Genomic DNA, 139,009 nt, shown 5'->3' with positions numbered 1-139,009 from the left:
CTGGGACCAAAGCATCTTAGGGCTCTGGCCACAGAGGGGAGGCAGGGGGGCTCGGGCCTTGCGAGGGGGGGAGGTCTCAGGGCTCCGGCCGTGGGAATGGGAGAGGGGCTCAGGCCACGGCAGGGAAGGGGGACTCGAGGTTCTGGCCACAGAGGTTGGAGGGGGCCTCGTGCTGCGAGGGGCATGGGGGGGGAGTGGGAGGAGCTCGGACCATAGGGGAGGGGCGGGCAGAAGGGGCAGAGCTGGGGTCTAGCCTCCCCAAAGTGGGGTTCCACCTGTTGCCCCTGGACCCACTCAACGGGGAGCCAAGAGCCCAGGGAGCAGCCTCCAGACTACTGAATGGGGCCTGGGAGCCTTGGGGCAGCACTTGGGCTGCTGGTGGGGAGCAGGGAGCCTTGGTGCAGCTGGGCTCCAGGCAGAGAATGGGGAGTCAGGAGCCCGGGGGTCAGCCCGGCTGGGGGCGGGGAGCCAGGAACCCAGGCAACAGCCTGGCTAGGAGTAGGGAGCCTGGGCAGCTCTTAGCCCCCTCCCCCGCCCACACACGTAGTGCCCCTGTTAAGGTAGTGGAAGTGCTCCTGGTGAGGCCGCACACCACTGACAGAAAAAGGGCCGTGTGGACATGAACCGCCGCAGGAATTACTGCGGTAGTTTTACATTGACCTAACATAGTTCGACTTAAGTTTTTAGTGTTGATATGCCCTCTGTCATCAAGACACCTCAGCTGATGAGTCCCAGGTCTCCTCAGTGTCTGGGGAATCTGCACCGAGACAAAGGGTCTTATGGTTAACACACACGTGCACTGGGTGAACGTCAAAGCAAAGCAATTTCCCCAACACGATTGTTAGTCACTGTTGGACAGTGGGTACCACAATGCATAAGAGGGAAGGCTTCTTGAGGCTTGATTGTTACTTTGTCTTTTGGTGGCACAACCGAGATAGTGGCCCCATTGTGCCAGGCGCTGCACAAATGTAAGCAGAGTCAGGATGAGCTCTACCCTGACATCTGGTGGTGAATTATGGCGAGTGTGGAAAAGAACTCCAGGGGCTGATCTTGTTTGCATAGGCACACCCACTCGCCTGGCATGAAACAACAGCAAAAAGTGCTGTTAAGTGGTTACTTTGGCTGGTGTGGGATCCCCAGTTTCTTTGTTATTGGGGCAGGAAGAATAAAGTTTTGTTACCCTGATTCTGTGAATCAAGGGCAGTGAACCTGTTGTATGACAGAAGGACTGAGTGAGTCCATCACCATTACCTTAGTAGCACTTGCTTGACAAGGGGCATGGGGTACAAAACCCAGGGAATAGAGAGAGGATGGGGACAGGTATTTGTACCTGATGGTATGGCCCCCTCCCCGAGGGGTTGAAACACCAATTGCACTACCTCCTCTCTCCACTGTTGAATGTCAGAGCTAACTTTGATTCCATTAGAAGTCTAATTACAGACTGCTGAGCTGAATTCACTTTGGGCCAATGGTGCACTAGCACTGGGGCTCCCCTACTATGAGCTGAAATCACAAAAGAGCTGAGATCGCTGAGGCTGTGTTAACTAGTGGGGGAGCCTGAAGCTATATTGCTAAGCGGCTGGCAAAGCAGCTAGCAGAGTGGAGCCTCATGGGGATGGTTGGAGCGGAGCGGAGCGACTCACAGGTCGGTGAGCAGGGCGGAGCAGCTGGAGAAGCAGCGAGCAGAGTGGAGCGGAGCGGAGCGACTCACAGGTCGGTGAGCAGGGCGGAGCAGCTGGAGAAGCAGCGAGCAGAGCGGAGCCTTGTGGGAGCGGCCCAAGGAACGGCTGAGGTGGAGCAGAGCTGAGTGGCTCACAGGTCGGTGAGCAGAGCGGAGCAGCTGCCAGAGCAGTTCGTGGACGGCGGGAGCGGCTCGTGGAGAAGGCTGCGGCGGAACCCCACGGAGAGGCAGCCGGTCGGCCTTGGATCACGTAAGGTGCCCCTTAACACCCTGCGTGCCTCCCCCCCCCCCCCCCCGCTTGAACTCTGGGGCTGCACTGACCAGGGACAGAGACTTTGGGGGGTTGTTGGACTTTGGGGACTTTGGTGATCCTTGGGTTGCTGGAGTCAAGAACCAAAGGGAAAGGACACAGCCCAATTTGCTGGGGTGAGTTTTTTTGCTCATGAAGCCTGTTTGTGGTGTTTTTCCAATTTAACACTGATGTCGTTTACCTCATGTTATTAAACATTTTCTGTTACACTCAGACTCTGTGCTTGCAAGAGGGGAAGTATTGCCTCTTAGAGGCGCCCAGGGGGTGGTATGTAATTGTCCCAGGTCACTGGGTGGGGGCTCGAGCCGGTTTTGCATTGCGTTATTGAAATGGAACCCCTAGATAGAGAACCCGGCCCTTGTTGCTGCCAACTTAGATGGGCAGAAGGGTTACACAAAAAACAGAGATTGTCTCTTTAGAATACGAGCTCTTCAAGGTAGGGACAAAGGGGGGGAAAGGAACTTTAGGCAAAGAAGAAACTTGCTATTGTAACAAGTTACTGGAATTATCAGCTGAACTGTAAAAACGTGGAGAAAGTTTCTAAAGTGTTACAATAACCTCATACAATAAATGCTGGTGGGAAAAGATGTAAATGCAAACTAAAAGACTGAATGAGGTGTCAACCACCCACTTCAATTTAAGGGGTCCTCTGCAACGTGTGTGAATCCCTTATGCTTAATCTGTATCACCTAACTTGTAACACTGGACATTCTGGTTCCCTTCTTCAAGGTCCAGACATGAAAGAAAAGCTCTGTGAGGCTTGAAAGCTTGTCCCACCCACCAACAGAAGCTGGTCCAATAACAGATACTACCTCACCCACCCCGTCGCTCTCATATCCTAGGATCAGCAGGGCTACCACAACACTGCAAACAAATGGGTGTGTCAGAAATTAGGCCTAATTGGTGAAAACAATTACCAGGAGATGGGCTATTTTGCACTGTATTTCTTCTTGGGGTTTTTTAAAAAGAAAAAACTTTTGGGGACAAAGTAGAGGAGGGGGAGTGAACGCAACAACTCCTGATCGAAAGAAGCAGCAGCTGTGTTCCAACAACTGCTCCAGTGAACTTTACCACCATGGTTGCAACCTCCACCCTCACTCAAGACCCCAAATCTTCTTCATCTTAACCACTAAGAGATGTCCTAATCAGATCAGGCCACTGGACAAAGTCTGGCTTAGCTGGACAAAACTGTCATAGTTTGCAACATTGCTGTAAGCCTGTGGTCAAAGAGGCAGCAAAAGCACCACCCAGAACAGCCCAGCACTGGTACACGTTTGCCAGGTAGGCCTCCAACTGGCTTATCCGACTGCGTGCCAGGCCTGTATTTTTCCAGTTGCTGAGGCCGCAAGGAAGAGTCAGTCAGAGACAGAAACTGCATGTTCTATCTTTGCTGTTCTTTTCTCTTCCCTCTTGTGTGGGTTTGTCTTGTTTCATCTCCTAGGAAACAAGATCGGACTTTAATAACAACATCAACAACATTTCAACTAACTGCTTCTCTTTTCCCCAAAAGGACAATTATTAGCATCTTTAATACCATCTAAAAGATGGTTAAACAGGGGGTTTCTTTGTAAAGACTCTCTCCAGCTAAAGGGAAAGGGAACAAGGGACATTGTTCAAATAGGAGCCTTATTTAATATTTCACATTTCAAACGCTTTAACTGTTTTTCCTTCTTTTTCTGTATCTTTAATAAAAGGTTAGAAAGAATTTTTCATGGTGTTTGCCATAGTACTAAGCAGGCTGAAATCTCCGCATACCAAACGCCAAACCTTATTTAACAGTGCTTAATGTTGGCCAGTGAAGGTTCATGTTAATACCATTGATTCCTTGGACCCAGACACTCTACCTGAATTAATACAACATTGCCTAAGTTCATACAGCAGCTCAGTTGATATGAATAAGTGAAACCAGGGGTTACTGGTAAGGATGGATGAATCACTGGGTGAGATTCTCTGTGGGAGATCAGACTGGTTGGTCAGAATGGCCTTAAAATTTTGCCCATTGTGGTGTTCCTAGTGCTGTCTCATTTCATCGGTGTCAGCACAGTAACCAGCCAGGACAGCTTCAGTGAGAGAGTGTATAGAACAGGGCAATTCTGGAGAGATCCACCCAGTCCCCTTCTGGCAGTCAGAGGTATATTGTCACCCTGAGCATGGGGTTACATCCCTGACCATCTTGGCTAATAGCCATTGATGGACCTATCCTCCATGAACTGATCTAGTTCATTTTTAATGCAGTTTACTTTTGGCCATCAGAATATCCTACAGCAATGAGTTCCAAAGGTTATCTGTGCGTTGTGTGAAAAAATACTTCCTTTTGTTTGTATTAAACCTGCTGCCTATTAATTTCTTTGGGGGCCTCTGGTTTTGTATTGTGGGAAAGGGCAAATAACACTTTTATATTCACTTTTTCCACACCATTCATGATTTTATAGATCTCTATCATGTCTCCCCTTAATCATCTCTTTTCTAAATTGAACAGCCCTTTTTAGTCTCTCCTCATATGGAAGCTGTTCCATACCTTTGATCATCTTTAGTGCCCTTCTCTGAAACTTTTCCAGATCCACTATCTCCTTTTTGAGATGAGGCGACCAGAATGAGATACAGTAGTCAAGGCATGGGAGCACCATGGATTTATATAGTGGCATTGTGATATTTTTTTGTCTTAATTTCTATCCCTTTCCTATAGTACCTAACATTCCGGTATGATTTTGGACTGCTGTTGTGCATTAAGTTGAAGTTTTCAGAGAACTATCCATGACAACTCCAAGCTCTCTCACTTGCGTGGAACAGCTCATTGAGAACCCATCATTATGTATATGTAGTTGAGATTAGTTTTTCTAATGTGCATTACTTAGCACTCACCTCTCATTTTGTTGCTCAGCCACTCAGTTTTGTGAGCTCCCTCTGTAACTCTTCACAGCCCACTTTGGGCTCAGCTGCAGCACCCCCGCATTTCACTGTGAAAAGTTTGCTGGTGTTTAGGGTGACCAGATGTCCCGATTTTATAGGGACAGTCCCGATTTTGGGGTCTTTTTCTTATATAGGCTCCTATTGCCCCCCATCCCCATCCCAATTTTTCACACTCGCTATTTGGTCACCCTACTGGTGTTACCAGAAACAACCTGGCATTATTTTGCAATTCTTGTGAATCCCGGAGCTGTGCTGCGCCCCTGTGGTGAGAACAGGAATTGCGCATTTCCACCTTGCATTTGAACACACGGCTTACAGTTTCGTTAGCTGGCTTTCTGCCCCCACTCCCGGCCCCGACTATAAAAAGTTCTCCAGCGCCACTGGGCTTGTTTCAGCAATAGGTTACATACCACAGATAATAGTTCTGCAATTTCATATTTGAGTTCCTTCAGAACTCTTGGGTAAATACCAGCTGGTCCTGGTGACTTAATGGGGGGGGGGTCCCGGGAGAGGGCGCTCAGGGGACAAGGAGCGGGGGGGGGAGGGGGATTAGATGGGTGAGAGATTCTGAGAGGGGTTGGAAATGGGAGGGGGCGGATGGGGGCAGGGGCCATGCTGTTTGGGGAGGCACAGCCTTCCCTATCCGGCCCTCCATACAGTTTCGCAACACCAATGTGGTTCTCAGGCCAAAAAGTTTGCCCACCCCTGCTCTAAAACCTCTTCTACTGACATGTCAGTGTGGGACAGTACTTCAGATCTGTCACCCACATCAGAGATGTTATTTTGGGGTATCTCTCCCATATCCTAAGCAGCGAATACTGATGCAAAGAATTCATTTAGCTTCTCTGCAGTGGCTTTGTCTTCCTGGAGTGCTCCTTTACCACCTTTCAGAGTAGCAGCCGTGTTAGTCTGTATCCGCAAAAAGAACAGGAGTACTTGTGGCACCTTAGAGACTAACAAATTTATTAGAGCATAAGCTTTCGTGGACTACAGCCCACTTCTTTGGATGCATCCATTCTGTATGCATCTGAAGAAGTGGGCTGTAGCCCACAAAAGCTTATGCTCTAATAAATTTGTTAGTCTCTAAGGTGCCACAAGTACTCCTATTCTTTTTACCACCTTTGTTATCTAGTGGCCACTGGCTCTTCTGCAGACTTCCTGCTTCCGACGAATGTAAAAAAAATTCTTATTGATAGTTTAGCAAATTGCTTCTCAAATTATTTCTTGGCCTGCCTAATTATACTCTTACACTTCACCTGCCAGCATTTGTCCTCTTTCCTGTTATCCTCACTAGGTTTTGACTACGGCCTTGGCTACACTTGCAGATGTACAGCTCTGTGAGTTAAACCTGACTTCGTGCAGCTGAGTAGGGAAAGCGCTGCAGTCTGTCCACACAGACAGCTGCCCACCGCACTGTCGTGGCCACATTTGCGGCAATTGCAGTGCTATTGGGAGCGGTGCATTATGGGCAGCTATCCCACAGAGCACCTTTTCCCATTCTGGCGCCGTGGGTTGTGGGAAGGGGGCGTGGGTGCGGGGGATTCTGGGTCCTGTCTCAATGCCCGGTGATGCATCGCTTCGCATCCCAGAAATCCCTTTATTTCCGTCCACCTTTGGTGCCATCTTTCAACGGTTTCTATGCAGCGCGATTTGTCTGCGGGAAATGGAGCCCGAACTGCTGAGGCATATGCTGACTTATCTCGCCAGCACGTCACATTTGGCTGTCGAACTGTTCCTTAAGATCCAAAGTGACAGTGAGAGCGAGGGTGAGGAGTCCGATGATGCTATCGAGCCGCGTAACGCGTACGACATGAAATTGTTTGTGGCATTCACGGACATGCTCAGCACAGTGGAACACCGCTTTTGGGCTCGGGAAACAAGCACCGAGTGGTGGGATCACATCGTCATGGAAAGTCTGGGATGACGAGCAGTGGCTGCAGAACTTTCAGATGAGAAAAGCCACTTTCATGGGACTATGTGAGGCGCTTGCCCCCACCCTGCGGCGCAAGGACACGAGATTGATAGCTGCCCTGCCAGTGGAGAAGCGGATGGCTATTGCAATCTGGAAGCTGGCAACACCAGACAGCTACCCTACACAGGGAGCCTTGACAGCAGCAAGGAACAGTTCAACTACAGGCTGAGCCGGTGCCGAATGACTGTGGAGTGTGCCTTTGACCATTTAAAGAGCCACTGGCGATCTCTGTATGGGAAGCTGGACTTGGCCGAAAACAACGTCTCCGCGGTTATATCCGCATGCTGTGCCCTCCGTAATATTTGTGAAGGGAAGGGTGAAAGCTTCACTCAGGCATGGACCTCTGAGGTTCAACACCTGGAGGCTGAATTTGCACAGCCAGAGAGCAGGGCTATTACAGGGGCCAGGCCCAGGGCTGCAAGGATTAGGGATGCCTTGAGGGAGCAATTTGAGGCTGAAAACCAGCAGTGATATCTGGTGCCCTGCATGGGAGTGAAGTGCAGTAGTTCCAATCTTTAGAAATCAGTGTCTGCTTAGCAGACAAGCAGACTTGAAGTGCCTGTTTATTTCCTGGGCTAAGGAGTCTTTTACTTTATGCAATAATAAAGAATGTTTTCAAAGCCAAAGAATCCATTTATTGAAAAGAAACAAGGAGGTGGAGTGGGGAACGGTACAATCACAGATTCGCGTATGTCCTGTCTGGTGTGCTGTGCAGTGAGTGCTGCACTTCAGGATAGCTATATTGCATGGTGATGGGGGTTGAGTGCAGAGGGTAAGGGTCGTGATTTTCAGGACTGGGTGGTGAAGATACTGGTGTTGGAGGCAGCGGGTGGCGTGAAGAACACGGAAGTTGGGGAAAGTGGGTTGGAGGTGACAGTGGGACACAACTGAAAGAGTTTTGGGACAAGGGCTGTAGGGGGGTGGCGTTTGCGTTTGCGGTACTGCTCCTCTTTCTGCATGGCTACGAGCTCCTGGATAGCGTCTGCTTGGCGCTCCAGGATGCTTATGAGCTGATCCGTGCTTTGCTGCCGGTGCGCAGTGCTTTGCCGCCGGTGCGCTGCGTTTTCCTGGCGGATCCTGCTTTCTCTCTCCCTCCAGTTCTGTGCTTTCTCATTCTCTTTAATAGATTGCCGCATCACTTCTTGCAGCATGTCTTCTTTGCTTTTTCGCGGTCTCTTCCTGAGTCTTTGCAGTCTCTGAGCAGGCGATAAGAGGGACGGCTGAGGTCTCAAGGTTGATGCAGCTGTACAGGCAAAATGCAACATTTAACAGAGGCAGCATTGTTTATACCAGACAGAGTAATGATTCCCCCCACTTTTAAGGAGTAGAAAACACACAGGGTCTACACAATAGCATAATTTTCCCGTCTGAAACAGAGCACACATATCCCATGGGAGCCTCAAAATGGTGAGTAAGGGGGACTGATTGTTTCAGGGCTGCACTGTCCTCTGGGTTTCTGTGCTTTGGGGAGAGCCAACAGCTTCAGGGGGCACCTACACTGAACACTGTCCCAATATTTTCCACAGGAGTTCGTCCTGGACGATATCTCGCTGCTGAGGGTGACCTGGGAAGCAAGGGAGGGTCTTCTACTGCAATGCAGCTTCCACCCTGGCCCATATGCAGCTTGCCTGTGTGTAGCAATGGTCCCCCCGCCCCTTGGGCACAGTGGCGCGGACACGTTAGCCTGGCTGGGACAAGGACCACGGTGGCTCTCCTGATAAACCTGCGCAAGCGCATTGCACACGTTCTGGATGAGATATTTGAGGAGATTACCGAGGCCGATTACCGCGATGTGATAAACTACATTAATGCACTATTCTGCATCTAGGCATGCATGCCTAACCCTCCTCTCCCAAAGAGCCTGCACCGAAAAAATTCCTTCACGAAAAAAAAAACCCTTACTGGGAACCTGCTCTTCTGTTTGTCCTCCACCAAGTACCGGCCGCTGCGACTGGCTACCTTCCTCCTGGCTCGAGAAGAGCTCCTGCCTGCATGGCTCCAGGGATTTCGGGGTGTCTCCATCTGGCCCACCACCCTCACTCCTGTTTTCCTCCTCCCCCGACCAGCTCTGAATTGTCCATGGTGCTGCTCGGAGTGGAGGTGGGGTTAACCCCAAGTATCACATTCAGCTCTATGTAGAATCGGCAGGTCGCGGGGGGAGCACCCAAGCGGCCGTTTGTGTCGTGGGCTTTGCGGTAGGCACTCCGCAGCTCCTTCACTTTAATCCTGCACTGCAGGGCGTCCCGGTCATGGCCCCTTTCCATCATGTCCTTTGATACCTTCCCGAAGGTATCGTAATTCCTACGGCTGGGACTGTACAGCTTCCTCCCCCCAAACACTGATGAGCTCCAGCAACTCGCCATTGCTCCATGCTGGGGCTTGCTTGGCGCATGGAGGCATGGTCACCTGGAAAGATTCGCTGATAGCAATCCACGCCACACCGGGCTGAGCAAACAGGAACGGGATTTTTAAAATTCCCGGGGAATGTAAAGGGTGGGTCACATGGTTGGTTACCTGAGGCCAGGGCAGTAGAGTTTGAACTGATGACTAGAGTGGCTAGAACAGGCATTGTGGGTGTGACGGGTTGGATCACAGAAACCCCCTTGGGAGCTGCCACCCGATGTGCAAAAGACCACCTCTGCTTCTGTTTTCCCTGCCAGCTCAGGACTCCAGCACCCCATCCTGTCGAGCCAGACACCCCCGTCTGATCCAACACAGACCTAGGGTCTGAACCACTTGCCCCAAAGCTGCAAGTTCACCTGAAAACAGCCCACAGAAGTGCGCCTGTCCCCAGCACTCAGATGCCCAACTCCCAATGGGGTTTAAACCCAGATAAATCCGTTTTACCCTGCATAAAGCCCATGCAGGGCAAACTCACAAATTGTTTGCCCTCTATAACACTGATAGAGAGATATGCACAGCTGTTTGCTCCCCCAGGTATTAATACATACTCTGAGTAAATTACTAAATAAAAAGTGATCTTATTAAATACAGACAGTAGGATTTAAGTGGTTCCAAGTAGTAACAGTCAGAACAAAGTAAGTCACCAAGCAAAATAAAATAAAATGCACAAACCTATGTTTAATCAAACTAAATACAGATAATCTCACCCTCAGAGATGTTTCAGTAAGTTTTTCTAAGATTGGACACCTTCCAGGCCTGGGCACAATTCTTTCCCCTGGTACAACTCAGGTGATAGCTAGGGGATTCTTCATGATGGCTCTTCTCAAGGATTGAGCTCACAACCCTGGGTTTAGCAGGCCAGTGCTTAAACCACTGAGCTATATTACATGGCACAGGCAGCACAAAACATATTCCAGTTATGTCATACATACATTTATAAGCACCCCCCCCCATAAAGCCTTATGGGGTACACTGTCACACCCTCCCCCTGAACTTACTGCCAGAGACTTGGACACTGTCCATGGCGGAGGCAGTACCTGTAAAATTTCTGTTTGTCCTTGGTCACACTCCTTTTCAGTACCTTGAAACCATATGATGTCACTCCTAGGGGTTCTAGCCCGTTTTGGGGTTCCTGGTCCCCAGATGCTTGCAAACAGGTTGGGATGTATTATTGCTAACAGAATGTAGACAGCAATATCTGTTAAAGTGGAGGTGTCTTGGCATGTAGCCACCAATGCCATGAGGCGGTGTGCCTCAGTTTCCCCTTCTACACACCAGCATGGGCCTGTTATGCTTTTGCTGCTTTTTACAGGTATGGACTGTAAAGTAACATGCTGGTGGGGCTGTCTTGTCACCATCCCCAGCATGTACAAAAGCTTCTTCCACAATTTAGGTATGTCCCACATCTTCAAAGGGTTTACCACGAGTGTGAATTCTTTTGTTTTATCCCATAGGTGAATTAGCAAAAGACACAACGTTAACAGCAAATCTACGGTGGACAGGCTTCGTTCACTCAATTTGACTTGTTTAGCATTGTAGCAAGGCGGTCGGCTACCCCACAGCCCCGCTGAGGGCCGAACCTCCCCTAACTCCAACGTGGGCGGAGCCACCGGGTCCGGCGCCCGCCCCTCCAAGGTCATGGCCCTGACCCGGAAGTATAAAAGCCCGCCTGCAGAGCTTAGTGGAGCCCAGGCTGGCGGAGAGAGCAGATGTCTGTGGCTGAGCTCCCACTTGGGAAACAGTTGCAGGCTGTGACCGGCCTGCTGAGTCACCGGGCCGGTTGAGCCTGCCTCTTGCCAGGTACCCGAAGGAGGACTGGCCAAGCCTGTCCCGTGCCAGTTACCCCGAGGATGAGCTGAGCCTGCCCTTCGCCACCTACCCAGAGGAGCCAATGCTGGTGGAGAGCACCGACGACAGCAAGACGGCCCAGGTACCATATGAGGGAGAGTGTGGAAGTAGCCCGGGGGCAGCCGACCCCAGTCTGGCCGCTGCACTGCCAGAGCCTATGTCAGTGTGTTGCGGCCAAGATCCCCACTGACAGCAGCGAGTTTCCGTCGCTGCTAGGGCCCCGGGCTGGGATGCAGTGGAGTGAGAGGGCCTGCGTCCCCCCTGCCACCCAATTCTTGAGTGGCAGACTCCCCCCTTTTTCCCTGGCCTAGAGAGGCTGGGGGCTGCCACAAATTGGCCCAGACCCTGCTTAAAGGCCTGGGTATTTGCCTGACTGTGTGAGTACTGCCCCACCCTGATTGGGGGCTCGGGGCTCTTTCCTGACTGTAGCAAGGTGGTGGGCTACCCCACAGCCCCGCTGAGGGCCGAACTGTGGCCCAAAACTACTACAAGCATCTATTGCATTTTCCCAGTTCTCTGTGCTCTCTGGGAGACACTCTGATGCAGATTCTTCTGCCTCTTTGGGGAAGACTTCTAGTTCAGGCATGTGCTTGGGTCTTTGGCCAGGAAAGGGTGTACTACAACCATGCTTGCCTTCGGCCCCTCCCTCTGGAGTTTCTCTGGGCTGGACCCCACTCCCTTGTTTCAGTAAGTTTTTCCTCAGACTGGACACCTTCCAGGCCTGGGCACAATTCTTTCCCCTGGTACAGCTTGTGTTGCAGCTCAGGTGATAGCTAGAGGATTCTTCATGATGGCTCCTCTCAAGGATTGAACTCGCAGCCCTGGGTTTAGCAGGCCAATGCTTAAACCTCTTATGCAAAGTCTAGCTCCAAGATGGAGTTCTGGAGTCACCTGGGCAAGTCACATGTCCCTGCATGACTCAGTCTTTGCAGGCAAAGTCATTGTCCACATGGTATCTTGCATGTCTCCAGGAAGACTTCTTATGTGGATTGGAGCATTCCAAGATGCATTGTTCCCCAAGTGTTTCCTGATCAGGTACTTAACCTGGTGAATTCCTTCCTAAAGAAGCTGACCAAATGCCTCCCAAAGCTTACTTAGAAACCAAGCAAGCATACAGCCCATATTCTTAACCTCAAGTAGAAAATGATATATATGTACAAATAGGATGAATAGATATAGTAGACCATAACCTTTACGGAGATATATTACATGGCACAGGCAGCACAAAACATATTCCAGTTATGTCATACATACATTTATAAGCACCCCCTCCCCATAAAGCCTTATGGGGTACACTGTCACAGTGGGATACTGCCGAATAATTCTGGAAGCCATTCACAGCGCATTGGGCGGCCACACTGGCGGCGCAGCGCTGCAATGGCGGCGCAATACACGCTATTCCTCTTGGAGAGGTGGAGTACATGCAGCGCTGCAACCACAGAGATACAGCGCTGCAAATGCCTAGCCAGTGTGGACGGGGAGTGAGTTACAGCGCTGGGGGAGCCTTTACAGCCCTGTAACTCACAAGTGTAGCCAAGGCCTTCCAAATTTTAAAGGTTTTACTTTGTTTTGTTTTTGTTTTGTGGGAGAGGTTGTTTGTTTGTTTTGCCTCTAACCACCTCCATTACTCTGCTGTGTTGCCATGGTGGCATTCTTTTTGTCTTCTTCTTGTCTTTTCTGATTTGGGTATACATTTAATCTGAGCCTTTGTTATGGTGTTTTTAAATAGTCCCCAGACTGTTTCCAGGCACTTAACCCTTGTGACAGCTCCTTTTAATTGCCATCTAACAAGAGCCCTCATTTTTTTTGTAGTTTCCCTTTTTAAAGGTACATGTTACCATAGTGGGGGGGGGTTAGTATTTCTCCCCCTACAAGGATGTTACATTTAATCACATTATAGTCACTGTTGAGTCTGAACTTTTGATGAGCTTAAACTTAACCCAGACTTGATGTCTCTGTCTGAACTTTTAATCAAAGCTCTGACCTGCGAACTACTCATGACACCCCCCTCCCCTTAAGTAGCCATCTCCCCTTTTCTTTCTGAATTTACATTTTAACCTGTTTTATCCTGTAGAATCTTGATTGATTATACATGACCATTATGATCTGTTAATCACTTTGTTTACTTCTGTGTATAAATATTGATGCTCACCCCTAATAAACTTGCCACACTTATTCTGAAGCCTTTCAAGCTAAGGATAGTGTGAGCCCGTTGATCAACGAATTGGTGTCTGGTCTCTGACAGATTGTGAGCCCCATACCAACTCCGCACGAACTCGGGTGCTGCTGGAGAGGTGAGTGAGGACTTGCTTTTTTACCTAACATCACTATTGAATGGTTCATCTAGTTACTGCTTTGACCATCCAGTCAGGATTTGAAAATCTCAAAAGATGCAGAATCTACTACTTCCCTTGGTAGTTTGTCCTAACAGTTAATCAGCCTCTTTGTTTGGAAAAAAAAAAAAAGGGCTTTATTTCTAATTTGAATCTGTCTGGCTTTAACTTCCAGCCATTGGTTCTTATGTCTTTCTCCACTACATTAAAGAGCCCTTTAGTACCTGGTATTTTCTCCCCATGAACGTTCTTCCACTAAGGCTTAGTCTACACTACAGTCATCAGTTGATATAAGGCAGGTTTTCAGTGTATACACTACAGCCTTTCTCCCACCGATCTAAGTGTCCTACCACACCGACATAATAACTCCACCTCCACAAGAGGCGTACAGCTTATGTCAGTGTAGTTAGGGTGATGGAGTGTCTGTGTGGACACTGCGTGTTACTTACATTGGCTGTCATACTGGACAATTTCATGGGCTCCTGGCTTCCTGTTCCCTGCAGGGAGCCTGGCTGCACTGAGTCTCTCCATGCATTGGGAGCCGTCCAGCAGGGAGCAGACACAAGTTTAAGTGCTGGGTTTGTTAAAATAATTTGTGTGGTCCTGGAGATGGGAGCATTTAACCCTAAAGATATCGAAACATTCCATTGTGGGCATTATGGGCTGCAGCTGGGACAGAGATGACTGGAATCAGGACTGCACTTTGGAGGCCCTGGTTTCTCCCAAGCCATTTGCTCACTGTGGCTCCCATCCTCTCAGGCTCCACAAATAGAATTAGTAGTTTTATTTTTTCTGGGTTTTTTTTGTTTGTTTGGAAAAAGGAAAAATGGGCAAAGATTCTGGCAAAGAGACTGAGGAGAAAGAAAGAAAGGAGCTTTCTTCTCCTGAGTTAATGAAAGGCTGTGACATCCCCTGTGAGCCCCCTCATAGTACTGAATCAAAACGAAGGGCATTTTGATTTGGCTTTGAGATAAAGTTATGAAGCAAACTGTCCTGATAGTTGGCTGTATGCATAATAATAGTTGAGCCTGTCAGACAGTACATCAGACACAACATTTCTTAGAAAACAGCAGCATCAGGTGGTGTGTGACTATACTTTGGTTTGATGCTGCCTTTCTTGGTGGATAGACAAATCTCTCTGAATCAGCTCTCACATGTTCCTCAGAATAATCGTATTAACTGAAAGATCCATCTTCATTGCAACAGGATACATTGTGGTGACAGGTGGTTTAACTTGCATCTTTACCCATTGGGGCTTCTTCGGCTCCCCATCCTGTTCCTGTAGGTCTCCAGAACAAACAGCATGCTGTTTGGTTATGGACTGTCATCATGGACTTTATCATCTTGATGGTAGATGCAAACGCTTGACGTCTATGGATGCTGCTGCCATGATAGAGTGACTACATCACTTACCCAACATCTAATTCATTGTGCCATCAGAAGCCATATGCCAGAAAAACGGCAAGGTCAGGGGTGAGGGATTGATACATTAGAGATGTCAGTTGCTTTCTGTTAATGGCTTTTATATATATATATATATAAAAATTCAAGCTTGTGTCCCTGGAAGAATAAGTGGTGCTTTAATGCCACGTAAGGCTTGTTTACACTAAACTTATCACTTACCAGAACACTAATCCACATCCCTGAGTGATGTAAAATATACTAACCTAAGTGCTGGTGTAGACCGAGCTATGTTGGCGGGAGAGCTTCTCCCACCAACATAGCTACCCAGGGCCGCCCAGGGGGGCGAGTGGGGCAATTTGCCCCAGGCTTCGGGCCCCGCAGTGGCCCCCATGAGTTTTTCAGAGCCCCTGGAGCGGGGTCCTTCACTTGCTCCAGGGGTCCCGGAAAACTCTCGCGGGGGCCCAGGCCCCTGGAGCGTCTTCTGCTCCGGGTCTTTGGCTGCAATTCGGCGGCGAGGGGTCCTTCCGCTCTGAGACTCGCCGCTGAAGTGCCCCGAAGACCCACAGCCTGGGGTCCTTCCACCCCGGGACCCACCGCCGAAGTGCCGGGTCTTCATTGGCGGGGACCCCAGGCCCCCTGAATCCTCTGGGCAGCCCTGTAGTTACCACCTCATATAGAGGTGGAGGTGTTATGCTGACAGAAGAGCTCTCTCCCATCAGCTTAGTGTGTCTTGAATGCTAGCGGGAGCTGTAGCACTTCTAGTGTAGATTAACTGTAACACTGGATCTCAGCCTTGACACCAAGAAGCAAGGAGTGTGGCAAAATCTCTCTTGTCAACTTTGCTCCGCTTTGCAGGCTGGGACTCATGTTTGCTGCTAGTTGTAGGTGCTTTCTAAAAAGAACTTGTGGAATTGCAGTCCCAGCCCAGAGTGTGACATGGGTATGAAACAGCCAGGGGTCTTTGGGCAGGGACAGAGATGGGATCCTGTGTGAGAACAGACAGCCCAGAGAGCACTGTTTCCGGAGAGAGAGAGAGAGAGTCCTAAATAGAGAGGATTAGAAACCAGTCCGAGCAACATCAACAAATCAAACTGATCAGCACACAGGGCCAGTGTCTCCCCGTTCCTCAAGCTGAGGAAATCCATGTCCATGCCTCTCTGTTGGAGGGCGATGATGAGCTGTGACTTTGTTTCACTGTTGTCTCATCGTTCCTGGAGAGAATGAAACAATACAATAGAATTATGAGTCTGAAATGGCTGCACTGCCATGTGTGTAACAAGACCTGCAATCTTCCCTGCAGTGCTGACTTTGCCATGTTCCAGTCACTCTTGGAAGATGATGTGGAGAAGCAGCCATCTTGCTTTTCTTTTTGGTTATGCCAGCTGCAGTTCAGCTGAGTTGTAATCTGCTTTAAACCATTATTCCCACTCAAGAAATGGAGGTGTTAGAAATCTGATCTAGTTAAAATCTCCAAGAATATTCTGTGCTCATGCTAAGCTTTATTGTGCAAATTTACTAGTAGTTAAATTGTTCTAACCTTTGTTCATTGTATATGTGACATCTGTCAGACGCAAGATGTATGCTCTGTTAAGGTTTGCCAGATATGAACTGTGTGCTAGGTACAGTTAGTACAAATATTTCTTTGATTTTATGCTACTTGTGTGCTATCCCCAGCTAAATTGTTGTGTGCATAATTAGATAAGAAAAGGTATGTAAAGTCTGTGGAATCTGGAATTTTCTGTCCTCTAAATGAGGACAATATGAGCAAAACATACAAATATGAGCAAAACTGAGCTCATAGTTTGGAACAGAGTGAAGACATAACTGCTGCAAGACAGTTCTCCAGATTGGGTATATACTGACCTTTCTGTATTACTGTGACAGTCTGTACCTCTATGTTCACCCCTTATCGGGATTATGATAAATTTTGTACAAAGTATGCCTTTTGAGATATCCTTTGAAAACTCAGTCTGCTGAACATCATTGTCCTGTTAAAATGTGTGTGGCAACATTGTATGTAAAGTGATATGATTCTACTGTATGATGTTACTTAGACATGTTGCAGTTCTGGAGAAAACCCATAGACCAGTTCCTCAGAGACAAAAAGGCAGACTGACCCCCTCAGCCAGATGTCAGCAAAATCAAATAGACTATCACTTGGTTAAGTGGCTGTTCTTTGGTAGGAAAAAGGGTGTGAGTGAGAAATCTGCATTTTAACAAAGGAACAGCTTAAGGTTATATGAGCTTTATATGAGCTTGTATTGTCCAGGAGAAGGCTGGACAGTATGTGAAGTACATTTCTGATGTACATTTCTGGGACGAGGAATTTGCTGGTACTGCTCTGCAGTATAATTCATGAGTCACTGGCTATAGGATTCATACAGTATTGCTGGGAGTAATTTACATGCTGGAGGCTGTGTGAGAGCAGACCAGGAGTGGTTGCTTTCACAGCGAAGCAGTGTAAAAGGCACCCCTGATTGGAGAACAGATAGTCACAGCTGTTCAACATTCCACATTGAACCACAGGTAAAGTCACAATTTATTGATTGGAAATAGTCTGGTTATCTGACATCTCAACTCACTTACTATGAAACCCCAAAGCAGATAAGAGTTATTGTGCGTCTCTCTCCCCTTAGTGACGCTGAGCTGTACTAAGACTGAACTGCCTCAGGGGTATTTGTTAGTTTGCCAGCCCCAATTGGTTAAAACTCATATTATTTTTCTAAAATAATAAAAGTTGGAGGTTTTTACGTGCTTTAGGTTTCTGAGTTGTTAGGGGGCCGTGCCCTGGTTTCAAGTTTTCAAGGTTTTCTCTGCTACCCTGAGGGTTAGAAACTTACCTTTTGTAATGTAAGCTGAAAGTCTCATGCAATTCAGCAGAGACAACCTGAACCCCTGCTCCACCCATACCCCCTGGGTGCCATCCCCATCCCTCCCCTCAACCAGCCTTGGCAATTTCTGAAGCAGACACTCTCCTGGTGTGTTATCTGGGCTTATGTGACAGTTGCTGAGTGATCAGCATGGGCTCCAACTCCTATAAGCTTTAGCATCAAAAGCCCTTCAAGAAATTACAGAGAGGGGGGACATTTTCTTTTTGAAAACCTTTTATAATGAAATTTGGACATTTTTGAAAAACTGAATTTTTGGAAAAATATTTTGATTTGAGATTTTCTTTAGGGGTTTTTGTGTTTTGATTTCATTTACTACTTTGTTTTTTAAGGGACTTAGGCAGTAGCCCTGTTAGCTGCTTCACCACCTAAGATGCTTGTACTGGCCGATTGCCGTGGTTCAATAGCTACATTGAGATGGTTAGGATTGCATAAAGTCTGAGAGTGAGTCTGTGCTTTCAGCTCTCACGCAAAAGCTTTTTTGGTGCCGCATTATTCAATATCATAGAATCATAGAATATCAGGGTTGGAAGGGATCACAGGAGGTCATCTAGTCCAACCCCCTGCTCAAAGCAGGACCAATCCCCAACTAAATCATCCCAGCCAGGGCTTTGTCAAGCCTGACCTTAAAAACCTCTAAGAAAGGGGATTCCACCACCTCCCTAGGTAACCCATTCCAGTGCTTCATCACCCTCCTAGTGAAAAAGTTTTTCCTAATATCCAACCTAAACATCCCCCACTGTAACTTGAGACCATTACTCCTTGTTCTGTCATCTGTGTTAGCCAAATGGGCTCGTTTTCCCCCTGGAGCTGCCCAATTACCCCAAGGAGGCAGGGGAGTCGAGAAGACGGCTTCAAGTTCTTTATTGATCAGTCAGCTGAGCGGGTGTCCCCCTCGACTCATGCCAGAGGGAGGAGCACACCTTACAAGCGTAGAGCAAGCCTTTTTATACCCAGTAACAAATGACTTAACGTGCATACATTCTGCTGACCTAGGGAATTTTTAAATTCCCTTTTAGGGGTATATAGAATACATCTGTTGGGGCCGTAAATAGGATACATTTGTTGAGCCTCTTTGATTGATTGTCTTGCTATATGTTCATATATGGGAAAGGGAGTTTATGGCCATGGGGAACAGCTGAAATAATAGGCGAGTATTTGGCCTTTGTTCTAACAAGGTTCTCCCCCCTTAAAAGCATTTTGAGAGCCTTATGGCCCCCAATCCTCAGCTTTTACCGGTTGATATAATGCCATCATGCGTTGGCGTACAATTTGATTAGCCATTTGTCGGACTAATGCAATTACACAGGGAGCCACTCTTGAGCCCCCCACTTTTGGGAGCTTCCAGCAGTCAATGCGGAATCAACGGACCGCCTCTCCCTAATCAAGTCGTCATATACCTTAATTCCTAATTTATTTCCCTGGATTTGGGGTAGTAGAAAGAATAAGGGCCTAATGTACCCAACATAACAAATTCCTGACCAATTTGGAGGCAATCTTCTATAAGCATATTGCCCACATATCCAGTAATGGCCTTTTAGGGCCCATTGTCCATTCGCAAAAGGGCCATCCCAGGTTTCGGGATAGTCCTCGGGGCCCGGTTCTTCGTAATACAAGGAGTTACCCATCTCCAGGGGCCCCCCTAATACAATAGATGTACCGTCAGGATTACAGTAGTCACATTTCCAGGCCCCAGCCCCTTCCTTCCAAGCGCAATTACAACCAAATTTAGGGCTATTGGTAGTAGACCAAAAATGATTAAAATGGGTTACCCGAGTTCCATTAGAATGTTGCCATGCCCACTGATACCAGCGTACCACGTGATCCTTACTGTCGGTATTATCTCGCTGGCAACTTAGAAAGAGGGCATCAAAGAACCCATCTTGTCCAACTGCCTTACAGCCTTCGCCAGTATGCTGTTGGTAGGAACATTGTACCCAGCTATGATTAGTGAGTTTTACGTGGGTATGGTTCCACCGTCCTTGATATTTAGAACAGTCATACGTATGGCAACTAGGGTGATCATAGCAGTCAAATCCTAGAGATAGGGTCCAGTCACATTGGCTTTGGCCCACATACACCCCTTCTGGTTTTGTTCGGTTGAGACAAAGGATCCCCATCTCAGAGGAATAGAGTCACCAAGGGCTACTATCCTCATCCCAAACTTCTGTTCCTTTGTGGACTATACTTAAATTACTAATCCACCATTTAGCTGGCACTGGCTGGGCTACCCAAGGCCATTCATTCCAATCCCCTGGACCTCCACAAACCCAGCAGCTACTAAGATTGAAGGAACTCGCTATTATTTCTCCCAGTTGTATAAACCTATTCTCCCAACCATAGCCGTGATAGACACCTATGAACAGAAATATCAATAATGAGTTCATTATTGCTTTTTCCTAAACAGTCCTTTTAGCCCATCGAGTCCTTGATACTCCCAGACGGTGTCTTCGCCCGTGCCACCCCGGGCTTCCGGGGCCGGGGTGGGCAGAGGGCCGGTGTCCTCTTCCGTGGGATTGGTTCCCTGGTCAGGATTCAGAAACCGCTTTACCCGGGTGTGATGTGTCCATTTGTCGCTCCCGAGAATTTTAACTGCGGCCTGGCTGATGAGCGAAACGGTGTGTGGACCGTCCCACCGTGGTGTAAGGGGGTCACGCCTCCATTTCTTGACAAGGACCTGATCGCCGATCTAGAACGGATACGCGGGCTGGTCCAGGGGAAGGGCTTGGAAAGGCACCGCGTACCGATGCAGCTGTAACAAAACAGATTGCAACCCGGAAACCTGTTTCCATAGTAAGTCATTTCCCACTTCCCAGGTTACATCCTCCCGGAATCCTGGGATAAGTATTCGGGGAGGGAACCCAAAGACCAGTTCAAATGGTGAAAGCTTAAGACCCTTACGTGGGGCCCTTCGAATGCAGTTAAGGGCGAGTGGTAACGCATCAAGCCATTTTAAACTAGACTCTGTGCATAGTTTAGTGAGGGTATCCTTGAGAGTTCTATTTATTCTTTCCACCTGACCCGAGCTCTGCGACCTCCAGGGGGTATGCAACCTCCATTGTATACCGAATGCCTGGGACACCTGTTGCAAGACTTCAATACAGTCATGAGTGGGGCTGGTCTCATAGGAAACCCAAGGGTCAGGCAATAGGGTAGCTAGGTTGAGGGAGCTAACTGTCCTAAAGGTTAAGTTAGGGGCTAGCAAGAGCCCTACCTCATATCTGGTATGTCAACTGGGATTTAAATGCTTTTCCCCAGCACCTGTCCCCAGTATTTGAGGCATCCCGTGGGGAACCACAACCTCAGTGTCCCCCCCCAGGGTAAACTTTTCAGCCTCCTGTACGAGGAGAGCGGTCGCTGCAACGGCCCGTAAGCAGGCAGGCCACCCCTTGGCGACAGGGTCCAACACCTTTGAGTAGTGTCCAATGGGTCGCCAGGTTGGTCCCGACCTTTGGCACAGAACTCCAGCAGCCACCCCTCCCCTCTTGTGAACGTATAGGGTGAGTGGCCTCCGAGGGTTGGGGAGGGCTAGAGCGGGAGGCTGAACCAAGGCTTCTTTTAGCTCTCGAAATGCTTTTTCCATCTCTTTGGTCCATGTCCAATGAAGCAGACCCTCTTTAGTTAAGGATTCATACAGTGGTTTGGCTCTTCCCCGTAGTCAGGGATCCAGAGCCGACAGAAGCCAGTCAGTCCCAGAAAAGCCCTTAATTCTCGGGGGTGCCGGGGTTGAGGGCTATTAAATATAACCTGGATTCTTTCTTTACCCAGACTACGACTTCCTTGGCACAAATGATACCCAAGGAAAGTGACCTGCTGCTTAACCAGTTGTGCTTTTTCCCTTGAGACCTTATACCCCTGTGCCCCAAGGTAATTAAGGAGCTTTGCAGTCTGCTCTTTACAAGCTGCCTCTGTTTCAGTACTTAAGAGCAAATCATCGCAATACTGGACTATGTTACATGAGGGGTGTCTAGCCAGGAATGGGGCAAGGTCCCTTCTCAACTGGCTGCCAAAAATCTCGGGTGCACAGGTAAGTCCCTGTGGGACCACGGTCCAAAGGTATTGGGCCTTATAGTGAGTATCTGGGTCCTCCCACTCGAAGGCAAACAGTTTTTGAGATTCCAAATCAAGGGGGATGGAAAAGAAGGCATCTTTTAAGTCTATTACAGAGAACCAACTGTGCTCTTTGGGAACTTGGCCCAAAATAGTATGGGGATTTGGGACGACTGGATAGGGAGTCTCTATTAACTTGTTAACCTGTCTTAGGTCCTGGACCAACCGATACTGCCCATTAGGCTTAGGCACTCCCATTATCGGAGTGTTGTACGGGGACGTGCCTTCCCTGATCCACCCACACTGCAGAAACTTTTGAATCAGAGGTGTTAACCCGATTCTAGTGGTCAGCTTAAGAGGGTATTGTCGAATTCGAACCGGGCTGCTTCCTTCCTTAAGGGAAATATGCACTGGTGAAGCATTCCGGGCTCGAGCGACGCCTCCCTCCTCTGCCCAAACTTCAAGGTTAACCCCTGACAGCTGGCTTCCTTCATTCCTCCCCCGGCACTCCGGGAAGTGATTTCCAGCGCTTATCAGGGCCATCTGGTAATTTGAGGACTGCTGCTTAGGGATTCTAACTTCCATAGTCCCTTTATCAAACGAGATTTCTGCCTGGAGTTTAGTAAGAATATCTCGTCCGAGCAGCGCGATGGGGCAAGAGGGGCTGCAAACAAATTGGTGGGAAATTTGGCGGTCCCCTACCTTTACTAGGAGGGGCAAAGTTTTTTCCAAAACTGTAGTTTGTCCCTCTATCCCCTGTACCATGGCACATTCCCGAGCTCTACCTCGGGGAGCCTTACTAAGGGGGAGCAAACTAAGAGTGGCCCCAGTGTCAATAAGGGCTTCAATTGGGCGGCCCTCCACATTAATTTTTACCGTGGGATCCAGACTGGCAGCTTGCGCAGCCAGGAGGGGCCGCTGGGTCCCTCGGCTTCTCTATGGGGAAGATCCCTCCCCTGAACGTCCCGTGTTGTTGTAAAGGATGGGAAGGGACGGGGTTTTGTTTTTACGTTCCTTTCCCATGGCCTGTCGCCGGGGGCATTCATTCTTCCAGTGCCCCTCTTCCCTACAGATAGCGCACTGGTTTCGACCCAGGCAGGGGTCCCGTCCCCTCCCAGGTGGCCCTGGCTTCTCCTTAACCTTGTCCCCCCTTTCTGCATATCCTTCTCTCAGGGCCATGGCCAAAACGCGGGCCCCTTTCTTTTGCTCCTCATCATCCCTCCGATCATAAACCTTCATGGCTATTTCTAAAAGTTCCTCTATATTCTTGCCCGAAGCCCCTTACAATTATATAGCTCACTAGTGGTAAAGGGAACATATACCATAGTGAGATTACCCTCAGGGGCTACAGTTTCCTGCAGTGGACACAAATAATTCTGTTGCAGGGGCCCTTGGAGTCCCGGGCCACCCTTGCTCGATGAGCTAATAAGGGTAAACCGAATATCCCCAGGGTTATAGTCAGATGACAAGTTCCACTGCGTTTCAGAGCTCTGAGCTGTCACGGGGCCAGTCTTTCTCCTGGTGTGGTTAGACACCTGGGAGCTCAGAGAGATCGGAGGGGGCTCCCGTTTGGAAAAGTCCTGGTCGCTTGGCTCACCCCTTTCAGTTGAGGCATTATCCTCAGAGGAGGGGGTGGGGATTTCAATTGAGGGTACCGGAGCCGGGAGGCCAGGATACAAAGGGGGAGGGGGCATAGGATCCGGGGCAGAAGGAATCACAGCCCGCAGACAAGATTTCTTAACAGGGAAACAGGGTTTCCTAACAGGGGCACAGGCCATTAAGGTCTTAATAGTTTGTGATCTACATTTTTGCAACCATGGGGGATGATTGGCCACAAGGTCCTGCCAAATATCTATATAGGGATATTGGTCCCAATGCCCATCCCAGGTCACAATGCTATGTACTGCTTGTACAACCCCTGGTTTGAGCGTCCCTCCCTCGGGCCATTCCACCCCGAATGTCATCCATTCAAGAGTACAGAATTTTACAAGCTTGTCTTTACATAATACAATTCCATAATCAGCCTGGCGTCTAAACGCCTTCCAGTTATCCAGCATACATCCCAGGGGTGTCCAGGAGAAGGTGCTTTGTCCGGACCCCATTATGCTTTACCCAGAGTTTTCCGAGACAGAGATATCAAGAGGGGAAAAAGGTATAGATCTAGTTCTAACTCAGATATCCGCTGGGTCACGAGGTTCGGCTGACCCCCCTTGCAATCAAGATATCCTGGTCATCGGGTTTCCCCTCGCAGGAGTCTTGGGGCGGCTGAAGTCAGCTTAAGCCTCAGACCTGTCAGCAGCACTCATTCATCTTTCACACAGATCCTTTAATCAGTTACAATCTCGGTTTCCAACACACCATTAAGAGGAGAAACAAGATTACCCTTCCTATAAACAAGAGTAATCCCTGAGGTTGCTCCAAGTCCCAATAATTGTTAAAAATGGCCCATGGACTTGTGGAGTTAGTTACGTTACTCATTGGCCATTATTTGCTTACCCTTTAACCAAAAACACAACAACAAGACATTTACAAAGCTACAATAATGTTAACATACCTTCCCGTATACAGGCTGCCTAGGGGATTTCCACTGTCCAACCCACACCTCGGGGGCGTTATTCCTCAAACCCAGGAGGTAAACGCACTTACCGCCCGAAGTGGCCGCGTCCGGCAGTCAGACTTCCCCTTCTTCTGAAGCCGTCTTGCTTCCGTGTCCTTCAGAGTTCTCTTTAGAGAGGACGCAGCCGCCCCGGCCGATTGTGACGATCCGAGGCCCGAGCAAAGCAACAGCTCGAGGTGGCCACTCCTCGGAATCGCCCTCGGCCGTCGGTCAGTGCCCTCTACAGGGAGAGAAGTCCCTTCGTGGTCGCCATTTGTTAGCCAAATGGGCTCGTTTCCCCCTGGAGCTGCCCAATTACCCCAAGGAGGCACGGGAGTCGAGAAGACGGCTTCAAGTTCTTTATTGATCAGTCAGCTGAGCGGGTGTCCCCCTCGACTCATGCCAGAGGGAGGAGCACACCTTACAAGCGTAGAGCAAGCCTTTTTATACCCAGTAACAAATGACTTAACGTGCATACATTCTGCTGACCTAGGGAATTTTTAAATTCCCTTTTAGGGGTATATAGAATACATCTGTTGGGGCCGTAAATAGGATACATTTGTTGAGCCTCTTTGATTGATTGTCTTGCTATATGTTCATATATGGGAAAGGGAGTTTATGGCCATGGGGAACAGCTGAAATAATAGGCGAGTATTTGGCCTTTGTTCTAACATCTGGTACCACTGAGAACAGTCTAGATCCATCCTCTTTGGAACCCCCTTTCAGGTAGTTGAAAGCAGCTATCAAATCCCCCCTCATTCTTCTCTTCTGCAGACTAAACAATCCCAGTTCCCTCAGCCTCTCCTCATAAGTCATGTGCTCCAGCCCCCTAATCATTTTTGTTGCCCTCTGCTGGACTCTTTCCAATTTTTCCACATCCTTCTTGTAGTATGGGGCCCAAAACTGGACACAGTACTCCAGATGAGGCCTCATCAATGCAGAATAGAGGGGAATGATCACGTCCCTCGATCTGCTAGCAGTGTCCCTACTTATACAGCCCAAAATGCCATTAGCCGTCTTGGCAACAAAGGCACACTGTTGACTCATATCCAGCTTCTCGTCCACTGTGACCCCTAGGTCCTTTTCTGCAGAACTGCTGCCTAGCCATTTGGTCCCTAGTCTGTAGCAGTGCATGGGATTCTTCCGGCCTAAGTACAGGACTCTTCACTTGTCCTTGTTGAGATATATATTCATCTTGAAGGCAGTTTGAGGCATAATGGACATGGACATACACACACAAGTATTTTCCTACCTAAGTGTCGGCAGAGGAATGTGTGTGTAAGTAGCATCCACACAGTGCTTGAATAGTATCTCTATGCAATGAAGTGTCTATTTTTGTTGAAAGGAACGCCCTCTAGTGTCTGTAAATAGAACCGTCCATAAAGGGTCATTTTAGTTAGCAATAAACAATCCAAGTTGTCCGTATTCCACTAACCTTATGGCATTAAAAATAGTAAAAAGTTACTCAGATTTCAGAACTGGGAGCTGCACTCTTCTTTTCATCATCAGCTAAACATAACTAAAATATAGCAACTACTAACCATTGCTCCTCACGGACTCCCTCTCAACACTTCCTCTGACTCTGTTGGGTGGTGCAGTATTCATCTGCTCCTTTGAATGACAATGGATAGTCACCAGTCCAGGGTAAGAGCGCCTCATAATTAGCTATTCCATATTTTGTACTTTATTCCACTTAAAGGGAAGTTCATTTAATCCAGGCATGCAATCAAATGCTAAACAGGACATGCAGAAGTATTTAAACCCAACACACGCGCTCTGAGCTGCACCCACTCAGCCCTGGTAGAAGAGCAATCCAAATAGACTAGAACTGAGAATCTCATCTCTCTATGAATAAATGGCGGAGCTTGCGTTTGAAAAGAAGATGGCCCAGACATAGCTGGCACTTACCAGCTGACTGCTAGCTCCAAAGTTAGAAGGGGCGTCAGTCAAAACAGTGGGTAAAATTTTCAAAAGGTCCTGGGTCCCAGTAACCTGCAATGAGTGTCCAAATATGGCTGTTGAAACTGGGACTTAGGCCCTTTTGGAACTTTCACCCACTATCTGTAACTGTCTGATGTGCTGGCAGAGGGTGTCCATTAGCCTGTAGGTTAGCTATAGAGAAGCTTTGTGTGACGTTTCACTCCATATTCTTTATGAAAATATGCTTATAAAATGGATCTGACATAACAGATATACTTACGCAAGATGGCTCATGTGAGATCATTGGAAAGGTTATGATTTACTGAATGTGATTATCCAATTTGTATGCCTATATCATGTCTGTATCTGAAGTAAGGAATATTAATTATGTATCTATTTCAAATGTATTACTTTGGGTGTCACTCCCAACCAGCCCTTCAGGTACAACAATGAGAAAGCCAGACAGGCTAATGGGCCATTAGCAGAGACAATGGACTGTAAAAAAGCTTAGTCTTCCTGTTGACGCTGGAGACAGCCATTGCTCGTAGGCTGCCACAGCCATGCAGAGACATGGGTCCGAGTAACCTGGTATGGATACCCCTCCTCCCCTTTTAGAATGCTGTTGTTTTTTCCACTAGAAGACAAAGGGTTCTTGTCTTACACAAGAACTATACAAGGCAGAGGGGTGACATCATTGTGGTTCTCCTCTGCCTCCCCACCCTAAGAGGGGCTGAAAAACACCTGGAACCAAGAACTGAACTGAGAGGAGAAGAGTTGAATCATAGAATATCAAGGTTGGAAGGGACCTCAGAAGGTCATCTAGTCAATCCCCTGCTCAAAGCAGGACCAATCCCCAGACAGATTTTTGCCCCAGATCCCTAAATGGCCCCCTCAAGAATTGAACTCCCAACCCTGGGTTTAGCAGGCCAATGCTCAAACCACTGAACTATCCCTCCCCCCTAGCTAGAAAGTGGTCCAGTTTGTGAGTAATAATATTTGAGGTCGCAAGCTGGAGACCAGTGCAGTTGCCTTTCAAGCCTTTCTGTAATCTGCCTGCAACAATATCTAGGGTGAGAAATTACTATTTGTAACCAATTTCTTTAGTGAAACAAGCTTAGTTTGTGTGTTTGGTTTTATTTGCTTAGTAATCTGCTTTGTTCTGTTTACTATCTCTTTAACTACTTAAAATCCACCTTTTGTAGTCGATAAACTTATTTCCTGTTTATAATATAACCCAGTTTGTGCAATTCATAATTGGGGGTGCAAGAAGTTGTGCATATCTCTCTTCACATTAAGGAAGAGGGCAAATTTTATGAGCATGCGCTGTACAGCTATTTCTACACAGTGCAAGATAATATTATTTTGGGTTTGTCTCCCAAAAGGGGTGGGCACGTGAGTGCTGGAGGAGTCCTCTCACACAGAGCTGACTTCAGTCTGTATCTGTAGCAGGGTGTGACTCTACCTGTGTGTGTGTTGCAAGAGGCCAGAGAGCCTAATTCAGCAAAATGGGGAGAGGGAACCCAGGCTGGTTGAGCAGGAGAGGCTCAGTGAAATCCCAGTACATCAGGCGGTATCCATCACACTTTGTTTAAATATTAACGAGAGAGCTTAATTTTTAAAAACATGAGCGTGCTCTTTGCATCAAATGAATATTGAAATAGGAAGAGAAATGGAGTCACCAGCTCTGCCTTGCTGTCCATGCCTTAGGGATCTCCCCAAAGCCAGCTGCCGTCTGTGTCAGCTGAACTATTTGGAAATGAGTGCAGGAACATAGGGTTTGGCATATCACTTCACACCAGTGCTACATCACATCTAGACTCTGGCCTCCAGCAGTGGCCCATGCCTGAACCAGAGGGAGAGCACCCTCGCCAAAACAAAGCTACTGAATCATGCAGTGCTGGACACTGGAGGCTGGAGACCAGGCATGTCAGATTCCTTCCTGGCATCGCTGTAAAGTTAATAAATAAACTCCTGGAACAAGAGATCTGATTATTGTTGTTTTAGCTTGCGTAACTAAAGAATGTTATTAATGCTCACATAAGTGTCCTGCTCTCTTAAATCCCCTTGCTGTATTTGACCCATAACCGCCTGCAGTAATGAACTCAAAAGGTTGCCAATGCTCTGTGAAAGAGTATTTCCCCTCTGTTCATTTGAAAACATTCCCGTCCATTAATTTGAGTAAGCTTTTGTATTAACAAGAAAAAAGGAACAATCCGCTTTTATCATCTCTGCTACTACCTTAAATACCTCCATGCAAACCCTCTGCAACTCTCTTCCTTTGCACAGTCACACAGAGGTTTTTGGGGGCTGGGACAAAATTTGAAGGCCCCCACCTCTTTCCAAAAACTTTACCATCGGGATGAAAGAGTTTAAGAAGAATACTGTTGAAAACTTTAAAGGGGATTTATTATCACAAAAGACAAATCACATTAGGTGTATCTTTCTTGCTTTTTTGACGCTATCATAATTTAAGCTCATTGCAAGATCACACACTGTTGACAGCATCACTAAGACTGATATGCAGTCCTGGCCCATGGTAGATGAGAGGCAGTTTTTCTTTTTTTTTAAATCAGAGCTAACTTGCTAAAGGAGCGTTTCCCCTCAGAAGCCAAAATCGGCATTGAGTTGAAAATCCTGAGTGACACATCTGTGGGAAAACATTCCACAGTCCTTTTTCATAAATCTTCTATAATCATAGGACTGGAAGGGATCTCAAGAGGTCATCTAGTCCAGTCCCCTGCACTCATGGGTCAGAACTAAGTATTATTTAGACCATCCCTGACAGGTGTTTGTCTAACCTGCTCTTAAAAATCTCCAATGACAGAGATTCCACAACCTTCCTAGGCAATTTATTCCAGTGCTTAACCACCCTGACAGTTGGAGTTTTTTCTAATATCCAGCCTAAACCTCCCCGGCTGCAATTTAAGCCCATTGCTTCTTGTCCTATTTTTAGAGGTTAAGAAAAACAATTTTTCTCCCTCCTCCTTGTAACAACCTTTTACATATTTAACTGTTATGTCCCTTCTCAGTCTTCTCTTTTCCAGACTAAACAAACCCAATTTTTTTCAATTTTCCTTCATAGGTCATGTTTTCTAGACCTTTAATCATTTTTGTCGCTCGTCTGGACTCTCTCCAATTTGTCCATCTTTCCTGAAACGTGTGCCCAGAACTGGACACAGTACTCCAGTTGAGGCTTAATCATCGCAGAGTAGCGTGGAAGAATAACTTCTTGTGTCTTGCTTACAACACTCCTGCTAAAGTCCCAGAATGATGTTTGCTGTTTTTTGTTTTTTGTTTTTTTTGTTTTGTTTTGGCAACAGCATTACACTGACTCATATTTAGCTTGTGGTCCACTATGACCCCCAGATCCCTTTCTGCAGTGCTCCTTCCTAGGCAGTCATTTCCCATTTTATCTGTGTGCAACTCATTGTTCCTTCCTAAATGGAGTACTTTGCATTAGTCCTTATTGAATTTCATCCTATTTACTTCAGACCATTTCTCCAGTTTGTCCAGATTATTTTGAATTTTAATCCTATCCTCCAAAGCACTTGCAACCCCTCCCAGTTTGGTATTGTCCACAACTTTTTTTTTTTCTCCCTTTCACCCACTATCAAACTCCAGTCCTGTTCAGTGGGAGAGCCCAGCCACACTGGTAGAATATCCATATAGAGCTTTGCCTCTACTCAGCTACTTCTTGGAGTAGATTGAGATTGTCTATAGCGAGATATTATTTCCATAAATCAACCACATGACCCCATAGATAAGGAGTCAAAGTGGGTCAATAAGCAAAATGGCTCTAGATAATACCACTTAGACACGAATAATAGCTCCTGACACAGCTATTGCATAATAGATTTATTTCAGAAAAGGAATCATTTCAAGAGTTTTTTTTAAGAAGATGGATAAAAAAGCTCCAAGAACACATTAGGGGGACTTTGGCTTATTAGCCCGTCACATATCAGAATGCAGCCTAATGCAGCTTGCAGATCAAGACTCATACATTCTCTTCCCAGCACTGTCAGTTACCTATCGAGTAACTTGGTCAAATCACAATGTGGTGTTGTGATGACTGGGCCTACAAATTTACTCCAATTGTGAGTTTAACCGTAAAAAGTGAGTGTAAATTCGTAAGATGTCACAATAACCTAGAAGAACAAATGTTGTAACAAGTGCAAGTGTAAGAAGCTGGATTGGTCTAAACCAAAAAGGCCATGCTGATATATTCTAAAGGCTGTTAAAATTATGCTTGATAAAAGCAGGAGATGTGAAGCTTGAAGTTAATGAGCCAAAATTGGTATATTAGATATTAGGCTCAATTGCTGGACAAAATAATGAGGTGATGGAATATTCCACCCATCTCTCCCTTCCTGAGTCCTTAAAAGAGATTTTGTGGGACAAGTATGAAAAAACAAAAAGAACAGATGGAGGTTCCTGGAGCAAACATAACCCTCATGGAGGCGACACACTCACTCACTCACTATATCTCTCCTGGGACCCCAGGCCTTCTTCAGCCTAATTCTGAGGGATGTCCTGAGCAGATAGAGCCAGAGAGAGCGATCCAGATGACATCACCACCCCTAACAGCTCCAGCACAATCCCAAACTTCTTCGGGGATGAAACTGGATCGGACTTTAACAGCAGCAGCAGCTTCAAGTTGATCTTAACCAACTTCATTTCTTTTCCCCAAAAGGATAGTTATTGCCATCTCTAATACCATTTCAGAGATTGTCAAACAAGGGGGTTTGTCCTTCTAAAAACTCTCTTCAACTAAAGGGAAAAGGAACAAGGGATGTTAAAATTAAAAAAAAATTATTTAATACTTTTCATTTCAAATGCTTTAACTCTTTGCCCTTCTTTTCTGGATCTTTAAAAACATTGTGTTTGATGTGGTGCTAAGCAGACTGAGGTCTAATATACTACATTCTTTAACACTGTTTAATGTGAGACAGTGATTAGGTTATGGTAACACCTTTTGCCCATATATTCAACCTAAACTGATGCAACATTATATTAATACAGTTAAGACAACAGTGTCTGTGCCTCATTATCTCCACTTACCAGACAGGAAAAGACTGACCTACCTGTGAAAAGTGCCAGCTTGACACCTCCAAAGACAAAGTCCTGTATTTATCCAAGGAAAACAGAAAGCAATTGCAGTGAAAATTTCCACTGCTAGTGCACTTTTAACTCTGAAATGGCAGAACCCCTCCTAGAGATTGACTCTGTCTGAGCACCTCTGCCAAGTTTGCCAGTTGCTGTCTGCTACAGATGATGGTAGGTTTTTTTGCAATGTGAACAATCTGTGTACTAGGAACTAGACAAATCACCAAATGCATTCCACCGAAGTCAGTAAAAAACCAACACATGCGATATGCCAACCCGCATGTTTTTTTTCCTCCCACCTGCTTCTAAAGAAGCATGCATTAGCCCCAGCTAGATTGGATGATCGATCGCTTTGATCTAATATGGCAGTTCCTATACAAGACTAGGTTTATTTAGTGCAACGAGACCTAAGGCTCTCCCATGAATTCTCCTATATTATTGACTCTCAGGTTGGCACTCTCCTGGGCAGGCAGAGGGGCATGTGCACAGCCAGGGCGACAAGACGAAGCAGGAAGCCACGCTGACACCAGCGGGATATGGTGTGAGTCAAGCTGACATGGTGAACAAAATATGGCAAAATAGCAGCATTAGCAGGGTCTTGCTAACAGTAGGGGGCACTTTCATTCCAAACACTTCAATTCAGTTGCTCATCACATTCAGCTGAAAATCATCTTTTCTGAGAAGTATGGCATTGTTCTCTAATCAATATTTCCTTTAGAATTAATGACCCCAAAGTGTTCCTGGGCTGTGAGGCATACTTTGACACAATAAACATTCAAGAAATAAATACAGCTCCAAAGTTACCAATTGTTCCCGTACCACACACGCAGAAGTGGACCTGCATTGAAGTGAATAGCCATATTATTCTGTTAAATTATAGGGAATTCACATCTACAGAGAAAGTTCTCTCTGCTGTTTTTTCTTTCATTGTGATATAAAGAACACTCAGCAGGTTGATGCTTTGCTTGCTCAGTAACATAATTGCACATAAGGGGATGCTGGCTGGACATGGATTCATACTTGCACCTCATCAAACTGCATAAGTACATCTGGATTTTTTATGAAACCCCTCTATTGATTCAGAGAGCAAATACAGCATCTGCAGGGTGAGCTTCCCCCAACTATGTCCCTATGAGACTACCTGGAACATGAGGAGATAGGTAATCATTTGTATACCTTTCTTCTGTGACTATCAACAAGATGTCCAGTTGTGGTGGGGGCTGGGACAGGCTGTGAACATTTGCCCACCAGACATTGGAACGAGACCTGTCACTTGTTCTACAAAACAATTTAAGGCTGGTTGGTGAAACTTTGATGACTACCAACTTGGAACAGATACTGACCAACGCCTCAATCCTCTGAGCTAGAGGCTTGCAACCTGACCTGAACTTGATGGAACCCAACTACAAGGGTCAGGTTCAGGTTGGAAAACAACCAGACACCCTCAGCTCAAGTTGGGTTGTCTCTCACCTTCTCCTGCTTGTGGGGTTGGTGCAGCTGCAGCCTCTGCTCCTGCCGGCTGCTACCTCCTCGCTGTGCTGCGTTTGCTGTACAGTGAGCGTGCTGAGTCGCAGCACCTCTCACTCCACAGTGCACATAGTCCAGTAGGAGCCGGTGGCCAGCAGGAATGGGACTCGAAGCTGCCCCTGCACTGAGCCCACGGGGCAGGCGGTGACTGGAGATGGATTGCAGGCACAGGGGGTGGGGAGTGGGAAGACCCCACCAGGCCTAGTCCCAAGGAGAAGACAGTGGTGCTGACATAGGTTTGAGGGTTAGTGTCAGGTTCTGCTTAGGTCTGAGAACAACTTGACTCTCTTGGGCTTGGACTGGGCTCAGGTTAGGTTTCAAAATTAGCCCTGAGCAGACCTCTACTCTAGGGACACTTTCCCCCTATTTGTCTTTGTCACCATTAACAATATACCATGTGCATTGCTTAAATACCGTCCTTCTGCTTTACAATGATGATTTGAACTCTAAGGAACAGCAGGAATTTCACCGCAAGTTAGCATCAACCAGTTAATGTCAAACAAGTTACCCCTGGATACAGGGGTCATTGTGAAGTTCTCTGGCAGGTGTGACACAGGAGACCAGACTAGATGATCTAATGGTACCTTTTAGTCTTAAAAATCTCTGACACTAGCCTGGGGGAAGGGGTGGGCTTGAAAGCCCAAGCCACGTCTCCACAGCTCTTTTTAGCTTCCTAACATAAGCCCGTCTAGCCAGGCTGGGAGGCTCTCTCAACAGGTCTTTTGCTCAGTAATCTTTTACTACTTTGACAAACTACACGGCGGCTTGCTGTGTCTTACCTTTCTTGTGACTGAGCAAGAAAAAATCATAATTAACGATGCATGTGAGGTGAGCACTGGCCCCTCATTCTACTATACTCTTAGTGAGATTTGCATATGAAGGACTCCAGAGATAAATAGGTCATTAAAAAACTCCAGGTAAACCGTTTAGGAAAAGAAACATTTTATTGAAAAAAAAAATTACATTTTACGTATACACCATGAAAATAATTATTTGTGTTTAATCTTCATAAGAAGAGGTTAAGACTTTCACAAAAACATACACTCTGTATTACAGCATTACTCTATTTGATAACAGATTCTGGTGGCCTCTGCCCTGTTCATTTACACTGGACAGCAGTACAGCAGGATTAAATGTGCTTCAAATTAAAGTCCTACACATTGGCCTCTTCCAGATGCTACCACCTTTCGTTAAGAAGAAGAAAAAAATTACCAATTGGGTCAATATTTAAGGTTCATTTTATATATTTTAAGTAAGGCCAAACTTCAGTCCTCCTTTTCGTAGTTAATTCAGAAATCAACAGCCTGGAGAAAACACCAATGGAAGATAATTCCAAACTTCTTTTTCTCCAGCGATTGAATAAGTGAAAAGCACAGTAAAATGGCATTTAGGAAATAATGTTTCTTCATTTTCCAAAGTGAAAGTAACATAAAAAGGCTACATTTAAAATGGCGCCAACAGCAAATTGTAAGGTCACGATTCAATGGCATTAGAATATCCAGAACTTAAACCCTTCTATCACATCATCTCTCTCCTAAAATGACAAACCATACTATAGTTTTCCAATATTTTAATAAGTCAGGAGAAAATATTGTTCAATCAGTATTGAACATTTCTTGTATAAATATCAATTCTGATGGAGCCACTTGGCACTTACGGACAAAGACTTCAATCTAGCAAAGTGCTTAAGCACATGCTTAACTTTAAGCACATGAGTAGTATCACTGAAGTCAATGGAACTACTCACATGCTTAAAGTTAGGCTCATACTTAAGGGCTCTGCTAGACTATCATGTATATACATCCACAAGTGCTCTTCTACAATTGGTCATTTATTAATAGGTTCTTCAGACAAAGTAGTACTAGGCTGACAGCTGACAATGACAACTAGTATTATACTGCCTGAAACTATATCTTCTGGAACTCCCTTCCTCATAGGGATACTAGTATTATTTTGGTTCAGGAAGTTTTTTTTTTTTAAATCTGTAAATAAAGAAAAAAATACATATTAATGCCACTCAAGACTGGGAGACTTAAAAAAAGGAACCCATTAGATGCTGAAGAGTGCAGCACAATTCAAATCCAACACAGTGTTTTCGACAATGAACAGCACGGTTTATTGGGTGCCTTACATTTTTCTTGTGCAAAAACTATGAGTTCAGTGTGGCAGGTTTGCTGCAAGAACTACAATAATTTATTCTACAGAAACAGTCTAATTTTTAAACAATTCTTGTCAGATCTGGATAACGCTGACAATGCGCAACTACTGTGAAAGCAGGCACTGTGAAAGCTACTTCACACTACTTTACCTACATAATGTAGTTGTAAAAGGCAACCCTATCCAGTTCCAGTGGATCTTCCGATGACAATGACAATCACTGAACTACAAATTGTGCAACTGTGTAGTGGTTTTGCAGTGGGAGAGAGGTACTCGGTTGAAACAATCAAACTGAATTCACTTGAGAGCACTGAGATTTCAATATTGGTTAGTGATTAAACACCAAAGTTCTTCATGAAATAAGTGGGGCCCACCACACCAGCTAGCAATTCAGTATCAAGCATATCTATTCTTTCAAAATGACATAGCATTTGGGTGTGGAAGAACAGGTGATGTTAATTGTATCTTAGAGTGTTCTATTAGCCTCATACATACTATTGTAAAAGTTAAGGAATATAAAATTTAATACATTACATCTTGCAAATGCATTCTTAACCTTTAATGCATGTGGATAGCCCCATTGACATCAATAGGACCTACTTGTGCACATTAAAGTATAAGCATGCACATGACTATTTGCAGGATCAAGGCCTAAAAGTTTTTGTTGTTCTTAGAACTGGGCAAAATCCTGCCCCTAATTGTGTTATTGATTTCACTTTAGAAATATACAAAAAGAGGTGCAAATGATTGCCATATGCAAGCACCTTCCATTTATTTCCCCTATGTGAATCTAAGGGCTCATGAAAACTATGCCACTGTTAGAAGTCTCATATGGTTAGAAAGGCAGCAAGTGACCCATGAGGGCCCCAATACAGCAAAGCACATAAGCATGTGCTTTAATATCAAATGCATGATTTGCTGAATCAGGCCCTGGGGGCTGTATTTGAAAATAAAACCAAACAAACTTGGCTCTCCCTGCCTTAGGGTTCCAAGCTTCCAAGAACTGGTCCATTTCCTCCTTAAGGGCAGTGCAGATAGAGAAATAAGTGCATTTTGATACTGCCATCCCTCAGGGGCTCTATTCTCTCCTCAAGACTCATCACACATAAATTGTGCCCACAGATCCCAATGGGAGTCGGGCATGTGCACAGTAAAGCACAGAATAAAGCATACCCTCCTCTGTCCCATGTCACATGATTAGATGCTCCATCAGGTTTTTCAGTTCTTTACTATCTCTACAAAGCAGAAGTAGCACTTTCTCAGGCCTGGATACGAAAAAACTCCCAAGAGAAAACAGCTGATAAGTTCTTCCCCAGCTACTGGAAAAAGTGAGGTATTTATAAGTGTTTTTAGGAGACTGGACTGTTTCTTTAGAAAAATAAGAGAAGGGAAAGAAGACATTATTGTTTACTGTTGTCAAATAATTTCTCCAACCTGTATGTATATATGGCTGGGATATGGATACATCATCCAACATTGGACTTCAACCCTGTTTATCTATGCAGGCAGCCCCTCGCCCCTGCATGGAGGCCCTGTAAAATAAATGTAAAAAAAACGAAACCAGTTTCTTGATACTTAGAAGTGATTTGCTTTTGTCCTATTCTCCCAGCCCTAAAAATTAAACATAGAAAAAGTACATCAAGGTAAGAAATAATTGGTCTGACCGTCAAAGGTGCTGGAAACCCACAACTCCAACTGAATGGGATTTATTGGTAACTCAGCTCTTCTGAAAGTCAGGCCATGTATTAAAAAAAATGTTCGTAACACTTCAAATTACTACAACTTGCTGGCCAAAAAAACCCTTCACTTTTCTCCATCCACACTGTTTGTCTATTTTTGCATTCCACTCTGCATGGGCAGCTAAACAAAGCCAGCCAGCTTCACAGTCCGTTTTAGTTCAGTCATGTTAACTTTGATTCTCTTGACTCATCTCAACATCTCTGAGACATGTTTAAATCAAAATCCATACGTTTCTAACTTACCCCAGCTTTATTTATTAGTACTGTTAATGCAACTCAAAACTGAAATTTGGGACTACTGATGTTTAAAAAAAAAAATCAATGCACAAATTACAGTGGGCTGGGCAGCAACATTTGGCCCTTTATCTACTGTACTACTGCACCCCTCCACAATTAAGCATATAAGCCTTTCTGTAGCAAGAACAAAATGCACGAGAGCCAACCAGAATAGACACAAACACTATCAAAGCCGACATTTTCACCAGAAATTAAAACCATTACCATTACATAGCACTCTGTTTGTCTGGCATAAAATTCATTTACTTATTTTATATGCCTCAAGGACAATCTTTAAGAGATGTAAACATATAACAGGGTCATCTATTCAATACGAAACACCACACAAATGTCAAGTACATAGAAAGTTAACTTGTAAATATTTCTCTAACAATTTAGAACTAAAAAAATATTACTTCAAAGGCATATTTTATTTATTTGTAATCTGTCCAGGGCTGTTGGGGTTGTACTATCCCTACCATGTCATAGCCACCTTCTGCTCTCCTCCCTCACAATGTTACGTTCCTGGAAGAGGCAGATATGATGTGGCTAGGACTTGACGCCACAGTGCTGTCTATAAAAATATAATTCGTAAGTCTTTCTGCTCCCATTCTGAAGGCCTGCACAGCCAGCCCCCAAATTCTGCATTTTCCCCCCACTGCAACTAAAACTTTAACACATATACACAGTACATATGCTACATTCTTCTAGACACAGATTTTTCTAAAAAGCAATGCAACAACAAAGGCAATACGTACGTTATACAGGTAATTTCAGTGATAACATATGGCACAGCCTTCAAATATTGTTGGTATTTTCTTCAGTGTGCTTCCTTATTCTCTACAAATTCAGGGATTTTTTTGCCTCAAGACCTGTGGTTGCTCCCAGAGGCACCAATTGAGCAATATGTATCCTTATTCAGGAAAGTACTTCAGACACATGCTTAACTGTACATATATGTTTACATCCCATTTACTTAAAGTTAAGCATGTAAGTGTTTTCCTGAATCAAGGCCAGAGTGAGCTTGTAGCTGGAGCAACAAGTGCCAATTCATAGGATCTTTTTTTTGGTATCACTATCGAGGCCTGGGATTGGTTTCCTGGTTAACTGTATGGAAGATGTGGGGCTGCTATACAGCTTATATGTTCTTCTCTTCTGGCTAGTTTCTTTTTGACTTAATTTAAATGATGAGCAACTAGCTTGGGATCTCATTCTGAAGAAAACATACGTTAAAAACAACAGATTTCCTGTAAGATCTGTCTTCAAGGCTCTTCTTTGGTAAAATAAGTACCCATTTTCATGTTTCTGATAAGCATCAGGCCATCCTGTTTACCTTAAATCTTCTAATATAAATGTGCATAAACTCACCGATTGACCCAAATATTTAAAAGTAAGAGATTTCTAGTTTCAAAGCTTAACAACTATTGCAGACTTAAAATTTCAAGTTGCTGTGCACAGCAAATAATTTATTTCAGAATGCTATGGAACAGAAAACTGTCCTCAAATAAAGGGACTCATTTGTCAATAGTTAACACCAAGAGGAGAGCAGAAAAATGTATTTTCAAAAGCCATTTTTCTTTTGAAAATATTCTACTCTAAATATTTAATTAATAAATCTGTTCCATTGACTTAAGTAGGCGTTGAAAGATACTCCAACAATGAAAAGCTGCAATCTGATTTAAGAGAAATGATTTGTTTAGTGTTGAAGCTTCAGTCAAGAAACATTTTGGTTTCTAAGTAGCTGGACTATGTGTTAGTTTATACCAGCGTCTAACTCAACTTTTTAAAGGGCTATAGGGGAGCCATTGTTTCATTTAATTGGGGGGCACCAATTTCATTTGGCTAAGTGACCAAATCAGCCTCTCTGACTGGCACCGGCATTTTTCAGAAGTGACTTCTTTAATAGAGGAACTCCCATGTTTCTCACTAAACTGGATGTCTGCCTTCTTCCACTCACAGAACAGCCCGAATGTGTAAATTATGCCGTATGGATACAGGCCAGGGGACCTGACCTGGCACTGCACTCCCTTCCATTTCACTGCTCAAGAAGCAGACCAAGGAATGAACTGTGGTTCTTGTTCTGGAGCCCCTAATCCCTGATGAGGGCAAAATACTCTCTCACCTAAGCTTTCAGTAGCACGTATATGGGAATAGAGATGCAGAATGCCAGAGTCACTTTTCAATTGGAACATGTAGGTTTCCCACAGGCAGTTATGGAGCTAAACTTCCTCTATAAATCAGTCTAGCAACCTCGAATCACTAACGCCATCTCCTCTCCATTAGTGAGCTTTAACCCGTAACCTTCCAGCAAGTTCCTGCTGCTATGAAAGTTATTCAAAGAAATGCGCAGAAGACAGGCCTCTTATTCCTGCCCCCTCCCCCAATCCTGTGGTTTTATATTGGGACCATTTAGGTGCCCAAACGTGGGCTTTCCCCTTATCCACCCAAGCTTTAGATCAGATACTAATCAAATCTTAATCAAATCCACTTACTCAGGAACACTGCCGAACTGTTCTTGTTTTGTTTAATTCTGAAATGGTCAACTTATTCAAAAATAGGAGCTAACAATTTTTATGCACAACATATTAACGTAGACATTTTTATTACAATCTTTCTTGCCACATATTGTCAAATAAAATAGACTAACACAATCACTATAACAGTATCAGACAACAAATTAACATCAACCAATCCAGATACGTATAGGATACTCTTAACAAGGCAGTATTTTTAGCTAGAAACCTTGGTCCTCCGATTCTTTTGTATGGTATGTTGATTATAGATTTCTTGCGTTTTAAATAGAAATCAGCAAATGAACATCTACATTACCAATTTTAATGCAGATTTTTAAAACGTGTATGTATGCCAAGCATGAATAAACTTCCACAACACTTTTTAAAAATAAAAAACTTTAAAGTGTCGTTATGCATGTATCTTCCAAGGAAGTCAGCAGAAGTTTTATGCATAAAAAGGTTGGGTTCCAGCCAGAATAGACTAGATAATTAATTTTTAAGAGAGTTTTGGTCCATTCTGCATAAGGCTCCACAAATAAGTGAAACTATAATAATCAAAATGGCTGCACACAAAGAAATTCATTACAGAAAATGGGTTCAAACACAATTTAATTAGCTCAAGTAACACCAGCCTTCCATTTTGTTGACAGATGAAAATTACTGAACAGAATGATTGAATCTACTGCTCTCTGCCAAGTTGCTTGTACCTCTGCAGTCATTGGAGACATTCATTTTAGTTTGACAGCTTTTCTTTGGATAAGGATCTGCAAGTGGATAAGACTTGACCCCTGTGATAGATTCATTTCCTTTAAATGGATAATGGGCAACTGTGCTAAAGGCCAGAGTGAATATTGAGCCGTTTCCTAGCTGCTCTGGAAGTACGTATAATTTCTGTATCAGTTACATCCAAGAGAAAAGAAGAGGGAATAAAAGAATGATTGGATATGATTGTGTTGAGTTTGTGCAGTGTGGCACATACAGTTTGTTCTAAGAACACTAGGAAAAAGTGCTGCATAACATTTCACTAGTAAAAATGCCTGCAAGTTATATGAATTGCTTTAACATTTAAAAATACCTTTGTCCATATGTTATGACTACAATGTACAATGTTACAAGGTAACTACAATGTGCACTTACAGTCAGTTTCTCAATGCTTCTTCAATTATTAGACATTGAGCCTGCTTCTGCAGCTGATGATCTAATTAAAGTCCCGGAAAGAATATCATTGACTTCAATGGGAGTTCATTCAGATATCATACAAGCATCTCCCACTGACTTCAACAGAAGATGGTAGAATGCAGTGGCTGCAAATTGTGGCCAGTTCATAACTGAACTTCTCCAAGTTCAATTCTGCATTTTAATGTCTTTACTTTCCCTCTGCTTTCCTGTGGGTATTGTGTCAGTTCATCACAGGTATTAAACTAGAAGGGCATTACTGGAGGGGACGGGGGACGAGGAGAGTCCACCTTCCTCTGAAGCATCCGGCATAGGCCACTCCTGAATATCTGATTTAGACCACAGGTCCAAGCTGATATGGCAAGTCACAGGCACCTCTTATTAGCTTGCCTCTGTTCTGCTTCATAGGAAAATTCATTTTGGCTAAGTTTTACAGATAAAAATTCTGTATTGAATTATTGTCATTTAACTTATTAACCCCTTTCATGGAATCTATTATTCCATTTTCCATATTAACCCCTCCCTTTTTCCAGAAGCACAAACCAATGTATTTGCTCCTAAACACCAGAAGAGACTCCTTTTGTACCATCTTATCGCAAGCTTGCCATAAATATGCTCTCTTGATGGCAAGAAGCTTGGATCTGTATTGTTACTGCTACTTTTCAAAAAAGAAGAGGATTATGAACCTCTCTCTTTGACCCCCTGACATGACGAACAGGAATTTCTCACTAAGCTATGGAAAAGCTGAAAATGCTGTAGGATCTAGTCCTATAAGTTTAACACTGTGAGGCTATTTAAAGAATCATTGTGTGAAGAGATGGAGCAACAGTCTGTTGATCATAGCTTCCCAGGTCTATGGGAATGACTGCAAATGTCAACATGAAATGTTATGAGTTTAAAACAGTGAAATAAAAAAGGTTTATGCTTATAGTTATCCCTGGGGTGGGCTACATGGCCACTAAGTGATTAGCACACTTGGTAGTGGTAAAAATGTATTTGTGTTGAAAAATAAGTAGAAAGCCCTTGGAGTTGTATTACTGAAATATAATTTTTATTTAAAAGCTACGCTCTCTCATTTGAAAGTTGATTACATTTCCCATGCAGCTTCCACAGCAAACATTGTATGATAAAGAGGGCAGTTTTTATGTAATAAAGATGAGTTTTTAAACATATGGGAATTAGCCATTAGCTAGAAGGAAAACAGCTTTAAACTATTTAAACATACGGTGCTGAGGACTTTGAATGCTAGACAACAGCCATAAGCTCATGCGCTGAAGGAGACTGCTATGCTTTATTCCTATTACCAGAATTATTATTGCTAGGAAGTTATTTCATGGTGGAGGTTATTGTAAATTGTGGCAATACAGTCAAGTTTACTAAGTAATTTCCAGGTTCTTTTGTGTGTTTCTTATGTCAGAAGAGCAAATTTTTAACTTTTAATTGCTGAGTGCATTGGAGATGATAAAGTATTAGCCACTTAGAGCAAAAGCTGAGAGTTCTTCTCTTAAACTTACTGCAAAATGCATTAGCATCTTGCGTGTTATTTGCTTCAGAGATGCTGAAAGAGAGAGATTTAAGAAATCTATTAAAATTGGAAAACTTCCACTCTATTAAAAAGAAAAACATTAAATCTGTTTGGCCTAAAATTAGTGATACCTGTGTAAATTCTCTCCCTGAGGTCTGCTAGTAGAAACAAAATCGGGGCTCCGATGGCAGAAAGTCCACTTGGATGTTGGATGAACAAAGACTACAGTGGCACAATCTACCTACAACCCAAGCACTGCTGAGGGACCTAGACCTAGCCAGTTGACACAGCTTAGTAAGACCTAGCCAGTTGACACAGCTTAGTAACTGGGCAGGGCTGGCCAGGAAGAAGTTTCTGGGAAGGCACCCAGGAAACACACAGATCAAATGCTTTTTCTGGGCAGCCTCAGGCAGAGGATGGGACTTAAACTACCCTCCTTTTAGCATCTCCCTCGGTGCACAACTGCTCCCTGCTACTGCAAGAGGGTGCAATTTGTATCTGTGTCCCCTAGGATGAACAAATCAAGCTCACAGACTGTGTTTTCAGGTTTGGGCACATACAATACACTAGGACTCATTCTCACAGGTGCAGAGAACTTGCAATGCCTGTTGAAGTCAAGAGGAGTTGCAGGTGGTCAACATCTCTCAGGAATATCCTCACTGCCTAATCAGCACCCAGAATATAGAAATTGTCAAGAAACTCATTCTGAGAGCACTTCAGGGAACAGGATTTCGGTACAAAAAAGTTAACCAATAAAAATTCCCCAGTTGCCTCCATGGAAGGAGGGAAAAAACTAGATCAAGAGGAACTTTATACTGAAGTGCTTCGGTACTATGGATGATAATAAGCAGTCTCATAGATTCTTAGATACATTCGAACATCCTGCAACACACATTAAAAAAAAATTGCTATTTGTTTTGGAGAGCAAGCATAAAATAATTCAGTAAAATTCAGATCATGAAACTGTCTGAAGAATGGCATTATGAACCAACTAATCTCTCTACTTATGTCTGCAGGCAAGTGTAGGCAACTGTTCACTATTTAGTGCTTTACTGATGACACTGTTGTACAGTGCTCATTTTTGTTAAGCAGGTGCACCCTCTGAGGTTTCTAAATTGAACCATCCATGAAGGGTAAAATGCCCTCAACAAATAATGAATGCTGTCAGTATCCCAATGACTTGCTATCCGTTAGAATACTAACAGGGTTACTTTTACAAAAGGTAGCCACATCGTCTTCCTTTCTTAAAGAAGCTTTGTCTTGAAGTCTTAATAAAAAAAAGAATTAAATCTGGTCCCAGAGGTAGAATTACAAATTTCTACTTGGTGCTACTGACTGGCTAATTAGATTAGTAACGCTGGTCTTTTCTGGAGTGGAACATGGGGACAAAGTGATGTGGATACTTGTGGTCACTGGAAATAAAGGGATTAGCGCCTATAGAAATTGGAATCACATATTCATTCACAGGCTAGAAACAGGAAAAGTTATTAGCAACATGAAGTTATACTTCAAGACCTCTTCAGAGCACCTAATGCTAAATATCTCCAAACTGCTCCCCATACACAGCCTGAAGTTGTGTGCAATTTCAACCCTACTGAGTTTCATAGAAGTCAAGATAGTGAATACCACAATAAGCTGCCAAATGCCTTCAGCTAAGGGAGTAGGTAGCTAGTGAAATTGGCACTAGATGCTTTGCTACAACATATATGCCAGTCAGTCATTCCACTAGCAAATTCATACCCAAAAACTTTCGCGAGGCAGGAACCTGTGTATTCTCTTGCCTATGGTACACAGACTGAGTGAATTTGACAGCCATTTTGATATCTGCGAGTAAGTTTTACTACTCACTTTTTCCCCCCCCTTAAACCAAGCAAGGTCAGCACATATGTTTGATTGTGGATATCTGCCTATGCAGGGCACTATTTCATGGAAGTCAGGTTTCTGTCACAGATCTAAGGCAAACATTACAATTTACAGGAAAGAAAAAGAGGACATCAATACATTGTGCGTCATTGGGAGACATACAGCCTTTATAATTCAGTAGCTTTTATTATTATCTCCGGGTTTTCTATGTCCTTTTTGCTTTGGACCATTCTCAATTCCAGCTGGGCTGGGCTAGGTTTGTTTCCTTTTCCAGCGTGTGCTAAAAGAAGATATTGAAGTGTCAATAATAAACAAACAAACACACACAGACACACGAATGAATAACGTTTCTGTCCTGTCCCCATCATCACTTTTTTCTCTTCTCATCCACTGTGCTACCACTGCCCATTGCCTCCACCTGAGGGTATACAGCACATTGTTGTTTCCCCCTCCCTCCATCTCAGGTACTTCTGCAGCTCCACCATTATTTAGAGACTGATCCTAAGAAGTTCTGAGGGCCCTCAACTCCTCTTTGGATCTTACTGCGACTCGAGGGAGCTCAGCAACTTGTATTCTAGGTGACAGGGACCAGGCTGTGTGGCAGTATAGTAAAACAAGATTACTTATGTGCTTCCAGCTGGTGTTTTTAATTCCCCTTCCCAAGAGAAGACAGTTTGAAGAATAATTTATTGAACTAGCATAAGACAGAAATTCACCACTCATTAATATTTGAGGAATCCATCCCAGTCCTAACATACACAGAAAAGGGTAACTGAGGCAGCTGGTGCATCCAAAAATGGAAAGGTGAGACTCCCTTGTCCATTACACTCAGCATTTTCCTCAAATTCTCCCACTCTTGCTCTAATAGTAATGCAGTCCCACCACAGGTGCAGCACTACTATCTACTGGTCAGCGCATTTTTACCACTGTCATCTAGAATAGGGTTAGAGGACACAGCAGTAAAACCATCGGTGCTAGAATTCCCTAAATTCTGTTTTGTGGATGTTGTCTAATAATAGGCCACATTTAGTGCTGAAAACAACTTTCCAGAATGTTTATTCCAATGAGGATGTGAACAGAGTAAATTCAGGAACAGGGTGTAAAATGATTACCCTTTGCACACTTGATGGTCCTTTGCAGAACATGCTGCATAGCTGATACAGTCTTTTCACATGCCACCTGCAATTAAAAATAAATATATGTTTAGGCTTACCAACATTCCAATCATAAGAACATAAGAATGGCCATACTGGGTCAGTCCAAAGGTCCATCCAGCCCAGTATCCTGTCTACCGACAGTGATCAATGCCAGGTGCCCCAGAGGGAGTGAACCTAGCAGGTAATGATCAAGTGATCTCTCTCCTGCCATCCATCTCCATTCTCTGACAAACAGAGGCTAGGGACACCATTCCTTACCCATCCTGGCTAATAGCCATTAATGGACTTAACCTCCATGAATTTATCCAGTTCTCTTTTAAACACTGTTATAGTCCTAGCCTTCACAACCTCCTCAGGTAAGGAGTTCCACAAGTTGACTGTGCACTGTGTGAAGAAGAACTTCCTTTTATTTGTTTTAAACCTGCTGCCCATTAATTTCATTTGGTGGCCCCTAGTTCTTATATTATGGGAACAAGTAAATAACTTTTCCTTATTCACTTTCTCCATGCCACTCATGATTTTATATCTCTCTATCATATCCCCCCTTAGTCTCCTCTTTTCCAAACTGAAGAGTCCTGGCCTCCTTAATCTCTCCTCATATGGGACCCGTTCCAAACCCCTAATCATTTTAGTTGCCCTTCTCTGAACCTTTTCTAATGCTAGTATATCTTTTTTGAGATGAGAGACCATATCTGTATGCAGTATTCAAGATGTGGGCGTACCATGGATTTATATATGGGCAATAAGATATTCTCCATCTTATTTTCTATCCCTTTTTTAATGATTCCTAACATCCTGTTTGCTTTTTTGACTGCCTCTGCACACTGCGTGGACGTCTTCAGAGAACTATCCACAATGACTCCAAGATCTCTTTCCTGATCAGTTGTAGCTAAATTAGCCCCCATCATATTGTATATATAGTTGGGGTTATTTTTTCCAGTGTCCATTACTTTACATTTATCCACATTAAATTTCATTTGCCATTTTGTTGCCCAATCACTTAGTTTTGTGAAGTTCTTCACAGTCTGCTTTGGTCTTAACTACCTTGAGCAGTTTAGTATCATCTGCAAACTTTGCCACCTCACTGTTTACCCCTTTCTCCAGATCATTTATGAATAAGTTGAATAGGATTGGTCCTAGGACTGACCCTTGGGGAACACCACTAGTTATCCCTCTCCATTCTGAGAAATTTACCATTTATTCCTACCCTTTGTTCCCTGTCTTTTAACCAGTTCTCAATCCATGACAGGATCTTCCCTCTTATCCCATGACAACTTAATTTACTTAAGAGCCTTTGGTGAGGGACTTTGTCAAAGGCTTTCTGGAAATCTAAGTACACTATGTCCATTGGATCCCCCTTGTCCACATGTTTGTTGACCCCTTCAAAGAAATCTAATAGATTATTAAGTCATGATTTCCCTTTACAGAAACCATGTTGACTTTTGCCCAACAATTTATGTTCTTCTATGCATCTGACAATTTTATTCTTTACTATTCTTTCAACTAATTTGCCTGGTACTGATGTTAGACTTACCGGTCTGTAATTGCCAGGATCACCTCTAGAACCCTTTTTAAATATTGGCATTACCTTAGCTATCTTCCAGTCATTGGGTACAGAAGCTGATTTAAAGGACAGGTTACAAACCATAGTTAATAGTTCCGCAATTTCACATTTGAGTTCTTTCAGAACTCTTGGGTGAATGCCATCTGGTCCCGATGACTTGTTAATGTTAAGTTTATCAATTAATTCCAAAACCTCCTCTAGTGGCACTTCAGTCTGTGACAGTTCCTCAGATTTGTCACCTACAAAAGCTGGCTCAGGTTTGGGAATCTCCTTAACATCCTCAGCTGTGATGACTGAAGCAAAGAATTCATTTAGTTTCTCCGCAATTACTTTATCATCTTTAAGTGCTCCTTTTGTATCTCGATCGTCCGGGGGCCCCACTGGTTGTTTAGCAGGCTTCCTGCTTCTGATGTACTTAAACATGTTGTTATTACCTTTTGAGCTTTTGGCTAGCCGTTCTTCAAACTCCTTTTTAAAAGTTGACTTTTTATCTCTCACTGCTTCTTTTACGTGGTTGGTAAGCCCATGGTGGCTCTTTTTTAGTTCTTTTACTGTTTCTTAATTTGGGGTATACATTTAAGTTAGGCCTCTATTATAGTGTCTTTGAAAAGTGTCCATGCAGCTTGCAGGGATTTCAATCTAGGCACTGTACCTTTTAATTTCTGTTTAACTAACCTCCTCATTTTTTAATAGTTCCCCTTTCTGAAATTAAATGCCACAGTGTTGGGCTGTTAAGGTGTTCTTCCCACCACAGGAATGTTAAATGTTACTATATTATGGTCACTATTTCCAAGCGGCCCGGTTATAGTTACCTCTTGGACCAGATCCTGCGCTCCACTCAGGATTAAATAGAGAATTGCCTCTCCCCTTGTGGGTTACTGTACCAGCTACTCCAAGAAGCAGTCATTTAAAGTATCGAGAAATTTTGTCTCTGCATTTCATCCTGAGGTGACATGAACCCAGTCAATATAGGAATAATTGAAATCCCCCACTATTATTGAGTTCTTTATTTTGATAGCCTCTCTAATCTCCCCTAGCATTTCATAGTCACTATCACTGTCCTGGTCAGATGGTCGATAATAGATCCCTACTGTTATATTCTTATTAGAGGATGGAATTACTATCCATAGAGATTCTATGGAACATGTGAATTCAGTTAAGATTTTTACTTCATTTGATTCTACATTTTCTTTCACACATAGTTTCCCTCCCCCCCCCCCCCCCCAATCACTCAAGTTAGTCACAGTGCTTTGCACCATAATGGTCAGAGGCCAACTTGATTGATCCGAAGGTTAACAAGAGTCAATGAGTTGTTTTTTCTCAACTCTATGAGGCATATACAAGTTGGCAGCTGTATTTAATGCACAGTGTAAAAAGCTGTAGAATTTCTCAGTAACTAGAAGCAAAAGGATCCAAATTATGGACACAGTCTACAAAATTAATAAGTAAGAAAGAATCAGCGTGCAGGACCCTTATTCTGATAACAAGTGCCAGTACTGTAAAAATCAGTTATGAACCAAGGATAAAAAACAAATATTTTTAATTTATAGAGTATCTTTGATTTGGTAGAATCCCCAAATACTTTTACAGACTGTGTAGAGAAAGACACCTCATCAGCCATTACTGAAATGCAATCACCCAAGCAACACTACTCAAAAATTAGTGGTTTTTTGGGGGGAGGGAGGAGGGAACTATGTCTATAGGGGACATTTTTAAGAATGTATAAAGTGTCCCAGAGATGAAATTTGGTCAGTGAAATAGCTCACACTCTTGCAAGAAGTGTTATTCTATATTCCGAATATTGTCTATCCTGCATCCTGTATCTATATTCTGGGGCCTAACAATAATAAAATGAAAGAAGTCATTTATTAAAGCAGTTTCCTGCCAGAAAAAAAACCCTCTCTCACACCTTAAGATTATTTGGATGTTTGTGTGTCCAGGCCAAGAGCATCGCAGCAAACAAGTCTCCAGTTCCAACGAAATCAGCATCCACTTTAGGAGACTCCATTCGAATTCTCTGGGTCACCTTGGTGCCATCCGCTCTAGCTGAAAGGTAGACATACAGTTAAGAAATAGAACCTCTCCCTGCAATTAATACAATACTTACTAAAATTTAAAAGGCAATTATTCCTGTAGTGCTTGACACTTAAAGTCAGCAGTTCCTTTGGAGGATCTTTAAAAACTTGAAACTATATACCAGCTCTTTCAAACTATTTTTCTCCAAACTTTTCCCATTTGGGAGCCACACCTGCAGCGTGAGTGCTACACATAATTTGGAAGAGACAGCTAACACCATCATCTTCCATACAGGAGTGCAAGCCACAGCATGCACAGGTCCCCAGCATGTATTTCTCCATCTTGACCTATTGGCAGCTGGTTCGATAAGGATGGTGAATCTGGAAGCTGTTTAAACCAAGATGGAACACTTAGTATCTCTAGGTTGCACCTTGGTTTTAAATGTAAGGGCAGCCACAGGCCACAATGGAGAACAGAGCAGTCTGTACCTGACCCATGATTACAACAACATGAATGAAAAAGCAGCTTACGGTCCATTTAGTAGACTAGAATTTTTAGGTGGTGCCAAGAAACACCAATTGGTTCTAGAACAGGTTTGTATTTCTTAAGTAATCATCCAACTTGTTTCTTTTGGCAGCCCAGCATGCAATGTCTACATTTACATCTCATAGATAAAGAAGAAAGTGGGATTATTCACCATCCTGCTCAGCAGCACTCCTTTAATATGAGAGCATTCAACGACAATTTACCGAGCACAGACAGTGCTTGGTGCTATCAGAAGGCGGGAGAGACGTGGGGAGAAAAAAAGGCTTAGGAAAGAAAGAAACAAATTGTTCCTGTCCAGGTTGTTTACAATCTATTTGGTCAAGAGGACAGTGCGATTTTTCTTCTTCACTGACAAGCATCTTAAGTTTCCATCTTCCCACCCCACCACCACTGCAGGTGTCTGAATCCATATGATTGAGCTGTTCCCATGTACTCCAGGCTGTTTTCATGGAGTGATTTATTTTTAAATCAACAGAAACAAATGGAGCAAGCTGTTCGATAAAAAAAGACCATGACTTACTTTTCCTTTGGCTCCCTAGTGCAATTAGGAAGTCACTTCCTAGAGAACCCTGTAGGTCTGAGCTTGTGATCACCACTGTCTCTGGTCCCATAGCATGAAGCATATCCATTACCTTCCCATGCACAAAACAACAAGAACTAGTTATTACGTGTTACTGATAATGGAGTTGTGTTCAGTGACTGCTGCCATTTAATAATGCTGAAGAACAGTTTTGTTGAATACTTAAAAACTTCACTGCAATCCTCATAAAGATTAAATAGTTTCCCCTCAAACAACTAATTTAAAATATTAGGATTAGATGTAGAGATCTATAACATTAATGCACTTATTACAATATATTAAGTTTCTCTGTATTATTTTCAGGTCCTCTTCCTATACCATGAGTTCAACTGTACAGGCCTCCAAAGAGGAGAGTGAAACCATAAGTAATAAGAAACTTCTAATAATGTGGCTCTCCCCCCCCCCCCCCCCACACACACACAAAAAGTTCCATGATTTAAGATCTTATTAGACGGGGGAGAGTGAATCCATATATACATGTGTGAGAGCGCTAGTGTCTTGTAATAGTTAATAAGATTCTGATACCTCAGTTGCTAGAGAAGTTGGCACACTGAACTATAATGACAGAATGGCTTATATAGCCAGCATCATAAGAGAGTGAAAAATAATAAATTTAATAAGGCTCAAATAAAGGGAGTTTATCTGAGCTTCTCATGTAAAAGTTTCTCAATCTCCTTCTCATTTTGGAACCTAGGTACCGTATGTTTCAAAGGCATGTGTGTATCTGCAGATTATGTGTGTGTGTCTAACGTTTTAGGTATATTCCCCCCTCTAAGCATTTCTCACCAGAAATCAAAATCCCTATTTGTGACTCTACAACTGGCTGGTGTGGAAGTGATTTTGATTACACAAAGAATGGACGACTTCAGTACTGGATTTAGCATAAAAAGCAGGTACAAAAAATAAATTTCCCTAGAAGAAATCCTCTCAGCCTAGCTATGATTCATGAGCAGCTGAATAATAAGGGCTTACTTCTCCTGTTTTTATTCTGTATTGCCTTCCTTTCTTGTCTGAACTTCAAAGTTATTTCCTCAACTGTCAACTTCCTAACACATACAGAGTTGGGAAAAATCAGTAACCCCACCAACTGGTGCCAGTGCATTGAATCTATGAGGTGATGGCAAGTCCATTTTCATTGCATATTAAATGTTTTACCAGGGTTTCTAATATTCTTGTACTATCTCAATCAAAACTTAAAAAATTATGAAAAGTGGAAAAAAAAAAAAAAAAAAAAAAAAACCTGAAAAGCCTCTCCAACAGACTTGGCTGTACCCTATAAATAGATGCCCCTGCTCAGGAACCAGTCAATGGCATTACTGATGTTACCATTACTGATGTTACCAGACCAGTACATACATACTGTGATCTCTCACTGTGCGCAAGAATTCAGAGACTATGGAATAGTAATTCTGAGACCTGGTTTATAAATGGTCTTTTAAAAGGGGAAAGCAAGTGGATTGCATCTGTGGCAGAGCTGTTTCTAATAGCAACCCTCTTCATAATTTTCCATGAGGCATCAGTTGTGCAACGCTTTTATTCAAGCTTATAACATGGTTGACTCCATGATTGCCTAACAATGGTTAGTACACAGTTGCTAGGTGCATGGGTGTCCCCTGTTTCCACTCTACTTGGACGACTCTTTATCTGACTGTTGTAGCAAAGTAATAGAATGAAGATTTTTCTGTCTTTGAAGAGTGAACAACTACCTGGCTTAGCGCCAGATCTTCACTACAAAGGAAGTCTCAGCAATGCAGACCTAGCACAGTTAAACATTCAGGTTGGTGTTCTAGTGCAGAAGAGAGAATTCTGACTGTAGCATGGTCATTCCAAGGCAGGCTTATCTAAGACGCTAGCATGATTTGTTCACCTCTACAATAACACTAGACCATGTATAATTATGTCAGGGGATTATATAGTGCTGCAATTGCTCTTGCTATTAGAGCTGGCTAGGTAACATTAATTCTATTTTGGAAAAAGTTTCAAGGTTCCAAAAACTATTTTCATTCTGCCTTCAAGCCTTGGGGGGAGAATCATGAGACTCCCCACCCCAAGCTTTCCAGAATAGCCAATTGCCATGTGGTTAAGGCACTCATTTAGCATATGGGAGACTCAAGTTCAAGTCCCTACTCTGCCTGATTCAAAGCAGGGTGCCCTAACCACAAGTTATTTGGGGGTCATTCTCTCTTCCCTCCCCACCAACCTGAGAAAGCTTCCCAACTCAATTATCATGAAAATAGAAACATTTCTGTGAAAAGTGTGTTTTGATTAATCAGCATTTTCGAATGAAAAAAAAAATTTTTTTTTTTGTCAAAAAATTCCTAACCAGCTCGACTTGCTCTGCACTTGAGGTAAAAGCCTGGCCCGGCTGTTGACTTAAATTCCCATTGACTTGAGTGGGGCCAGGATTCCAGCCTTGGTCTTTGCTGTACAGATACGATCATGTGGAACAGACCCGGTGTGCTGCAGGCAGCTGAGGAAAAACATTGCCAGAAGGAAAAAAAATTCCTACCAGAAATTAGTTTTCAAATGGGCAAGGTACATTGTCGCCTCCCTGGCTGAGACTTCATTGTTTTTGAGAGATTTTTATCAGTAAATAAGGGTCAGCCTCCAGTAATCACATCGCTTGGTAGAGAATTCATTTGAAAAACAGTTACTCAGTAGCAGATCATCATCATTCTTGTGTAGGACTGGAAAGTACAAACTGAAAGCTAATGGCTTGTAAGCGTGACTAGCAGCATAACCACTCCACGCTACTCAGGGTATGTCTAGTCTAGACGCAATAAATGGACCCCCGAGCGCTCTCATGTTGACTCCTGTACTCCACCGCTGCAAGAGGCGCAGGCAGAGTCAACGGGGGAGCGGCAGCAGTCGACTCACCGCAGTGAAGACACCGCGGTGAGTAGCTCTAAGTATGTCAACTTCAGCTACGTTATTCACGTAGCAGAAGTTGCGTAACTTAGATCGATTTCCCCCCAGTGTAGACTAGGCCTTAGGCTCTTTCAGGAGAATAGCAAAGACGCTGTTATAATTAGTGGTGAGTAGCATGAGGGGTATTCCCTGGATAGGGCACACTGTGGGATGCAAAACAGGAATAAAGGTAAAAATGTCTGTGATTTTTTGAGCTGCTTTCCGCTGGGGGGGAAAAAAAAAAAAAATAAAAAAACCAATCAGCAACTGACATTCAGATGGCTTTGCTGGAGGAAAAACTGCAAATATCACGGCTGCTGTAGGTTCATTACTATCCTGGGCGTCAGCATGACCATTGGAATACAATTTTCAGATCAACATTAAAAAAAGGTGAAAAATCAAATCAGGAGAAATATTTCCAGAGTCCTTTATTGAAGGATTCAATTGTATTCACAGAAAGGAAGCGTGTGTTAGAATAGAACTGAGCCCCTCAAGTCAACATTACATCAAATCTGTAGTTTGACACTTCAGGGTTCCAACCCTGCAGACTTCAGTATTTGTTCAGCTTGCGTAAGAACAAGAGGATTTAACCCTACAAGGACAAATCCTTACTGTAGAACGGGATGTTTGTGAAACCTGCAGCTTCTAGTATTGTCCAATCATGATGCTAGCTTGCACAGGACAAGGTTCAGGTTCCTCTGTGCCTGCTATTTGGAAGTGCCTGAAGACCATAACTGTAGCCTGGCTGCTAGTCCTCTACACTACCGGGGTGAGCACCACAAGCCCCATCCTGCTGCCCAGCTCTCTGGGTATAAGACACCCAGCCCCTCTAAAAATTAATGTTAAGAACCTTCCAGCCGCAGCTACCTCCAGCAGAATAGTATCCAGAGCCCAACCCTTCCTGCACACAGTTTCCTCAGTGCTGTTCCCTGCTGCACTGCAGAGCTTGCTGGTAACTTTTTCCTCTCTAGCAAGCCCTGAGGTAGAGTGAAAGCTGGCTGTGCTAGCCCTGCAGTGTTTCTATCACAGTAGTCTCATGCTGGCAGCAGGGGGAGCAGCTAGCACATCACATCAGTTATTTGAATGAAGAGTATGGTTTTCATCTTAATTAGTGCAGTTCTCCATGATTGGCAGTGTGATCATTTATAATATATGGTGGCTTCTTCACCCACCACCCCATCCTTACATCTCAGTGGCATTAAGTCCACAGTGCTCTATTTAATATAATTGTTTTGGTTTTATTTACATCTTTTTAAAAGATTTTCCTTCAACATTCCAACACTAATTATAAAAAGTTTTTTGTGCATGAAGTGTGACCTGAATCACTTCAGCTTTGCAGAGAAATTACAGAGAAGGAGAGACGGGAGGCTATATGCAAGCTTTAAGGACACAAATTATAAACTGCAAAATTGCAGGCAGACCTCCGGACACACACACCTACGTACCTCTAAAGCTTCTTTTTCTGTGTGAATCTTTCTGCCAGTGAGCAACCTAGAAATCAAGAAAGAAGATTAAAAAGCATATAAACTATGTACAATCACTGTTTGCTTTTCTCACTAGGATTAAGTCTCTGAATATATGGTATCTTGTTTACAAGAGGGCCTGAGCAAACCATTGGCTATATTAAATAGCATGTAGTACCAGACTGTCTTTCAATGTCTTTGCATACAACAGATAGAAATTTCTTATCTTATTGTCAACTGACTAAAATTTAAAACGCTCTGTACATGAAACCAATGGGTGGTCTAAGTTACATTGCAGGGAACTGTCTGCATCACAACCACCACCACTTCACAACTCGTTTTTCCATCTCCCATGATGAACCAAAGACATGGGACTCCCTCAGTAAAAGAGGCAAGACCATGATGCATCACAGGAGATTTAAACAGATCAGGGAGCCTAGACTAGAGAGGAGAAGGGGATCATGAGGTGTTGCTATGGTATTTCCAAAGCCAACTATTTCAGTCTTCAGACAGATTATTCTGGGGAAAAAACAAAACAAAAATAAAAAAAATTGATTTTTTTGCACCAGGAAGGTGGTGGGGGACAAAAATATTTTCCAACAAGCTCCAGAAATGACCTTTGGACACAGTCAATTAAAAGTAACTATAAAATTCAGATGTTTAAGAAAATAGAATATTTTGGGGAGTTATTATTTAAAAAGATGAAATTCAAATATTTTTTTTAAAACAAGCAATCTCCAATATTTACTAAGGAGCTCCATTTAAAAACAATAAAAAAAAAAACAGTAACAAAACCCATAAACACAAACAAAAGCCAATGTATTGAGTATAATGGGAGGAAGGGAGGTCATTTGTTCCTGCTTTTAGCCCCAGATTTACCAAGCATTAAGAGAAATGAGTACTGTACTTACTCAGCCTCAAACTGATTAGGAGTTATTATATCTGCAACGGGTACAACTCTGTCCCTGTAGACTGGGAGAAGTTCCTTTGGCACATACTGAAAAAGAAAAGGAAAATGATAATGAACTCTGCCAGAAATTACTTTGGAAGTTACAGGGGTAATTTTCCTTCATTTAAATTTGATTTCCATACATTAACATACATTCTGTAACCTAGTGGACTACTCAGTTTCCAACCTGCAGGAGTATTTAGAAGTTAGAGCAATAAATGGAGTCATAACTCCTGGCTTCTCTTCCTAGCTTTGCAACTGACTTGTTATGCGACTTTGGAAGAGTCTTTTAACCTCTCCGTGTATCAGTTTCTCGCCTCTGTTAAATGAGGAATTGTTCTCCACCTGGCGTGGTGGTTGTAAGAATAACTTCATTAATGTGGGCTGGGAGGGGCCACCAAAGATTCCTGGCTCAAAAACACTTTCCAAAAAAAAAAAAAAAAAAAAAGAAGTTAGTTACAACCATTACTATTTATCTTTGAGACGTGTTGTGCACATATACCTTCCACTGTACCTGTGGGTGCACACACTTGACATAAAGACTTTTAGTCAGCAGTGCTGTTGGGGGTAGTGCACATGCCAGCCCATGTGTCCTTATGCCTCCAACCAAGGGCATAAAGGGAGGCAACTCCAATCTCCCCTCAGTTTCTTCTCACTGGTAGCTTGGCAACATTAGTCTCCGAAGGAGCAGGGAAGAAGGGTGAGTCATGGGATATGTATGTGCACATCTCCAATAGTTACTGTACAGAGAAGTAACCTTTTTTCCTCTGAGTTGTTGTGCACTTCAGGTGATTTACAAGCACTGCTCTTTCAGGTGGCGGGAGTTTGGCTTCTACTTGAATGATGACTGTAGAATGGAAGCTATTCTGACGGCATAGTGCTTAGCAAACGTGTAGGCAGATGACTACATTGCTGTTCCACAAATGTCCACAATTGGGATGTTGGGAGGAAAGTCCACCAGCACCTCAGATTAAGTGGTCAACAGCATCAGTGCCATGGTCAGCAATGGAATTACTGATGGTATGAGGTCGGCACCAGTCAATGGAGCGGGTGTTGAGTGTGTCAGTTCAGATAGTATTGCGGAGCGGCACTCGACGGCACTCACTCTCCAGTTGGTGCCAGACAGCTAGTGCGAGCCTGTATCACAGGGATGGGAAAACTACGGCTGGTGGGCTGGATCTCGCCCGTCAGGGCTTTGGATCTGGCCCACGGGATTGCCAACCCCATGGTGCCACGGGGCTAAGGTAGGCTCCCTGCCTGCCCTGGCCCTGCACCGTTCCCAGAAGCGGCTGGCAGCACATCCCTGCGGCACCTGGGGGAAGGGGAGGAGGGCAGAGGGCCGCAGGGACATGGTGCCGGCCGCTTCTGGGAACAGTGCAGGGCCAGGGCAGGCAGGGAGCCTACCTTAGCCCCGTGGCACCATGGGGCTGGCAAATTCTTAAAACAAACAAAAAACCCACCTCATTCCACAGCTTATTTACCCATATATCATTCTTGGGGCCTGGTCCTGCAACTGGATATCTGTGAGTGGACCCTGCACCCAGCCGGGCCCCTTTGCCATAAATAAAATAGTGCTGCCATTAAAACAACAAAAGTTTCCTTGGTTCTGATATTGGATTTTAGATTTGTAATTTTTTGAATAATACACAATATCTTTAAATAAAAGGCCATTCCTGCTTCTGCAACATAATTGGAATATATACATTAAAAACAAAATAATTCTTTATATCCCCACACAGTTATCTAAAGTGCCACAAGTAATTCTTTCTTTGGCAACTGAATAAGAGACTAAGGTCTTCACCTAAAAAATACTGGTATTTCCCTCTTTCCCACCTGTACCCTCACCCTGTGTTCCCATTTCTGAACATCCTGACAGCAGCACCAGCAGCGACTACTTGAAGTACAATTACTTCACTACCTGGCGTGCCTGCTACTTTTCACAACAAGAAGTTTCATGCTGAGGTGGAAGTCTAGGAGTTCACCACCCCTAACTCAACTTGTATCAACCCAGGAAGCCACATGCTCTTCATTTTCGACCCTCAGTCTGTTGTACAGTAATTTACAGGTGAAAACAGTCTAATATTTTGTAACATTTCTGCAGGGTTTTGATAAACAGATTGTTTCTTTAATACTCAGCACTTCTGTCATGAGGGACGTTAAAAAAGGACGTATACAGATTCTGAACCAAATTAAGCCTTGGCATAAATAGAAGCAGTGTTGTATAAAATCAATGGGAATGCAGCAGGGCTGGATTTGGCCCATTAGCTCTATTAAACTGACTGTTCGAGCAGACAACAGGTGCTGAACAAATACTAGGAGCCTACCAGGTTGCTGCTGTTAATAGCCTCAAACAAAGACTAATGTGTAACTTAGCATTTTACATTCTAGCACGTCAATCTTACTCGTTAGCCAAAGCTCACTAAGGGGCTATCTAGTCTAGAATTTTGCTCCTGTTGTAACTTAAGTTTATTGATTGCCCGTTAACTCAAGTTCACCAACCCCTTTAGGAATGTTTGTGGTTTACTATAGGCTGCGACTTTCTGTGCCTCAATTCCCTATTTGTTAAATGGGGACTATAATACCTCCTTTCTTCCATCTTTTGTCTGTGTTGTCTAGTAAGCTTGTCAGCTCTTCAGGACAGAGACAGTCTCATACAGCATGTGTGCGGTGCCTAACAATGGGACCCCACTCTCAGTTGTGGCCTCTAGGTGCTAGCATAATACAAACAGTCATATTGAACTCAACCATGAAGCCCTCGTTCAAGCCAAACTTCCACTGGTGCCAATGGCCAGAGTAAGAAATGCAAGACTGGGTCCATTCTAACTCAACAAGGCTTGGGTGGTCATTTTGTCACATCTTCCAGCAGGAATGAGATGGTGGGTTAGGTGGTCATGTTTTCTTCTTTGCTTCCATATAGCTCTGTCTTACCAAACCTTCTGTAACGGAGAGGAAATTACAACCATGGGCCCAATAGCTCACCTAGTTCTGTTCCTGGCACGCAGGCACTGCCCTTGCCAGTTTCCTGCCTTCCAGAAACTGAGACTGTGGAGTTGAGGCTTTAGTTTATGACTTGCATTCATCAAGACTGTAAAAACAGGGTGGTGATGCTCCAGGAAGCTGTGGCAAACAGCTTTTTTTAAAAAAGGAACACTTTCAAAACAAACCCGTAATGTTAATTTACAGTATCCTATTCTTTTCTGACTATGCAAGTGGAAAGCACAGGGACAGCACACACTGCACGAGTCATGAACTGAAGTAGTGAGAACACACATGCAAAGGCAAACTGTATTACCATTAAGTGAGAACAGAAGAGCTATTTTATGTGGCAAAAATCTAATACCTTAGCAAATAAACTATAATGGCACAAAAGACCCATAGTAGTCCTGGCTAATGGCTGTTGGGAAATCTATGTGAAATGAGTCACCCCAGACTAGTTGCTAGTAGGCAGGTGTTCAATTCACAACTGGCAGTTTTGTTGGCATTGTCAAGGGAGAGGCCTTCGCAATGATAGATGGCTAATGCACTTTGAGCGGCGTGGAGGAAATTTTTCACTGACAGACCATATGCTAGTTGTTCTGGGGGTTGATAGGAGACCACAGTTCCCAAGACTATCCGTCTAGCACACGTCCAAAGCACTAAGTTCATTCAAATAAAGTAAGAGCTCTATAAATGTGACACTGGAATTCAGACTCAAGTTTGAACAAGGTAGCTTTGTTCTGGTATAAGCAGCTTGTCAATCTAAATATGGTTCAAGCAGACGATTACCAACCATAGAGCCTTCTCCATTCCATTTGTCACCCATCACTGGATCACACACTGCAACAGAAAATAAAACCAACCTTAGAAACAAAGGACCCCTGCGAGTCCCTGTAGGGAGATATACTTTTACCCAACAGTAGCAGACATGGTACAACATTGTCATTTTATAAACTTGTGTCATTTGAACCACTCTTGCAGTACATCGGAGCAGGAGTTTGTGATCCATGAAGGGTAAAGGGGGAGGAGGATGTCAAAAACAGGCATCAGAGGGTTGCGACCACTCTGCCCTCTCCATATTGTTAAATTTTGGGGGCGAGATGTCCTGCTTAGATGTGGAGGAGGGAGTGTTGTGAGTTGGAAAATGCTGAGAACGACTGCCTTGGTTCAGAGCAATAAAAATTAGTGAAATATGGGAAGAAAAGGGGAGGAGCTTATATTTACACAATGCATCACACAAAAGCCTTATTTTATTTTAATTAAGAAGGAAAATTCTTTTTCTTCCGGAACAGATTTGGTAGACATGTACCAATCATGATAAAGTTAGGATTAAGACAGACATTTATGGTGCAGTCTCAGGATCATCAATCACATTAATAGCCTATTCAGAGTGACCTTAATTTCAAAATAAGAGTGGAAATTGTCCAGCAGCTAGTGATGTGTTCTGGAACAGCAATGCTGTCCACAGTATTAAGAGAGTCACTGTCAAGATACAAATCATGGGACAAATCCCACGGTACTTATTCAATGTTCAGTTAGTCCTTGCTCAGGCAAACTTCTATTGGTGTCAAAGGGAACCTGTCAGAGAAACAACCTCGGCATTCGGCACCACATAAAAACAAATTCTTTACCTCTTACCAGCACCAGTGTCACTCGCTAAACTGAAAGAATTCTAAAAATTAAGTTTATTTCCTGCTATTTTGCTGCCCACTTTTTATATTTCTTTCAGATGGTCAATGAACTACCATTAAATGGATACATAATTGGTTAAACGATGAGTAACTAATAACCATTGATGGAATAATGTCAAATTGGAAGGAGGTCTCACGTGGGGTTCCACAGGGATCTGTTCTGGGTCCACTGTTATTTAACATAGTTATTAATGACCTGGATGTAGGTACCGAAAGTATACTGATCAAATTTGCAGATCACACAAAGCTAGGGAGGGGTTGCAAACATTGTGGTGGATAGAGCTAAAATTCAAAGGAGTCTCGATAAATTGGAGAGCTGGGCTACAGACAACAAAATGAAATTCAACAAAGACAAATGTAAGGTGCTACACATAGGGAAGAAAAACCAAAAGCACAAATACAGAATGGGGGATAACTGGCTTGGCAGCAGCACTGCTGAGAAGGATCTGGGATGTGGTGGATCACAACCTCAACATGAGTCGGAAATGCAAATGTAGTTTTTGGTTGCATTAACAGAGGCATAGCATGCAAGTCCCAGGAGGTAATAGTACTGCTCTTCTTGGCTCTAGTTAGGCCTCAGTTGGAGTCCTGTGTCCAATTTTGGTCACCAATGCATAGAAAGGATGCGAAGAAACTGGAAAGGATCCAGAGGTGAATGACAAAGATGATCAAAGGGATGGAATGCAAGTCATGTGAGCAAAGGCTGAAGGAACTGGGTATGTTTAGTTTGGAAAAAGAGGAGGAGAATAAGGGGGGACATGATAGCGGTCTTCAAATACTTGAAAGGCTGCCATAAAAAGATGGAAAAAAGTTATTCTCTCTTACCACAGAGGGCAGGACAAGAGACAATGGGTTCAAACTACTAATTTATATTAAATCTCATGAAAAACTTCCTAACTGTAAGAACAGCAGGACAATGTAACAGATGCTTAGGGAGGTCTTTGGCGGTTTTCAAAAGGAGGCTGGATAGAGATCGCCATCTGTCTTCAATGGTTTAGACACAACAAATGCTGCATCTTGGCAAATAGGCTGGATGACCCTTGCGGTCCCTTTTAACTCTAGGATTCTATCAAACTGAACTGGGTGGTTCTCGTTTCTGTTCATAGTCTATTTTCAGATTTCGTGCTCTAGAACAAAGCTCTTGGGAGCTTCAGAACATATCAGAGAAGTATTTTCGCTGAAGGTTTAAACAAAAAAAACCACCACCACTTATGAAAAAATATTTTCTTCATATGTGTTTCATGTGTTTTATTTTGTTTTTTAAACACACACACACAAAAAAACAGTTTGCTTTAAAAAAAAAAAAAATGTTAAAGCACAAATTCTGGGCCTAAATTTAAGTTGTGGTGTCTAACAAAAGCCTGATCCAAACCACATTAGCCAGAGCCATGTTTAAACATGGTTCTTGGGTTTATAGTGCTGGCCTAAAGCTACCCAATAATCGTTACCATGTCAAGACAGTGTTAGAATGATAGACTTCCCAACCATGTTATACACATTCCCTTTAAATGGTAGAAGCTGCTATGTAGACTGCTCCAAATCCTGGTATACACAGTACTAACCATATTACAAAATGGTTTTATAAAGCCATGGTACAGCCTGGCCCTCTTCTAGGCTATATAAAACAATTCACAAAAACCACTGTAACAATCAGACATTTATGCTGAGATTTGATACCATGTAGGCATGTTGTTTCCATCATGAACTGTTTAAACATGGTTTAGTTGGAACTCCAGGATAGACAGAGTCTTTTAATTACAGCAGAATTATTGTGTATTTCATGGTGTTCATAGAAGGTTCTTAATGTTGTTGATTATAAAACTGTACCACTGATGCTTTTATTTATTTCAGCAGGAAGTGTCTGCTACTTATAAGACATTTGTTAAAACCTATATATCATGACTGAATGAGGCACTCATTTATGTGCTACTCTACACAACACATCAGAATAAATCTGAGTATTTTTCACCTAAAAGATGTTGAAATCACTGCTCCACTTTAGAACGGGGCGAACAGGAACCCCCTTCTTCCCCGCAGTTTGACACCTCATGGACACCTTAGATTGGCCAACATAGAGTGGTTACAATTCTTCAGCTCTGCAGGCCAAAGTCAGTGACTGAAATCTAAGTGCCACTGGCTCAGATGAGACATATGCAACAAACCAACGCCTATCAGAATAAGAATTCTGTTAGCTACAGGAACCGTTTATTAAATCCAGTATCTGAGTCATCTATTTCAACTGATAATTGCTTGTGAATCATTTGGGGAGTGTTCTGACCAGGCAGCTCTATAGAATCTGAAGAGCATTGGGTCAGGCCATCATTTGCAGTCCCTATTCACGGAAAGCTCCCACTGACTTGACTGTGCAACTTTAATGGGAGTTCTGCCTGATAAGGGTCTGCAGGGTTTGACCGTGGCCGTTCAAAGTACCTACAATGATCAAGGAACTGGATAACTCAGGGGACTGGTAATGGGAAATGCAGACTTTCGTCCCTTGATCACTGTTTTGAGCCTGGCCAGCTATGGACAGCTGAACATTACTGTCATCTGCCAGCCCTCATATGTAATCTCAGAGACAGGTCCAGAACTAAATGGTCCTGGAGTCTGAACTGACCTTTCAGAAATAAAAAGGCCAGGGTGCTACCTCCAGGATGTAACTGACATCTTCACAGGACAATGTGGAGAAGTCTGTATCTGAGGATCAAGAGAGGAGGTTTTTAAGGTCAGGCTTGACAAAGCCCTGGCTGGGATGATTTAGTTGGGAATTGGTCCTGCTTTGAGCAGGGGGTTGGACTAGATGACCTCCTGAAGTCCTTTCCAACCCTGATATTCTAGGATTCTAAGACATAAGTTTCCAGTATTATCAGTACGTCTCTGGCCCTCATTGCTAAGCAACAAACAGCAGCAACTAGATAGGATTTCATGGGACTTTGCTAGATAGAGAGGATCACGCCTTAAGGCATATCTTTCTTTGGCTAGCATGCTGCAAGAAAAGCACCAGAAGGCACAAAAGTAGAAAGAGAAAAAAATAAATCAATTTTAAACTGACATGTCAATGGAGTCTCAGCAAGATTAAAACAGGACATTGTTGTGAAATTCAGAATAATGTCAGAGCACTGACTTCACCTGAAGTGATTTCAACATGTGTACAGAAAATAATTAGACCGAAAAGGTTAAAAGCCATCAAGTCCTTACCGTACACCAGGTCAGAGTTCTGTTGCTTCAACTCCTGAACGATATCAACCACCGTTGCAAGGAATGATGAGTCCCTCGTGTAACCTTTAGGCAGAAAAATAATTTTTAAGTTAATTTCAGAGAGCAATGTTTTGTTTACATCAGACTCATCTCTATGCAGAAAGGCATGTCAGTCATTTCTTCCCATTCCTGGAAAAAAAGTATTTAGAACTGAAAACATCTTAATATTTTATTCAGGGATAAACAGATATGGAACAAAATCAAGATCAACACTTGCTAACTCACCCAATTAAGCCTCTAAAAGAAAACAAGTCTCAGTAAATGCGTCTTGCCTGGGAATTGCCCAATACCTGGTCTAAATGCTCAGACATCAAAAAATTTGTTTCAAAAGAAAACACACCCCCTTTTGTTCAAAACACCAGTTTGAAAGTTCATAGTATAAACAGCATTGTTCAGGATGCAGCAAATGAGAGAGGGAAATATAAAGTTTTAAATTTCATTAGCATTTCTGAGACTTGTGCTGGAGGCAGCCTTCTTGTTGAAAATCAATGTTATCTGTGAGACTGCCAACGTCCTAACCTAACAGAAGAAAACGTAAACCCGGGTATGTCTACTCTGCAATTACAGGGTATGATTGCAGGTTGTGTACACATACCCAAGCTTTAGTCCAACTAGCTTGGGGATGGGAGCAGTGAAGCCTTGGTAGTGCTGGCTGTAAAAGGCCCACCTGGAACCCCTGAGTAATTACTTGCATGGATGGCTCACAATGACATGCTAGTCATTATTCAGCTAGGACATGCTGCCATAGCTTCACTGCTACAGTATGTGAACTAGCTTGTGTATGTTTACACAGGATGCAATCATACACCGTGACTGCACTATAGAAATCACATACCCTCTGTCGCTAGCCTGTTTGGATAAAGGTTTAACCATAGAACTCATTTTTAATATATTGTATCTTAAGTTTTCTTCAGATGTTTAATACTAAAGCAAGTTGGAAATGGACTTCATTTCATCTCAGTGGGCTCTCATACTACTAGCATCACAAGTGACAGTGCTCTTTAGCAAAACGGTCTCTCCCAGCTTTTGGCTCAGAAATGCCAACTGTAACTAAAAACTTAAGTACATGTCAGAGTTTACATTTATTCACAGAAGTGCTTCTTTCTTAGAAGCAGAGAAAAATGGGTGCAGTTTCCACGTCCATGAAATCGGGTTTACTTCAGCAAGGAGGCACTGGTGTCAGAGGGCAGAACTGGATTTGTAATGAGCAGCCATCGTAGGCTGATCTCTATAGATTATGCTAACAACCATTCACCTTCTCAGAGAGAGTGCATTAGTAAATCATTGACACAAATCTCTCAAGCATTCCACAGAACTGGGGCTAATTTTTCCCCTAATGTGCCTCTTGTCAAAGTAAGGTAACTGTGACAAGATCTGGGAGCAACCTTTCACAGAGGCAAACATAACACAATTTAGGTTCACACAGCAAACATAACACTAGCTCTTCTCCAGGTAACCCAGCAAAATGAGGGATCCAAGTGACAGTCAGATCTGTCTGCCCCCAAATGGACTTCATTTCACTGTTTGGTTTAATAGCGGGTGTGATCCAGGAAGCTCTTTGTGCCAACTGGCAGACGGCAGAGCAAGGCACAGAGTTTTAACAGGGATTCCCTGACTCAAGAATATGCAGATTAAGTTTACTAAAGAGAGGCATGCGAGGTCCTTTCTACCAAGAGCCAACTGCCCACTGGTCATCACGATCATTGCAAAATGTCTGTATGAATAATGTTTAAGAAATTATGTATCTGTACTGAAAATTATGTTATTAAGGTCTGTGAATTAAAGTAAGTCACCAGAAGGCAATAAATAAAGTTAAGATTCTGTCACGGGTATTTTTAGTAAAAGTTAGGGATAGGTTGCGGGCAATAAACAAAAATTCACAGAAGCCCATGACCTGTCCCTGACTTTTACTAAAAATATATAGGAGGAGGTGGGGGAGAGGCAAACAGAGTGCTGCTGGGGTTGCAGCTGCTCCAGGCCCGCTGCTGCTCCTGTGGCAGGGGCTGACCGCTGCTGCTCCAGGCCCAGGGGGGCTAATCCAACCTCACCATTGCTCCGGTAGCCCCAAAACTGGTCACTGGTCAGCTACTCCGGCAGCCCCCGGGCTCACAACTGCTCCAACCCTGCCCCAGAAGTAGTCATGAAGTTCCCGGAAGTCACAGAATCTTTGACCTCCATGACAGAACTGTATCCTTCGTCATGACAGAACTGTATCCTTCGTGATAAACATGCACCAGTCAGTTATGAGGGAAGAGATGCTTATTTTTGTCTGGTCATGCGTGTATAGCGTATTGTCTGCTTCACAATGGAGGACTATTTGCATTACTGAGCCTGGTGCTAATCGAGAGATTGTGAAATCATGAGAAATAAAAGCTGCAGGAAAAAAGTGGGGAAAAAAACATAGCAGGGAGGATCATGTTTACAAGTAAAGACACAGATTGTAGGAGTATAACTGAGATATGGCCTGGATCTTTCACTGAGGAGAAGAACTATCATTGTGTCCTGCCTTATGAAAGGAGGGTCACAGTCAACCTGGTTGGAAAATGCTGCAAAGACTTTCAGTGAGCTAAACTTCATTAGACAAGAAAGAACCTTGTTAGTTAAGTCTAGGCTTTAGAATGCAAGTTATGATCTTATTTTACTTGTAACCATGTATTTCCAGTACTTGGACTTGCTACTTCTTGAATCTCTATAGTTTATTAAATAAACTTTTACTTGATTTCACTATAATCACATCTAAGTGCTGTGTGTGAAGCAGAGCAGTGATCTGAAGTGGAACTGGTAAGTGGCGGTGTTCTGCCTCTTTGGGAGCAGCAAATCAGCAAACCCTGTGAGTGTTCAGGGAGACAGGGCTTGACCACTCTGGAGGTGCACTCAGAGGGCTCAGGGGTTGAAGCGTGCCTATAGCTAACGTGGAGAGAGAGTGTGAGGCCTGCACAGGCCTGGAAGATAGTGCTTGTGTTGCCCATGGCCAATGGAGATGGAGAGCTGACCCCCAACAGACACAGACAAGGCTTCTTCGTGTTAAAGGCTGGTGGTAGTGAGGTGCCTCACAACCCTGGGATCCCCAAGAAGTGTCACAGCAGGTTACTGCTAAAGATAGCAAAGCACCGCTACACTGGATAACCTAGTAACATCCAACTCCCTTCTTTGGGGGTAACAGCCTCACTTATGGCCCTGGAAGATAAAAGGCTGAATTCCAAACTCAGCCAGGAGTAGAGTGAGAACCCAACGTTGAAACAGGGGTTCTTTATTTAGAAAGACATTAAACTAGTCTCTCACTTCTGACCATTTCTTTTGTTTTTCTAAATGGGAATTGAGGATCCCATGCAAAGCTGGCAAAAGAAAGAAACAATCCACAGACCAAAACCTCAGTCACAAAACATTTGAAGTATTTTCCAAAATCTAGTTTAGAAATTTTTTTCCAATTTTTGACTCGAATGTTTTAGCTTTGAAAATATGTTTTTTCTTCCTCCCCTCACCCCCACCTTATGCCACTGAAAAGGGGGGAGGGAGGAAAACTAAAAACTTCTCATGTTTTGTTGGGGGAGGGGGGAACTGAGCATTTTTGAAAATTTCAAAACAAAATTCCAACTTTTTATTAAAATATTTTTCATTCAAGAATTTTTGACAAGCTCTAATCACAAGGCACTGTTTGCAAAGAGCAAGGCAGAGGTTCTCAAATTTGTCGATAGTGTGGTCCACACCTTATTAGACAGAGGACAGTCACAGGGACCACTTCATTTCTAATTCACAATTGCAAAAATAGACTTGCTTACAGCGGAAAATAATATAAATGAGCAATACATTTTTATAGCTGCCTTTTAAGGTGATTTAGCACTTGGGAAAGTTAGCATTGTCCAATCAACAAACTCTCGCCTGACCACGAGCAAATACACTGCAGACCACCAGAGTGGTCCATGTACCAAATTTTGGGAAGCTGTGGAGGAAGATATAAGCCTCCAGCAACCAGGCCAACATTCCACTCTCAGAAAAAACAGGCTCTAATGTCCAAGGCTGGGAATGAATATATAAGATAAATATACAACTGCTGCCATTTTTGCATATATACAGTCAGCACTGACAGGGCCAAACAGACTTGATATAAGCAGGTGCAATCCCATTCACTTCAACAGAGTTGCATCCCACTTACTCTGAATTTGGCCCCAAGTATCCTAGCTCATCACCCTACAAAGTGTTATCCAGAATCAGGCCTTCTCAGAGGTCCAGAGGGGCCTGGGCCACTTCCAGCTTTTGAGGCCCCTAGCCATAATAAAAATTAAAAAATGACACATGAAAACAAAATAAAGCACCAAAACAAGAGTGAGACATAATCTGAATTTTTTTTTATTTAACAAATGCTTTTCTAGCCTTTTTCTGTGCAAAAAAATTGTCTTTTACCAAATCACATCTCTTATTTGCCAAAAAATTAACACGTGTCTAAATTTGAGGCCACCTTTGAGTTTGAGGCCCTGGCCAAATGGCCCTCCCAGCCCCTCCTCTGATTGGCCCTGTCTGGAATACAAGAGGCACTGTTATCAATTAAAAAAATAAAAAAATAAAAAGTGTTTTACATGCTGCAGACACTCCTGAAAAAAGGAAATGCCTCCAGATTGTTTCATGGACAGTAAAATGTCTGAAGAATAATCTTCTGGAAAATCTTGCAGTACATTCTGTTTTTCCTGGGAAATTATTCTACATGGCTGCAGACTAACCCTTCACTCAGGAAAAATAATACATGCATGTGCTTCCCAACCAAATGGAACCCATTTATGCTGATATTCATTACCACATTACTGTCACCTCATTCCGTGTGCTATTTAATATCTCCTTTACCTTGGAGAGCTCCATAGAAACAGGAGGGGAAATAATTCAGCAGACATGCAGTACCCTTCATGCCCGAGTGGTCGTTATGGGTCATAATCCCAGATCCATACAATTAAAGTCTCCTGTTATTCCTGACTTTAAAAACACCTCCCTACATGCGGAAGTCATGTAATCAATCTGGCAATCAATTTCTGCTTGAGTTTTAGAAGCAACAGCTCACTGCTATAAGAAATACAGGCAACGAAATTTAAAATAGATGCACTGCACTCAGTGAAGTGGAATGGTATTTATAATCTACCCTGATAGAGCAGGAGACTGGATACTTCGATGGGTGTGCAGCTTTTATTATAGACTGCCTATCTTCCCTTTTAAACCACCTCATACAGGGGTTCCTTGTCTATATATGTATAGACACACACACACACACACACACACTAGATTAGATAGATAGATAGCGCCACTGTGGTAAGTGAAAGAAGATACTGCACAACGTCACTATATGGTATGAGGCTGCACACTCATGAAAGGTTAAAGGAACATCAACAAGAGCAAAGCTTGAGAAATACAACAGGGTTGAGAATAGAACCCAGGTCTTCTGACTCTCTACCCTGTGCTCAAAACACTACCATTCACAAAGATCAAGAAAAAATCCCCACAGAGCACACCATGTATAAAAAAAAAAAAAAAAAAAAAAAAAAAAAAAAGGATAAAATCCAGTGATTTAAACCATAAAGTTGCATCACTGCAGATTTTAGGAGTTGAAATCCTTACATCTTCATACCATAATATATATAAAAATAATACTCTGCATTTCTATTGCTCCTTTCATTAGACTATCACACGGCACATTAACACTTACCCAAACCCATATTCAGGGATCACATTCCCCATTCCATTACAATGCAGCCACCTTTGGGCTGGAACAGAGCACCTGTTTCACAATGTACAGCATAAGCAGCTAAAGAATACAGTATCCAGCTGACACTGTAGGAGGAATTTGAGGAAGGAGAATGTAATTAATTGGTTTTGAAAAAGACAAGGACTTGGTTTATCACTTTTACCCTTGTGTAGATATCATTGGCTCTCCAAAGAAACACCAGCACCTACCTGTGAGTACGTAGTCATAGTGGTTGACATTGTTCAGTTTAAGTCCTTCATACAACTCATGGAGTTCAGCTGAATTTAACATCTGACCCTTCCAGTGAGCATAACCTGAAAAAGGAAAGCCAAATGGTTTATCAAAGCCTCATTTTATATTTAGGATCACATATTATACATGCAGGAATTGGCTCCCCCTTCACCCCCAAAAATAGTGTTGCTGTCAAAAATTAGACAGGTGAGTTGTTAACAGAACAGTTACATTCTCAGCATTCTCTTAACTCTCTTATCCTTCTGAAAAGGAATTGTTTGTTAAAGGGGCCATCCTGACCACTCTAGAGACTCACGTTCTTCATGTATCAGCAAAGCAGGTTATATGCAAGCAGAGAATGCAAGCTTTCCCCTCTACAGCCTTCACCAACCAGCCCTGACCTGGAGGTCAGAGGTTAGTTTTAGTTTTCTTAGATTATTAATATAACTTATTTTATTTCATATTATACCAATGCAACCTGACAGCAGCCAGACAGCTTGATAACAGACATATTTCTGGAGAATAAACTCTGCACATTGCAGCCACTCAGAATCTAGCATGCACGCAAACACACACACATACACTCTCTCTCTTTCTCTCTATGTGCTAGGCCCTCTACCCTCACTGCATTATAGTGGAAAAGAGGTTCTCCATTTAGTTTAGCAAACAGACTTATGTGCTTCAGTCTATCAGAACACAGCTATACAAAAGTCATACAGCAAGCAACTGCCACACTCCATTGCACCCCACATCAGATAAAATACCCTTCATTTGGTATGTGTTAGCTGAAATCCTATGGTGAAGGAACATCCTATGACAGCGTTCCATTACGGTGACTTTATTTCAAGTAGCAGGATTTGGGGGATTTTGGAACGGCCCTGTGGGTATCAGCAGGGCTTCAGGAATGACTATTATGAGCAAAGAAATAACTTTCCATGCACTCTTATCCCCAGAAAGGTCTAAGAGTTATAAGTATGTATTTGAGACTTGGCTCAGCACCCATTGCAGTCAATGGAAAGAATTCAGTTGACTTCAATGGACACTGAATCAGGCCTCTGGGATCTTTAAGGCAGCATGCACCCTGTATACATATGTCTACATGGCCAAGATTCCTCTCCACCACACGGATCTCAGACTGCAGTTTTGGCCCTTGTGGGCCACTGGCAGCCACTATAAGTCAGAAGATCACTCGGGCTGCTTTAGCTGCCAGCTCTGCACAGCATCCCATGAGTTAGGCATTGTGCCACCTGAGCACACCTCCCGCCAAAACTTGATCCTATGCTTCAGGTGAGGATTTGACCTATGGTCTGAAACACTATATACTGAAGGGGTCTCATTAGTATAGTTATAAAAGGGAACAAAATATAATTCTGTATTTGCAGCCAAAAAGATACAGGATGCTGTTTTGATGTCTAGTTTTGGCAACAGGTGCTATGCTACCACTGAGCTTGTGCACAAGCAAGTAGACTCTGGTCTGCAGAAGGGTCAGGAGACAAAGTGCTGCTCATCTGGGATGTGACTGAAGGGAGGCTATTGGCCTCAGCCATTTTCAGCAGAGCATGAAATTAAAAAAAAAAAAAAAAAAAAAATGCAGCTCACTCCTTGGAGCAACCCTGGAAAGAAACACAAACTTTTCCTTTGAAGAAAGAGCATATAGGAAAAAAGCCAACTCCCTCAATGAAATAAAATAATAAGCTGTTAAACAGCCATGTTCACTCAGAATTTGGTCTGAAGAGGCAGCATCTGCAGGGACAAAAGTGAAGACTAGCACCACATGCAAGACAAACCACAGAGTGGCTACCACCACCATTCGCCAGGCCAGGTTTGGACCAGGAAGATAGCTAACACTTTTTAAAAACACAGACTTAACATATCTTAACTAATATTTTTAAACACTAGTGTTGATGGGTGTAAGGTTATGGCTGACTCCTGCCTCTTTCTCTCCCTCAGCAAGGCCCCTTTAAGAACTCATCCAGTCCAAAAGAAATTCAAGACAGACCCAACAAGCAGTCCCATTTATTTACTCTTCTGGGTACATACTGGTCCTCCAGTCTCTCACCCGACAGCCCAAAATAACAGCATCTTTGAGAAACTAAACACAAACTTACATAGTGTCAACTGGGCACAGCCCCCCGCTTTTCTGAACGTCTGTCAGTCTCTCTCCTGCTTCTTGGGCAGGGTCTCTCCCAGGCCTCCCTGCCTTGGGAGTTTTATCCTGCTTTTGTCAGGCTTCCTGGCACCCCCAGTCACTTTCTCCATCAGCCACATACTGCAGTTTCCTGTTGCCTTTTATATTAAAGCAGCGGATTCAACCCAGGAGTGGCTCATCCTGTAATCAGGGCCAGGATAGTCCCTGGCTCTCCAGCTCATTGGGCAAAGTGCCCTGTTACAACAGGGTTTCAACATCTTTAAGAATGGATTAGCTGCTCATGGGAGGCAGCGGGCAGGGAAACCTAGGTTTGCCCACAACCAGCTAACACATTTTAAAGTTACCAAACCCTGTACACACTAGTCACATTTTTAAACAGGACTATATTCCCCAATCTAGTCTAGAGATGCCTTTAGTGCAATTTTTCAATCAACCCTGTATTCAGTGCACTGCATAGTGTATCCGTTTGGAAAACTCAGAGTCCCAGCTGAGGAAGTTGTGCTGATACCACGCTGACCACAAACTTGGTGAAGGTGACATTATGACCCAAAGCTCAGGGTGCAAAATAGTGACCTTTTAATATGCCAATTCAAAAGGAAACTGTCAAATGGGCATATGCATTTGTGTATGGTACATTCAAGATTAACGGCCTATCTGAAAAGTTGCTGCAAGAAAACAGTGTGTCTCGTCAGTCTCATTCAGGATTGGTTGCTAACTCCTATAGTCCACGGAGCAAATACTGTCATATCTGCCTGGTCCTCGTGGCAGAGATAATTTGCATTGTATACATGCTTTGGACAGACCTGGTGCTTTAAGCAGGTAAAGTGATGAAAAGTTACAGAGCCAAGCAAAATTACTCTGTGGCTTTCTGATCTGCTTTCTCAGGGAAAAGTAACTTTTTTTTGTCCAAGTATTTCATCATGGCAATCAGGGTCTCCCCTGACCAGCCAGAAGGCCATCTCATGTCAGGGTAACTAAAGGCACAGATTTAGAATTAGATTTCATGCCTCATAAGGTCCAAGGGATAATCAACTCATGGCAATCATTACCCCTATGATTGTTTCATTAAATATATTGAAAATGTGGTGAACTGCAAAAGAAAGCAAAACCATTTATTTGTGTACATGCTGTAGTTCATCCACCTACATGCCATAGCCCTACCATGAAATAATATTTATATTTTGGCACTTAGCAATAAGAAAGTTCAAGGTTGACTATTTATGCACTCCATATAAAACAGACATTACTTGACTATTTATGCACTTCATATAAAAAGGGGAGCCAAGAAAGATTAGATAATAAACAATTTGTACTTAGAAAAATGATTGCACAACACTAGGGCAAACTGCACTACACTGATAACATCAGGGAGTGTTGGGTTGGCAGTGACTAGGTCAGTGTACTAACCTTTTATCTTTGAAAGTCAAATTCAATTCCTGGCTAATATTCTCCAGAAAGGAAAACATGAGCCCTCTCATCTTAATTTCCTGTTGTTAACGTTACAAAACCACCACACAATTTTGCTTAATCAGAAGTTTCTGCTCAAGTCAAACCCAGGACTGGAACAGCAGAACATTGCAAATCAAGATAGAAGACTACATTTGCAGAGCTGTTTGGGAAAGTTTGCAGTAAACTTCCCCAGATGGTATCCAGCTCAAGTCATGGTATAAGTCACTCTCATTCATGAACACTACATTCACTTACAAGTTTTAGGGGTTTTCTTTAATGTAAAAGCAAAGTGCTTTTATAGCCTTTCCTTTCATCTGGGTGTGATTTCTTTTTGAACCTCCTTATATTCCAGATTTATTTTTAAGCCACAGAAGTATCTTGGTGTGCAATGTCTCTTGCCCTTCAACCCCCTATCATGATGTGTGAAGTCATGCCTCTCCAAGGAAGGGACCAGGTTAACCCATCTGGATTTAAAAAGGACTATGCCAATGAAGCTTTTGCACATATTTTTCCCTCCCCCACTTTTTCTTCTTTAAAAACTTACTTATAAACTTGGGAATTGCATTATAAAACTCAAAACCAAACCAAGCCATACCCCACACCCTTCTGAGAGAATTTTTTCAGGGACAAGAAAAATATTTCTTGAAAAGAGATATGTGAATCTCTGCTGTTTTTCCCCTTCTTTTCACCCCCACCCCCATCCCACTACACACACATTATTCTGAAGCCTGAGTTTCTCCTCTAATGTTCCCCAAAATTGTACTGAGTGGCTTGAGTGAAAGCAAGAATCTTTAGAAAGCCTTTAAGGCGGAAAGAAGATCTTGTGTTTATGACACATGGCAGGCAGGAGATCTGAGTTTATCCCCAGCTCTGACACAGTTCATCAGGGAATTCTGTTAAATCACTTAGGGCTCATCTACACAGCAAGTTATTGCGCAGCAAGCCAGGGTGTGAATGTACAGCACACCTGCTAGACACACAATAACCTCTCATGTCAACACTGCTACAGTGCAGCAAAAGTCCCGGAGCGTGGTTTAGTGACTACACTTTCAAACAGCAGTACGCAAAGCCGCATCCTGGGATTTTCAGTATGCTGTTGTAGTGTCCGCTTGGGACACTACTGCGTGGCAAGCAGACGCACAGCAGATTCACACCCTGGCTTGCCACACTGTAATTCACAGTGTACACTCGGCCCAAAACTCTAGCACAGAGTTTCTCAGTCTGTAGCTGCAGGCATGGAGGGATGCTGTGACACAGGGGAGAGAAAGATGGGTAAGGCACTATTAGAATGTATCACAGACCAGAGCTACCAAGAAAACCACAGAACCTAACTCCCTTACTGTGGAAGTCAAAAGTTCCTTGCCTTTAAAATACAGGCTATTTCTCTGGAACAGTCTCAGGCATGGGATTCAGAGTGACCAAAAAAAATCACATTAAATACATTCTGACAACTAATCTGCCAATCACTTCTAGAAAGGAAAGCAGCATACAAGGATTTTTTTTTAAATGCTAAATAAAGCCCTCCAAACTAGATTTGCATTCTTACATAGGAAGGGGGTTGTTGGACCAAACAAAAAAAAAAGAGAGAGAGAGAGAATCTTTGTAAACCGTGTGACAGTTTCTTTTATGTGCGCATGAAGCACAATGTCGTTTGAAGGTGAGTCACTTACTGTAATCATACAGGAAATATTCCTCACCAGGCAACATGGCAAACTGCTTCCTGGGGTTTTTGATTAAAAACACTACCTTGTATTTCAGGATTGCCAGAGACTATAGAAAGCTGCATTTTCTGAGCAGTAGTCGGCAATGATAATCTTTTGTTTTATTGATTGAAAATGAAAACAAAAATGGCAAGCACGATTCAGAAGATCAGACCCGTTAGTTAATAACAAATGACAAAATACAAAGAGAGATAACAAGCTTAAAAGAAAAGGAAGGGAGAAAAAAGAGTGAGAGGGACTGAAAGAATACAGGATCTAAAATGTCACAGTGGACTTTCCCCCCATACGTATATAAAACGCGCACACACACACACAGTGTTATCTGTCCTCTTTGGAATGTAGCACTCCCTTATAACTTCACAAAAAAAGGGCAGCTGAATGTCAGTTCTTCAACAGAAGTTCAGCCATTTCCCTTTCTCACAACAGTGCAGCTGAATGGACTCTCAAGATCTTTGCCTGTAAGAAAAGGCAACTCTGATCTTCCTCACTTCATTCAGTGCAACATTTGACTCTGGAAAATTGCTACAATATAGAAATAGTAAACTAACTTGGCAATCAGCGCTGCTTTCCCTACAACAACAAAGGCGCTGTGCACTTGATTATCTGCGTTTGACTGTGTGCACACATATGCATGCATGGCTCAAACACCAGGAGGCAAATTATTTAAAAAAAAAAAAAAAAAAAAAAAAAAAAAGTTGTGTTTTTTTAATCTCATGATTCTAAAGGCAGTCTCATCATTTTGAGCTTTTGGGATGGTCAGTACTTTGCACTTTTAGAAAAAAGAACCGCTAATTTGTTGCTCCTCCCACAATCACCCATAGCTGCCAAACCTCCCACGTGGCCAATCCCCCCCGCTGGCAAACCTTTCCAAATCCTTTGGTGACACTACTAAAAAAACTAATATCCCTGTGTCCATTTCAATAATCTGATCATGCTATTGATAATTTAATGTGCTGGCCTTCAGAACAGCTTCCCTTTAACTTTATGGCCTAATTAAAATCTCAATCTCTTAACATTCAATACAATTAATTTATTCTTGAAACAAAAGCAGTAAAAAAAAAAAAAAAAAACCTAGATGAAATCCCCATCAACTATAAACATTTAGCTAGCTATTGCAAGCAAATCTGTGACCATCAACATTTCTGGAGTTCACAACCATTTTATCAAGTTATCAAAATACTGAAAAACATTATTGCACCAAAAGTGTGAAAGGAATTTAAATCAGCTCTATGGCTTTTGGACTCTAGCAATGTGAGAGTATTTTGTGCCGGTCAAAGGCAACCAGCCAACTAAGCAGCTTTTGGTCAGGGCGAAGTGTATGTGAAAGAAATGTTATCTATGTTTAATTATTACTCCCTCCATGGCTTCCCCAGATGACCGGTATACTCTGGCTTCCTAAATGCTCTTGGGACAATCTTTCACCATCCTGACCATGCACCAAAGAGTGAACTGTTGGTTCCACTGAAGTCTATGGCAAAACTCCTAAGGACTTAATGAGGCCAGGATTTCACTCAATGCTTCCTACCACCTTGACTTATCCTTCCTGAAATCAATGGATTACACAAGGTGAGAGAGCAGAATTTGGCCCAAGGTCTAGATTTAATGAGAGAGACATGTTTCAGTGAGTGCTTGCTCTTGGAATTTCGCTGGCAGTTAGTTGAGAGCACTAATTCTTGTTGCTCTAGGAGCCTTCTGCACACTGCTTCCAGCAGTGTTAAAAATATCCCAACTCATGCAATCCTTTGAAAGATGTTAAAGCTAGGGCTGTCGATTAATCGCAGTTAACTCATGCAATTAACTAAAAAAAATTAATTGCGATTAATCGCACTGTTAAACATAGAATCCCAATTGAAATTTATTAAATATTTTTGGATGTTTTTCTACATTTTCCGAACATATTGATTTCTATTACAACAGAGAAAACAAAGTGTACAGAACTTACTTTATATTATTTTTATTACAAATATTTGCACTGTTAAAATGATAAAAGAAATAGTATTTTTCAATTCATCTCATACAAGTACTGTAGTGCAATCTCTTAATTGTGAAAGTGCAATTTACAAATGTAGATTTTTTTGTTACATAACTGCACTAAAAAACAAAACGATGTAAAACTTTAGAGCCTACAAGTCCACTCAGTCCTACAGTAACTCCTTGCTTAACGTTGTAGTTACGTTCCTGAAAAATGCGACTTTAAGTGAAACGATGTTAAGCGAATCCAATTTCCCCATAAGAATTAATGTAAAGGGGGGGGGGGAGGGTTAGGTTCCAGCGAAATGTTTTTCACCAGACAAAAGACTATATATATATATATATATACACACACACACACACAGATATATACATACACACACACAATATAAGTTTTAAACAAACAATTTAATACTGTGTACGGCAATGATGACTGTGAAGCTTGGTTGAGGTGGTGAAGTCAGAGGGTGGGATATTTCTCAGGGAGTGCCTTACTGCTAAATGATGAACTAGTACTCGGCTGAGCCCTCAAGGGTTAACACATTGTTGTTAATGTAGCCTCACACTCTACAAGGCAGCACAAATGGAGGGAGGGGAGACAGCATGGCAGACAGAGACAGAGACAGACACCCTGTGTGTGAGAGAAAGAGAGATGCGCGTTGCCCCTTTAAGTACACTGACCCCACTCTAAGTACACTGCCTTTTAAAGTAGATCAACAAGTTGAGACAGCAGCAGCTGCCAGCAAACTCCCTCCATCCTGAGCCCTGTCATGTTCCCCCGTGCTCTATGGAGATGAGGTAAGCAGGGGGCAGGAGCAGTGGAGAGGGGGACACCCTGACATTAGCACCCCTCTTCCCCCTCTGCCCCTGCACAGCAAGCAGGAGACTCCCAGGAGCAACTCCAAGGCAGAGGGCAGGAGCAGCACATGGTAGTGGGGGGAGGGACAGCTGAACTGCTAGCAATTGATAGCCTGCTGGGCGGCTGCCGCACAGGGAACTTAGGGGGGCAGGGAGCTGATAGGGGAGCTGCCGGCCCACCCTGGTTCCAAGTCCCCACCAGCTAGCTCCAACAGGCTGCTCTTTCTGCAAGCAGTGGACAAAGGGGAGGGATAGCTCAGTGGTTTGAGCATTGGCCTGCTAAACCCAGGGTTGTGAGTTCAATCCTTGAGGGGGCCACTTGGGAATCTGGGGCAAAATCAGTACTTGGTCCTGCTAGTGAAGGCAGGGGGCTGGACTTGATGACCTTTCAAGGTCCCTTCCAGTTCTAGGAGATGGGATATCTCCATTATTAAAGCAGGCAGCTGCCAAACAACGTTATAAGGGAGCAGTGCGCAAATTTAAACGAGCATGTTCTCTAATTGATCAGCAACGTAACAACGAAACAATGTTACCCGGGACGACTTTAAGTGAGGAGTTACTGTACTTCTTGTTCAATCAATTGCTAACACAAACAAGTTTGTTAACATTTACAGGAGATAATCCTTCCTGCTTCTTATTTACAATATCACCTGAAAGTGAGAATGTTCGTATGGCACTTTTGTAGCCGGCATTGCAAGATATTTACGTGCCAGATATGCTAAATCTTCGTATGCCCCTTCATGCTTCGGCCACTACTCCAGAGAACATGCTTCCATGCTGATGATGCTTGTTAAAAAAAATAATGCGTTAATTAAATTTGTGACTGAACTCCTTGGGGGGGAGAATTGTATGTCTCCTGTTCTGTTTTACCCACATTCTGCCATATATTTCATGGTATAGCAGTCTCGGATGATGACCCAGCACATGTTTGTTTTAAGAACACTTTCACAGCAGATTTGACAAAACACAAAGAAATGTGAGATTTCTAAAAATAGCTACAGCCCTCAACCCAAGGTTTAAGAATCTGAAGTGCTATCCAAAATCTGAGAGGGACGAGGTGTGGAACATGCTTCAGAAGTCTTAAAAGAGCAACACTCCAATGCAGAAACTACAGAACTCGAACCACCAAAAAAGAAAATCAACCTTCTGCTGGTGGCATCTGATTCAGATAATGAAAATGAACATGCGTCGGTCCGCACTGCTTTGGATCGTTATTGAGCATAACCCATCGTCAGCATGGACACATGTCCTCTGCAATGGTGGTTGAAGCATGAAGGGCCATATGAATCTTTAACGCATCTGGCACATAAATGTCTTGCGATGCTGGCTACAACAGTGTGATGTGAATGCCTGTTGTCACTTTCAGGTGACATTGTAAACAAGACGCGGGCAGCATTATCTCCTGCAAACTGTAACCAAACTTGTTTGTGTGAGTGATTGGCTGAAGTAGGACTGAGTGGACTGGAGGCGCTAAAGTTTTACATTGCTTTATTTTTGAATGCAGTTATTTTTTGTACATAATTCTACATTTATAAGTTCAACTTTCATGGTAAAGAGATTGCACTACAGTACTTGTATTAGGGGAATTGAAAAATACTATTTCTTTTGTTTTTTACAGTGCAAATATCTGTAATCAAAAATAAATATAAAGTGAGCACTGTACATTTTGTATTCTGTGTTATAATAGAAATCAATACATTTGAAAATGTAGAAAACATCCAAAAATATTTAAATAGTATTCTATTATTGTTTAACTGTGCGATTGTGGTTAATTTTTTTAATCACGTGATTAATTGAGATTTTTTTTAATTGCTTGACAGTCCTAGTTAAAACAAATAACTTTCTTAAAAAAAGCTAAGAATACTCTTTGTCCATAATTTATATGCTCTTAAATGCTCTTATACCACCTGCAGTTGGTAGGGATTTTTCTACTAAATTATGCACAACAAAGCATAAGAAAGAGAAACCTAAAGAGCCACTGTTGCCAGCTCTCAAAATTGTTATAGCAAGTCTCACAATACTGGTGTTTCTCTTCAAGCCCCAGTGAGTGGAATCATGCGAGAATCTAAACTTTCATTTTTAATAAGTTTCTAGCCCTCACGGATGCAGAGAAAAGCTTGAAAATGTGACAGAAATGCACCCAAAAGGCTCACCAACCAGAAAGCAAATATGAACCCAAATTGTATTACTTTAAAAAATAATACACCATTTTAAGCCACTCATATTCTGGAGGGTCCTGCTCAGGATTTTTGAGTGTTTGAGGTTAGCAATTATGGAATAACAATAAAGGAGGCAAGTGACTCACTGTACAAGTGCCACTTCTGGAGATTCCTCCACTCTCAGATAACCTATGTTGGTGATGCAGTATTTGTGTTCTATTTCACTGCCTAATGTCTTATATTGACATGACTTCTCCTTATGCAGTTTTATTTCTTCTAAATTGGCTAACAAAAAAAAAATCTATCCACCATTAAGTAGCAGAATGGAACGCATTACATTTAAGCTATGTCTACATTTTAAAAACTGCAATTGTAGCACTTCCGTGTAGCTATTTACAACAGCAACAAGATGAGTTCTCCCATCGCCATTGTAAATCCACCTCCCTGAGAAGCAGTAGCTAGGTCAACAGATGAATTCTTCTGCCAACCTAGCGCTGTCTACATAGGGACTTAGGTCAGCTTAATTACGTCGCTCACGGGTGCAAACTTTTCACACCTCAGAGACGTAGCTATGCTGATGTAACTTTTGGCACTTTAGACCAGCCCTTAGATTTAGTCCTTTATTCAAAGCCTATTGAATTTAATGGGTTTTGGCTCAAGCTTTGAACATTGTTGTCCTGTCTTGAATCCAAAAGGAAGAGATCACAGAATGATTGAGCTTCTTCCCAATAACATGCAATCAGGCTGAATGAGTGTTTGGTAGGCCTAAAGTCACCGGAGTGGATGCACAATAGTACTTCAAGAGTATGCGTGTGTATTTACCTGTGTGGTTTGAAAACTGGACAGAATTCACAGGATCAACTTCAAATCCCAGAACCTGCAACACAGAATAAAGGAACACTATTATTATTAAAACAGAACTTTCCTCAGAATGCCACTCATATCATAAAATGGCAGACAAAGGTTACCATGGTCTGTTATACATTTAGAAGCTTAGAATGTGATTTAAAGTAAGAGCTGAGTAACCAGTGTTAAATATACAGTTCTTTAGTAGAGGAAGGGGCATGGAGAGAGACACACGATGGATCCACCAGAAAAGTGGAGCTCCATATCTGAAAGAGAAGATTCGCCAGAAGGCCAGCAGGCAGAAGCTAATAGAACAGCATTCTTAGGGTCTGAAGTAAGTCTTGTCCAGGCAATGCCACAACTACAATTCAAGGGGCCAAATGAACATAAAATGAGAGGGGGTAATGGAGGGTGTGAGAAAAAGAGTTCTCATGGTTCTGGGGGGAGAAAAAACAAAAACTTTTTCATAGATTTTAAGGGCATTATAGCGGGGTAGTCACCCCGCTCCTGCTCTGACGGGGCTAAAACAGCCCTGGAGAGGGCTGTGGCATTGAAATGCTAGGCTGATTGGGGGAAGCAGCCACAGGTAGGGCCACACTCCAATCAGGCCACAGTTGGCCCTATAAGAGGGCTGAGGGCCAGATACACTCTCTCTAGCTCCCTAGAGAGAGAAGGATCTGGCTGCCTGGGAAGTTGAGGAGGGTACCTAGGGTGGAGCAGTGCTGGGGAAGGGCAGAGGGAGCTGGGGAGCTCCAGCCTAGCTAAGCCCCAGGCTGCAGGCCGAGTTAAGGGCCCACAAAAGGGTACTAAGATTGCAGACGGGCAGCCCAGGAATAGGCAGAGGCAGCTGGTCCAACCCCCTTGCTGACGATGAGTGGTTAACAGACTGCCGTCTGCCCCAGAGAGCGGGGGCTAGATGATGACTGGCAGTAGCCACGGAGGCAAGGTGGGTTTAGAGGGTTGGGGATTCCACAGGGAAGGGAGACCCAGATTGGGGGTTATTGCTGGGGCAGAACCCCAGGGCAAAGGGCCCCGGGTCTGGGAGGGACACGGGGCCAGCGGCAGGCAAGACACTGTTCTGCAGGGGGCGCTCCGGGCTGGAAAGAGCTAATTCCTGAGACAACCAGCAGGAGGCGCTGCACCGGTGAGTCTTTGCCCCGCCACAGGCAGACAAGACTGCTGTGATCATCTAGTCTGATCTACTGTATAGCACAGGTCATAGAACTTTCCCCAAATAGTTTCTGTTTGAACTAGAGCATATCTTTAAAAAATAAATAAATCCAATCTTGATTTTAAAATTGCCAGTGACGGAAAATCACCACAACCCTTGGTAAATTGTTCCAATGATCAATTACCCTCTCTATTAAAAATCTATAACTTATTTCCAGTCTGAATAGGTCTACCCTCAACTTCCAGCCATTGGATTGTGCTAGATTGAAGGGCTAGATTCTCCTTCTTCTAGCGTTTGCAGTGCTTGCTGACCCACCCAACAGCAGTTTCATCAGCACAATGAAGGGCCCGAAGGCCACCATGAAATCTAATCAGTTGACATTTGTCGATAGCAAGCGCCATTGACTGACGGAGACCACAGTGACAAAGTGGGTCATTGTGCAGACCCCAAGGGCTAGACTGAAGAGCCCATTATCAAATATTTGTTCCTCATACAAGTACTTAGATTGTAATCAATAGACCTCTTAACCTTCTCTTTCTACGCAGACTGAACTCCTTGAGTCTATCACTATAAGGCATGTTTTCTAAGCCTCTAATCATTCTCATGGCTCTTCTCTGAACCCTCTCCAATTAATCAATGCTCTTCTTGAATTGTGGGCACCAGAACTGGACCCAGTATTCCAGCAGCAGTCGCAGCAGTGCCAAATACAGAGATTGACTAACCTGTCTACTTTTACTCAAGAATTCCCTATTTATATCCAAGGATCACAAATTCCCCTATTTATATCCAAGGATCACATTAGCCCTTTTGGCCATAGCATTGCACTGGGAGCTCACATTCATCTGATTATTCACCATGATCCCCAAATCTTTTCCAGGGTCTTTTCTGACAGGTGGGTGAACGAACACTGTTTGCCCCCAGATTTAAATTTCACAAGCTTTTATGAAACTCAACACCATGAGAAATGATTATTTTTGAGATTTTATTTTGGTGGCAAAGGGTTAATCCAATGGAGGCATCTTAATAAAAAAACCCTCACAAATAAATTTCCTTTGCAATATTTGCAATCCAAATACTGCAGCAGCCAAATATGTTCTGATTGCCTAAAATGAGAGAAGTGGGGAGGGGGGGGGGGGATGAAGCCCAAAGTAAAAATTTATTTCCTCCCCCACCTCCCAGTTAAAAATAATCTATTGTGTGTTGTTATTTAAAAATACAAGGCTGGGGAGGGGGAAAAAAATCAGTGAAGATTTTTAGCTTGGCACTGTCCACTTACTAGAAATAGAAAGCAATAACTATATTTTTTTATCTGGTGTTCAAGCCATGCTACAGTTTTATCCACCACTAAAAAAAAAAAAAAGAAAATCTAATACAAATCTGACAACAGTTTGACATTTAGTATTTGTTTTCACATCCTCTTTGCTATGGATAAAATTTCTCCTCAGAAGAAGAGCTGCTATATATGGCTCTGTGAGTCATGGGAGACAACAGTAATGATGCAGAAATAATCGTGTATGATCCATTTTCAGGCAATTTGCTAGAGGGTTAATTGAAGCTTTTGCCAGTCACGCTCTTCACTGGGAGGTACATCTCTTCCTTGTCATCAACAGCGTAACACCCTCATGCAAATCAAGACCACGTGAGCAAGTCGTGCCAGCAATAAGACTATCTGAAACACATACACACATACGCACACAAAACTGGCAGCAGGCCTGGAGCAACAAGAGGCTGGCGGAATCTGATGCAGATGATTTTCCCTCCTCCCCTCAGATACTGTGCAGCTATAGTTTTACAGACCATGTTAGACTTCACATGGGGTCACAGAATCAATCTCTTACAAAAAGGCAGGTGTTAGTGCGCAACTAGAGGACAAAAAGAATCCAATAATATTGCTAGATAGAAAGGTGGGTTAGTGTAAAACTGGTTTGATTAAAAGTATGGGGCAGGTACTACACCTGCCCCAGAGTCAGTTTGTGATTTTTTTAGCTATGTGTTTTTGTCTCCAGTGCATCTTTCACACATCAACAGACAACACAAGAAACTGGGAAATGGACTATAAAACAAAGTGTCATCAAATGTACAGAGTAAACAAACTAAAAATAGATACAGAAAGTCCCCTAATTTCTTTCAGATATTATTTGGGCCACTCACGATAACAGTAGATAAATATTGTAAAGCAATGCAAAATTTGAGAGGACATGTGTAACACAGATAGGCCAAGGCAGATATTAATACCTCTGCACCTGACCACCTTCTCCATATTTCCCCAACGGGGGTCAGGTGTACAGGTCTCTGCTGAAAGATAAGAACTAGCTGATTGTCATGGTTATTGTGAGATGTTTGTACAGAAAACAATTTTAGACTTTAGTGTAACATATGCACTAGTATGATCCAGATCTGCTGGGAGTGAAACCTACCACCTGAGAAGGGGGAGTCTGATTGCTGAACATGAGATCAATGAACATCTGTGGAGAAAGCCTATGTTTACTGTCTAGACTAGATACAGGGCAGAAACTTACAAAGAAAAACGAACCCCAGGGTGTCCAGAAGATGGTTACACTCTCATATCCTGTGCCCTAAGTGGGGTGAAAACTGCTAGTCTGCAGGAGGAAAGCGTGGGGCTCATGGAGCCCGGAATGGAACACCTGTGTTACCAGCTGCCAGTGGGTGAGGAGCATTTCCCCGGTGGGCACAGAGTGGGCTCCCTCCCATTGTAACAGGTGGTACCAATTCACCTCAAACACTCCCAAACAGCGTCAGAGCCTGTCTCTCTCTGGAGCTGGAAGTATCAGTTCAATCTGACGAAGACACATCCATGCTAGCTCTGTGCTAGCATGCTACAAATGGAAGTGTAGCTATACCAGTGGTGTAAGGTGCAGAAGGGGCTAGTTGTCCCAAGCACAATCCCATTGGAGATCCTAGGTACATACTTGTGTGTCGAGCCCCTCCTACTGTACACACTGCTGTGGCTACGCTACCGTTTTTAGCATGCTAGCTCTATCAAATGAAGCGCAGGTATATCTCTGCCAGCTGGAAATGACACTTTCCAGCTCCAGTGTAGGCATACTCTCACTCTTCTGGGTTCAGCACTTCTCACTGCTCCGTGTTAACAACTAAACGCATTTACAACTAGTGTTTTGGAGAGAGAAAGAGAAGGCACTAGTTCTCCTGGGGAAACAGAGCAATAGCTTTTCAATAACTGAGCTGCAATTCACACAAAGCCAGGAGTTGGATAGTTTCAGTATTGTCATTACTGTCAGGCAGGATAAATAGTATCGTCCCCACCCCCCACAACATATAATGAAGTTCAACCTAGTTTGTCATGACTTCTAACTTGTTTTCCAAGGCTTTGTCCAAACTATGATTTAAAGAATGATGTTAGCACATTAGCTAATGCAGGCTAACATTACGCCTTTAAACCCTACTCTAGGCAAAGCCAAGATGAGTACTAGGACTTAACTAATATTATGTTCCTATAGCGTTATGTTCCTATGTACACATACAGAGAGCACAGAATTCTGTAGCAATGATTCATCCAAAACAATAAAACATTGCTTCTCTGTTTGGAACAAATTCTTTTTACAGAGACTCCCACCAGTACTAAAGATGTTACTCCTAGATCAGGGCTGGGGGAAATGTGGCTCAAGAAGACTTCTTGCTACTACTGAGTCAGAACACAAATTCAGCCTAACGTTTGAACCTGAGACTCATGAAATTGGATCCATATGGCAGTTTCACACAGTTTAATCAAGGAAGAAAGAATTCAAGCTGGTAACTTTGTCACGGTTCACTGAAGCACACAGAAACTAAAGACTTTGCCTGACAAATACGGCACAGGCCACTCAAGTGCCACCCTGTCAATTGCCTAGTGGGGTTTCTGCAGTGTGATCAATGCCCTGAATATTTTACCTGTGACAAATGGATTTTTCTATTGCCTCCTGGATTCTGCTACAAGCAGCACCAAAAAAAAGGAGATATTAATAAACCATACACTATTTATATAACACAAATTATACACTGCCAGACATCAGTTCACTCACTGCTGAATGCAGCAATAACACACAGCAATCTCTTCAGAAACCAGTTAAGAAGACTACTGTATCCAATTGGAAAAGTGGAGGTGGGGGAACATTCACATGGGACCTAAGTTTAGATCTTAAGACCATGTATTTGTATTTGTTCTATAATGCACCTTTTGATCTATGTACATACAAATAATTTAAACAGAATATAGTGAGCCAGTTTGGAATGTTGCCCACATTAGATCTAATGAGTCCTGAAAGACTTTCCAATCTGGGGCTAGATTCAGTACTAAAGGCACAGTGAATTTTAGGTTACTACTTTCCTATGCCAGCCTCTGCCTGGGGAAGAGGAGTTACATGCACACGCACCCTGCCCCATTTCCTCTGGTGAGATTGCTGCCCTTAGTTTGCTGCCCTGTAGATTACAGCTGGGGCTCCACAGAAGAAGGTCCTGCAAAGATTGTTTGAAGGAATGCACAGAATCATTTTATCTCCCAGTTGCCCTGGCCACATCCCCTTCAAGATTAGCATCATCCTTCCTTTGGACTGCAATGGCCCTCTACACCCCCTTTGGCTGAGGGAAGTTCATAGCTTCTGCCTCCTCTCCCCACTCCTAGCTACCTTTATGCCTTGGACATACTCCACCAATAGAATCATAGATCCTGGATGAATCTAAGCCAAACCCAGTTTGTGTTTGGGGGTTGGGGGGGGGATAATTCAGTTAATCCCAAAATAGAAACTGCAAGGTGTCCTCAGACTAGGCTCAATTCAAGCAGAGTTCTTCTGAAGAGCCAAACGAAGGCTGCTCACATTCATCTCAATATAACTCACCTCTACAGAAATCTTGGTGAGAGGAACTGGAGGTGTTTATTAAAAAAAAAAATCTCTGAAGTGTCAGATGCTACCATAGACAGATGAGTCTGATAAGCAGAAGACATGGTTGGCGAATCCCTACTAAATAAAAACTAAATAAAAACCTTCACGCTCATTGGACTAGGATACAATAAAAATATTACCAGCTATGAAACATGGAATACAACATTACAAATGAGTTCAATTTAGCTTTAAACCTTCCCCCCCCAAAGACAGAAGGGAAAGAGACTGACACTTCCCTGCTTTGCCTGCAATGCAGAGGTCACTATCCTGGACCGGGGGTGGGAATGTGGGTCACCCATGGAGATGCACACACCTATTCTATAACACTAATTCTTCTACAAGACCTTTGAAAAGGGTTCAAGAGAAGAGCCAGCACAGCTAAGAAAAATGGATATTTAAAAGATATTTAAAGGACCTTTACTGATAGCCAATCTTTCCTGACCACACACAGGAAAGCAGAAGCTCAACCGAACTTCAGATGCAACCATCCTCCAAAACTTCAGGTTAGACTATGACCCTAGATCAGGATCCTTGTATCTATAGTGAAACAATCTAAAACTCTACATCCAAAAATACCTCTGAGGTTTGATATCCAGATCTGTATTGCACAGCCCTGGCTCATGTCTAAATGAAACTTTATTGTTTTTGTCTATGGTGTTTAAGTATTCTTGGGATAATTATAATTTTGTGTAAAATTTGCTTTTTTCCCCTCTCCCCAGAAGGTATTCAGGTTATATATTTCTGTTACTGATGCAGGATATCTCTTCACCCCAGCTTCACCATTCCCAATGGAGAATAACCAGCTTAAAATTACCTCTCGTTTGAAAAAGTTTGCCTAGCTGTTGTTATGACTAGCATCTAAGCTTAGTAGAAATGGAAGATTTAGAAAAAATATTGTATCATGTTCAGTTTAATTTGTGTGTTGTTGTGACCCTAGGCACCCCTGTATTCACACCCTACACAAAACTGCAATGGAATTTGTACAAAATATGCCTTGTGAGGCATCTTTTGAAAACTACCACCACACTGGTGACTATCATTGTGAAATGCATGGGGCAACACTGTGTATGGAATTAGGGATACTCACTGATATTATACATTAAAGTCTGTGACTAAAAGGTGTTTAAACCAGGCGTGTCAGCAGGAACTGATAAGCAAGTTCTCTAAAGACAAAGAAAAGAGACCAATACCTCCAACCCGGTGTGGCAAAGTTCAATGGTTATTCATTTGTATTGAGGTTTCAGGAAGAACATTTACCTTGTAAAATGGCACCAGAAAGCACCACATTGGAATACACCAGGAGACACCTTAATCAAAATAGAGTTAGCCTCCCAAAAGAGACAGGAGACCAAACTCAAGGGATCAAACTGACCCTTGAAACAAAGGCAGATCTTGAGATATAAGGACACACAGAAAGAGTCTGAATTATCCTTCACCTGAGGAGACAAGGAAAACGAGCAGCTTGGACTATGTGGGGATAGTCAGCCAGCTATTGCTGGGAAAGGAAGACTGGTGAGGAAACTACCTTGAACAAAGACTGAACCTTGCTAAGTTAGTTCTTAGTAGGGTAACCAGACAGCAAGTGTGAAAAATCGGGACGGGGAAGGGGGTAATAGGAGCCTATATAAGAAAAAGACCCAAAAATCAGGACTGTCCCTATAAAATCGGGACATCTGGTCACCCTAGTTTTTAGTCATTAGAAAGAATATTTTTACTTTTGTTTGTTTGTAACCATTTCCCTCTTTATTTCTTCCACATGGTATCATTTAACCCATGTCCTTTTGTTAACAAACTTGTTTTATTCTTACTATCAATCAACCAAGTGCTGTGTTTGAGGGAAGGAGGTATTTACCCCAGTTAAATTAATAAGCTGTCATGTACTGAATCTTTAAAAGAGCAGGAAACTTAATACCTTCTATGAATGCACAGTGATATGGGCTGTGCATTGCAGAGACAGAGCTCTGAAGAGCTCAGGGGCTGGATTTCAATGATTGTTACCTACTACGCACGGTTCAGGCTGGGAGAGCCTTGAGGAGTTTGCCAGTGAGGAAGACAGACTGGGGTGGCAAAGAGCTGACGCACAGTCTAACCTCCAGCAAAGTTCACTCTTGCTGACAGTGGCTCACAGCTCTTAGTGTCCCCAGAAGAGTGTTACATTAGGCAATTTCACTTTGCCTATTTGGGTGGTGTATACACAACAACAGGGGAGAAACACACATTTTCAAATATAGGAAAAATGTAACTAACACTACTGAAATTAGCAGGGGACTTAGAGGCAGATGCAGTATGTGAAATTTACTCATTTTTTTTGAAGTTGCATATACTTTGAGTTGATATCACCATATGCAACATTATACCATGCTCCTGAGACAGATAAGGGATGCAAAATTTTAAACCCCTAATACTAATACACCTCTACCCTGATATAATGCGACCCGATATAACACGAATTCGGATATAACGCAGTAAAGCAGTGCTCCGGGGGGTCGGGGCTGCGCACTCCGGTGGATCAAAGCAAGTTCAATATAACGCGGTTTCACATATAACACAGTAAGATTTTTTGGCTCCCGAGGACAGCGTTATATCGAGGTAGAGGTGTATTTCCTAGTTGAAAGTTAACAGTTTGAGACAAAAAAACAAACAAACCCTTTAGCGCTAAAGATTAGTTCTGCATGAAAAGTAAGTTCCCATTAACAGTTCTATAATGTACTGTTTAGGATAAAGTGAATGTTTATTCTAAGGAATGCTGAAAGCTATTCTTGTACCTGCTTTTGTGTAAAATAATTATTCCTTTTTTTTTGTTTTTTTAACTGTTGTTCCTCAAAAAATAAAAGTGTAAAGTTAGCTTGCTACAGGGCATGGAAGCAACATTTTAATTTCACTCTATAGATGTGTTCATCTAGCAACAAATCTGTTAAACTCAAACTCCATCCACTTTAGAAAAAAGTGGCACTGGCAATTGCATTAGCTTCTAACCTGCACTGAACTGAGAGCTGACAATTTTGGTTGGATGTATTTCCTGGAGGTTTCATCACGTGAGAATCTTTAATTTAAGATTAATCTTTAATTCCTGGAGAGAGGCAACCCTAACTGAACTCGTTTTGCTTGCTACTTCTTATATGTATTACCATAGCACCGAACTGCCCCAGTCCTAGACCAGGATGCCACTGTGCTAGGTGCTGTACAAGCACAGAACAAAAGGATGGCGCGTTTAAAAGACAGCGTGCTGTGCTTAATGACTAGAAACAAGTAAAGTGAACTATTTGTAATGTCTAATAGATATAGATTGTCAGACAAGAAAACCATGGCTTTTAGTGGCTGTAAAACTGCAAGTATAAAGTTACCTAATATATCAGTGTTTGCTTCCAATTCAAAAGATTTCTGAACACCACGATAAAAATTGGGGGTGTGGCCAACCTGCTTTTAATACCTACTAACTTCATTAATTTTTCTCGTAGAGATAACATGTTTGCACAAAATTAACCATAAAACCTGCCATGACAGTTAAACAGGTATATTGATAGAATCTTACGGAAAAGGAATCTAGTTTGTTAGAGTGAAATTCAATTAAAAACAGTTTTCTTTTCAGATGCCCTTTTTGTTCTCTGTAGCTCGGACAATGCAGCACCTGGCCCCCTCTGTGGGTCTTTTGTTCCTGCCGCCAGCTAGTATTTTAATGTGTGATTCAGATAAATATAAATGCTGTGCACATATGCAGTAATGCAACCCAAGCCATTGTAAGGCTAATGAAAAAGGATATGAAGCAATGAGATGAAAGGAGGAGGGAGGGACAGCAGAAGAGCAGGAAGGTAGAGCTGAGGAAGAAAAGAAAAATGAGCCTGGAAAAAAGATAAATTGGATACAGGATTTTTCCTTCTCTCTGAATGAAGACTGAATATTTATTGTTACTCCTGTATTTCAGCCTGGTACATGAAACTTTACTGATTTTTGCAAGGGAGAGGTAGGATGTACTTCTATATAGATGTTTTCAGCTTACCTACAACACAGTTTGGAACTTCCTGTAATCATGAGACCAATGTGAACTTTTTATTTGCATGTTAATGATATATTTAATGAAAAAGTGTTAAATGAACTCAACAAGTAGGAGTAACTTGAGAATTACGGACCAAATCCTGCACTCTTTACTTTGTTCCAGTTTGAGGATGTCAGTTTTACCTGAGTAATGAATGCAGGATTCAGCCTTGGGTGACTACTTACATTCCTAGGAACAAAAAATAAGAGAATAAAGCTTATTTTGAAAGGATATCACTCCACTATTTTCTTTCTGGTACGAAGTTATACATCTGAGTGATAACATATAATCCTCTGCATGATGACTGCTTGAAAAAAAAATACTTTAAGGGATCCAGAAGTTTTTAAAAGCTCCCTGTTGAATATGGGCTACAGGACATTAGGCACAAAATAAAAGGACATCCCTTGGAATACGGAATGGGTGATTATCTTAATTTGGCTTTATAGAAGATTCTTGAGTGTTACAATTCTATGCCTTAAGAAAATTCACCCATAGGAAATTCCCGGAAGGACTAGAAAAGAAAAGAGGTGTGGGTTAGCCTAAAGACTGCAGAGAATGCTTTGAAATGGAAAGGCACCTAACCACTGCAACCACTTGTAACTTCACACTTGGATTTGACCCTACATTGGGGCACACACTTTGAAAATCTGGCTCTGTAACTTATGTGTTCTCTTTCAAAAGATTTGTTCTGAAGGCAGCCACAGTATGAGGAGAAAGGGATGTTGTCCCATTGTGCTAAGGAGAAAGAAAGTTACTGCTACCTCTAGAAGACGATAAACTTTTAGATTCTAGTTTTGAAATGAGTCTCTCTAATATTTTGGCTACCTTACTTTCTTTTTCCACAGAAATAAGTGCAACATGTTATTTTATGTGACTTTCATTTTTAACTTTTTCTACTGTATAGCAAAATTCTCATTCTAGAACACTTTACAAAGCTGCAATGACACTGTTATATTTAAGGGGGAACAAATCAAGTCAGTTACTACCTGTTCTTCATACTGGAAGAGGGTTACAGATAGTAAACGTCATGTTGTCTACTTTTCCCTAAGAGCAAAGGGACAGTGGGTTAACATGGACCTTTTCATTAGGCCAAAGATATCCATGAACAGCCTAGAACAGGGGTTCTCAACCTTTTTCTTTCTGAGGCCCTCTCCAACATACAATAAAAACTCTACAGCCCACCTGTGTCACAACAACTGTTTTTCGGCATACAAAAGCCAGGGCCAACATTAAGGGGTAGGAAGCAGGGCAGTTGCTCGGGCCCCCACCTCACAGGGGGCACCGCAAAGTTAAGTTGCTCAAGCTTCAGCTTCAGCCTTGGGTGGTGGGGCTCAGGGTCCCGGGCTGCAGTGCAGCTTTTGCTTTCTGCCCTGGGCCCTAGAGAGTCTAATGCCCTCCATGCTGGTAGCCCCCCAGGGAACATAACATAAGAACATAAGAACGGCCGTACCCGGTCAGACCAAAGGTCCATCTAGCCCAGTATCCTGTCTACCGACAGTGGCCAATGCCAGGTGCCCCCGAGGGAGTGGACCGAACAGGCAATGATCAAGTGATCTCTCTCCTGCCATCCATCTCCACCTTCTGACAGACAGAGGCTAGGGACACCATTCCTTACCCGTCCTGGCTAATAGTCATTAATGGACTTAACCACCATGAATTTATCCAGTTCTCTTTTAAACTCTGTTATAGTCCTAGCCTTCACAACCTCCTCAGGTAAGGCGTTCCACAAGTTGACTGTGCGCTGCGTGAAGAAGAACTTCCTTTTATTTGTTTTAAATCTGCTGCCTATTAATTTCATTTGATGACCCCTAGTTCTTGTATTATGGGAATAAGTAAATAACTTTTCCTTATCCACTTTCTCCACATCACTCATGATTTTATATACCTCTATCATATCCCCCCTTAGTCTCCTCTTTTCCAAGCTGAAGAGTCCTAGCCTCTTTAATCTCTCCTCATATGGGACCCGTTCCAAACCCCTAATCATTTTAGTTGCCCTTTTCTGAACCTTTTCTAGTGCCAGTATATCTTTTTTGAGATGAGGAGACCACATCTGTATGCAGTATTCGAGATGAGGGCGTACCATCAATTTATATAAGGGCAATAATATATTCTCAGTCTTATTCTCTATCTCCTTTTTAATGATTCCTAACATCCTGTTTGCTTTTTTGACCGCCTCTGCACACTGCGTGGACATTTTCAGAGAACTATCCACGATGACTCCAAGATCTTTTTCCTGACTTGTTGTAGCTAAATTAGCCCCCATCATATTGTATGTATAGTTGGGGTTATTTTTTCCAATGTGCATTACTTTACATTTATCCACATTAAATTTCATTTGCCATTTTGTTGCCCAATCACTTAGTTTTGTAAGATCTTTTTGAAGTTCTTCACAGTCTGCTTTGGACTTAACTATCTTTAGCAGTTTAGTATCATCTGCAAACTTTGCCACCTCACTGTTTACCCCTTTCTCCAGATCATTTATGAATAAGTTGAATAGGATCGGTCCGAGGACTGACCCTTGGGGAACACCACTAGTTACCCCTCTCCATTCTGAGAATTTACCATTAATTCCTACCCTTTGTTCCCTGTCTTTTAACCAGTTCTCAATCCATGAAAGGACCTTCCCTTTTATCCCATGGCAGCTTAATTTACATAAGAGCCTTTGGTGAGGGACCTTGTCAAAGGCTTTCTGGAAATCTAAGTACACTATGTCCACTGGATCCCCCTTGTCCACGTGTTTGTTGACCCCTTCAAAGAATTCTAATAGATTAGTAAGACACGATTTCCCATTACAGAAACCATGTTGACTATTGCTCAACAGTTTATGTTTTTCTATATGTCAGACAATTTTATTCTTAACTATTGTTTCAACTAATTTGCCCAGTACTGACATTAGACTTACCGGTCTGTAATTGCCGGGATCACCTCTAGACCCCAGACCACTGTTTGAGAATCACTGGCCTAGAAGGCACTGTGGTTTAGTAGACTGAGCACTGAAGAGTAAGCCAAGGATTTAATCTCCTCTCTACCACAGGTTTGCTTTATAATCTTAAGCAAGTCACTTCAGACAAAGTTTAAATAAATGTTTTTAAAGTGTCCACTAATTTGTGTTGCCTTAGTTTCAGATGCCTAATTTAGGACACCTTGGGCTGATTTGCAAAGAGACTGCACATACACAGCTCCCATCACCTTCACTTTGAGCCGATGGTCAGGCTTATCTTCACTGCAGCAGTAACACAGATGTTGCACCTAACCTAGTTCCTGTCCACCCACAATCCCTCTCACCTGAATTTGGCAGTGCTTTAAATCCAGGCTACCAAGTGTGGGCTAGAGCTCTGGTGCCGCTGTCACTTGGCTAGTAACCTGCCCACTTTGCAGTGAGGATACAGGCTCAGACCGTCCTCCAGTGCCTTCCCACAATCCCCTGTGCCCATGTGCCCAGAAGGATAGACAGGTTATCCCATAATTCACTGGAAAACAGAGTGGCTCAGTTTATTGCAGCAGAAAAAATCATGGGATATGCTTCCCAAAAGTGCTAGTGCCTCACAAGGATGAGTAAAACACAAGTGAGACCACAGTAATTTGAATATGGCTGCTCACACACAGGCAAGGTTAACCAGGATGCTGATCACTGGAGTCACCTTAGCAGTGAAAAAAAACCCTTAATAGGGGGAGAGGGATGTGGGGTGCAGAACACCCCAGGTGCCACTTGTTTTTTTTTAATGTTTTTTAAGTGAGGGGGCAGCATGGCTGGGCCACTACAGTTAACATGATTTGGGGGAGGGAGAGGGAATAGATCAGCCCAGGTGTGGGAGGAAGAGCCTGAGTACCTGAAGACTTCTTGTATACCTAGAAGAGGAGCAAGGACAGCCACAATTGAGCCCAGCAGATTGGGAGTTAACTAATTCTGCTTGTTCCAAAGTCAGCTGATAGAGCAGAAATTATTGGGAGGTAGGTAAAGTTACACCACTGGTATGGAGCACGACGATTTAAACAGGCATGGACTAGGGGAAAGCAAATTATATTTTCACCCAGGGCTGGTAAACTTAGCACTTGAGAGACAGGGTCAAAAAATATCCAAGCCCCACAACTAGCCCCTGTACATGGAAGTGAAATATACTGCTAAGCAAAGAAATGGAAAAAGAGGCAAAGCATGGCAGCCCAATCCAGCATCCAGACACTTACTACTGACAATAAGGCATCTAAATACCCTCTCTGTTCATTTAAATACCTGCCTGAGTGTCCAAATACCAACTCAGCCAGGGGCTCCCTAACTGTAGTACAGAATTATTCGGACTGGGGGCTGCAAGGGGCTCTTTGCAGAACATGATATTAAAGTCATGTGTGATTTAATTATTAAGCAATCTAAGTTATTAACCAATCAGGATGCTTTTACTATGTTATTAGCCAATTGTAAAATACTTGGTCAGTCGTTTTGCTGTGAGAATAGTTCTAGATATACAGAGATATAGCTTAGAGAGAGAGAAAATGAAACAACGAATTCACACCACTGTGGCTCTTTTGGGTAATGTTTATCACTAATTTGGCTCCTGAACCACTGACGTTTGAGTATCACTACTGTAGTACCTACATTTGAAAACAGACCCTTGTCTCTTCTGCTTCTCTCTCCTAGTTCAGAATCAGGCATCAGCACCCTCTGTTTTCAATTTTAAGTGAAAATTAAGAGTGTGCGGTTAAGCCAGCTTCCAAGTCAGTTTCTTATGCTCAGGGTTGCCTCTCAAACTCCTTGTTGCATGCACTTGCCATACTGGCTTGGCTGGTGAGACCAAGCCAACTTTACAACAACTAACCCGTCCTGCTGTCTCACATGTCTTAACTCAAGTGGCTGAACTCTTGATGGATATTCAAGTCTTAAACTGCTTTGGGATCCTGCTGGAAGAAAGCCAAAGCATTGCAAGTTTCCCAATACAGTGCTGTCCAATAGATGTGTTATCCATTTGACAAGGAACAGCTGACGGAAAACGTTCACTGAAGCTGTATGTTATTCTGCACACAGCCTTACTGTGGATTTCAAGGCCGAAGCTGCAAAAAGCAAATCAGAGGCAACTTTGTTTTCTGTATCTTAGAGCATTACAAAAATACAGTAACACCTCACTTAAAGCCGTCCCAGTTAACGTTGTTTCATTGCTGATCTAGTAGAGAACATGCTTGTTTAAACTTGCGCAATGCTCCCTTATAATGTTGTTTGGCAGCCACCTGCTTTGTCCACTGCTTGCAGAAAGAGCAGCCCGTTGCAGCTAGCTGGTGGGGACTTGGAACCAGGGTGGACCGGCAGCTCCCCTATCAGCTCCCCTAGGTTCCCTGTGCAGCAGCCGCCCAGTAGGCTATCAATTACTGGGCAGTTCAGCTGTCCCTCCCCCCACTGCCATGTGCTGCTCCTGCCCTCTGCCTTGGAGCTGCTTCCCGGAGCCTCCTGCTTGCTGTACAGGGGGTGGGGGAGCAGAGGGGTGCTAATGTCAGAGTGTTCCCCCTCCCCCCACTCCTGTACCACATCTCCACAGAGCGGGAGGGGGACACAACTGGGCTCAGGATGGAGGAAACTTGCTGGCAGCAGCTGCTCTCTCAACTTGTTGATCTACTTAAAAAGGCAATGTACTTAAAGTGGGGTCAGCGTACTGAAAGGGGCAATGCACGTGTCTCTCTCTCACACATGGTGTGTGTCTCTGTCTCTCGCTGCAATTCTGTCTCCCTGCCCCCCATTTGTGCTGCCTTGTAGAGTGTGAGGCTACATTAACAATGTGTTAACCCTTGGGGGCTCAGCCGAGTACTAGTTCATCTTTTAGCAGTAAGGCATTCCCTGGAAATATCCCATCCTCTGACTTCACCACCTCAACCAAACTTCACAATCAGTATTGTTGTGTACAGTATTAAATTGTTTAAAAAAACGTATATTGTGTATAAGTGTGTGTGTGTATATTATATATATATAATCTTTTGTCTGGCAAAAAAAATTTCCCTAGAACCTAACCCCCTTTCCACCTCATTTACATTAATTCTTATGGAGAAATTGGATTCACTTAACATCGTTTCACTTAAAGTAGCATTTTTCAGGAACATAACTACAATGTTAAGCGAGGAGTTCCTGTAGGTCTTTATGAGGCACAGTGATGTTGCTAAATTTTGTGCTTGTGGCAAGAGGATTTTATCAGAAAACTGTGATACACAGAAGATATATGTCCTTCTGTAAAAATGGTGTGCTTATAGTGATGACAATATGTTATCATCCACATTTTAAATAAAACAAAAAAGTCTAACTAGACATGTCAGTAGCAGGAGCTCAGATTGGAATGATGAAGCATTTTCTGCCGGCAAAGCCTTTCCTGATGTGGCACTACCTATAAATGAAGTGTTCTTCTTGCAACTTGGCTTCTTTGACATCTGAACAAAGTATTACAAATCAGGTGTTGCTACTGCTGTCTTTTTTCCCTTTAGAGAAAAGATCAGAACAGTCTAACTGCACTGATGGGACTGAGGGATATAAAACAGACTTTATTTAAAATACAGTCTGAACTTTATCCAAAGACTAACAAGACTAAAGCTTAACAGTTTTATATATAAACGGTAGTGGTATCTTATTTTGAACACCAGAAGACTCCCATATTTTCCCTTTAACCAAATACATCAAGTCCTTGCCTGGGGACTGCACCTTGACAGGGAAGGAAGGCTCATGTGTGTCAAAGACCCCAAGAGCTATGCCAGCAGGAGTTTTAACTCCTGACAAGGTCACCCACGCTGGACAGGTCAAAGGATAGGGACTAGACAAAACATAGTCCATTGGCCCTTCCGAATGGGGTTGAGCAACCTATACTCATTTAAAAAAAATTATAGGAATGCAAACAGCCAGGGCCAGTTCCAGGCACCAGCAAAGGAAGCAGGTGCCTGGGGCGGCCAATAGAAAAGGGCGGCACTCCATCTGTTGTTGGGGTGGCATGTCCGGGTCTGCAGCGGCAATTTGGCGGCGGGTCCTTCACTCCCTCTTTTCCTCTTCGGCGGCAGCTCAATCAGGTTTTTATTTTTTTTATTTTTTTTTCTTTGCCGCTTGGGGCGGCAAAAAAGCTGGAGCCGGCCCTGCAAACAGCATGATAGTCAGGGATGGTGGAGCCTTGTTCATGCTCTAAGTGACATCTAATGGTGAGGGAAGGATTCAGATTTAGACTACTTCAAGTACAGGAATTTCATGCAAATAAGACTAGTAGTCCTTTTAGCCAGGCTTCCTGCTCTCCAGCTAGCTCAATACATGATGCTTCAGAGGAGAGTGGGAGAAAAAAAAAAAAAAGATTACTACACCTAAACATTACTGTAGCTTCCTGACCTGGCCATCGTAAAAAGTACCACAGAAGCTGAAGGATCAATAGAGCGAGAGGCTATGTTAACTGTCTGGAAAGACAGAGGGCTGGTCTACACTGAAAAACATACATCTCCATAGCTATGTCTTTCAAGGGCATGAAAACCTGAGAGATGTAGCTGGACTGACCTAACCCCAGTGTAGACAGAGCTAGGACAATGACAGAAGAATTCTTCTGTCGACCTAGCTACTGCCTCTCAGGCAGATCGATTAACTACAGTAACAAGAGAACCCCTCCTGTTGCTGTAGTGAGGGTCTACACTGAAGCACTACAGTGGCACAGCTGCAGTGGTACAGCCGTGGTACTGTAGTGTTTTAAACGTAACTATAGCCCCTGCATCACACTGTTTATGGCTAGCTGCACATTTAACCCCTTGTCTGCGCCAAGCCAGAGTACAGAACTTAGCATGATCAGAAGTAACTTCAAAGGGAATGACACCTGCATTGTTAAAGGACATCTCAACTGACTGTACACTCTCCTGCCTCTGGGCAGTTAGCTCCTGCTAGAATTAACCCTCTTTAATTGTATAATAAAATCACAGTAACAATCAAATGGATAAATCTATACTAAAGTATTATAGACAGCTCCTGTGTCCTTCACACTCTGTTTCTATGCTACTCTGGCCATAAAACTAGCTGAAGTGTGGAAAAGAGCATTTAATAATGGATAGGCAGATATTGATTTGAAAGTGCAAGAAGTTTAAGATGGGGTACAGGCAGAGGGAGATGCAGGGGGCTGGGATTGGTTCCTTTTGTACCATCCAGCCATGACCCTAGGAAATATCTTGGAAAAATGTCTGGTCCATTAAACTAGTTCCTTTACATGGTCTTGATCTGTGTGGAGAACTATTCTTCCCAAGGTGCATTTGTGATAAATAAAGCGGGGGCATAGCCCCCTTTGATGGATAGCCAGCCAGTTAGCTGTCAAATCCCTCTTGGCAGCTGTTCTTTACTTGCTTTACCTGTAAAGGGTTAAAAAATTCCCCAAGTAAAGAAAAAAAAAATAGTGGACACCTGACCAAAAGAGCCAATGGGAAGGCTAGAACTTTTTAAAATTGGGAAAGAAACTCTCTCTTTGTCTGTTCTCTCTGGGCTGGAGGGACAGAGCAGCCATGCCATAAGCAGCTTTAAGCCAAGTATGATTATAAAGCATCAGATCATGCCTAGAACTATTTATCTGAACTCGAAATGTGTAAGTAGATCAGAATGTTTAGCTAGACACGATCAGGTTTATTTCTGTTTATTTTTTAAGGCTGTGGATCTCCTCTGTGCTAACCCCTGATCCTTCTGTTTGCTTGTAACCTTTAAGCCGAACCCCCCAAGAAAGCTGTTTTGGGTGCTTGAATTTTGTAATTGTTTCTTTTAAGATTTAGCAAAAAGCCTAAGTTCCAGATTTATTTTTTCCCTTTTTGTTTTTAATAAAATTTACCTTTAAGAACAGGATTGGATTTTTGGTGTCCTAAGAGGTTTGTGCATGCTGTTTGATTAGCTGATAGAAAACAAAGGAAACTAGCTGTGGCTTTCTCAGCTCTTCCCTGGAGGGGGCGGGGTGAAAGGGCTTGAGGGTACCCCACAGGGAGGAATTCCCAAGTGCTCCTTCCTGGGTTCAAAGGGGTTTTTTTTTTTTGCATTTGGGTGGTGGCAGCGTTTACCAAGCCAAGGTCAGAGAGAAACTGTAACCTTGGGAGTTTAATACAAGCCTGGAGAGGCAAGTATTACTTTTTTTAATCCTTGCGGGCCCCCACTTCTGCACTGGGAGTGACAGAGTGGGGATTCAGCCTTGACAGCACTATTTTGTTCTTCTTATATTAAACCTCCTCCCTTTTAACAAGAGTCTCATACTATCTAGATCGGGATGGGCAAACTACAGCCCATGGGCCACATCTTGCCTGCCAGCCAATTTAATCCGGCCGTTGAGATCCTGCTGGGGATCGGGGACTGCTCCTCGTGTGTGTGCCACAGCTCTGTGTGGCTCCTGGAAGCAGTGGCATGTCCCCCCTCTGGGTCCTACATTTAAGGGTAGCCAGTGGGCTCCGTGCGTCGCCCACACCCCAAGCGCTGGCTCTGCAGCTCCCATTGGCGGGGAACTGCGGCTAATGGGAGCTGCAATGGCGGTGCCTGCGGATGGGGCAGTGCGCAGAGTCACCCCCTCCGCATAGGAGCTGGGGGGGGGGGAACATGCCGCTGCTTCTGGGAACTGCTTGAGGTAAGCACTGCCTGGAGCCTACATCCCTGAGCCACTCCCAAGCCCTAACAGCCAAACCCCTTGATCCCAGCCCGGAGCACCCTCCTACATCCAAAACCTCTCACTCTCAGCCAAAGCCCTCACCCACCCCCACATCCCAACTCCATGCCCCAGCCTGGAGCCCTCTCCCGCACCCTGAACTCATTTCTGGTCCCACCCCAGAGCCCACCCCCCCCCCCAGCCAGAGCCCTCACCCTCTCCTACACCCCAACCCCAATTTCGTGAGCATTCATGGCCTGCAATACAATTTCCATACCCAGATGTGTCCCTCGGGCCAAAAAGTTTGCCCACCCCGATCTAGATACTGCCTTTTATATCTATTGTATAACTAGGCTTGGCAGAATTCAAAATTTTAATGGATAATATCATTTAAGCTTTTTTTACTTGTATCAATTAAATTTTCACAGTTGTGGGAAATTAGGGATGGGGTCAGACAATTATTAAATAAACAGTAGATGTTGAAATTCAAAAACATTATTTATAACCATTACAATAAAACTGTCAACATAACATATCAATATACACAATGTACGTATCCTTAAATTAAACTTTAATGGTCCCAAGCAGCACTTTTCTTCTTATTTTGCTAATCTGTAAATTTCAATCATCGTCAATGGAAATATTTTCTCATCACTTTGTGTGTGTACAGCGAAGTCAACATTTACCGATACAAATTGAATCCTTCCAAGCCTAGGTATAACCATCTCTATTTACTATACTTCCACGTTGTGTATCTGTCACTGGTGAAATAATTTTCTCCTCAAAGTCATAAATACAGTATGTTGAATAGTGCTATTCCCTCTACTGAACCCTGAAGTGGTCCACTTGACATCCTTCCAGTTTGATGCATTACTGATAACTCTTAGCTTTCTATTTCCAAGCCAAGCGTTTCATTAAGATATTGGAGATACGGTGAATAGTTTTCTGTGCAGTGCATTGTCGAATGCTTTACTAAACTATATTATGTCTACTGCATTATCATTATCCACTTGGGGTGCTGCATTAAAAATCCAGAACAAGACAGAGATTGCGCAAGTGGGGAACAGCTTCAACTCATTTTTTTGACCCATGCTGGCAATTATGCAATGCTTTGCTAGTTGCCCTGTCTGATCTTATAAAGTAATTTGCTGGGCTAACCTGTATAAATAGTGAGATGACGGGTGGTTCTTTTACCTTACTGAACCAAATTACCCTTCCACCAATCCACAGCCACTCTACGGTATTCAGTTTTGTCAAACACTGTATTATTGTTAGAGGTTCCACTATACTCTACATTCAAGATCCTAGGATGCACCCTGTCTGCTCCAGGAGACTGCGTTTTTAGGGTTTGTGCATTCATGCCTTACTGTGAATCTGGTGCTTATGCTGGATTTGATATCCTTGGAGAATGAAGCCTTCTGTTTATGAGATTGTTGTTGCTCTTGCTGTATTCAGTGCAAACACCTTTGCCCTATCAGTGTGTCTCAACTTGACCTGCAAGGACCTCCTCTGTTATTGACAGGATAACTCAGTCTCCTTGACCTCTCTACCAGGTGTCAGTTTGTGGTGTCCCCTATCTCCCTTGTCCCCTTCATGAGGGCCCCAGTACAGCAAGAAATGGATTGAAAGCCAAATGGACTGAAGTGCCTAACTACCATTGAAACCAACGACTGTTAGGCAACTAGCCTGCTTGGATAGTTCTGAAAATCCCACTAGGCTCCCATATGCATCTTTAGGCACCTAGATACTTTTAAAGTTTGTCCTGAGACCATAAACTCACTTCATACAGGCCCTAGAACCACTGTCAGAAGACACTTTTCTTACTTTAATGTAGCTAGACCTTTTAAAATGTCCCTCAATAGGGTGCTGCCTCTAACTTGGAAAGATCTAGTCCCAGAAAAGCAAAATGCAAGAACTATTAAGAGTTTGTCCTCAGAGCTGCAAAGCTAAGGAGTAGGGAGGGGCCTAATCTGGCAGCTCTCACTGAGGCAAAATTTCCACTGATATCAGTGGAAGTTCTTCCTGAATAAGGACCTCAGGATCTGACCCAAAGTGACAGTTGTTTTAATCTAATTTCCCCATGATGTTCATAAAAATTTCTGGTTTCAGAGTAGCAGCCGTGTTAGTCTGTATCCGCAAAAAGAAGAACAGGAGTACTTGTGGCACCTTAGAGACTAACAAATTTATTAGAGCATAAGCTTTCGTGGACTACAGCCCACTTCTTCGGATGCATATAGAATGGAACATATATTGAGGAGATATATATACACACATACAGAGAGCATAAACAGGTGGGAGTTGTCTTACCAACTCTGAGAGGCCAATTAATTAAGAGAAAAAAACTTTTGAAGTGATAATCAAGCTAGCCCAGTACAGACAGTTAAAGAGTGTGAGAATACTTACAAGGGGAGATAGATTCAATGTTTGTAATGGCTCAGCCATTCCCAGTCCTTATTCAAACCGGAGTTGATTGTGTCTAGTTTGCATATCAATTCTAGCTCAGCCCCGAAGCCAACTCTGTCCACATATCTATTCAAGTGACATCATCATAGGACCTAATCACATCAGCCATACCATCAGGGGCTCGTTCACCTGCACATCTACCAATGTGATATATGCCATCATGTGCCAGCAATGCCCCTCTGCCATGTACATTGGCCAAACCGGACAGTCTCTACGCAAAAGAATTAATGGACACAAATCTGACATCAGGAATCAAAATACTCAAAAACCAGTGGGAGAACACTTTAACCTGTCTGGTCATTCAGTGACAGACCTGCGGGTGGCTATATTACAACAGAAAAACTTCAAAAACAGACTCCAACGAGAGACTGCTGAGCTAGAATTGATATGCAAACTAGACACAATCAACTCCGGTTTGAATAAGGACTGGGAATGGCTGAGCCATTACAAACATTGAATCTATCTCCCCTTGTAAGTATTCTCACACTCTTTAACTGTCTGTACTGGGCTAGCTTGATTATCACTTCAAAAGTTTTTTTCTCTTAATTAATTGGCCTCTCAGAGTTGGTAAGACAACTCCCACCTGTTTATGCTCTCTGTATGTGTGTATATATATCTCCTCAATATATGTTCCATTCTATATGCATCCGAAGAAGTGGGCTGTAGTCCACGAAAGCTTATGCTCTAATAAATTTGTTAGTCTCTAAGGTGCCACAAGTACTCCTGTTCTTCTTTTTATAAAAATTTCTGTTCAAGTTAAAGAAGGGAGAGGGATGTGTGTAAAATGTAGGTCTCACATTCATTGTTGAAAGGGGCATGCCTAACTTTTAAGAATCTCTTTTTCAAGAAGTAAAAAATGCATGTTTAGTATGCAACATTTAGCTCTTGGATGTTACTGCTGTACGTCAGCTGCCCATAGTTCGAGTTGTTCCTACATCAAGTGATAAAGGTCAATAGTAAAATTAACACTACGTTTACAGTAAGTTATGTTGATTAAAGTAATGAGCTCTTGCCTCTCCAAACTTAATTTCAGCATCTCGGGGTTAACACACAATTGCTATTTATACAGAAGACCCAGAGGGCCAAGTGCTGTCCTCAGTTAAACCTGTGAAGCCTCTCGCTCAAACTAGGGTGTAATTGAGGACAGAATTTTGGCTCCGTGCTCAGAGGAAAACATGACAGCCACCCCTGTGAGATCCGACTTACTAAAATATACTTAGGGATTTGACCTACTGCAAGAAATTTACACATTTAGATGCCATTTTTTACCTTTCCACTTTTTTAATTTGAATATTGTTAAATAAGGACTTCTTCCTTTACAGGTTATCTTCTATTCCCATGTGATCCTGCAGGAAAGCCATGGTGCCAAATTTGTGGCAACAGACTAGTTTTCTACATCCATTATTATTATTGCTGCTGCAGGATCAAACAAAGCAAAAGATGGGTGTAAGATATAAACTTGTATGCAAGTTTAGTGGATATGGAAGTTCCCCTTTTTGATGGATGTTTTGAATCCAACATAATTGCTTTAATGGTGTTTAGTGGGACAGCGGTGACAATTCCACAAGCCATTCTTGTATACCAGGGGTTAGCAACCTTTCAGAAGTGGTGTGCCGAGTCTTCATTTATTCACTCTGATTTAAGGTTTTGCCTGCCAGTAATACATTTTAATGTTTTTAGAAGGTCTCTATAAGTCTATAATATATAACTGAACTATTGTTGTATGTAAAGTAAATAAGGCTTTTAAAATGTTTAAGAAGCTTCATTAAAATTAAATTAAAATGCAGAGCCCCCCAGACCAGTGGCCAGGAACCGGGCAGTGTGAGTGCCACTGAAAATCAGCTCGCGTGCCGCCTTCGGCACGCATGCCATAGGTTGCGTACCCCTGTTGTATACTCATTTGTGCTGGCTTTTGATGAGGCTGAGTTTGATCAGGTGATGGGAAGGAGGCTTATTTCTGCATCATAAGATGATTTTGGATATACTGGAGCAAATTCAGTTCCGTGGCATCTGTGCAATCACAGTTATTTTACTATTTGTGTCTTTCCTTTGTCGTGAGCTTCTCAACTAGCCATTACATCCTCTAGTGTTTCACTGCTGAAAAATAACTGTTTAGAGACTAGTGTATGTGGATTGTCTATTAACATCAATATAGTCTAGGATGGTTTTACATTAGGATGGGAATGTTTTCTTGAAGAAAACAGTCTAAAGATTTTATGCATCTCTCCTTGCCATTGAAAATGTGTGTGTTGCTGTATTGGTCAGATAAAGTCACTGTAAAGTTTGCCACATCATAGTGAGGCAGCCAGCTGGGACTACTGTGACCACCTGTTGCCCTTTTTTAACCTGAGCAGCTAGTTAAAGTTCAGAGTCCTGAAGATGTTCCAGTTGGGGGCAGAAATTGACTATGGAGTCTGGTATTTTCTTTGATGCACTCTTGTTTGTTTACAAGCAGAGACAACCCATGCCTGCCAATAATGGGGGGGCACAATGTAAAGGGGGGAGTTGCATGACTGTCCCATGTGTCGCCTCTGTGAGGAATTTTCCAGCCCCACCTCTCTGGGCCAGGGAGGCTACTCCTGGTGGCACCTGGGGATCTGAGGTCATAGGAGCAGGGAGCATGTGCCTCTGGATCGGGCCGGGGCCAGCTCCAGCCTAAGGAGTCTCACAGCACCATTGTCTTCCCGGATCTCCCGTGCCCTCACGGACACCCCAGCAGAGGGAGGGGCGCGGGCAGTGCCCCTATGTCCGGCTAAGCAGACGGACCCTGCTTCCAGCACCTTCCCCAGCAACTCCCCACTCTGTGTCCGACCCGGGACTGCTGCACTCTTCCTGCAAGGGGGTGGGGTGGAGGAGCTCTGTCCTGCTGCTGCTGCACCTCCTCCCAGCACATTTCCAGCTCGCTCGGCCTCTGCCCCTGGCAGCCAGGCCTAGGCAGAGAGTGGAGGGAGCAGGCCACCACCGCAGCCCCAGTCAGGCTCCCTCGCAGACCACAACCCTTAGCAGAGTCAGCCAGCATGAGAAGTGGCTCCGTACCGCCCCCTCAGTTCCCTACCTGGGCCTGGCTGCTGGGGAGAGGGACTGAGCAATTTGGAAGTGCCTGGGGGTGGGTGGGAGGAGTGCAGCAGGAAGAGAACAGAGGACCCCTCCCCTGCTGGCAGACCAAGCCCTGCAATGGCAGCTCAGCACTCACAGAAATCTAGGAGGGCACGTGACCCCACATGTCCCCCTCTCCGATGCATTCTCTGTGTTTACAAGGAACATACGAAGTCCTGCTTCTCTGAATGCAGGAGGAACCAAAACAAAAAGGACAGGTTTTTTTGCTTACTGCCCCTAGCTTCTTTACCCAACACCAAACCCAAACAAACACTCTCCCTCGCTTTTTCTAGGGTCATACACATAGGTGCTGGAAGTAGGGGTGCTGCTGCACCCCCAACTTGAAGTGATTTTCATTCGATACAGGGTTTACAGTTTGGTTCAGTGGCTCTCAGCACCCCCACTATACAAATTGTTCCAAGCTGCTGCTGTGACTACCAAGGCCTGGTTGACACTAGAAAATTAGGTTGGCAGAATTATGCCACTCAGGGGTGTCAAAAATCTGTAGAAAGCCATTAATCTGTGGGAGCAGAGCCTATTTTGCCAACTTTGCCAGCGATCTGAAATGTAGTTGTGTTTGCTTGCTATGGCGCTAGTGTCATGATCTATTGGCCTTGAAGAGAAGCATAATAATGAACATATGTAGTGCAATGGAGAATTAGAACAGTAGCGCTTAAATTCCTTGGGCAGTTCACTTGTTCTGGTGTTAGAGAAAGCTAGGCTTGGGAAGCCAGTCAATATAGATTATATTAATGGGTATATCTACATATATATTATATCTCATAGAACTGGAAGGGACCCTGAAAGGTCATCGAGTCCAGCCCCCTGCCTTCACTAGCAGGACCAAGTACTGATTTTTGCGTCACATCCCTAAGTGGCCCCTCAAGGATTGAACTCACAACCCTGGGTCAATTGACTGGCCAAGTAATGTCAGTTGGCTGGTAGTTTTATTCTTTGTTACTGTTACTATTCTAATCAATTAGTGCTTTAAAATGTCAACAATGGTCGACTGTTTTACAATATTTGACTGGAGGCCCAAATGCCCAACTCTAGTTAATGGCTAATTTTAGTTAATAGTTAGTGTGCAGAAAAGGATTATATTGTATACCAATACAATGTAGATGGTGTACATTTGCCAGCAACAATCCTACAACAAGTTTAACTGGTTTATATGAACTATGTGCATTATTCCGTAACTCTGAACATTGTAAAGTATTGAGAAGCATTGTAAAAATAGTTAAACAAACAAAGACAGGGTCAGCAAGTGCATTCCTGCTACAACACTGCTTAAAGCCATGACTTGAACACACATGAAATCCTGAGAGAGTTGGCATGTGCTCACACCAAACACAGGAAAAAAAAAAAAAACCCAAGAAGTGACTAAATTGTAATGCCAAATGTGGCATTGCTACAATTAGAAATGTGTTACTGCAGACTATAGGCTGTGAGCGGACGAGTATAGCACACTTCACACAAGCCTCAACTACAATCTTTTAAAACTGATTTCCATTCCTTTAAGAGTTTGTAAATAAGTAGGAAACTGAGGAGCGAATTATTTAAACAAGATCAGAGAGATTCATTACATAACAGTACTTTGTGATCCTTGAACTAAAGATAATATAGAAGTGCAAAGTAGACTCATCAGAATTTTTTTACTGGAATGATTTTTCAACGCAAAATTCCCATTTTGCAGAATTTGTCTAAAATTTTTAATTTTCTATCAGGAACCATTGAAACGATAGTTCTCCAGCAGCCATTGCAGGGAGAGGCTAAGCACCCCAGCTCTCTTCTCTGCAGCAGCAGGGTTTGGGGGGGGAGGCTGAACATTGGGCACACAGCCTTCCTAGAAGCCTGGCTGGAAGGCTCTTGTCAATGACAAAGTGAAATTGACAAGTGCCTCCCAGGTAGGCAGTCAGAAAGACACCAAAAATAAATAAATAAATAAATTCCATTTTAGTTGTCTCGGGAATCCCTTTCCAGGAAAGTTTCATAGTTTTGACTTCTTGTCCCAATTTGGGACAAAATTATTTGTTTGGTTTTTTTTAAAGTGTTAAATTTTTCACAGGAAGGGACTTCCATTTTCTGGCAAGCTGTAGTGCAGAGTGCTTTATAAGTACGGTATTACGTAAACTTCACACTACTCGGTGCCATTTAGTTCATAACCCATGTTATATTTATTTTGTAGACAGTTAAACTAGAGCAGGCAAACAGATTAAGCAGCTTGCCAGTGTCACAAGTAAGATCAGCCTGCCCAATTTTAATGCCATCTGAACTCTTACCTAAGTCTACATGAGAATGTTCTCAACAGGAGAATACTGCACCATTTTAACTTAAGACCCACTTAGTTAAACTGGCACAACTCCCTGTGCAAACACTCACTTAGGTTTAAGAGTAGCTTATTTCAGTTTAGCTTAGACCAATTTCTAATTGACTTACTGAAATAAGCCTGATTTAAACTGAAATAAGAAAATCCACAGACTTTTGCACCCATTTAACAAAATCTATAGCATTAGTTAAAAACAAAAAACCACACTTATTTGCTCTCTGGAGCACTGCCAAGGCAAGGTTTTGATTAAGACAATCTATATGAGCTATCTGCACTGTTCAGGAGCAATTGCTAGCTGTCAAAGTAGAATGGCATCTTAAAGGAGACTGAGAAGCAGTGATAATTGCTGTAGTTACAAGGGCTCTGGCATGGAACATACTAGACTATCCATCCCCAAATGGTTCCACAGAAGGGGTGGCAAAAGTCACCTGCACATGGGGAAAGATGAATTAGCTGCAGGATACCAAACAAATCAGTGGCCAAGCCGAGAATTGATCCCAGCAGTAGATTCCAAGTTACTCTGCTCCAGTCATGTGACTATAGTCACTGTATAAAAACAAAACTAAAATATTTGCGGATGTGTGCAGGCACGTTCATTTTCAGGTTTCACAAACAACTCTCTCTATTTTACACTGCACAAGACATACTGAAGGCTAATGTAAGAACAAAGCCTCTCTCTCCTGACAGAGAACTGCAATTTTTTCAGCTTGCTGTGGATTGGCTGACCTGACTGTAATAGAATGGCTGTCAAAGAAGGAAAGACTACAGCAGCTTCTCTTGAAGCAGAGTGAATTTGCTCTCAGTTGGTTTCTAATTCTCCGCTTTCCTCTGAGAAAGCTCACAACATAAGTGAACATCTCTAATAAGCAGCCAAATTCAAAGGAAGGCTAATGCATTTTTTAAAATGTTCCTTCAAATCAACCTTCAAGTCACAGCATGAATATGATCAAATCATTCCATTTTATATTTCTCTTCTGACAGACTAATATTATTCAATTCAAGACACCAAGAACACACAATGCAAGCCTCTATCAGATTTCCCTGTAAGCCATTTCTTTCAGCACACGAACAAATTCTCTCATCCTGTGCTACGTACATTTTTTTCCCAAAAAACCATCCTCCTGTGGCTGGATGACGCACACAGCAGTCAGCTTCTCTACCTGCGTCATACAGTTCAGTTCTGTATCAATCCAATGAACAATGACATAGAAGTTTTTATCATAGCTTCTTCACTAATCTCTGTTTGGGCATACATTTGGCATGGTATGAAATGACGGAATTGTACAGGCATTGATTAGGGGAATGGGAAGGCAAGGAAATATCAGCATCTACTTCCCCCCTCACTCTCATTCAAAGCAAACAAAACAAAAGCCACCCTGTTCCTCATCTCTAAAGGTACATCTCTAAATGTAAACTTCCCAGACAGGGAATGTGTTTTTCCTTCCTCTGCAAGTGAGGGATTGCACTCTGCTCCCAGCATAGCAAATAGGAGTTTTGCTGTTAACTCTACAGGGAGCAGACTCAGCTTATGTATTTTGTGGTTTGCATGATAAGCTGCTAGATATTATGACATGCTATTTGCTCAGGCCACAGATCTGAGGTCTTCTTGCTGCTTCCACCCACATCAAGGAATTCCACAAATTGATCAATGACTATAGCTAACTATAGTCATGTGCAATACTATGCAACTAAATTTACAAGTACATATTAGCAGAGATGGGCCTTCACCAGAGCATCAGATCTGAATGTTCAGCTCTCGATCCAAACTTCATGGCGGTGGCCTATTTTTATGTATTAGATAGCATAGGAAGGGAAAAGTATTAAACAATTAACACTTTATGTATAAAACATCCATACAAATTATAAATCTCTGGGTTCTTTTTAAAAGCATATTGCTCTTATGGATGTTTGGGTATGTAACTGTCTGCGTGTCTTACCATTGGTATGGTCCTTAGCACTGTTCTTTTGCACAAGTCATAGTGCTCTGGGTGGGTCTGTTCTTTAAGAAATATCTAACTTAGTCAATCTTCTCCCAGGCAGAGGGGTAATAAATGGATCACACTCTAACCCACTATAGTTTCTGAGATTTCAGCTCTCAGAAAGAAAACAGCATAAAACACAATGCCAAACCTACATCAAGGAGGGAGACTCTTAAAACCAGAAAAAGGAGAACAGCCAAATACTTCATGAAGGCCGCTAGGCAGAGACCTCGCTTTGCCAATGGAAGGTGCTCAGATACTAAGGTGATGGGTGCCAATACAAAACTTTAAGATAGACAGCTACTCAGCTGTGTTTGGTAACTACTGTGTGAATGACCAAAGGCCTGATTCTGTTTCCACTAACTACAATGTGAGCTGGAACAGGCTACAAGTGAGAGTTAGTTATTGTAGTGGGGTGGACACCCACTCCTGCCTGGCAGGGCTTGAAAGCAAACCCTCTGGGCTGCAGCTCTAAAAGCTGGGCTGATTGGGGAAGTGGCTGCAGCTGGGCCACACCCCATCAGGCCTCAGCTGGCCCTATATAAAAAGGCTGTGAGCTATAGGCCAAGCAGACTCTCTCTGCACTCAGAGAGAGAAGGGCCTGGCTGCAGGGAGCAGAGACAGGGTACCTGAGTGGAGCAGGGCTGGGGAAAGGCTGAGGAGCTCCAGCCTGGAAAGCCCTAGGCTGTGGCCTAGGAGAAGGCCAGTGATGAGTAGGCTGATCCTACAGTCTGCCCCAGGTGTGGGGCTAGACAATGACTGGCAGTAGCCTTGCACTGAGGCAAGGTGGGGTTAGTGGGTGAGGGTTCCCCACGGAGGGGAGACCCAGAGTGGGTGGCATTAATAGATAAAAGTCACACCTTTGTCTGAAGAGGTTTTAAATTCAGTCTTCATTGTTATTTGGAAAATGAGAAGCTTAAATTTAAAGCATGAAGGATGAAGTAGCATGAAGGATAATGCTAGATCTTTAGATGCCTAGAATATGAAAGGACACAATACAGGAGTGCTGCAGACACAATGGGATTTACAAATAGAGGAACTGAATCCCTTGGATTTGGGTTTTTTTTTTTTTTTTTTTTTTTAAATAAAAAAGTTAAATACAAAGTGTGTGTGGTGTTGGGTTGTGGAGTTTCTCTATCACCAGTGCAGCCTCACTAATGCAGACAAGCCAACGTAGTGTTTTCACCACTGTTGCAGATTAGACAACGTTGTGGTAAAAATGTATTTGCCTTGTCTACACTAGCACACCCTCCACTGTTACTACCACTCTGGTAGTGCAACACTGTAGACCAGGCCAAAGGCATCTAACACTATGCGTCAAACATAGTTACGTTAAAAGCAACAGCGCATACTCACTGATTTCTCTGGTTTCTTAATCTCTTCTGTTCACCTCCCCATGATTGCAGGGGTTTTTATCTGGAGAGAAATCACAGGGTGACTATATTTTTAATTTTTGTTTTGAAGAATGTGCATCACTCTGTACTCATCCAGATAAAAAAATAGACTGTGTGTGTCCTAAGAGGAAACCACAGAGTTCAGAAAATGCTGAAAAAAAAAAAAGGTCCATATACTTATGGCTTGCTTGCTTTAGGTGGAGCCTACTGAAACTAATACTTTTTAAGACTTCGCTGTTAATTTAAGCAAGATCTGCAACAAAAACAAATCTTTTTTTAAATTAATGTCTGTTCTTTTAACAGATCCTTTTCTCTGCCAAAGATCTACTGCATTAAAAGGTAAAACGTTCAGGAAGGTTGGCTTGTTGAAACAGACTACTGTACTTCAGTTAACTGTACACTATTCACTTGCTATATAGTGAAGCATAGTTTACAAATATTAAAGGATCAGACCTGTTTTAAAAACAAAAAACACTACAGCATTTTGTATAGCAAGATTGTGTCTGCAATAGACTTCTACTGTACTGAATGAATTACAGTTGGAAAGAGATGCTAATAACCTTTAGACCCATCCAGAGATATGTTCAAAGAACATAAACAAGTGTAATGTATGTATTTTGAGATATGGCAGATTTGCTAATAAACCATAGGTGAAAGGTCCCCGTATCTTGATTTCCACACACACACCGCCCCTAACATAAAAATGTGGAGAGGAATGACTCCCATGAGATCCTCATCTGCATTATGCATTTTGCCTTGTTAAACTTTTAAACAGTTTCTGCTAACACAGTTGTGCTGGTGCTGTGCATGGGGGCGGGGATGGTAATTTTGTTGAACTGCCTTTTTAAAAAGTTGTTCTCAAGATAGCCTTGAATGCTTTCTAAAAGTGGTCTTAACAGAGCTAATTCACATCCACACAGTCTGCACAACTGTGCTAGTAAAAAAAATTCAATGCTGCCAGATTTGTAATACAGAAAGGACATTGACCTGCAGAGTCTCCATTGTACATGTATATTTTCACGCAGTAAAGGTCATTTACCCTTTATGGTGGGCTCTCATGGTTTTCATGGCTTATGCAATACTACTTTCTGCTGATGGCTCGTGGAAACGTAGGTTATTTTCCCACCATAATTTAGCTTTTTACAGTGTGTATGCTCTTCGCTTGAAGCATCCCCTCATTTCTAAAAGTTAAAACAAAACTAGTGCCACTGAAACGTGTGGAACTGATAAGTCTGGAGACTGAAGTCCTTTTCTAAGCACAGCAAAGCAGTTGCCCTGCTGCATCTGCTCTGAAGTATCCGAACCTTGACCTAGAGAGACTGTGTCTATGATTTGAGTTATATCAAGAGTTCATATACTGTGCCCATCACTCTGGTATTTGAGCACCTGAAAGAACAGTTCATTATTTATGTTCAGTTTTTTACCTCTGGTTTTTCTTTTCAACAAGATGGCTTTTGAGTTGTGGACAAGTCTCTTCTAGGAATAGCTTGTACTTTTCTGGCCTATCTTCACATAGGCCATCAGAGTAATATTTGGTACCTGCTGGATTAGTCCGCATTCAGACCTGCAACCTAGAAGTGTGACCGACTTTATATTCCATTACCAAAGCACCACCTAATCACCTGTAAGTTAGTGATGGACACTATTTCAAACATGGTTTTAAACTGAATTTTCCATTCTTGCTTCACTTTTGATAATGTTGAGTTCAGATGATTATTCCCTCCCATCCTCACTCCCCTTAAATATGGGGGAATCTCCTGTGTTTTCACATCTTGACTCTATTAGAGCAGCTATCTGCAGGAAGGAGCCAAAAGCATTGACAAAACACCAACACTTTGATCTAGATTATGAGATTGTTCATGGTGGGTTATAATTTAGGTGAGACAAACCTCCCTATTGTGGAACAAAAGACCTTTAGAAATCTGTTCAATGTAGGCTTCTCCACTGAATGGAATGAGCTGTCTGCTCAAGCAATAATGAATAGGGCCAGCTCCAGGCACCAGCGAAAGAAACAGGTGCCTGGGGTGGCCAACAGGAAGGGGCGGCACTCCATCAGGTATTGGGGCGGCAAGTCTGGGTCTTTGGTGGCACTTCAGCAGCTGCTCAAGCACATCCGGGTTAGTCTGCAGTGCCATTTCGGCGGCGGGTCCTTCACTCAGTCTCTTCTTCGGCAGGAGCTCACCCATTTCCCCCCCCCCCCTTCTTTTTTTCTTTCACTGCTTGGGGCAGCAAAAAAGCTGGAGCTGGCCCTGATAATGAAGACAGGTGTCAAGGCTGCTTCCCCACTTTGAACTTTAAGGTACAAATGTGAGGGCCTGCATGAAAACTTGTAAGCTTAACTACCAGCTTAGATCTGGTCTGCTGCCACCATTCCCAAAATGCTAATTCCCTTCCCTGGGTAGCCTTGAGAGACTCTTCACCAATCCCCTGGTGAATACAGATCCAAACCCTTAGATCTTAAAACAAGGAGAAATTAACCATCCCCCTCCTTTCTCCCACCATCTCCTGGTGGATCAAGATCCAACCCCCTTGGATCTTAAAAACAAGGAAAAAACAATCAGGTTCTTAAAAAGGCTTTTAATTAAAGAAAAAGGTAAAAATCATCTCTGTAAAATCAGGAGGGAAAATAACTTTACAGGGTAATCAAACTTAAAGAGCCCAGAGGAATCCCCTCTAGCCTTAGGTTCAAAGCTACAGCAAACGGAGATAAACACTCTAGCAAAAAGGTACATTTACAAGTTGAGAAAACAAAGATAAAAACTAACACGCCTTGCCTGGCTGCTTACTTACAAGTTTGAAATATGAGAGACTTGTTCAGAAAGATTTGGAGAGCCTGGATTGATGTCTGGTTCCTCTCAGTCCCAAGAGCGAACAACCCCCAAAACAAAGAGCACAAACAAAAGCCTTCCCCCCACCAAGATTTGAAAGTATCTTGTCCCCTTATTGGTCCTTTGGGTCAGATGTCAGCCAGGTTACCAGAGCTTCTTAACCCTTTACAGGTAAAAGGATTTTGGAGTCTCTGGCCAGGAGGGATTTTATAGTATTGTACACAGGAGGGCTGTTACCCTTCCCTTTATAGTTATGACAACAGGTGATGCTAATTCTTCTTAGCTCTTTCAGTGATTTTTTTTCCATATATAAAAAAAGGGGGGGGGTATTTCTGGTCCCCCGGAAGTCTGAAAGAGGTAAGAAAACAATATTGATCTCTCAAAAATGGACATTTCTGTGTTATTTAGAAATGGGCCCAAGCTACAGTCTTCAAGTATAGGTATGAACTTCCCTTGAGTTTGTGGGTGTTCAGATCTGAAGTTTTGGTCTGAACCAATCTCTAATGCTAATCTTTGTGTTTGGCAAAACAGCTGCAGGATTTGCTTTTGTTCTGACCTATTACAGTATAGTCAAAATATGCTAGGTGATGTACAGATTTACAGAAAGGCACAGAACTTGTCTTGTTCTTACCACCTAAAATGACGGAGAAAGGGCTGGGAAAAGGGATGTAACAGTTACTTTATCTAGGATGTTGCATCTCCAAGGAAAAACTTTGCTACCTTTAACATTCCATGACAAGTGTTTGCAGGCTAATATCTTGCTTTGCATTCTATGAAGAATTTGTGATCACATTCATCTACTTTTCATTCAGAGTCAGGTGATGACTGAGCCCAGAGCCTCAGCTAGTGTAAATTGGCATAGCTTCACTGACTTCAAGGTGAAGATCTGCCCTATTTTTCTTTGAGCCATTTCACTTAACCAGAGAGAATTGGGAGATTGGAATCAGTGGAGATTTTTTGCATCGCTTTATGAACACACTTCACTCATAAGAATGGCTGTACCGGGTCAGACCAAAGGTCCATCTAGCCCAGTATCCTGTCTACGGACAGTGGCCAATGCCAGGTGCCCCAGAGGGAGTGAACCTAGCAGGCAATGATCAAGTGATCTCTCTCCTGCCATCCATCTCCATCCTCTGACAGACAGAGGCTAGGGACACCATTCCTTACCCATCCTGGCTAATAGCCATTAATGGACTTAACCTCCATGAATTTATCCAGTTCTCTTTTGAACTGTTACTCATGTTCTTTGGAATCCTTCAACTGAAGAGGCATGACAGAAAGGCCTGCTCTAGTTTGTTCTGCCATATGAAGAGCAGATTTGAGGCTGGTGGAGCAAAGTTAATGTTGTGGAAACATGAGATCTGGTAAACAAAATGTGTCCACCTCCAGGAGAGAGAGGCACGATGCAATGTAGCAACCTACATAAATGGATCAAGAATGGATACCTATTGATAAGTATGGTAAACCCTCAAACACTGTGAAAGCCCTGTCTTGGCAGACTGTTCTTACCTCTGACCACTACCAGAGGAGCCTTTACATTTTGGCAACACTGGTATAGTTTGTCATGTCAATAAAATATTATTTAATTAAACTGAAATTCTTATACTGATCTAGTTGATGTCTTGCAAGCTTTAATTCAGGGATAGGGAACCTACGGCACGCGAGCTGATTTTCAGTGGCACTCACACTGCCTGGGTCCTGGCCACCGGTACCAGCTGCTAGGCCCCTGCCAGCCGGGGTTCCATCCGCCGGCCCTGCTCAGCCCACTGCCAGTCTGGGGTCCCAGCTACCGGCCCAGGGCTCTGCAGCTGCCCCCTGCTGTGGCCCACTGGCGCAGCTCAGCATCCTCACCTTAAATTGTTCCAGAGCCACTGTACTGGGCTATTTTTAAGTCCTGATTTGCTGCTTACATCACTATCACGCCACGTGGAACAGCGCACTGAGTTTGACATTGAGATTAGAATGTACATGCAAGAACTGGAATCAGAATTTTGACAGATTTCAAGATTTCCAGCTATTTTTCCCAATGCTTTCTTTTCTAATTAAACCAGAAAAGTTCAATGACATCCCTGACAGTGAAATTTAACTGTTTGAAGAAAATTGCATTTGCAATGCTTTCAGCATTTGGATCCACATACCTGTATGAACAGGTATTTCCACACATGAAATCTATCAACTGGCTCCGAGAGGGACAGAGAACAACTGATCACTCAGAAGCCTGTGTGCAGCTTAAAGTATCCAAATACGTGCCAGACATTGGAAAACTCAGCAAGGAAAAGCAAGGGCAAGGATCACACTAAACTGATAAGATCTGCATTTTAATTTAATTTTAAATGAAGTTTCTTAAACATTTTAAAAACCTTATTTACTTTACATACAACAATAATTTAGTTATATATTATAGACTTAAAGAAAGAGGCCTTCTAAAAAACATTAAAATGTATGACTGGCACGTGAAACCTTAAATTACAGTGAATAAATGAAGACTTGGCACACCACTTCTGAAAGGTTGCCAACCCCTGCTTTAATTCAACCTTGAATGTTGATGTGAATTCAACCGTGACTCCCTTGCTATTTGGAGCAATTGTAAATAGAGTAAAAAGAATATCTATACCTTCTACTCTATTTGCTACCTTTATAGATGGTGCACTGAAATCCATCATCTTTGGAGGGCTGTTCTTAAAAATAAGAAAACTGAATGACTGACTCCAGATCCCATGAGGATGTGACCTCTCCATGTTGGGGAAAGCAAAAAAAACATTCTTACCAGAGGATAATTTGTGTGTGCCCCTGTCAGAACAGAAGTCAGAAAGTGACCGTGTCTCCTCTGACGGGGTATAGAAGCTGTGGAGGTAACTTCTGGTCTGTCATGGTAGCTGTTTGACGGCAGAAGTAAGTGATCTTCCTGAGCTGTGGAACCTCTCCAGGCTACATTAGTCTGAATCAGAATTGAATAGTGCTCCAACATACTGACTCTTCACTGATGTCACTTCTAACAACAGGATATGAAAACTATTCAAAAATCAAAACTAATCCACAGTAAAGATGACAGAGCTGTCCATACTTGTTGCAAGGTGAGCAAAAAAAAAAAAAAAAAACAAACAAAAAAAAAAAACAGTGCCTGCCTTTGACAGGCATGATTTATAGTTCAGAGATCAGAGTCCTTGCGGTGTTTGAGAAATGAATTGCTTGGCAGTCTCACAAAGGCAGTATTCAAGCCACCCAGTGTTTTTTCCCCTTCTCCTCCTCACCTTGGCTAGGACAAGTTTATTATGCCGAGTGTTAAAGAGCTTATTTTCTACATGGGTGCAATTGTGTATTAGAATTGGGTATATTTCTTTACGTGGTTGTAACTTGATGTACCACTCACCAATACTATTAATTGTCTGAATCTTGCTGTGTTCGTTTTTTCTGATAGTCCATACATTTTGGTCAGTTTTTGCTATTGTCCTTCATTCAGAAGAGGAAAGAAAAGTAGGGTAGCATTTAATAGAAAATCTATAGCTGGTTAGGACTTCAAAGTCATACATCATTACAAAATGGTAAATTCCTTTATGGTGGCATAATTAGTACAGCTAGACCTAAATGCTGGTAAATTAAACAACTTTCTTCACGGATTTTTTTTTCCAAAAGTAGCATTATCCTCCCTCAAACTTTTGAAAGTGTGATGACTAATGGTCTTTCAGGAGCTTCCTTTAGTTTCCATTTACCAAACCTCTCAGTTTCTCTCTTTTAGCCAAAAGAGATTTGTAATAAAAGTATTAACAAAGCTATTAGGTGCTGTAGGAGGCTAAGCAGAAATACGATCCATTTCTGACCACGCAATCTCAAGACTTCTTGACAGCCATCTCCAGTTGTAATGATCCTTTTATATGTGAAAGCCTGGAATAGTCTAACAGCAATTGTTTTATAGTCTTTGTGCATACTTTTCTGAAGCTATAAAAGTACACAAGCTGGGAATCTCATTACAAGTACCTTATGTAAGGAAAGTCAGTGGAGTAAGAAAACAGAGTTTAACAAAGGAGATCCAAAAAACTTAGACTGTGGTGAGGATTGTTATATGCAGATCCAGCCTGCTGTCAACACTTAGACCAAGTTTTTAGGGGATCCATTGACACATTTTCAATAAAAATGTAAAAATAACTAGATGCAACATTTTCACTGAAGACGACAGAGCTAGACACTATATGCCAAAAAAATGGAGGTAGTCTAAAAATAGCCATACTTGGCGAGCCTAGCAGATTAATAGTATTTCACCCTTCCAATATAAAAATCCATCCAAGTTTGAGTTCTGTCACTGGGCTGGTAGTACTTTCTGTCCTTTACTGAGTTTAAAACAAAAAAAACTCTTCCTCAATCTGTAGACATCTTGTCTGATCACACTCCCAGAACTCATCAACTCTGCAGTAAGGAGCCACATTTAACCCTCCTTGATTCAGCTGATACAAGACAAGAGGGGAAAAAATGGGGGGGCAGGGGGAATTTAAACGGGGCACACTTGAAAGGAGCACAAAGGGTACAGAACAAATCCCCAAGTCCGGTACTGTCCCCTTATTAAATAAAGGATTCTTAAGATTATAATTCCATCTCACAGTTCTGATGACTAATAAGATACCCAAACATCACTAGAGCAATTTGCTCCCCACCCTTAGTGTTCCATCAGTCTGGGTTTGCACAACCTTCAAATATGATGATAGGCATATTTATTAGCCATTTGCCACAAACAATTCTTGTTATTGTTCTGGGGGTAGCCCATAGATTGTAATAGTTCCCTCCAGCAATAGCTTATCATATGCCATGCACCGAAGAATTTTAAAAACTTACATTGTACTGTATGACTTCTGTAAATAGCATCCACTGCTACTTCAGTAGGTATTTTTTAAATTAAAAATACTTCAGTGTTTTCCATCCAAAAGCACTTTGCAAGCATTAAAGTTTGCCTCAAGTGGGTCGTGAGGTTGTTATGGGTTATATTCCCATTTTAGTGATGAGAAAATTGACATACACAGAGGTTAAGTGACTTGTCCAAGACATAAAGGAAGTCTGATATTGTGGGGCTAGAACCCAGGTATTCAACTCCCAGGCCTGCACTTAAGCCACAAGGCAAAAGTTATCACCAGATAACCACAGCCCCACCTCCCCCCCATATGTACACCTCTACCCCAATATAACACGACCCGATATAATACAAATTCAGATATAACACAGTAAAGCAGTGCTCTGGGGGGGTGGGGCTGCGCACTCCAGCGGATCAAAGCAAGTTCGATATAACACAGTTTCACCTATAATGCGGTAAGATTTTTTTGGCTCCTGAGGACAGCGTTATGTTGGGGTAGAGGTGTATAATTAAATAAATATTATTCCTTATATTATTCTGCCCAAACAATAGACTATGTTCATTCTCCTGGTTACAATGTCCTTATGACTTCATTACACTTGTTGTATTGTGGATCATAGTTACACAAATACATAGAATTTGCCATGTAGCACACCAGATTATTGGTCCATCAAATCTGGCTTCCTGCCTCCATCAGTGGCCAATACAGGATACTGACCAAGGAGAGAAAACCCATAATGCATATGACTATGCGTAGTGCTCTACATGGGGTGACCATAGCTCCCTGACCCAGCAGTAATGAGATGAGAGCATGAAACATGATATCTGACTAAGTACGCTTTTTAAAATAGGGTAGTCAGTGTTTGTAATATGCTTTGAGAATATAAAGCACTAAGCATTATTTAAAACAAATATAATCAAAAGCATTTCCAATCCCTTTTTAAACCCACCTACCACAGTATTTAACTCCAGGCTTTTTTTTTTTTTTTTTTTTTTTTTTTTTTAAAGCCAAGCCCCATTTACAAGATTAAAAATTGGTATAGCACTCAGTATACTATTGCATCTGAAGAAGTGAGGTTTTTACCCACGAAAGCTTATGCCCAAACAAATCTGTTAGTCTTTAAAGTGCCACTGGACTCCTTGTTGTTTTTGTAGATACAGACTAACACGCCTACTCCTGATACTTGACATAGTATACTATTGAGGATTGTATAGTTATCAAATAAAGAAGCATCCTGTTTTAAACCCCTTTGCACAAGCACAAGGAATTGCTGGTTACTGAAATGTACCTGTTTTGTGAATCTTAGCCAGTCTGTATTAACAGAGAACAGCTTGGCTTGGTTTACCTTACCCGAAGAAATACACTGGCTTGGCAAGTTGTGTCAATAGACAGCTGACACAGTCACCGCCGATCAAGGAGAGTTGTCTCACACACACACACACACACACACACGGCCAACCCAGCGCACACACTTCGGACCCTTCCCTGCCCGGTAGGGTGACCAGATGTCCCGATTTTGGGGTCTTTTTCTTATATAGGCTCCTATTACCCCCCACCCCTGGTCCCGATTTTTCATACTTGCTGTCTGGTCACCCTACTGCCCGGGCACCGCCGCCGCGCCCGCCTGGCAGCGGGAAAGCACCGAGTCCGGGCAGCCTCCTCCCGCAGCGCCCGGCTCCGGCCCGGGGAAGGGGCGGCCGCCGCCGCCGCAGCCCGGGCCGCTGCAGGGTCCCCGCCCGCCCGGCCGGCCCCGCTCACCTGCAGCGGGAAGCTCGCCGCCTTGTTGCCCACGTAGCCGCACACGACATGGCTCTGGATAGAGAGCACCCGGCACCGCGCCTCCGCCGCCTCCATGCCGCCCGCGCGCCCTGCCCTGCCCCCGGAGCCGCAGCTGCACGCGGCCGGGCCGGGGCCGGACCCTCCCCTCCCCGGGCAGCGCGGAGCTGCAGAGCCGCCGCCGCCGCCGGGCGCACACGGGAGAGCGGAGCGGGCGAGCCCAGGCGGCAGAGTCAGGCGATCGGCGAAGACACCTAAACGCCTTATACATCCGCCAGCCCCGTGTCGGAGTGAGCCGGCAGCGCCCGCCAGCGCCATTTAAAGGGGACGCACTCGCCACAACACTCCCATTGCAGATCCGCTGCCGCCCACACTCCCACACACCTAGTGCCACCCCTGCCCCAAACCTAGTGCCACCCACTGCACATCCACTGCCGCCCACACTCCCACTGCCCCCCAACCCCCACACACCTAGTGCCACCCCTGCCCCCACACTCCCACTGCACATCCACTGCCGCCCACACTCCCACTGCCCCTCAACCCCCACACACCTAGTGCCACCCCTGCCCCCACACCTAGTGCCACCCACTGCACCCACACTCCCACTGCCCCCCAACCCCCACACACCTAGTGCCACCCACTGCACCCACACTCCCACTGCCCCCCAACCCCCACACACCTAGTGCCACCCCTGCCCCAAACCTAGTGCCACCCACTGCACATCCACTGCCGCCCACACTCCCACTGCCCCCCAACCCCCACACACCTAGTGCCACCCACTGCACCCACACTCCCACTGCCCTCAACCCCCACACACCTAGTGCCACCCCCCGCCCCCACACTCCCACTGCCCCCACACACACACCTAATGCCAGCCCCTGCCCACACTGCACTCACAACTAGTGCCATCCACTGCACCCACACTCCCACTGCACATCCAGTGCCACCCACATTCCCACTGCCCCATATCCCCACACACTTAGTGCCACGTCCCTGCCTCCACACCTAGTACCATCCACTATACCCACACTCCACTGCATATCCATTGTCCCCCCCACCCATTGTCCCCCATCCCCACTCACTGCATCCACACTCATTTCGTACATCTAGTGTCACCTACTGCTCACACACCACACATTGCCTTTCACTTCACCCAGTGCCACCCCTTGCACACATACATGCATCCACACAGTGCCAACAGTGCATGCCTCCACCCTATGCCAGCCAGTGCTACCCACACATACACCAGTGACATCCAATGTACACACTGCCACCCACATGGCACATACAATCTTCACACTCAGTGCCACCCACTGCCTCCCCCATGCTACTTGGTTCGTAGTCCCACCCACTCTAAATATCCCAGCCCCAATGACTCAGTGCACACAAATGGCACACTCCATACCACCCCCTGGCACCTGTGCCCCTACCACACACACAGGGCCACCCCCTGTATGCACATCTCACACACACCGTGCCACCTCACCACACACCATGCCAGCCACTCCCACCATTTATTGCACTGTGCACACACAGCCACCCTACCACTACATACAGCGGTATACCCAGTATGTCACCCTCACACCCTGCAACACCAGTCCACACATACCATGCCACCCCGTAACACCCAGTGCCACCTGCCACAGTTCAAGGCCACTGCACATGTATTTCCCACTCCCTTGGAGGCTCCATGCTCCTCAGCTATCACCTCTCTCGGCTAGAGACCTGCATCTCTCTCCTACCTGAGCAAAAGTTTTCCAGGCTGCACAGCTCCATGCCTATACTTTGTGATATCCCCCAGAAAGCACATTTATTCTTAAGGTAAAATAAGAATACTCAAGGAGCTAATAGAGGAGGTATCTGAGCCTCTAGCTATTATCTTTGGAAAGTCATGGGAGACAGGAGAGATTCCAGAAGACTGGAAAAGGGCAAATATAGTGCCCATCTATAAAAAGGGAAATAAAAACAACCCAGGTAACTACAGACCAGTTAGTTTAACTTCTGTGCCAGGGAAGATAATGGAGCAAGTAATTAAGGAAATCATCTGCAAACACTTGGAAGGTGGTAAGGTGATAGGGAACAGCCAGCATGGATTTGTGAAGAACAAATCATGTCAAACCAATCTGATAGCTTTCTTTGATAGGATAATGAGCCTTGTGGATAAGGGTGAAGCGGTGGATGTGGTATACCTAGACTTTAGTAAGGCATTTGATACGGTCTCGCATGATATTCTTATCGATAAACTAGGCAAATACAAATTAGATGGGGCTACTATAAGGTGGGTGCATAACTGGCTGGATAACCGTACTCAGAGAGTTGTTATTAATGGTTCCCAATCCTGCTGGAAAGGCGTAACAAGTGGGGTTCCGCAGGGGTCTGTTTTGGGACCGGCTCTGTTCAATATCTTCATCAACGACTTAGATATTGGCATAGAAAGTACGCTTATTAAGTTTGCGGATGATACCAAACTGGGAGGGATTGCAACTACTTTGGAGGACAGGGTCATAATTCAAAGTGATCTGGACAAATTGGAGAAATGGGCTGAGGTAAACAGGATGAAGTTTAACAAAGACAAATGCAAAGTGCTCCACTTAGGAAGGAAAAATCAATTTCACACATACAGAATGGGAAAAGACTGTCTAGGAAGGAGTACGGCAGAAAGGGATCTAGGGGTTATAGTGGACCACAAGCTAAATATGAGTCAACAGTGTGATGCTGTTGCAAAAAAAGCAAACATGATTCTGGGATGCATTAACAGGTGTGTTGTGAGCAAGACACGAGAAGTCCTTCTTCCGCTCTACTCTGCTCTGGTTAGGCCTCAGCTGGAGTATTGTGTCCAGTTCTGGGCGCCGCATTTTAAAAAAGATGTGGAGAAATTGGAAAGGGTCCAAAGAAGAGCAACAAGAATGATTAAAGGTCTTGAGAACATGACCTATGAAGGAAGGCTGAAAGAACTGGGTTTGTTTAGTTTGGAAAAGAGAAGACTGAGAGGGGACATGATAGCAGTTTTCAGGTATCTAATAGGGTGTCATAAGGAGGAGGGAGAGAACTTGTTCACCTTAGCCTCTAAGGATAGAACCAGAAACAATGGGTTTAAACTGCAGCAAGGGAGGTCTAGGTTGGACATTAGGAAAAAGTTCCTAACTGTCAGGGTGGTTAAACACTGGAACAAATTGCCTAGGGAGGTTGTGGAATCTCCATCTCTGGAGATATTTAAGAGTAGGTTAGATAAATGTCTATCAGGGATGGTCTAGACAGTATTTGGTCCTGCCATGCGGGCAGGGGACTGGACTCGATGACCTCTCGAGGTCCCTTCCAGTCCTATAATCTATGAATCTATAAAAGCATTACAGAGACAACAATAAAAGAATCTACACATGCTAGTCAGCTTACCCAACTCCTCTGGGAGGAGTCAGTCCTTCAAACCCTCACTAAGGGGGTTTTCTGTGTCACGTTCATAACAGCCTCTTAGCTCAGAAGAAGCATCCCCATGAATAGTTCAGTCTTTCCTGGATACAGCCTGAGCCTTTGATCTTGAGAAAGTCCAAGAACAGGTCATCAGCAGACAATGGTCCCCTCCTTCAAAAGGCTGGGTTTTTGTATAAAGGTGGGGAACTGGCATTCACCTCCGCCTAGAAAGGTTACATACCATCCTGGCCCACAATCATACATAAACCATTCATTTAATACAACAGACTGCAAAGCTAAGAACATAGGAACAGCCATACTGGGTCAGACCAAAGGTTCATCTAGCCCAGTATCCTGTCTTCTGACAGGGGTCAACACCAGGTGCCCCAGAGAAAATGAACAGAACAGGTAATCAAGAGATCCATCCCCTGGTGCCCACTCCCAGCTTCTGACAAACAGAGGCTAGGGACACCATCCCTGTCCATCCTGGCTAATAGCCATTGATGGACCTATCCTCCATGAACTTACAATATTCAAGATGTGGGTGTACCATAGATTTATATAGAAGCAATGAGATATTTTCTGTCATTCTCTATCCCTTTCTTAATGATTCCCAACATTCTGTTTGCTTTTTTGACTGCTGCTGCACATTGAGTGGATGTTTTCAGAGAACTACCCACAATGACTCCATGATTTTTCTTGAGTGATAACTATACATGATGGGGTCTAAATTAGTTATGTATAAATATAATACATATAGTCTATATTGTATAGTATACATAAATATAGTCTATATTGTATACATGTATAGTCATGTATAAATATAATACATTATATTTTCTAATGTGCATTACTTTGCATTTATCAACATTGAATTTCATCTGCCATTTAGTTGCCCAGTCACCCCGTTTTGTGAGATTCTTTTGTAGCTCTTCGCAGTCTGCCTGGGACTTAACTATCTTGAGTAGTTTTGTATCATCTGCAAATTTTGCCACCTCACTGTTTACCCCCTTTTCCAGATCATTTATAAATATGTTGAATAGGACTGGTCCCAGTACAGACCCCTGGGGGACACCACTATTTACCTCTCTCCATTCTGAAAACTGATCATTTATGCCTACCTTTTGTTTCCTATCTTTTATCCAGTTACCATCCATGAGAGGACTTTCCCTCTCATCCCATGACAGCTTACTTTGCTTACGAGCCTTTGGTGAGGGACCTTGTCAAAGGCTTTCTGAAAATCTAAGTACAGTATATCCACTGGATCCCCCTTGTTCACATGCTTGTTGACCCCCTCAAAGAATTCTTAATTAAATAAGGTCTCCCCCTCATAAGGAAATTGCTATAGCTGTCACACACTCCTCCCCCTCCCCACATTACCACCTCCACACACACCACCCCCTTATACATCAGTGTACCCATTGCCAGGGCCGGTGCAAGGATGTTTCGCGCCCTAGGCGAAACTTCCACCTTGCGCCCTCCCCCCTCCCCGAGCCCTGTGGCAGCTCCCCGCCCTCTGCCCTGAGGCGCCCCCCCCCCCCCCGCAGCAGCCCCCCCCCCCCGCCGTGAGGTGCCCCCCCCACGGCAGCTCCCCAGCCCAGGGAGCCGTGCAGCAGCTCCCCACTCCAGCTCACCTCTGCTCCACCCCCTCCCCGAGCCCTGCGGCAGCTCCCCCCCGTCCTGAGGCACCACCCCTGCAGCAACTCCCACCCCCCACTCCATCCTGAGACACCCCCCCGCAGCAGCTCCCCACCCCACCCACCCAGCCCAGGGAGCCGTGCGGCAGCTCCCCACCCCAACTCACCTCTGTTCCGCCTCCTCCCCAAGCACACCATCGCTGCTCCACTTCTCCCACCTCCCAGGCTTGCGGCACCAATCAGCTGTTTGGCACCGCAAGCCTGGGAGGGAGAGAAGCAGAGCAGGGCGGCGGGCTCAGGGGAGGAGGTGGAGCAGAGGTGAGCTGGGGCAGGGAGTTCCCCTGCATGCTGCCCCCCCCCCTTACTTGCTGCAGGCGGCCCTCCCCGCGCCCCCCTGCCCCAGCTCCCTCCGCCTAAATGCCGACAACGATCAGGGCGGCCGAAGATCTGGCCACCGCCAAAAAAAATGCTGCCCCCCCAAAGGCTAGTGCCCTAGGCAACCACCTAGGTCACTGAATAGGTTGCACCTGCCCTGTCCATTGCCCATCCCTGTACATCTCACCCCCTACCATGCCCCACACACTCAAATGTCACTACCTGCCCCTGTCTCCTCACCACACAATGCAAACAATGCCACCCCCCATATCCATGAAACTCCCCAGCATCCAGTGCACACTCTCACCCATTAACTCACAATACCCACCCACTGCAGCCACCCCAAACACTCTCCCACACACAGTGCATCTGACAGCCCCCAACCTCCACCTACCCACTTACCCCATACCCACTCTCTACTGCCACCTCTATTACCCACTCACCATGGCAGCTACTCAAACACATACCACACAGTCCATTATTGACTGCCTAGACACCATACATCCCTCAGCAGCATGGCAACTTTGAGAGCTAGGCACTGAGCCACACAGTGCCATTCAATGCACCTGCTGACACCTCTGATGGACACCAATGCAGAGCCACCCAGTGAAACATAACATATATTCACAGTCCGAGAGAGAGAGAGAGAGAACCAGAATTACATCATGCACCCATCACACTCCCACACACACTCTTAGCCACCTCTCCCCATACACAGGAACATACAGTGAACCCGCACACTATGGCAATTCAACCACTGATACCATACATAGGCAAAGAATGTACAATACACCCTCTGGTACCACAAGAACACACACAGCACGCACAGTGCACCCACTGACACTACCCATACATAGCATGCACAATGCAATTTTCAATTGAGTTCAATGGTATTTTGGCATATTTGGCATAACCAGCTACAAGAGTAAAGCTAGAAATCTTGTGTCTGTCAGACGTACAATACATTAAGCTGCAGCCCAGGATAGGACTTCACAGCATGTTTGTGGATTTAATCCGCCTGCCCATTTGTCACTATTGACCATTCCTGATTCAGTCAAAGATTGACTCATAGCATGAAGTCATCTCAGCTGTCTCATCTTTCTCCTACTAATGTGCAGTTTTTAGTCAACATTTTAAACAAAGGTCTTATTTCTGATAATTTGAGGCAATATTTTCCTTATACTACTTCAAACTTTGAACAATGGAGTAGAAAATGCCTCTCTTTCATTCCCTTTCCTGTCATGTCGGTTGCACAGTTGTCTCTCTCTGCATTTGCACTTCATTTTATGGCCTTCATTTTCCACCTGTAGTTTATGGTCACATATTCTGTGTTTGGTAAGAGCCTACCATAGAGTTTTTCACATTTTGCTATGGTGTATGGTGATTTGTGCAGGGAGCTGTATCAGTTTAGCATGTTCTGACTTTTTCTGCCCAATGCACCATACTTTGATGTTTTAATTTTTGGTTCAGTGTCTTGGATATGTTCAGTTTTGGAGAGATTTGCTCCTCAGGTCAGGAGGTTATCCAAGACCTCAGCACCATTAACATCATATAGGAGTGGATTATGTTCTTGTTTGGATTTATCATTTGATTCTCTAGTGCTTTGTGATACAGGGAGTGACTGCTGCTTTGCTTGAGATAGTACCAGAAGTTTAGTATTCTTTTTTTGTATGTTAATTAGGAACAGAATTGTTCAAGATCTACTCTGCAGCCATTGGTTATGGAGTTTTTTAATATACAATTTATTTGCATATAGGGTTTCTAATGACATTTTGTCTCAGATGGCTATTTAAGCAGGCTTCAGGCTTGAGACTTCACTCCTATCTAGTAGAAGGAACTGAATTGTATTGTCAGAAGGTTGTATTTATGCACACAATGAAATTACACACACTAGCAGCATGCCAAAAATGCACCTATTGACAGTACACACAAACTCCATACACTACTCACAAATGCTACCCAATTACACAGCCTGCACAACATATAGATACATATTACACACAAAAAACTACATTAAAACTTTAAAGTTGCAAAATCAACCACTCAAAAGTTAGGAAATAAAATTAAGATTGCCCATGCACCCTTCATTCAGCCCTTTATGTGTATTCATTATAATACAGTCTAATTATATGATCATGCTATTTTTCCCCCCATGGGACTGGGACGTATCAGGGTACAATCCAGACTAGTGAGTAGCTGTTTCACCCCTGCCCTCTAACCTACAATCCTTTGCAGATGTAGCCTCCAGCCGGGGCTGCTCACAAAGCCTCCAGCATATAAATCCCTCCCATTTACGTGGGTGTGTTGGCTCTTACCAGCCTTGGTTATATTGCATTATGACCCTAGCACACCCCCAGTCTTAGATTTCCCCCCACATATGAAGGTCTAATCTTCTCCTGGACAATACAAATCCATTATTTCTTTTATATAAATAATATACACACAGCTTACCACCTCAGATGGAGTTTCCTAGACACTTCAATTCAAGCACACTGGATTACATAAAACAAAACAAGTACATTAGCTAAAAAGAGATAGATTTTTAAGCAAGTACAAGTAATGAAGCATGAGCATCAGAAATAATTACAAGAAAAAGATAAAATTCTACTGGTGCCTACTTAAACTATGTTTAATTCAAGGCACAGTTCTCTCACCACATGCTTCAGCAGTCTTAGTGACCAAACTTTTTAGGTCACTAAGCCTCCCCACCTCCATCAGCTGCTTACTTTGGCCCTTCAGGTGCAGTGAATCAATGGGCAATGGGAGGGGAGTACCTTAGGGAGTTTGTCCCTTCTTTTTATAGTTCCAGGGACCCCCTCTTGAAAAACATTTCCAGATGGGTATCAGGAAAAAGTCTATGGGGGAAGGATGTTCTCTGCTGCTTTTTCCCCCTCACCTGTTTGAGTGTCCTTGTTTCCTTTCCTGCTTGATGACTATTTACTGCTTAAATGCAAGTTAAGCAGAGCACACATTCTTTTGTTTGAGACAGACCTGTTTGTCAACCTCAGTTTGGAACATATAAGATTCCACTGTATGGTGGTATTAACAGCTTCACATAGTGATGCCACACATTTTATCAGGACAATACTCATCATCAAGTTTGAGTTTTCAAATGATACCTCACAAGGCATATTTTGTACAAAGATTACTACAATAGTGTGTATGGAGTGAATATGGGGGTACATTCTGTCACAGGGACCCTTACTTCTTTTAATGCACAAAGCTACTATTTTGTTTTATCCTCATTGAACAGAGTGCAGTAAATAAGGCCTGAACAAACACTGCTATGGAAACAGAATTATTGATTTCCTCAGGGGTTTTCTTGTGGCATTTCTCATTATAGAATCTAAGTGCTTCAAACAGTTTATTTTCACAACTCCCCTGTGCAGCAAACTAGCATTAAAGTCCCCATTTTACAGACAGGGAACTGAGAGATTAAGGTCAAAAATATCCACTAATTTTGGGTGCCCCATTTGAGATATCTACAACCTGATATTTCAGATTACTTAGCATTATATAGTACTTTATACAGTATGTTCAAAGTACAGCCTCCATTGAGTTCATTCGCATCTGAGTGTGCTCAGCTCTTATGCAAATCACACCACATGCTCTCAAGCATAGGCACCGACTTCCCCTCTTGACCTGGGTGCTTGACCCCCGCTCTGTCCCCATCCCCACCACCACTCCACACCTTCCATGAGGCCCCACCCCTTCCCCACAGTTCCCACCCCTATTCCAACCCCTTCCCCAAATCCCCTCCCTGGCCCTGCCTCCTTCCCTGAGCATGCCACATTCCGCTCCTCCCCCGGAGCTAACGCCTGGCAGGAAATGCTGGGAGGTAGGTGGAGAAGCGGGGACATGGCACGCTCAGGGTGGGAGGGGGAGGAAAAGGGGAAGGCGATGAGGGGAGCTTGGCTGCCAGTGGGTGCAGAGCACCCACTAATTTTTCCCCATGAGTCTCCAGCCCCGGAACACCCATGGAGTCAGCACCTATGCTCTCAAGTCAGGCACCCAAAACATGAGGAACACATAATTATCAACCATCCATGACAAATTTGATTTGAATGACTCGACCAGCATCACATAGGAACTCTACAGCACAGGAAGGGGATAGAACCTAGTTCTCCAGGACAATGTTCAACTGCCTTAACCATGAGACCTTCCTTTCCCTCCCTGCTTCACTCACCACAGCTCTTCCAAATTCTGCAACAAATGAAACCGGAATCTTACAGACAACATTCAGCTTCACTACACAACCCTGATTCATCTCCAGAGCAGGTCGATCCTGTGCAGTGAATGAGGCAGAGGTCCTTTGAAAAAAATACCATGGCTAGAACACCCACAGAAAATAATTAGAGGGTGCTTAGCCTCCCACCAGCAGCCAAGCTTCCACCACTCCAGTCAACTCCTTCTCCCCCCCTCCCCCCGTGCCTTCCACCCACTGATCAATGCCTCCTCCGTGTGCCTTCTGCGCACCCCAGAACAGCTGTTCAACAGCATTCAGGATGCACTGGGAGGGAAGGGGATGGGGCACACTCAGGGAGGGAGAAGGGGTGGGGCCCTGGGGGAAAAGAGGTGGAGTGGGGGGCAGGGCCAGTGGGCAGAGCAGGGGAGCCTTGGGGGCAGGCCCTGAGGCAGAGCAGGGGCAGAAAGACGTGGGGACTTGAAGGAAGGGGTGGAGTGGGGAGTAGGCCTGGAGTAGGGGAGGTCAAGCACACCTCAGCTAGAAAGAAAGTCAGCAGCTATGTGCACAAGTAACCTTCAGTCTAGCATTTCCTAACTGGAGTGCTTGGCTTTGCAATCTTAATGTTCTTTCAACACAGGTGCAGGTCTTAAGGTGTGCCTGCCTAAGTTTCTTCTCACTAGCTTCCCAGAAATAATCCACAAAGGCTTTCTGTACAATAGCTCTCTTCCTTGGGGGTCTGCATTTATTAACAAAACAATCAAAATAAACATCTAAAAATAAGCCACTCCCAGTCCTTTCTAGATCCCCACAGGACTCTGTGTTCCTTATCCAACTCTCTGGCTCTAAGAAGTCAGCAGGCAAACTGCACTCATGGCCTTGTCCTGATTTCTCAGAGTGCTTCCCTGGAGTCCTTCATTGCCTCAGCCCTCTCTGGGCTTAGCTACATTTCAGTCTTCCAGGCTCAAGACTAGAGTCTTGACTCCCAAGGCACTTTATCTGTTTCTTCCAAACCCTCATTCATAACCTTCTACAGAAACTCACCTTGTTCCCTATGGCACCTCCTCCAAACTGCCTTTTCTGCCCTTTTATAAAGCCCAGATGTCTCAGGCTATCACCTGATCTTAATCCTAGCCCTTCTGGCTAAGATGCAGTTAATTAGTAGCACACCTGGGACTGATGGAACAGGGTTGGCTAGCTCTAGGTCTCCTATGTATGTGAATGTGTGTGTAATTTCATGGTTTTTTTTTAAGAAAGCAAACTGAAAAAAACCAGAAATTCCATCATGAGGCATCAGCAGGCTTAGAACCTTCTGATCCACCACACTGGCCTCTGTCACTTGCGCTAACAGAGTAACTGATAGCAGTAGGAGGTTGCTATCCTCTATGTGGGCCAATATTAGAGGGCAATGGGACACTTTGCCAGTGAGTTTCACAGATAATTACTGATAGCAGAGGAAAGGTAAGACTCAGGAATCGTAAGTTCTCTTCCAGGCTCTAGAGGGGAGTGTGCTCTAATGGGCATGGATTCTTCTGCCCATTCCCCCAAAATGTGATCCCTTCTGACTCCCACCTCTGGCTCCTCACCCTAGTTACAGTCTCATCTAGTTAGTTCCAGTCTCCACTCCTCAGGCTTCTCATTCAAGCCATAATCTCCTTGCCCAGCCAGTTCAATCACTCCTGGCTCCTTGTCTGATCTGTCTCTGTTTCCCACTGTGGCCTCCAGTCGCCTCCTCTCTACCCACGTTCTCCATCTTTACTGGTTCCCCGTTCCAATCTTCCTCCTCAGGCTCCTTGTCCAATCTCAGTCTCCTTCTCACTGCCTCCTTATCACCATCTATTTGCCCAACTAGACTCAGTTCTTTCCCCCCCTACTCTGGCTTCTCATTAGCTCTGTCTTCCCTTCCCCTTCTTCCCCACCTCACTGATTCTCAGTTCCATCTCCCCGGCAGCTTCTCATCTGATTTCACTTTCTCCCCACAACCACTGGCTCCCATTCTCCTGGCTCAGCCTGTCATATTCTCCCCACAAGCTAACTTTCAGTCCCAGCTTCTGTCTCCTACTTCTTGCCAGGGCCCAGTTCCCACACACACCCCAGGCTTGTTTTAATCTACCTTCCTCCCTCCCCACAGGTATGGCTCTTGTCCCCCTCGGCATCTGAATCAGGCAGCTTGGTCCTCCACACTGCCTGGGCCCAGCAGGGAGTCATTTTGAGCACAGGACAGACAGGCAGGCTCCCTGCTGTCCATTCAGGTAGCTGGACCTGGACCCACAGCAGCTGAGAGATGCAATTACTGGGAAAACCCTGGGCTGTAGCATGCCTGATATGGATGGGATCTTCAGGAAATTTAGCTGCATACATCTGGTAAGTCTCCATTGAACATGTGCAAACTGCAATTTTTCACAGGCTTATAACTGAAAAATTGGGCAGATTTTCACAGGGATGGCAAAAGTTACATCCCTGACACAAAGAATACCCCCTGGCCAAATATTAAATTCCTGCTCCACAGCATGGGGGTGTCAGAACTTTTCAAATAAAAGGTCACCAGAATTTTTTAACATGGGCAATCAACTTAAACATTTTTGCTGAAATTTTCCACAAAGTATTCAGTCTGAGGCAAACAACTAGCATGGAAAATTTCAGCCTAAACTGTTAACGTTTGGCAAAGTTATAAGTTACTGAAAACAGAGTTCTATAATGGGAAGTGTCTGGCAACTTTAATATGAGACAATGTTACCAGCCCCACCTAAATGTATCCATAAAAAGTAACAGTTTCATAGAACATGCACATCTACACAAAACATACACTCACACACACTATATATACACACACATACACACAAACACAATATGCTACCTGCTCATGCACACACGGTAACCATGAATAGAAACAAATATGCAATTGTGTAATACCACATTGCACCATATGCACCCCATGCGTTATATGCTCACCCAAACAACACATAGCACACTCTGTAAATATGAATATATGTATAAAAATGACAGCATGAAAGCCACACACAATTTGGACACCAAACACACTGTGTGAAGGAAGTTTGACTGTTGCTTTTCATTTCACATTTAACAATCAGAGGTCTCCAGTTGTACATGTGTTTCCTGAACTTCAGCAGGCAGTGGTTGAGGTTTTGGGTTTACAGCCATGTTCTTTAGAACAGAAGGGAACAGTGCCGAGCAGCTTTGTAGTCTTTGCTATTCTGAAGTCTGCCTCAAACATCTCTCAGACAGCTTTACAGTCAAACCTCAACCAACCTTAAAAGTATATGAAGGAGAAGGAAGAGCTAGCAAGTAAATGCTAGCATTAGGGTTTTCAGATAACTGCAACATAATGTGGAATATTTCTGAGAGTCCAAAGCTCTGCCATAAAGGGCATATTCTCCGCTACATGCACATGTAAAACTCCATAAACTGAAATGAAAATGACTTGGACTCAGGGAGAGAATATACACATAGATCAGTGCTGGAATATATCTCATTGAGATAGTACATTTTGATATGGGATAAAACAAACATTAAAAGAGTTTACCACCAGCATATATGACTGCTCTGAAATACTGGGTTAATTAAATATCACTTCATGTCATCTGATTCTTGGCTGCTTTTCTCTGGCTCGTGTCAATTTAGAAGCAAGTCTCATGGGTAATTATTTAAAGACATACTGATAGTTTCTTTTGCATTTGTGTAATGTTGAGATTTGATTACTGGCCATTGTTTTCAAAGCCCCTTAGAATCTGGAAAATAACATTTCTTCTGCCATTCTACTGCCTGGATTGTGATAAGATTCTATTGCACTTCCTCACTCCCAGAACATGAGGGGGCTGCGTGCATTGTTCTAGCCACATAGGGTGTGGGAAGGTGTGGGGGCATATACCCCTTTTTTTGGAGGAACTCAAGAAAATAGCTCCTGTAGGGAAGCAATACATGTAGGAGACCCTGAGTGTCTATTAACATAGTTGTGCATTGATATTAACATGTTCTCTCTCCATGCCTCAAGCGCCTGCTGCATGATGCCTCTCCTTCCTCCTAGTAATTATTTCCTCTTCATGGGCAATCCAAAGGAGACGTCAGTAAGTGGTTCTGGCATTTCTGATTGCCCTTTCAACAACTGCCAATGTGAGTCTTGTTTTCTCATAGAATCGGTTCCTCTCCCCAGAAGAGCAAAGCACCTATCACACTTGTAGCGCCTGTCCTTCGGGTTTTGTGCCCAATTCTGGTGGCCTCTAGCACAGGTGCTCCAGACAGGGACCAGGCTCAGGGAGCTCTCACATACCTGTTCAGGTGCAGGCAGCTAACAAAGCACTGTTTGCATTCCTGGTGAGTGAGGGGAGTTACAACATCATTAGATGTGCCCAAGCCCCTGCTAAGGGAATGAGCACTTGTGTGCAGGGCTCTGCCCGTCTCTGTGCACTAGCTAGCAGGCTAAGGTTATTTGCTGGGGGGGAGCACATGCTGCACCTCCAAAAAGGACATGTAGAAAGCAGTCCTAAGCACCCTCCCCTTGCCTCACTTCTCCGTGCACCTAGAGGTCCAAAGGCAAAATACCTCTAGTCACTGCTACTCAAGCTCTGCACCTCGACACCCAGCCGGGTGCACTAAAATGCCTAATCACTCTTGCTAGTCTAGACAACCCCTTAAGGTGGCAGAATTGGGACCTAAGTCAGTACAGTTCTGCACCCCCTTAATCAGAAGTCCGTCTCTGCTAAGACATTCATTTTGTTGGGTCATTTGAGTGGTTGCTTAAGATTGATTCTACTGTACAAAATGAAGATTTACTACATAAGAGTCCTAGCAGTGTTTTATTTATTAGGCCTTAAGTCTTCTGTTCAAACAGAAATCCCATTGGACCAGTATTAAAATAAATAATGTTGTCAGGAACTGTCAATGAAGATGGAAAAAATGCTCTTCTCTGGCTAATAGGAAGTAGATTAGTGAAAATGGATATTGTCACAGAGCTCACTCTGTGCTGGAGTTATTATGGACATTCTAAATGATTTGACAGGGAGGCTTGGACTGATGGCTTTTGTGCAAAAGAGGCAGCAATCAATGCTATTTCTCAGAAAGTTTTAAATAAAATGGAACGGCAAACTAGCAGGACTGGCATGTTTTCTGCATTGATGCAACAGAACTGGTCTGAAGAATGACTGCCGGACTTAAATCCATATTGACTGCAATAGTGATTATAGTGCACTGAATAGCATTTATAGAGGTCTTAACTTTCTTTAGATCAGAGAACGGGTCCCTGGAACAGATGGGTAAATGATGGAAAAATAAAAAACCTATCATTACTGCCCTCAGGGCCCGATCCTGCAAAGTGCTGAGTGTCCACACCTCCTATTGACTCCAGTACTCCGCAGGGTCAGATCCTAAGCATGTTTTTTTAAACGCTAGCCTTAGTTTTGAAGTCCACTTTAAAAGAACACTGATGAGTTATTTTTAATATTTTTAAGAGAGCGTATGGCTCAGGGGTTTAGTAATGGGCTACAGAACTTCTCAATGCTTTTATGCCTCCAGTTCAAATTGAGCTTAAGTCCATTAGTGATCAAAAGTTACCATTTGATGTTCCTCTGGGTGCCCCAGCCCCTAATGCTACCAACTAGTTTTCTAGTTGGAATTCTCAGGAGACAGGCCAATTCCCCTTTTACCCAGGTCCGAGTTGGGGTACATGCATGAGGCAATGGGAACCCTGCCACACATTGCTACTGTCCAGGGTTTGTGATGTCACTAACCCACAACAGATCTGTACAACTAGTCAAACAGGACTGTGGTACATAGTACAGCTTAGGGAGATCATTAAAACACACTTGCATTACAAATGTGAACAGGGTTTTAATTGTCATCAGGGAATTGTAACCAGTTCCAACAACCTGACTGTTTTTAGTGTGGAAGGGCCTCAAGAGTGTTGATGTTTTAGGGAGGCGATTGTAGGCGGCATAGGTTTTGTACACACAAAAATTAAGTTTTGTAAGTGAAAATCAGCCCGTTTGTGCCACATTAATCTATTTACTGGTAGAAGCAGCAGTCTCTCCAGTTGGAAAAATATACTGATCATAAGATCATTGGTCATGTGTGTTCAGTATTCGATGAAAATCAAAGGTTAATGTTTGGTGTTCAGCTGCATGCCCCCCAAAAAGTGAATCCCTGCAATCCCTGGGCAACTGCTACTTTAGGAGATTAGCCACAATGCAGGATTAATACTCATTAGTTATATAGTGAACAATTTTATTCCTCTTTGGCAGCCCACCGTATCATTTTGCAGAGCAGCCTTTACAGTGGCAACATATCCTAATCCCCAAATGTAGGACCTGATCTTGCAACCTTTATGTGAATTATCCAATTGAAGTAAATGGGATGACTCCCATGGGTAATATATGTAAGAATTTTGGGCCCAGAAGGCTGAGTGCCATGAAGAGAGCCAGGGCAATGATGACATTAGGTTAAAATACCTGAAATGCAAACTGAAGACAGTCCAGAGTTTTGATGTTCTACCAATCCCTGACCCTTCGCCTGACACTGACCTCTTCCAGAAATGAGGCTAGAAATATCCTTCCAGTCAAGAAAACCCCAGAATGTTTCACTCTGTGTATTCTAAGATGTACATTCCTTACTCACGTAATATCACTTTCCCTGTTACCATAAGCCATAGTATTCCAATTGCTCCTGCCTTCTACATGTTTTTGTTCCCAGTCGATATTGAAGTAAAAAGTTAAAGTGAACAGAAAGCAGAAATCTAGACCCAGATATTCTACCAGTGTAAATCTGCATGACTACATGGAAACCAAAAGACCGACACTGTTTTATATCTGCTGAGGACCTGGCTCCAAGTTGTTTATATTAGCTGAATTAAGGACTGAATCCTATTATGCTTAGATCTACTATCAAAACTGTGGAAAAATAACTTTTCCCTATTATTTTTTTAACTAATTGCTTTTAGTTTATTCACTGTACAATATCTTGCCATTGTTATTTATGTAAAATGGTAACTGTACATGGCCCTTAACTGACAGGGACATTTTTCTAAGGCTTTGTCTACACTGGCAAGTGAAAGACAAAACTTTTGTAGTTCAGAGGTGTTAACAAAACACCACCAACAACCCTTCCCCCCACGAAAGACAAAAGTTTTGCCGAGGACAAGCAGTGGTGTGAACAGCGCTTCGTCTCCTGCCAACAATGCTAACACTGCTCGTTGGGGATGGAAGTTTTTTGTCGGCAGAAGAGCTCTCTCCTGCCAACAAACAGCAGCTACACTGCACGTCTTTTAGCGGCACAGCTGTAATGGCACAGCCGTGTTGCTAAAAGTTGCGTAGTGTAGACATAACCTAACAGTGAGCAAAATCCCTGTTCAGAGCCTCAAGCAACTACAGTGCAATGTAATACAGTGCAATACAGTGTGGCATGTGGTAATTATAGTTTAATGAGAAAGCTGTGTTTTCAGTGGGCTGGGTTTTTTTAGGCACTTTGCTGTTTTTTTTTTTTATTTAAATCCTGCTGTTTTCTGTAATTTAAATCCATATACATCTTGCTACATAACTTATATTACTTAACCCTGAAAAGAGTTGGGAGAGAGTTTATATGAGAGATACTGTACTAAATACATTTGTATTCTAATGCATGCTATGAGCTGGAAAAGAGCAAGCCCTTTGCTGGCAGTAAGAATAAAACTCCTAGTTGTAAACTGTCTCTCTCAGCAGTTTGCCCTGTGTGTGTGTCTTGCGTCACATGCTGTCGTCTTGCAGTCATGAGTCACTTACTTCAGTTCCCATTGCTCTGGGATATAAGCTTGGTGAAGCCATGTCTCTACATATTTTATTCCCTGTAGAAATGTGCACACAAAGCAGTAGAAACTCAGGCCACTGCTGTGATTTAAACGGAACAGATTTGCATTTGAGTTAGAACTCCAGGGGGTGGATGGTAAGCTGAGTAATATTGCATCTATTTTCAGTCTTGTTACCTGGGTGATAGTAATTGTTTTGTTGTTCTTTTCCTACAGTGCTCGAAAAAATATCCCCTCTACTTGAAGTGAATGGAATTTAGATTTTTAAAAATTCAGTAGCTTCCCCAAAATTTTAACATCACTGTGTACAATAAAACTGATCAGCAAAATGCCAAATCTCCAATATAAGACAAAATCTTGGAGTTATAAGGATGACTGTTTTGTGTCACATTGCACTTCCTCTAATGAAGGATGTAAATATCTTTTAAAAAGATAACCATATAAACTATTAAGATTATATCATTTAACCGATTAAAGGGAGAGGGGCCCCAGGTACCTAGTTTGTCTGGAGTCAGCCTCTGCAGATGCTCTGTGCCACCCCAGCAGCAGCAGCTTCCTTTCACTGGCACAGGGAGAGGCCAGGGACTACTTTATCCCCCACAGGACCCATAGCCCCTGCCCACACTCCCTGGCCTCAATGCACTCCCCCTTCTCAATTGGCCATCCCCCACGAAGCCCCTAGCACAGCCTGGGGCGCGCCAGGGCTGGCTGGTGTGGCCTGGGGCTGGAGAACCGGTTCAAGACCTGCACACAGAGTGGGTAACAGTTAGGGTGGGTTAACGATCAGACCAATACTTACCAGTTAATCGTTTAATATT

The 139,009-nt window shown here is 43.5% G+C and overlaps 1 protein-coding gene across 1 annotated transcript; it reads right to left on the bottom strand.

Moving 5' to 3' along the window:
• Window positions 1-33,870: 33,870 nt before the first annotated feature.
• PDXK (pyridoxal kinase) lies at window positions 33,871-121,078 on the bottom strand. Its single transcript, XM_054005224.1, has 11 exons — window positions 120,782-121,078; window positions 80,384-80,438; window positions 69,233-69,337; window positions 63,239-63,322; window positions 59,146-59,192; window positions 55,339-55,424; window positions 54,410-54,455; window positions 49,998-50,109; window positions 48,825-48,961; window positions 45,307-45,373; window positions 33,871-44,474 (listed from the first exon to the last, which is right to left on the bottom strand). Exons 1-11 carry the CDS (start codon window positions 120,875-120,877, stop codon window positions 44,362-44,364), a joined length of 948 nt encoding a protein of 315 aa, XP_053861199.1. The 5' UTR covers window positions 120,878-121,078; the 3' UTR covers window positions 33,871-44,361.
• Window positions 121,079-139,009: the final 17,931 nt, after the last annotated feature.

The sequence above is a fragment of the Malaclemys terrapin genome, chromosome 1, assembly GCF_027887155.1.
Source record: "Malaclemys terrapin pileata isolate rMalTer1 chromosome 1, rMalTer1.hap1, whole genome shotgun sequence".
NCBI lineage: Eukaryota > Metazoa > Chordata > Testudines > Emydidae > Malaclemys > Malaclemys terrapin.
This window is presented reverse-complemented; position numbering and strand designations above follow the sequence as displayed.

Excerpts from the sequence above, each read along its gene's own strand:
- PDXK (XM_054005224.1), bottom strand. The coding sequence starts at position 120,877 with ATGGAGGCGGCGGAGGCGCGGTGCCGGGTGCTCTCTATCCAGAGCCAT. Across the intron at positions 80,439-120,781 it reads CGGCGAGCTTCCCGCTGCAG|GTTCTGGGATTTGAAGTTGA; the intron begins GTGAGCGGGGCC and ends TCTGTGTTGCAG. Across the intron at positions 44,475-45,306 it reads GACCATCAAGTGTGCAAAGG|CACACGCTGGAAAAGGAAAC; the intron begins GTAATCATTTTA and ends ATCTTCTTTTAG.